This window comes from Crinia signifera, chromosome 6, assembly GCF_055691185.1.
Source record: "Crinia signifera chromosome 6, ASM5569118v1, whole genome shotgun sequence".
Taxonomy (NCBI): Eukaryota; Metazoa; Chordata; class Amphibia; order Anura; family Myobatrachidae; genus Crinia; species Crinia signifera.
This window is the reverse complement of record NC_139222.1, coordinates 164630800-164774978: the sequence shown is the minus strand read 5'-3', so window position 1 is coordinate 164774978 and position 144179 is coordinate 164630800. Positions and strand designations below refer to the sequence as shown.

The following is a 144179-nucleotide window of genomic DNA, read 5'->3' as shown; positions in this document are numbered from 1 at the left end:
GAAGTATTCTGAAGGATAGCGAGCTAAAGCGGTACACTAATTGGCAGTCCATGTGCTCAGGTGTTGACATTGACACCACAACACCCTTTTCATGTATCGACTTTTCTTCCATGTCCTGACGACCTTATCCCCAAATCTAGAACTTGTGTATGTTGGCCGAATTAGGTTGACTCTATGATCCATACCCCTTTATATATATATATATATATATATATATATATATATATATATATATATATATATGAGATAATAAATAAACTCACTTATTTTTTTAATTAGGGCTGATACACATGTAACTTGATGATTGCTAAAGCCATATCATAGTTATATAGATAAATAGTGGTTTAGGTTGAAAAAAAAATGTATGTCCATCAAGTTCATCCACCCCATACAATTGCAGTAAACGGTTACGCAAACATTTTCCCACTTCTCAAGTTAATTAAAGAACATCTGGCATTACCCAATAGCATTACAGTCTGGCATTACATAATCATTTTATTTTTGCTGAATTGAAAGATTTGCCACTACCAGATGGTATGCCATGCAATCATTCTAGTTAGGCTATATTGATAGTTATCATATTTTTTTTAATTATTATTATGGCGATAGATTTTTAAAACTGTGTACAATGGGGTAATAATTACAATGAAAATGATAGAATGCATTCATATTTGGCTAACAGATTATTAGTATAAAGTGAATGTTAATTGTACCACTAATAAGTTCAAAAAGATGCATGGTAATGACTTTACATCCCCGGCTGTTGAAGATATTCTATGGGCGGTATTCAATGAGGCTGATTCGCCAGGTTTTTATGGCGATTTTGTGCTGTAAGGCAAATTTCTGACTAAAACGGTGAATCACCCTATTCAATGACCAGATGGTAAATACATTTCAAGGTTTTTTTCGCCATGATTCACCGAGTAGCAATCGCTATCTTTTTATGGTGAAGTGGAAGGTGAACTTTTAAAATAAAGTGTTTTTTTTTTTTACAATTGGTGTAAAAAAATCGGGAATTTTATTCTGAGGAGGGGCATGCTTTTTTTATTCATGTGCTGTAAGCACATGAATATATATTTAATTTAAAAAAAATATATATATATTTTTTTTTTTACACAGACCAGCCAGCAGGGGGCCGGAGCCGAGCATTAGATATTCATATATTCACTTCACCCAATCATTACATATTCATGATCGGGTGTAGTGAATATACCCGGTCCCCTGCTGGCACCCTCGGGGGGCAGCCTGTGCTGCCTGTGCACCCGGGGAGCACACCTCCCCCCCACAAACGTTCTGGAGCAGGCAGGGAGACTTCCATCTCCCTGCCTGCCACCGTCCTCAGGCTCCCTGCGGCGTCCACCGCAGGAGCTCAAATTCGCCGGTCAGGGGCAGCGAGCCCCTGACTCATTGAATACCGGAGCCAGCGAGGCTCCGGAACGCAGCGAGCAGTGGCGAATGTGCAGCGAATCCTAAACAGGATTCGCTGCACGTCGCCGGTATTCACATTGAATACCGCCCTATGTCTTGTATGATGAGCATCAAGTATTTAATAGAGTAGCTTTGCCAAATATTGACTATGATAGTAAGACAGGAGGGTGATGTCTCCTTCCAAGCTGTTATAGAATTGCAGGTAGCAGACATACCTAATCAAATCTTCAATAAATAAACTCAGGTAACAGTGTGGCAAGTGCCAACAGATACCAGCTATAGGAAATAATATAAGCATTTTCTTTTACAAGTACACAAATATAGCAGTTATGCAATGTCTAATTTTAATCCAGGTTTGTAAGTCTAGTACTACCACCATCTGTTGTTCCCAATTGGCAATGGCATCACACGGCTCCTTTACTTGCAGGTTTTTGATACTAGTTATACATAATGAAAATAAGCTTGAAGTGATCCACCCACTGAGCTGGATGCGTTCCACCATATGCAGACAGGTGAAGTCCTGTATTTGCAGATATTGATAGAATTGGCAGCTAGATAGTTCCAGGACCAGACACCTGTGGACACTGCAGGGACATCTGGAGGGACAGCAGTATATTTTTCTTTTATGAATCCCATGAGAAGGCTATTTTGGGAGTTGGAGCAAAATCCACTATTTCGGAGAAAGAGATACTAACTCTAACCTCCCATGTCCACCTATGCACTAGTACCAAGCTCAGCAAGGATGGTATGACCCACCGACAGCCGGGATTCTGGCATTCGTTTCACTGACATGGGGGGCCAGCACATTCAAGTCCCCTGTGGACTCGATGGTGGCTTGCTGTACTCGCCACCTGTTCTATTCTCCATCTATGGGGGTCATGGACCCCAATGAGGGATATAGGCCCTGTAAGTCAGGATCCCAACTGTCGGGCTTGTATCAGTTGGGATTCCAATGTCGGAAATTGCTTCCATATTAATTGAATGAGATGGTATGTATACGAATATTTCTGGAGGTCAGAAATGCTAGAAGTCAGGAGTGAAAAGGTCCACTTGGAGTTTTGCCCAGCGTGTATGGTTAGCGATGATGCTTACATCGCTGGCCGGAAAATCGCTCAATGCATACACGCTGAGGGATTTTCATGGGGGTGATTAACTTCCCATAGTAGGAGACTGTTTAAAGCCGTTTACTCGTCCAGTCAAACAGGACGACGGGCAGCATCAATGATACGGGAGCAATGATACAGATGACTGCCCTGTGCTTATACCTTGCTTATACCTTGCTAAAACCTCTCTTTTGTGTAGTATCACTGCTTAACTTGCTACTTACTTGCGCACACAGGTGCTATATTATCCCTTTGAGTGCCAACATCTCTGTGCGCAAAATATCCACTAAAAACACCAGCGTCGCTCACATTTGTTATATAAATTAAAATTAAAAAGGTTGTGTAAAAAAAGATTATATTCCCTATATAAGGTAAACATTACAGGTTATTATGATGAATACAAAATGTTTGCTTGGCAATTTTCACACCTATTTTGACAATTTTACTCGGCAGAGAAAATGGGTTAATTACTTGGTAAATTGTATCTGATCTGTCTATGCTGCTTATTTACTGCAACTACCTAATTTTTCCAACTTCAGAATGTTGTGTTCTAGCCTTGTATTTGCCAATGCATCTTTACTACAATATTATCATTCTGCATGGCTCAAATAACTGTACTGGCTCTTAGGAGCCTATTCAAACCTATTTGGCCAGTTCCAAATTTGGTTGCTGGCTGATGGTCTGGCCACTGCGCATGCACATTTTCCGTAATACACATGTGCAGGGCCCGGATGCGAAAGCCTTTGGAAAATTTTGTCATTGCCAAGGAGCTCCTAGCGTATTTGACAGGAGAGGTACTTGCCAAGGAGGACCCTCTGCATTTCATGGGCAAACCCACAAAAAAACGGTGGGCACACACATAAAAGCGCTGGGAGTGGCTGAGTGAATGCCGGCGTTTCTTTGCCTGCTTGGGGCCAGTGCATGATGTCGGTGCTCGCCCTGATTTCACTTAAAACCTAGCAGCCACCGAGTGACTCCTAGGTGACGCGGTGGCTGCGGGTGCCAGAGACAGAAAGAAAATCATTCGATGGTTAGTAATCATCTAATGATTTCTCCTCTGTGCAGTCACTTGCGAACAGATGTGTACACATATGCATTCATTCAGAGCCCTGCACAGGGGTACAAGCTCCTACATGGTTTGACGGATCTGGATCAGATTCGTTATTCAACTTAAAATTAGAGATGAGCCGGTCTGGATCTCCGGGATCCGACAGTTCTGAATATGATGAGCCAAGTCAGAATCCGAGCCGGCTCGGGAGTTCCTGCCTGAATTCCGTACCGTAAACGAGGCAAAACGTCATCATCGCGCTGCCGGATTCTTGCTGGATCTGGATTCTATATAAGACGCACGCGCGCCCCGCCATCTTCACTCCATTATAGGAGAGGGAAGAGGGTGGTTGGGATCTGTGCTCCGTGCTCTAATTTATTTAGTGACTGATTTTGTTGTAAACTAGGTGCTGCAGTGCTCACATGCAGGGGCTGCAGTGCTGTTGACTGTACACTCAGTGTACAGGGGCTGCAGTGTCCATAACACAAGGGGCTGTGTCCAGTGTACAGGGGCTGTGTCCAGTGTACAGGGGCTGAGTCCAGTGTACAGGGGCTGTGTCCACTGTCCAGGGGCTGTGTCCACTGTTCAGGGGCTGTGTTCAGGGGCTGTGTCCAGTGTCCAGGGGCTGTGTACATTGTCCAGGGGCTGTGTCCATTGTCCAGGGACTGTGTCCAGGGTGTCCAGGGTGATGGGCTGTATCCAGTGTCCAGTGTAGTGGGCTGTGTCCAGTGTGATGGCATATATCTAGTGTCCAGTGTGACGGACTATATCCAGTGTCCAGTGTGACGGACTATATCCAGTGTCCAGTGTGACGGACTAAATGAAGTGATCAAAATTGACTAAAAATGAGTGCAAATTAATGTTGTTGAGCTTAATAATACTAGCGGCAAAATCAGGCCCAAAATCTGTTATTTTAGCAATTTTTAGCATTTTTCCAAAAAAATCCAGATCCAAAACCAAAATTTGCAAGGGTGGTTTTGCCAAAACCAATCCAGATCCAAAACACGAAGGGAGATCCAGATCCAAAACCAAAACCCCAAAAAGTGCCCGCCGCTCATCTCTACTTAAAATACTGTCAGGGTGTAAACTGCAAAAATTCACCCCTTTTGGGGCCAGCGCCATATATCTTCTATTAAATTATTTTATTAAGAAGGTGAAAGATAGGTCAAATATGACCTATGCAGGGGTCCAAAAATAGAAGTATATTATATCATAGGAATTAACAGATTAGAAAATTACATTGAAAAATCCAGAAGATCAAGTCAATATGCAAGTTTTAGGGGGATATTCAATCCCCGCCGCTATTTATGAGGGAAATAGCGGCGGATGCATATTCAATGCTGTCTTTCCCGACAGTATTGAAGAAGCAGATCAACAGAATGGACCCAACTTTAAAAGCTGTCAGGCCCATTTCGCCGAGAACAGCTGTAAATTGTCGCGATCATGGCCGGATCTCGACAATCCACGCAGACACAGCCCATTTTTTGCCAATTGGGAGGCGGGATATTGTATCCCTCCTGCTGATATGCAGGCGAGCAAAATAAAAATGCTCCTGCATCATGGCTTCATTACCATGAGAACGCTGGGCGTTCAAATGGGAACGCCCATGGAACTCTGGGCATTCTCTGCCCCCTACACACCTACATGGGTGCGAACACCTGCCGTGGATGCACGCACCATACAGTAGGAGCAAGTTTCATCTTTGCTCCTTTGGCCATGGCTAGACATGGCTATTCTATTGTTCTCAGCTGCAATACGTATTGTATTGCAGCTGAGAACAATAGAATAGCCATGGCTAGCCATGGCTAGACATGACCAAAGGAGCAAAGATGAAACTTGCTCCTACTGTACGTCTGCACATGCACAGAAACCCGCCTGCGCATGCGCAGACGTGCAACATCGGTACTGCGCGCAAATGCATGCAGGACCGAACAAACTTAAATAACCCCCCTAATTCCCAGTACCACGTGAGTAAATAGTTTTTGCACTTCCTTCTACATGATCCACAACCCCTTACAGGGAGCATGACGATTCCCAGCAGTCAGGAGACCCGCTGCCCATTTTTTTAAACCTGGGAAGTATGCTATATTGGTATCTGCAGCTACCGCAATAATAAGATTGCAGTAGCACATTGTAGTCTATGGTCTACAGATTGGGGATATATTTCCTGCAGTATTTCCCAGGAACCCTTCCCGGAAGCGGTTGCTATAGTCAGATGGAGGGGCCCAGGTCTCGCTCCCCCACTGCAGCTAGCCGGGCTGTATGAGTAGAGAGGACACACTGCTGCTGCACAGCCTCTCTCCCTAGTGCAACACACACTGCTCAGTGCCGTGTGCTGAGAGGGGGAGAGAGGTAGTTGCAGCGGCATGCTACCCTCTCTCTCCCTGAGCGGGTTTCCCACCCACCGGTCGGCCTCCTGGCTAAAGTCAGCTTGATTACGCATACGCAGCAGCCCCAGCACCTCGGCATATAACAGGGACAAGCTCCTTTTGGAGCCCCTGTCTGTGCCAGATGACACATTCACCCGATATGATCGCATTCTGCAATGTGATCCTAGTTGCTATTATTGCGTCAAGATTGTATTGCAAATATGATCATTGATAAATGGACCCCAAAGTCTTGAGCTTACACTGAAGGTATTGAATGCAGCTCAGATTTTTATCCAAGAAACTTGGTTAAGCAGAAGTAAAGGCCCCCATACACTACGCGATTTGGCCCCGATTTCACCCGATTCTGGAGGATTGGGCCGAGAAATCGGGTGAAATTGGGCAAATTGCGTACGGTATGACATCTGATCTGATGCGCGGTCCCATGTGCATCAGATCAGATACGGATGTCGGACGGTCTGCACATAAGTGGCAGGAGCAGGCTGGGAGTGGGGACTGGTCCGGGGGAGCGGCGCGAGATGTACCTGCAGGCAGTGAGCGGGGATCGCAGCGCAGAGAGACCGGGGGGCGCGGCGGGAGAATAGAAAGAAATCCTATTCAAAAGACTGGGCGGCCGCTGATTGGCTGGGAACTCAGCCAATCAGTGGCCGCCCAGTCTTTTGAATAGGATGGTTTCTATTCTCCCACTCGCCGTGGGGACCACAGAGCAGCGGGAGAATAGAAACCATCCTATTCAAAAGACTGAGCGGCCACTGATTGGCTGAGTTCCCAGCCTGCTCCTGCCGCTCCCCGGACCGGTCCCCACTCCCTGCCGCTCCCGCCCCCCCCCCGAACCGCTCCCCACTCCATGGACCGCCAGCTCCCCAGATTTTTACATGTGATAAATCGCATCAGATTTATCACATGTAAAAAATGGCACATTGTGGGCATTATTCTGCTCGGAGCGGCCAAACGTGCGTACGTTCGCCATTACCGCACGCTAGCCGTACGCGGCCGTTAGGGTTGAGTCCACCCACAAATCAGCCACTTACGTACGGGCAGAAATACTGTAGAAGGGGAGTGGCGTACAAATGAGCGTACGGCAACGTACGCGGACGGGCCAGCCCTTGCACTCCGACAACAGGCGTACAACTGAGCGTACGGCGCCGTGTACGGCCGTCTTTCCTCCGTCTCCCCACCGACTTCTTGCGGAGATCTGAGCGTACGCCAGTTTGCACGGACGGGTCCCTATTGTTTTCAATGGAAAACTCAGCTTATGTCACCGCTCGTGAGAGTGAGCGTACGTCCGTGCACGCTGGCATACCCTTCACATATATGGACCTGCAAATCTTGCCTCTCAACTACTAATCTGACAATTGATTAATTAATCTATTTGTTATTCACTTATTGTTTTCTATTAACTCAATTGTCTACCTTAATAAAGACCTAATAAAACTACATTTGAACCCACATTACATGTATATTTGTTATGTTCTAATGTGGCATTTTAATCACTATCTATGTGTCCCCATATTGCTGTTACTTTTAAATCAAGTTATGTTGGTGTTTCTGTATATGTACTAAATTATGTACGTAATTACTTTGTCCAAAATGTGTAACATGTATACCTACCCTGATGTTATGTGTGATGTTTTAATCGAACAACATTAAACATTCATGCATTTTCACTATGTGTTATTTTACTCAAAAACACACACATTCACACATCAATCATTACCCCTCACCTCAAATTACAAGTATAACTTACAGTACACATCTGTATGTACCTACCCTTACACGCCCTCTAACATATTTATTATTAAAAACACAGGCAATTTCGAACTGTAATCAAACTTTTATTCGATACAAAAATAAAAAGGGGGGGGGATAAATAAAAAATTAAAGGCGGGCCTCCAGAAGGCCAAAAAGGAGCTGGAGGTACACAAGGGTCAGCATGATTTCCCGCATGAGGGCTGCCACCTCCTCCTGCTGCTGTTCAGTGTCTGTAATGAAGGGATAAAACAAAAAATTAATATATAACATACACAAATGTTTTTGTATTTGTACATAATAAAAAGTTCAGAGTTATGTGTGAAGGCCACATACATTTAGAAACTACATTGAAGATGGGTCTGCTGTAAACACAGTACTAAAAAAAAATATGTTAACACACACATACTGTACATAGTAAATAACATTAATTCAATTACTCCTTCATCAATGAATGTATGCTGTATCCCAATTGGTACTTTGTTTTTGGGGGACAGTCCTCTAACCTCACAATTAGCCTGTGCTATTTAAGGGTTATGACATTGTTGTGGCTTAAGCACTCCTTACTATTTTAAATTTAGGACATTGCTGTACAAATTATAGGCCTACAGCTATGTTTGTAAAGCATGCATCCGCATGGCCTCACACACTATTACCAAAACAATCTCTACATTTAAGTTGCACCAGTGGCAGATTAAGCCTTTGGGGGGCCCGGGGTACTTTAGAGCGGGGGGCCCCCTTGCACTTGTCATTACTGGCCGCACACTGCATGGGCGAATATTATACTGTCAAAACATAGAGTAAAGGCAGAATAAACTTGGTCAATGGTTACCTGCAGGGGATATATATATATATATATATATATATATATATATATATATATATATATATAGACAGGGGGTTGGCGGCACTCGGAATAATAATAGACACCATATATATATATATACACACACCACATGAAAAGCCTGTGTTTGTCCCTCTGCCCCTTACTCTGGAGGAGACCTCACAGTCCTAGTGCTGCCTCTGATTAAAAACCCTCCTATGACTAAGCTGCTGCTGCTGTTCTCCATGGACCTGAGAAGCATGTAATGAGCTCCACCAATCAGAGCTCAGCACAAACTTCTCAGCCTCTGTCCTCTGGTGCAAAGTGTCATGGGACTTAGTCAACTCCCAGAAATGCACTGCACACTTGTGCAATCAGTGTGCCTTGCCTCCCGATGCTCAGCACCATAAATCATTGTCACATTGGCAGATAGGTGAAGCTGCAGCACTACCCCACCCATGCCCAAAACATTTAGCTAAAAAAAAAAAACATAACTTAAACATTTTCTTTTTTTTTTTAAAAATGACAACTACAGGGGGCTCCTAGCTAGAGGGGGTCCCAGGGGCACTGACCCCTTGCGCCTCCATTATAATCCGGCCCTGTGTTGCACATCATGCTGGGAACTGGAGTTACCCAACACCTGGAGCCACATAACTACCACACCACTAATGTCGGATATCTCATTGGATGTACTGTTATGTCAATTATTCAAGGGGTGAGGCATGGCCACACTCAAAAAAACCACCAAGGGGAGCCTTGTTCCTGGAGAAGGACAGGACACACCTCATGGTCGGCCTGCAGTGATATGTTGCAACTAATGTTGATGTTGGATACACATATGTGGTTGTTGTGATTGTTTATGTGTAGAAATGTGTAGGTCAACATTAGACACATTATTTACTTACGGCTACTTGAGCCATCCTGGGCACCGCTGGTTGGCTGTGCAGTGGTTGGGGGGGGCAGGAGCAAGGAGGATGGTCCTGGAGTTTGGACCGAGGTAGTGGGTGTGACTGGGGAGTGGAGAGGTTTGGGGGTGGGTGGTGGAGAGGTGTAGGGGGGTAGGAAATGGGGTGGGGAGGGGGGGGGTGGGGGTTGTGGAGGGGGTGGGGGTTGTGGAGGGGGTGGGGGTTGTGGAGGGGGAAGGGGATGGGGAAATGGTGTGGGTCCAAACTGCACCCATTGTCTCCAGTGTTGGGGAGAGGGTGTGGGTTGGGGAGGGGGTTGTGGAGGGGGTGGGGGTTGTGGAGGGGGTGGGGGTTGTGGAGGGGGTGGGGGTTGTGGAGGGGGAAGGGGATGGGGAAATGGTGTGGGTCCAAACTGCACCCAGTGTCTCCTCTTCTTCCTCCTCCTCTTCTTCCTCCTCCTCTTCTTCTTCCTCCTCCTCCTCTTCCTCCTCCTCTTTCTTCTCCTCCTCCTCCTCTTCCTCCTCCTCTTCTTCCTCCTCCTCCTCTTCCTCCTCCAGGGCTGCCTGGTCCCGGGCTGCCTGGTCCCGGGCTGCCTGCTCCCGGGCTTCCATACGTGCCCTTGCCCGTGCTGAAATGTTCATGTTGATGGCATAGAAATCGAAGATTGGGTTTCATAAAAAAGGGGGAAAGAAAAATTCACATTAGTCATGCTCATAACCTTCAAAATTATCATTGCTGTGATATTTCAGACATTTATCATGCAAACTATTTGATATCCTACACCCAAAAACTGATCAACTACTTAAACCCCCCCCTATACACCCCCATATACACCCCCATACACCCATATACACCCATATACCCCCATATACACCCCCATATACACCCCCATACACCCATATACACCCCCATATACCCCCCCATATACCCCCCCATACACCCATATACACCCCATATACCCCTCATATACCCCCCATATACACCCCCATACTCAGAAACATATTTATAAAAAGTACACAAAACATTGCTAAAAAACGCTGACATACTAGTAATCAAAACTTACATCGGGCAATATGGCGGCGAAGGCTGCTGAGAAGAACCGGCTGCCGCCGGCGCAGGTCTGACCAGCGCCGCTCAACCTGCCCCAGGCTTCTGCGGACGCCGGTCGTAGAGAAGATCAGGCAGCGGGCAGCAGTATACACCCGCCGCTTGTCGGCATTACTAACATATGGGCCCCTGGGCCCCAGGTGACGGTCCATAACGTCGACCAGGGCCAACAGCTCAGGGGTGGAAAATGGCCTAGCTCTGTTGGAAGTCATATTGGCAATGGCGCAGTTATTAATTGCAGGTACATATATCACTTTTGGTGCTTGCTGATTGGTGTAAAAAATTGTTTGTTTGGTATTAACTTTATTAATCCCTCTTACAGTAACAAACTGGATGCGAATAGAAACTTACGCGGACCGTTCCGATATACACACACCACAACCAACAGCATAAATTCAATGAAGAGAGAAGTACTGTATTTACAGTGTGCGGAAAATAATACACGCAACCCTCTACTTATAACTACGCTGCTTAAAGGGGGCACGATGCACCGATATGCATGGAGAGGAGTACTGTATATACAGTAGGCGGAAAATAATACACGCAACCCTGTAGTCATAATTACGCTGCTTAAAGGGCCACAATGTGATGTTTTGAAATGTGACTCACAAGGCATACACGAACTCCAACAGATACCAGCTGACAACACTCATCATTGGAATGACAGGTGCACACATTTCACGATGTAGCCCACAATGCTCCCCAACCTGTGTATGTGCATTTACAGGTGATTGATCAGGTGCGTTGAGACCTGCGTAATTTAAGCGGGAATTATCGGCGGGAAATATCGGCGTAAATTTACATCTACATTGCGGGAAAAAATATACGCCCCCTTGTTCATGGCGGGAGATTAACATATAAATATTCAGTCAGATGCAGCCCACAATTGCTGCAAACATGTCTGACTCAGACGATTCTGCAGCAGAGGACGCTCTGCAGAGAGCTACAGCACAATCCCTGCTTGATGCACTCAACAAGAGGGAACAGGAGCGGAGAAGGAGGGCCCAAGAGAGGAGTCGCCTGCAAGATCAAGCGGGCCCCTCAGTAACAGGCCCTGGTGAACCTCCACCAGCTCCACAAGGGCCAAGCAACCAGCCAGAACAAGAGGTTGCATCTCTCCAAACAGGTGTGACCCAGCAGGTGCATGGTGAGAGAACTGGGGCCACCAGAAAACGTGCTGCAACATCTAGGGTGATGACTGAGCAGGATACCACCACCAGAAAGAGAAACCCTGCATTTGTAGAGGCCGAAATGCGAATTCTAGTGCCCAGGGCACGCGAATGGATTGAATTGGCAACCAGGAAGCCGGGTGCCAGTGCAAGGAGAAACCTTTGGGACAAGATCACAGAGGAAGTGAACCAGGTGTCACCAGTGGTCAGAACTTGGGACGCGGTGAAGAAAAGGTTAGTGTGTTTGTCAAGGCAATTTTTCAGCAGTCTCCAGCAGGAACTGAGGCCCTTATTCTAGTTCACTCTTTCTGCCCAAATATTTCTTAGATGGACAAAACCATGTGCACTGCAGGTGAGGCAGGTGTTACTTGTGCAGAGATAATCAGATTTGGGTGGGGTTTTACACCTGCCTCACCTGCAGTGCACATGGTTTTGTCCATCAAAGAAATATTTGGCCACACATGGCAAAAAAACATAAGATCACCCACACTAGGAAATGTCACGTAGCTAGGGGTACCACATAGTCCCTTTAATTCCGGACACATATTAATTACACAGGTTCTGTGGCTGGCTGACTTCAAGACTCCACTTCACCTAATTTTAAACTGCCACAGAACCTGTGTAAGTAACATGTGTCCGGAATTAAAGGGACTAGGTGGTAACCCTACACGTAGCACAGTGGTGCACATATCTCATGGTGATATTTGTATTTTTAAACTTGTAGGTGGACTGACTTCAAAAGTGCACTGAAGAGGAAGATGACTGACCGGTACAACCACAGCATGTCCACCGGGAGCGGTCCTATGCCTGACCATTTGGAGTATACCCCCCTGGAGCTGGACTCCTGTGACGTGATCGATGTGGGGGAGATCAGGGGGATCTCCAATATGGACAGTGAGCTCCCGGCGGAGGTCTTTGCTGCTGCTTTTGATGGTAAGTCACAGTAATGCATTGTATTTAGAAAGATATTTTTTATTGCGTATGTGATGGTGACATTGTTTTCAATTCTTATCCTAGCAGAAGCAGAAAGTCAGGATGTACCGGCAGCATCTTCCTCTGCAGAGCCACAGGTGGAGCAAGTGGTCCAGCCTCCACCAAGACGTCGCCCCCAGCCCCAGCCACAGGAGACATGGAGTGAGAGCCTGTTGGTGACGCTGGACAGGATCGAGCAGCAAGGGGTGGATGCTGCGATCCGTCAGCAGCAGGTGGCGGATTTTCTGGCGGAGTGGAAGGCCACAAACCAGCTGCAGGTTGAGGCCTTGAACCGCATTAATGAAACTCTGGCGGCTGGCATGCTAAGCATTGGCCAACACCTCAGCCGCCAGAATGAACTTCTTGCGGAGCAGCTGTCCACCGCCAGGTCCCTAAGGGACAATCCCCCATCTGCTGCCCCACCCCAAGCTGCTCCCCAACCTTCCACCTCGGCTGACCCTCCTGTGTCGACTAGGGGAAGACGCCGAAAGCCAGCTGAGCCAAAGGCCCCTGTCCCCAAGGCCCCATCTAAAAGGGGCAAAAAAGGGCCCAAATGAGACCTGGTTCACTTCCTCTGTGGTTGGAGCCCAAAGGTTTAAATTGCACTGGACATCCGCTTCCTGAGTTGCCCATCGATCCATTTGCGTGCCATGGGCATGAAAGTTCGTATTTTGACCTCTACAAATGCAGGATATTTTTTTTTGGTGGTGTGTATCTTGCTTAGTATTCACCCTGGTTGTTGCAGTACGTATTCTGGTGTCCCCATTTCTTTCACCATTGCATTTGCAGGGTAACACATGTTTGGAGATATGCAACCTCTTGTTCTGGCTGTTTTATTATTTGTGTGTCTATTTTATTTGTTTATTTGATTTCTCACATTAAAGTGTCAAGCTGTGATGCTGAACAGCAAATAAATTTATTTTACAAATTAAATCAAAATTGTGGTATGTGTAATTTCTTGTGTGAAACAAATACTAGATTTATGTGTACTTACTGACCAGGGTATTTTTGAACATTTGTTGAAGTGTGGTCGAAGTTTCCCATGTGTAACCCTCTCCATGGCCATTCCCATGTTCCTATCCAACTTTTCCCTGCTAATTAGTTTGTGTCAGCACATGTGCAGAGCAACTTAATAGGTGAGAAAGCAGTTTGTGTGCAGGTGAGGTAGCTCCTACAGTAGTAGGTAAAAGCAGGTCCAGAACAATGCTTTCCTCATGGAGTGGGTGAGGCAGACAAACAAGGGTGAAAAGGTACATTTGTGTAGGAATGCATATGTGTCCTCCCTAAAAAAAGATGTGTGAATGGGCCAAACATGATAAATTAGCTTGTGAACAAACATGCATAACTTTTTAAATATATATGATTTGACAGTGTCATAAGCAGATGTAGGAATCCTTTGTTAGAGAGATGAGAGTGCAATAATGTGATTGGTGGCATCTTACATTCAGAGTGTAGTCAAATCCAAATCATAGCAGATGAGATAGTGGTACAGGTCATTATTTTGGGTACTATACAAAGATTGTGTGGAAAATAGTGGTCATGGGCTTCAAACATTGCTGAAACATCCTTTGTAGGTGTTAGATGTGGTTTATGTTATTGTATCCTAAATACAAAACCTATGTTAGTATTAGAGTGAACACGTTGACACATGTCGACTTGTGTAGATTGAGTGTGCTACTGCGTAAAGTCTATGAAAGCACGTAGTGAATGTGTCTGTTTAGCAAATACCTACCTTAGCGTATAAAAAGATTCTTACCTTAAATTAAACAAACCTTTAAATGTGGAGAAGTATAGAAACATAAGCTTCCAATGTGTTTGCGTGCTGTATGTGTGGCTTGCAGGCAGTGAAATCATGGTTTGGAGTTAATAGACTGCAGCATTGCTTATTACATTCAGGTGTATGTGTTTGAGTAGTAATCAGCGTTAATTAGCCAACTCAGGCGCACGCTGGCATGCGGTATCTGTAGGGGTGGTTTGAGCTGGCGGTTGGCGGCCGCCTGTTTGGTGTCCGAAATGAACGGTGCCTTAGTCGATCGTGCGGTAGTAGCACCGCTCATTTTTGGTGCACACCCCCGTGTACGCCCATATTTACGCCCATTTTCCCTCATTATTTCGGCCGCTCCCATCAACACGCCCCTATGCCGCCCCATTACCCGTACACTCGCGTACAGGTTTTTTCGCACGTTGAGACACTAGCCGTAAGCGTTGTGGAGTGTTCGCGCCGGCGCATTAGCGTATCTGCACATGCGCAGATCGTTAAAAACCCTGGGACGTACGCGTACGGCCCGGACGCTCCAACCAGAATAAGGCCCCAAGTGCCAAATCTTATCAAGCTCCCCCGGGGAGCTGCCGGGGAAGCTCAGGGGAAATCGGGGCTGACTTGTCGGGGCCGACAAGTCGCCCTAGTGTATGGGGGCCTTAAGTCACAAGCAAATTACACAAATGAAATCAGGGTCATGACATGATTGCAGTATAAACTACTCTAATCATGGGTTACCATAATGCTTGTAAGCATAACATTCTTAAAAAAAAAACAGTACTGCAAAGCCATGTTTCCACTGTATTAAAAGTTTGGTAAATGTAGTCATTTGTATTTATAGAAATAGATTAGCGATGAAATGAAGCTGCCCTAGGACAGGCATGAAAAATGAAACCTGCCTCAGTACAGGATATAAACAGTGCTTAGTATTATCTCCCTCCCCCAGGCCAATTAGTGTTGCTAGGGTATCCCTGACAACCTATAACCATAGGCTCATGTATTTTTTCTATAGTCAGCCAATAGAAATAACTGTTATGCAACCAATGAATGTGTACGGTAATGTGTGATGTCATATGAGGTGGCAGGAGAAGGCAGCCACATTGAATGAGGCAGAGTTAGCATAGGAGCTGCGATGTTTCAAGTAACACTGTTTTAACGGAGACTAATTCATAGAATGTCGTTCCAACCTTTTGGCTCTTTGTTTTGCACTTACTTGCAGGTGTTGTGTGTCACCCTGCAGCGGCATGCAGTGGTACAAAATACCACACACATCCATCGGGGAGGTAATGCTATATTAAGTAAGAGCTTTGCATTTCTGAATTTTTTATTTCTTAAGACTTATGCCTTGAGCAAATAGTTCTTTACTGATGTGTCCTTTAGCTAAGTATAGACAAGATTACTGAAATTCTTGAGATTTTAATAGGATTTTCCTAATTCCACTAATTCTTCTGGCATTTGCAGACCTTTACATCTTATGCATAAATAAAATCACATAATACTATACATTCTTTCTTTTTTTTAAATCTGATAATACTAAAACATAATAGAAAAATAAAAAAGGGGGGTAGAGGGGGTCAACAAGGTATAGAGGAGAAGGAGGGGGCACAGAGTAAAGAAATACATGCGTAATTCTGTTTTCAAAACATGAAGAACTACGGAACAATTTGTTTACCCATATATGCCAGGAAACAGTTCGGAACCATCCTTGCACTCACTTAAGCTTCTCTACCGTCAAGATACAATCTGCAGCAAAACCATGAGGTGGTCTCAAACACCTTTAGTAAAACGGTTTGGATTGGTGAGTCTAATAATTCAATAAAAGGTGCCCATTTTCTAAGCAGGAAACAGGGTTTGTCTAGCATAATACAATGTTTTCAGCAATAAAGCTTTAACAGCACCCTAAAAAGGGGGAGTAAAGGAGGTTACATAAGAGGATTTTTGTTAACCACTGTAAAGATAATGGTAAGCAAGGGTCTGGATAACTTATTGTGTATTCCTATATTTCAGCCAGAGAAACTACAGCGTAACAATGCTGTTGCATTAGTAAATAAATGACCATGGAATATAGAATTATATTATTCATTACCTTAACCCAATACTTCTTAACCTTAGGACAGTGGTTCCCAATCTGTGTGCCTAGGCACCCTGGGGTGCCTCAGGACACTTGCAGGGGTGCCTTGGGTTGGTGGACCAGGATCAATTCATATTATTTATGGTCAATATACCAGGCAAAACCAGTGCTGGTGGCTGCCAATCATAATATATGTGGACCAACAGAAGCAAATCCTGTCCCTCACCCGATAAATGTGACATATAAACACAATGCACTTCATTTAATATTTTTTTTTCTGAATTTCTCGATAAGAAGCATTTGGCCTAGGGGTGCCTTGAAAATATTTTGATGCTCTAGGGCGCCGTGATTCAAAAAAGTTTGTGAATCCCTGCCTTAGGACAAAGCCAGAAATGATGGTAAAAGGTGGCATTAGGATGTTTACATTTTAGACAATGCCCAGTCTTGCTTAGAACATTGGGCCTTATTTTAGTTCAATCTTTCTGACAAAATCCTTATTAGTTGGACAAAACCATGTGCACTGCAGGGGAGCAGATGTAAAATGTGCATAGAGAGTTAGATGTGGGTGAGTTATTTTGTTTCTGTGCATGGTAAATACTGGCTGCAAGGGTGTAACTACCATAGGTGCAAGGGGTGCAGCTGCTATGGGGCCCAGAGCTGAAGGGGGCCCAGCTTTACAGTCTAACTAATATGTTTTATATAAATTTACACCAACAGTTGCTAAATAGGGGGCCCTTACAAACTTTTGCTATGGGGCCTATGAATATCTAGGTACCCCACCCAAATCTAGTTCTCTGCACAAGTAACATCTGCCCAACTGCAGTGCACATGGTTTTGTCCATCTAAGAAGGATTTTGTAAGAAAGAGTGAACTAGAATAAGGCCTATTGTCTCTTTCGTGCTTGGGAGATATATACACAATTAATTATTTGTACAGTATATGGACCTCTTGTAACCACAAGCTTTGAAGACCATGGGAAGACCATGCTTCCACTGTCACTTTCCACACTTTAGTAGGTACAGAACTTATTCATTTTGAAAATAAATATTTAGTCTTGTATGGATGTAGCTTTTTAAAAGATAACAGAGAGTGAATTTGGTCCGGGGAAGTCAAGACAGGAATTTGTTGGAGGACAGATCTGGCAGAGTGAGTAGCTTGCAAGTACAAGAAGAACTGTTTATGTAGTATTTGGAATCTATCATGAAGTGTAGTGAAGGAGAAAACAATGCCACCTCGGTCAAAGACGTCTTTTATTTTTGATATGCCTTTGTCTCGACAGTACATAAAAATAGAGTTGTCCACCCCGAGGGGACAAGTGGATTATACCAAAAAGTTATATATATATATATATATATATATATATATACTTAGAAGCCGTATGAGAGTTGGATTATAGCAGAAACCGCGGTGCGTATTCGCACGTTCCTTACCCGCTTGCTGGTGTGTCATGAGGCGCAGGACCCTATCCTGTGCCGTTCCCGGACACTCTCCATGGCACGATCTGGGTGGCATTACCCTGAAATCCCGGGCCGGGCCCACGCCACATGGGTGCCGCTATGACACCTGCAATCACATGACTCTGTTGTCCAATGATTCTCCTGTGACCTTGACACACTGACCTGTGCACTGACCCATGTGACCAAAGGTGTGCACAGGTACTTCCTGGACTTAATTGCTGCTGCAGCTTGCAGCCAATCACAGGCCAGCAGGGGGATATAGCCCATTACCACTGCCTTGAACAACCACTGCCTTGAACAGCCAGCGTCCCAAGGCTCCATGATCCTGTCCAGAGACTCTGTGGTTACCCTGTGCAATCTGCTGCAGTCATCTGCTGCTGATATTAAAGCTCCCTGGCTCTCCTACCTGCCAGGTTACCTTCCTTGCTGTCTACCATCACCAGCTCCCAAGGGAAGTGGATAGAGCACTCCAGCATCTTCCAGCAGAGTTTGCTAATGCCCTTAAAGGGCCATACCACCTTTGGACTCCTAAGTCAACACAGGCATTAACTCTCCAGTTTCCTGTCAACTCCTGTGTTGGCTCCCAGGCCGTCAACTGCCCCGTCGGCTCCCGGGCCATCAACTCCCGTGTTGACTCCCAGGTCATCAACAAGCTCCTGTCGACTCCCAGGTTGTCAATACCCCTTCGGCTCCCAGGCCATCGACTTCCCTCCGGCTCCCAGGTTGTCTACAGTACTATGTCAACTCCCAAGTCGTCTACACTCCCTCCAGCTCCCAGGCCATCTACAGTGCCGAGTTGGCTCCCAGGCCGTCAACCCTCCATGTCAGCTCCCAGACCGTTGACTTTCCATCGGCTCCCAAGCCACTTCTATCTCTCCTCCCTGGCCAGCACAGACCAAGTATCCAGTACCAAGTTCCTCAGTTCCAAGCTCACTGCCACTATCCATCTCCTGTGACTGGCCAGTTAGCTTTGAGGAACTCAGGTCAGAGGGCCACGACCTGGCCACTGAACACAGTGGAGTCCCTGGTGAAAACAGGGGGTCCCTGATGAAAACCGTCGGTGGTGTTAGACTCTGCACCGCTGACCAGAGACTTGTCAACTCTCCCCACCAAGCTGTGCCTGCAGTGCCAGTGATACTCCTATGAACTGTCCCTACTTAAAGCCTCCCGTGTTCCAGTTCCCAGCATCCACCACTGGGCCACTGCTGCCACAGACGGGAACATCAGAGAACCGAGCCCTGACAGATAATTTGGAGCAAATGAACTTCCAAGCAAAATATGAATCATGGAAAAGGATATTATTATAAATAGGGGTATGAATGAGTTCTTTAGGCATATGTAATACCCCTTTCACATTGCAAATGCAGAGTCACACTTGTCTGTCCTGGGAGCGACCTGGCATTTGCGCTATTTGGTTCTTACAGGAACCCGGTTTATTGACCTATGGTTAATAGCTAGGATTTCCATACTATCCCCTATAACCAGGACACTCAGCATTGGAGGGGACCACATGGGAACAGGAGAAACCACCAGTGGGACCCAGTGCCAGGGTCCCCCACCACCTCCTGTAAGGATCAGATACATACAGCTTTGTTATTATTAACATGGTACATTATTATAAATGCACTAGAAGTATTTACTATATATATTTATTAAGGGACCCAGACCAGGCACTCTCTAATGGTTAGCCAAAAATCTGTCACAGCTGGCTACACCCCATCTGGAGACTGGCCATACTCCTACAGATGGGCCCCTTTGGGGACACTCATGAATCTTTGCCAATGGACTAAGCAGCAATTGAGATACTGTTTTGCGCTATAATAGCCACCTATTTCTGTGCATTAAGGAACTTATTCTGGTTGACTCTCAAGCCTGCAAATCTCACAGCCTTGTGAGTCCACCAAATGCTGCCTGCCCCCCCCCCCCCCCCCCACACACCAAGATCCCCCGCAGACGTGCAAATATCCATCGAAACATCCATTCACAGCTTGCATGCTGGGAGGAAATTATTCCATGGTCGCTGACCATGAAGTGATATCTACAGCGCTCGCACACCTAAGACACCTATGTGGTGTCTTAGGACTGCAGGCATCCTGTGTGAAAATTGGAAATCCACTGATGTCAAGCTACACACCCGCCGCACCCACGTCATCGCCAAATTTCCATGGGACTGCACAGCGTTTTCATGGGAATGCCCATGAAACATTGGCATTCCCATGGGTGCGACAGCTCCCCCCGCCCTCTGCCCACAGTACTGTCTGTGCACATGCGCATAACAGTTTATGCGCATGTGCAGTCGCACACCATCGCTCCCCTGCGCAAACACGCAGGGGAACAAATGGACCAGAATAAGGTCCTAAGTGATGCTTACTGTGTGCAACGCAATGTTCCACAATATTTCTATTTAGGAACTCCCTGTCCCAGACCCAAAGACGGAAGGCAGTTTTCCCAGAAGCTTATGTGCATTAATATTATTATTTATGTTGGGCAGCATGAACAGTGTAATGGTTAGAATTACAGCCTCACAGCACTGAGGTCCTGGGTTTGATTCCCACCACAGCCCTAACTGTGTAGATATTGTTTATTCTCCACGTGTCTGTGTGGGTTTCCGCTGTGTAATCCGGTTTCTTCCCACAATCCAGAAATATACAGGTAGGTTAATATGTGCTCAACAAAAATTAACCCTTATATGTGTGCATATGGCAGAGAATATAGAGCATCAGAAACATCAGAAACAGGGCGGAATTCGGGCCAGCTCGACCTAATTAACCACATAGGTTAATTAGGTTGAGTGTGTGGTCTGACCTAATTAACCTTTGTTGTTTAGGAAACCAAAAAGTTCCCACACCTATTTAGAGCGAGGAATCCCTCCATTTTAAATAGAAAGAGAGCTCCGCTTGACTGACTAGCCAATCAGGGGAGCGCTGCTGACATAGTGCACCCTGATTGGCTGCCGTGTCCTGCAGTGACAGGAGTCACAGAGGGACCCAACATTCAGGTGAAGGAACCCCATGTGTATACATGGCTATTGGAGCCCGGTGCTGATTATAAAAGTACTTGGGACCCCTAATCTTTTATTTTTTTGTCCCCTGTAATTTTGTAGCTAGGACCAGTCCAAGAGCCCAGTGCTGGTTGTAGAAATACAGAGGGAACTTATTTTATTTTTTCCCCTATATTTCTGCTGAAAGAACCCAGGGCTGGTTATGCTCGCATGGTGGGGGTGGGGGGAAGACACCCCATGATGTTTTTTTTTATTATTATTATTTCTGTTTATAATTTTTACACAGAAAAACCTGCATGGATCTGACTGAGCTGTGCGATTCTTCAGCATCGTCCGTATTTGGCTGCTGGGGAAACTTGGCAGCCAAATACGAATCCTGAGAATATGGCAGTTTAGTAAATTAGCCGTATTCTCTGGGTTTTTTTTGACCCAACACGGCCAATCCCAGTCATACATGTTCAACTTCATACTGTGGATCGCCTTTCTTAGTAAATCCCCAACACTGTATCTTCTTCACATTCCATCCTTGAGTATGCTCAAGTTCTAGAGATGTAGAAATGTTTTTGTTATTTTATAGCTGAATTTCCTAATCCAAGACTAGAAGTAGCTTCACAGAAGGGTTAAGAAGGGTTTAGCGTTGACAGAATTCTGGCCGCGAGTTGCAATATTTGCCTCCACAAAGTCTCATTGTACGTAGAACATGAAAGTTCTCTGTGTGCAGACACCATATGAATGCAAAGTGCACAGCCACACAAAATAGAGACTAATCACTCAATCTGAGAGCTAATGAGACCCCAAGCCACCTTTATCAGCATACAAATCACAGCACCTGCTACATCTACACACTGCCATGGATTATTTCTTTATAGTAGGACTATGGCTAATGCACAGAAACTATAAGGATCCACAAAAATAAAAACAAAAATGCATATGCATAAATTTTTTGGGGAAATAATTATAGTGATAATTTTTATTATATGTATTTCACAGCACTGAGAAAGCTTATTGGCACTGTATTTACCCTGGCACCCCCATCTCTGGATCTTGTGACACTAATGGTACCCAAAGAAGGTGCAATGTTCGCATCCATTTTGAGCTTTTCAGTTAAAAATGCATTGCTTGTAGTTCAAATTGCACTGTGGTTCTATATGGCTTGCAATGCAATGCGTGCTCCAGCTCATCACATTTCGCAAAGTACAAAAAGTATGTGCAGACAGTACTTTTTGCAATACATCGCATTGCATCTAGTTCAAATTGCACGCTATTTTAGCATATCTAGTTCAAAATACGCAAAAAAATACATATTGCACCGTGTGTGGGTACTTTGCAGGCTTGCCGAGCACTCTGGGAGTTTGTTTGTACATGGATATTGCATGACTAGGTGCTTGATATTATTCTTGATAGGGAATTATACAATCAGGATCCAATTGGTTCCTACAATATTTATTCTTAGATATTCTGTGATTCCTAGGAAGGCTGAGGGGATTGTATTGTATTACCTACTTCATACGTAACACTTTGTTATTATTTGTTTCCTTTTGACAGAACCAATTGGATCCTGATTGTATAATTCCCTATCAAGAATAATTACATATTTTTAAAAAAGATCATAAGAATCACAAGAGGTACAAATCTCAATAACAGAGACACATCAAGATAGCACAAATATATCAGAACATCCAAGTCACGATTTTAAATCACTATTTCTCAACTTTATTGCACATTTCTATTATACTTTGTCTGTGAGAGGGGATGCAATAGACATCTCCCCTTTTTAACAAATTTATGAATAAACTTAGAAAAGAAATAGCAAAAACTACAATCAGTTGAACAGATCACATAACCATTCCCTGTGTGCACCCAGAATATCTCTACCATTTTCTTTCCCCAGTTTATACAGAAACAGCTATCTGCAAGATTAAATTTATACAGTATGTCTCTGTTATAACTTCATGCCATATGTTCTTAACCTATTATGCATATTATTAGTTTAATGTGACCGTCCCAATCACTTCACTGAGCAACACATCCAATTTTTTTTATTAAACTTTTTGTGCTGTGTTTTTTTTTTTAACTGTATATCTTTTAGGAAATGTCTTTGAATATCTACATTTTTCACCTAATACAGACCCTAAACCAGGGGTGTCCAAACTTTCTGCGACGAGGGCCAGATTTGATGAGGTGAAAATGTGGGGGCCGACCATTCAGCCTGACATTCTTTGAATCATTAATCACATCAGAATGGTCCCCCACTCTGCCCCCATTCACTCTATGTCCCCCAGCCTGCCCCATCACTGTATTTCCCCTAGCCTTTCCCCATTTACTGTATGTCCCCCAGCCTGCTCCTCCTCCACTGTATGCCCCCCATTCACTGTATGTTCACCACTCTGCACTCATTCACTCTGTCCCACAGCCTGCCCCCCTTCTCTTAATGTCCATCAGTGCCTCCATTCACTGTATGTCCCACAGCCTGACCCTCCATCACTGTATGTCCCCCACTCTGCCCCCTCCCTTCTCTGTATGTTTCCCAGCCCCTTGTGTGATCCAGAGAATAGAGAGACAAAGCAGGCACTGCAAGGACAGGAGATTCTTGGGCTCCCGCTGCTGCCCTCCTCCACTCTGCATGTTACGGGAGCAAGCTTCCCCCTTGCTGCCCCCCTCCCCAAACACTGCTGTCACTGTGATTGTGGAGTAGGGGGATATACGATTGCAGCAGCAGTGGTAGGATGCCAAACACATCTGACTGTGGCGGCCGGCACGTCCTCACTGCAGCAGACAGCAAGATAAAGGCGCGCTCGCCGGGGACCCACCTTTAGTATCCTGTGCTGTGCTTCCCACATCTGATGCTCTGCCCGCTTCCAGCTGGAGGCTGCGGGCCACTTAAAATGACAGCATGGGCCGTAATTGGCCCCCGGGCCTGACTTTGGGCATGCCTGCCCTAAACACTTGCCACACTCACATTCACCAGATTCACAGCAATAAAGAAATACAGATTATTATTATTATTATTAGTATTATTCTTTATTTATATGGTGCCACAAGGGTTCCCCGCATCGCCCAATTACAGACTACACATAATCAAAATAAAATACCCAAGGGGAATGTGAAGGCTGCGCTAATTTGTAAAAAATATATCAATTTCCAATACACCATGGAGGGGATCACATGTGTAGCAAAAGGATGGAGACTGCTTCAAAGAAATTAATCAAATACAATTAAATTTTTGATTACATAGAAAATATAAATAAAATACTACTGAATAAGGTGGCCACCTATAAAATAAAGTGTGTATAATATTAGCACATAATATATTGCTAATTAGCGTGTACACATTTTTAAGAACAAATAACAAGCTAAAATATCTCTGGATTCAAGAATCATAAATAGCTTTGAATTTATATAAATTAACTGCAGACTTGCATATATAAATAATTTGCCGATTGGATGTTTGTAATAGTGCCGGGCCACAATGTAAAGGCTTTCTGTGCAATGATGGTTATTCCATCGATTGCCACACTTGCCTTCATCACCTCGTGTGGAACGCTTCATCCATCAGCCCTTCAACTCACTGCCCATTGTGCTGTGTGGAGAACGCCAACAGGAGCAGGTACAAGCATCCGTGGGTGAGAGTCACGGCATCGCTTCACAGGACCCAGCATCACCGGCAGCGTGAGTGAGAGACGCGCGTACCGGCTACAACATCAAGGTCCGTCCGTCAGTCTCCTCCAGGCGGGACACTTCACATTCAATACCGCACAGGAGTCCATCGCACGGCAGCACAGGTGACGTATGTGCATACTGTGATTTGACATACACTTGTCTAAAGACATAACCATGAAGGAATAACCATCATTGCACAGAAAGCCTTTACATTGTGGCCTGGCACTATTGCAAACATCCAATCGGCAAATTGTTTATATATGCAAGTCTGCAGTATATTTATATAAATTCAAAGCTATTTATGATTCTTGAATCCAGAGATATTTTAGCTTGTTATTTGGTGTATTGGAAATTGATATATTTTTTACAAATTAGCGCAGCCTTCACATTCCCTTTGGGTATTTTGTATCTTGTTGTGCGAGTTCCGAGTCCAGGACTGGTTTTTTTTGCACTGACACTAGTGCAAATTCTGAAGATTGCTGCTCATTATTATTATCACGATATATTATCATTATAGAACCATCAATTTATTTTTAAGGGGTTATTAGCGCCTTAAGTCCACCACTGATTTTTTCGGTGGTAATACATTTGCTGCATAATCAAAACAGCAAAACAGTGACTTATTGTACATTTAAAGACAATACAGGACAAATACAGGGTAAATGATTATAGGAACATCAGCAGTTTACTGCAACATAAGTATCCAGGTGGCAGCAAAGAGCATGCTTTGGAGCAGTCAAGACTGCTAAAGAAAAGGTGCCCGTACACGTTACAATTATTGTATACAATATCGCATCTCTGTTTTGTGATGAGATCTAGTACAAAAAGTATGTGCAGCACATACTTTTTGTACTAGATCTCATCTCATCGCAAAACCGAGATGCGATATTGTATACCATATTGTATACAATATGGTATACAGTAATTGTAGCGTGTATGGGCACCTTTAGACAGGATAAGCACATGAGGTAAGAGGTCCCTGCTCATGAGAGCATACATTCTAAAGAGAAGGGGCAGACAGACAGGGGTGACACAGGAGGGGATAACCTTATAAACATCATGGGTGAGATTTAATAGGATGAGAGATTCAGAAAGTGAGAGATTTGGGAAGAAATCTCCAGGTTTTTTAAAGCGGCAATCATTTACACTGCAAAACCAGTTTGATTTTGAAGTGTAAATGATTGCCGCTTTAAAAAAACCTGGAGATTTCTTCACAAATCTCTCACTTTCTGAATCTCTCATCCTATTAAATCTCACACAGTAGGATGAGAGATTCAGAAAGTCAGAGACTTGGTAAGAAATCGCCAGGTTTTTTAAAGCGGCAATCATTTACACTGCTAAACCAGTTTGATTTTGAAGTGTAAATGATTGCAGCTTTAAAAAAAACTGGAGATTTCTCACCAAATCTCTCACTTTCTGAAACTCTCATCCTATTAAATCTCACCCCATGTCTCCACTCACCCTCCAAATCACTAAAATGTGGCTTATGGAATGCATGCTCCAAAATATTCTGCTCATGCCTCCTAACTACTCTCTCTAACCTCCTCACTTGTCCTCTCCCAATGGACTGACTCCTCTACTCATCAGGAGTGCCACTGCCTTGATTAGTATTTACCAGACTATGCTCCATTTCTGAATTCACTAATACCCCTTTCCCACTCTCAAATCACAACCTTATCACTTGCATTCTCTCATCCATTATTTCTAACTCTGTGTCACTGGAGTTTTCCAATCGTCCTGAAACCCACTGAAATATAAATGCAAATAATCTTTCCACCTCTCTCCAACAACTACTTTCACTTATTTCTGCATTCATTTCTCCTGAGTTGACTGTATCACATCTAAACTCTAAAGACAGTCCTAAATGAAGTGGCTTCTGCTACTATCACACTTCAGAGTGACACTCTAATGCTGCTTTCACACTGCAAAACCTGCTTAGACCCAGTATTTAAAACGTTTCTTAAAACGGGTCAGGGCAAGTAAATCCCCTTTCTCACCGCACATAAATACCGGGTCTCAAGCAGGTTTGCGGTGTGAAAGCAGCTGGAGGAGAACAGGACAGATAGTAGCTATGAGACAGCGCAGTGCATTACATATGCACATATGTAATGAGTGGTCCAGCTCATTACATATTCACATATATAAAGAGCGGGTCCCCCTCATTTCATATTCACTGTGCTGGGTCCCGCTCATTATATATGCACAGAGCGGGACCAGCTCAGTGCTCACTGCTGCCTAAATCCTTAATACCAGTTCAGAGCCATTCACACTGCATAAAAACCGTCTCTGAACCATGTACAGTAGGACTCTGCTTTTTAGCCGTTTGCAAATACCGGTTATTTGTAACCGGTAAATACTGACTGGTGCTTTCAAACTGCAGCTCTAACCGTTTTAAAAACCTAAAAAATCGGCAATATACCGGTTAAGATCTGCATTGTGAAAGGGGTATAACTTAACAAGGCACCTACAAAAACTCTCATGTAAAGTGGAATGCCAGTGGGGTAAATCTCATATTCCAAGTGTCTTGCTCACATTATATTACACAAACTGTAGATGCACCTATTCATAAAGAGACCATATTGGACTTAGTATTAACAAATAATGTGGGTCTGGTGTCAAATACCAATGTAATAGAACATCTCGGAAACAGTGACCACAATATGATTTCACTGGAACTCAGATTTTTTAAGACAACATTATAAGGGACCATCTAAAGTACTCAACTTCAGGAAAGTTAACGTTGACTCATTTAAGGTATCTTTAAAATAAATAATATGGGATGCTCTATTTGATGGGAATAGTAGAGGACATGTTGGAAACTTTCAAAAAGCTGTTAGATTCATTAACAAATACATGTATCCAAAAGGGAAACCACAGGGCTCGGTGCTAGGGCCTCTTCTGTTAAACATGTTCATTAATGACATAGAGGATGGAATACTAAGCAGAGTATCTATCTTTGCGGAGGACACAAAACTTAGAATGGTCGAGGATCTATTAAGACAAAAATAGCTTGAATACCATGCACTCTAGCTGCTTAATCTATGATTAAAATGAAACACCACTTCATTAAATCATCTACAATATCATACAAATAACCAATGAAACACTGAGTGCTTGTTATCAAACAAGGCTCTCTTCCTCTCAGGGTATAGCAATAGAAAAAAAAGAGAGAATGTACAATAGTGTATTACTGCAATGTTATAGAATAGACAAATCCATCAAATCATAGGGTAAATTGACTCGTACCAGAAGGATAAGTCTACATATGGGTACACAAACTTGCAAGTTATCCTTCTGGTACTTATCCTTCAATGTACACCGATGTATTTGATACCGATTCTCTGATCCACCTCCTTTTCATTACATCTTAGCTGGAGTACCGCAAGGCTCAGACTTAAGGCCCCCATACATTAGTCATATCCCCAGTTCCCCGGGAGGGGGACACACGATTAGGCACTTGATGTGCCAAGTTTTGCAAATGATACATAACATGCAATGTATCATTTGCAACTCCCGGGGAGCTGCAAGGTGGAGGGAGCAGGGGGCGTCGGAAATCGAGGTGGCGGGTGGGCGACGCTGCGAGTTGAATGCCCATTCATTGTATGGGCTTTTTTTTTAGAGCACTGACAGCTCCCGGCTCCCCCTGCCCACCTCTACGTTGCTGCCGCCCCTGTGTCCCCCGCAGCTTCTGCTGCCTCTGCGCTACTAGCAGCGTCCCCCTGCTCCCTCCACCAGATGGAGCATTGAAAGCTCCATGCTCCGGCTCCCCCTGCCCAACTCCTTCGCCGATGTCCCCCACCCCTCTGCCCATCTCCCTCGCCAGCATCCCCCGTCAACCTGCACGTCTCCCTCGCCTCTGTGTTCCCTGACCGGCTGCACATAAGATAAATCTTATGTGCAGCCGGTCCGGCCTCCTGACTCTGACCCGATACGCATCAGGTCGGACCGGGTGTCTATACCTGCGATTTGGCCCGATTTCACTGCCCGATCCATCTGAATCGGGTGAAATTGGGACCAAATCGCATAGTGTATGGGCCCTTTAGGTACTCTGCTTTTCTCAATCTATACCTTATTTCTTGGTAAACTAATTAGCTCTCTTGGATTTTAGTATCATCTGTACACAGATCGTAGTCAAATCTACCAATCCTCACCAGACTTCTGTATTGGTCTATGCCACCGAATGCCTTTCTGCCATCTCATCTTGGATGTCATCTCGCCAACTCAAATTTAGAATTTCCATTACAGATTTAATTATATTTCCACCGGCCAATAGAAGCTACCAACCTGATATCACTGTTGAGAACTCAACAATCAATCCTACCCCACAAGCTCGCTGTCTAGGTGTTACAGGAACTGTCCTTTGCTCCACACATTCAATCTGTCTTTAATTCATGTTACATGCATCTAAAAAACAAACCCAAAACACCATACCTTACCCAAGATACTGCAAAAACTCTAATCCTTGCTCTCATTATCTCCCGCATTGATCGTTGCAATAGTCTTCTTACTGGTCTTACTAAAAAGAGACTCTCACCTTTACAATTAATTCTGAATGTAGCTGCGAGGCTGATCTTCCTTCCTTCATATTCATCAGCTGCAGATCTACTCTGTCAGACCCTCCAATGGAAACCTGTATTCTTCCGTATTTAATATAAAATACTTTTACTTCCACATAAGGCCGTCAACCAAACTACACCAATATACATCATTTTCAAAATATCTCCCAACCCAAACTCGCCGCTCTTCTCAAGATCTACATGTCTCATCCACACTCACTCCTATGCACAATTGCAGGACTTTGTGGAATACCCTATCACTTGCAGTAAGACCTTCCCCTAGACTGTAAACCAGGGGTGGGGGACCTCAGGCCCGGGGGCCGTATGCGGCCCCCGTTGCCGGTCTGAGTGGCCCTCCCACCTGTCCAGTGGCTTTGCCGTGAGCTAAGTACAGGGGAATTCTTGCAAGAGGTCGGTAGTTCTTGCGAGATTCCTCAATCAACAGCAGCCGGAGACTGTCAGTCCTATTCAGCGGCAGCCACCGGAGTGTGGGATGGCTGCAGCAGGACAATTTATAAGAGAAATTTTTACTTATGGCCCCCGATGGATTTTTTTACCCATACAAACGGCCCTTGGCACAAAAAAGGTTCTCCACCCCTGCTGTAAACCTTCAAGCATTCCCTGAAAACTCAATTCTTAAGGCTAGATTATCACATTCCGGAACCACTCATTTAACCATCATAAGCTTTCCTATCCAATTATATATTCCCACTGTACAGTCCACATGGGATACGGTCCCTAGGTCTACAAGCATTAGGTCAACAAGCATTAAGCCGACACCACTAGGAAAACATGCATGAAGGTCGACATGACTGAAGGTCGACATGCAGGAAGGTCGACAGGGTCATTAGGTTGACACAATCATTAGGTCGGCATGGAGAAGGTTGACAGTCAAAAGCTCAACATGGGGTTTTCACATTTTTTTTGGAAACCGACATGAGCTGACTGGCAGTATCTCATGCCAAACCATCCACTAGGGCGCAGTGGGATAAAAAATAGTGTGCCGACCATGACGAGCCACCTTACCCGAAGCACGGCGAGCTCATTGAGCCATGCGAAGAGAATCGTTGCTACGGTTTAGTGTCCATGTCGACTGTGTCAACATTCGAGACAAAAACCGTGAATAACCCCATGTTGACCTTTTGACTGTCAACATTCCCCATGTCGACCTAGTGCTTGTTTAGACCTAACCCATGTTGACCTTCATGCATGTCGACTTAGTGGTGTCGACCTAATGCTTGTAGACCTAGTTGCTGTCTATTCGATGATCCCATTCTGTCCACTCATATCATCCACAAATCTTTTCTTTCTTAACTTTTTTCCCCCTTCTGACCCTCGTTTATCATTGCTGAGATGTGATATTTTAAGCAGACCACCTAGTACACCTTTCCAATCTGGTGGACAACTATGCAATATATAGCACCTTTCCTTATCTATCAATGCCTATTTCCCTATAGATTGTACGCCTGTGTGCAGGGCCTCCCTACCTCTATTACTGTTTGTTATTACCCAGTTTTGTTTTGTCTGTGTGTCCAATTGTAAAGAGTAATGAGTAATTTTCTGCGCTATATAAAAAACTAAATAAATAAATAATTTATTGAAAAGAAATTAGCTTTGTAGTAAAGGTCCCATCGAAACGGAAAAATCAATCTTGGGTGTGAGATAATTTACACATAATTAGCTTTTAGTAGCCCGAGTTTGGCTGATTGCAGTGGGATGCCCATTCCAGCACAGGGGTGGGGTGTTTGTGTGTTTGGCTTCTCTGAATGTCCTCATTCCCACTGTTCTGTACTAGTAGGAACAGCAAATTACCAGTCATCTTATTCCTGGGTGCCACCTTAAAACCTCTACATGTACTTTCTACACTAGTAGCAAAAATTATTTGTGCACCTTATGTAGCAAAAGTGTCCCAAATTTCATAAATTTTGGGCCATCTTTACCTTTTGTGTTCATGCCATTGTGTATAATTTATTTGTCATGGTCCCCTTGATGTGCAGCGCTGGCTACCATGTGTACTTTAATATTTTTTTGGTACTCTTTACCTAGAACGGCGCCCATCGCGACCATCGAATGCACTAAAAAACGGGTGCGATGCGATGCCCGCGATTTCCCATAGGGATCAATGTTAAAAGTGAGATTGGACGCGATTTTAGTGTTCAATGCCCGCGATTTTTACATAGGAAACAATGTTAAATGGGCCACAGAGCCCAAATAGTCACCGTGAAGTCTGAAATGGCTCCCACAATTGTTAACGCCACCCCACGATCAACGTCAACCCGAAGCGTGGCGAGCGCAGCGAGCCCGCGAGGGGCGGCGGTACGCGTCCTCCGACCGTTTCATACCCCCACTATCCACGTCGGCGTGGAGTTGAGAATAGAATAGTGTGGCGAGCGCAGCGAGCCACCGAGCCCGAAGCGTGGCGAGCCCCGCGAGGGGACGCGGATACCTTCACAGTTATACGCGTCCCCTCGCGGGCTTCCCAGGTGTCCATGGCGACGCGGACACCTGTGAAGCCCGCAAAGGGACGCGTTTACCTGTGAAGGTATCCGCGTGCGCTCGCCACACTATTCTATTCTCAACTCCACGCCGACGTGGATAGTGGGGGTATGAAAAGGTCGGAGGACGCGTACCGCCGCCCCTCGCGGGCTCGCTGCACCCGCCACGCTTCGGGTTCACGTTGATCGTGGGGTGGCGTTAACAATTGTGGGTGCCATTTCACAGTTTAAGGGCACTATTAGGGCTCTGTGGCCCATTTAACATTGTTTCCTATGGCCAAATCGCGGGCATTGAGGCATTTGACAGTAAAATCGCGTCCAATCACAGTTTAAACATTGATCCCTATGGGAAAATCGCGGGCATCGCGTCGCACCCGTTTTTTATGTACCCGCGATTTTTTACCCCCGACGCCCGCGATGCCAATTGCGGGCGCCGTTCTAGGTAAAGAGTACCATTTTTTTTCCTATTTCTTTAAAAGTGTCAATCATTTACACTGAAAAACCATGTTGCCATGTATTGGTTGCCGCTTTAAAAAAATGAAATGAGAAAGCTATCCCAAAATCTCTCAGTTTCTGATTCTCACACACTATTACTGTACATTTGGCCCGCCTACCCATTGTGAATAATAAAGTGGGTACACACTGAACAATATGCACAATAATATTGTTAACAATATCATAATCATGCATATTGTTAACAAAAAAATTGTATAGAGAGTACTCATCTAAAGGCTCAAAATAGCGAGCGTTTTGAACAACAAGTATTTCCGAGAATGTGCTAGCCACTGAAAATTAAAGTTCAAAAATTATTTTTTAACTTTTAAGGTCATATTCACTGACAATGGTGCACCACACCACATCATAATTGTACAGATTTCTAAGGCAACACAGAAAAAGAAGTAAACCGATGCTTGGGCTCCCGATTACTGGACCACACAACATGTGAATTTTGGTTAAGGAGGAAATATTTAACAGTTTTAGCTTTTTTAAATGATTTGTATCAGTACATCGCCACCTGGTGACAAAGTTTGCAACTCATTTTCTTTTATATAAATTGCAGTGTTATTATAAACATTGTGGTTTTAACCTCTTAAGGGTTGAATTTTTTTTGTTTTATAGATATATAATTCAACCATTTTTATATAGAATATTAAAAAGATAATACTTGGTTAATTGGAGGTTCAAACTATGGAGCTGGGTTATAAAGGAAGTTGGAATTCTTTATAATCTTTTCCCATATCAATGGGCAGCACTGGCGTAACTATAGCTCCACAGACCCCGCAGTGGCTTGGAGGAGCTAGGCAAGTTTGGGTGCCATGGGGTCTGCAGAAGCTATTGTTACGGCTGCCGCTACATCTGGTGCTGCTGTGCCGGCCTGCCGATAAGATAAGATAACAGTTTATTGTCATTGTTAAACAATGTAAAAATTGAACAACAACGAAATTACAATCTAGGCCACAGAAAGAAACAATTAACAATCTTGATTAAAATCGGTAATTGTCATGGGGAAGAAGCTATTTCTCATTCCCTTAGGGCATCTTAGCCGGGTTTTTTTTATGGTAAAAAAGAAAAGATATAATTATAGGGATGGTAACAATCATGCATAATACTATCTCTTTTCCGTCTGCAGTTTTTTACAAAGATCTCCTCAACAGAGGACAGATCACAGCCAATAACGACCGCTGCAGTCTGAATCACCCTATCCAATTTCTTAAGGTCTTTTTTTGTACTATTTCCAAACCACACCACAATGCAATATGATATGATGCTTTCGATTACACCCTTGTAGAACCTAATCCAATTTTCCTGAGAAAATTTAGCTGCTTTGAGCTTTCTCAGAAAAAATAAACGTTGATGAACCTTCTTGACCATCAAAGTAATATTTACAGACCAGGAAAGATTATGCGAAATAGTAACCCCCAATAACTTAAAATCCATAACCCTCTCCACTACCAGATTATTAATCTGAAGGGGCTCTAACTCTGTCTTCCTACCTCGCCTGAAGTCAATAATAATTTCCTTATTCTTAGTCAGATTTAGTAGTAAGTTATTTCCAGTGCTCCACTTGACCAAATTATTAACTTCTTCTCTATAAGCCCTTTCATCCCCATCCTTAACCCCTTCCCGACATTGCCTTTTAAGGTAATTTTTTTTTTTTTTTTCCTCCTTGTGTTCAAATAAGCGTAACTTTTTTAATTTTCCGGCTATATAGACACATGAGGGCTTTTTTTTTGCGGGACAAGTTGTACTTTCTAATGGTACCATTTACTATACCGTATAATATTCTGGGGAATCAGGAAATAATTCAATGTGGGGTAAAAAAAAAAAAAAAACGCAATTCCACAATTTTGCGCTGGTTACGGTTTTTTTGGAGTTCATAGTTCGTTTAAAATGATGGGTTATCTTTATTCTATGGGTCGTTACGATTCCGGTGATACCAAACTTATATAGTTTTCGTTACATTTTACCACTAAAAAAAAAAATAGAAAATGTTACGGTTTTTCGAATTTGCGTCGCGTCGCCATGTTCTGCGGCTTATAACTTTTTTATTTTTCCACCTACGGACCTGGGTGTGGGCTCATTTTTTGCGGGCTGAAGTGTACTTTTTAATTAATACCATTATGGGATATGGGCGACTTTCTGATCTCTTTTAGCTATTTTTTTTTGGGTAGGCGATGCGACCAAAAAGCGTAGTTTTGGCGTTGGGGATTATTTTCCGTTTACGCCTTTAACCGTGCGGGATAACTAATGTTATATTTTAATAGATCGGACTTTTAGGAACGCGGCGATACCAAATATGTTTATTTTTTTTATTATTTATTTATTTTTATTTGGGAAATGGGGAAAGGGGGGTGATTTGAACTTTTAATATTTTATTATTTTTTTTTTATTTTTAAACTTTTTTTTTTTTTTTTTTTTACTTTTACTACAAGGCCCCCTAGTGTACTTGACCACTAGGGGGCGCGATCGCCTGTACTAGGTTCAGCCATAGAGCTCTATGGCTGAACGTAGTGATTTTTTTCACTTCCTATTACATCCTGCCTGAGGCAGGATGTAATAGGTATGAATACACGGACAGCACAGGGGTCTACATTAGACCCCTGGCTACCATGGCAACCGATCGGCACCCTCCGATCGCGCTGCGGGGGGCCCCGATCGGCACCGGAGGGGGCGCCCCCCCTCCGATCAGCTATTTAAGCACTGCGGGCGCTTTGCCCGCGGTGCTTAAAGGGTTAAACGGCCGCGATCGGCGAACTCGCCGCTCGTGGCCGTGAGAGCAGGGACATGGCTGTAATATACAGCCATTACCTGCTCTCTATCAAGCCAGCTCACTCCGTGAGCTGGCTTGATTCACCCCCAACCGACATATGACGTATATATACGTCATATGTCGGGAAGGGGTTAATAAATCCTACTATTGTAGTATCATCCGCAAACTTTATTATTAAGTTAGTATCCGCCTGCGGATAACAATTATAAGTAAAAAGAGAAAATAAAAGCGGACTCAAAACACACCCCTGTGGCATACCTGTGCAAATCTTGATAACAGAAGATACAAGATCGCCAAATTTTATTTGTTGAGGCCTGTTGATCAAAAAATCTAAAATCCAGTTACATAACGTCATGGAAAACCCTAAACTGCGTAATTTATTTATCAATATATTAGGAAGAATTGTATTAAACGCAGAACTGTAATCTATAAAAACTAATCTAACCTACACATTGGGTTTTTCTAGGTGGGATAGAGAGGAATGGACCACTGACAATAGTGCATCCTCCGTTGATCTTTTCGGTTTATAAGCAAATTGATTATTATCGAAACCAACAGGTAAATAACTCTTCATATGTGACACAACTAACCTCTCGAAACATTTCATAATTAGGGGGGTCAGGGCAATTGGGCGATAGTTGTTTAGGCTTTCTATTTTCGTTTTCTTAGGAATAGGGACCACTAAGGTAGATTTAAACTCTCTGGGACAATACTAGTCTTGAGAGACAAGTAAAAAATATATGCAAAAATCATAGCCAATTCACCAGCACAGCCTTTCAGGACCCTTCCCGGGATTCCATCCAGGCCGGCTGCTTTCCTAGGATTAACCCCTAGCAAACCCATACTAACCTCATGTTCAGAGAGAACAAGTATTGGTTCATCCTCTATCAGGGGAAGTTTATAAACAATAGTCCTATTATCCCTATCGAATCTAGCATAGAATTGACTCAGGTCATTCACCAAAGATGCCTCAGCTCCTTCTGGCAAGGGACTACTTTCTTTATAGTTGGTTAAATTATGTATACCCCTCCACATACTTCTAGAGTCGTGATCATTATTAAATTGACGGTCGATTTTTTTCTGAGTATTCTTTTTTTGCCTTACATATCCCCTTTCTTAACAGGGTTCTAGCCTCCCGATATGCCATCACATCCCTACCCTTAAAAGCCTGATCTCTGCTACGCAGCAAGGATCTCACCTCACCATTAATCCATGGCTTATCATTAGCATGCTGTATAAAAGACTTCTGCACAGTAACATTACCAATACACCAATTAATATAGAACGAAACCATTGAGGCCAAGAAATCCACATCCACCCCAGAATCATAGGTGGATGCCTGAATAAACAAATTCCAATCGGTAATGTCCAGACAGTCCTGTAATTCCTCCAATGCTCCGTTTGGCCAAAAGCAGACCGTTTTCCTCACTGGTTTAACACAGTTAGCAACAGTCTTGTATTTCGGTGCAAAAAAATAAGGAAACATGGTCCGAAAGACCTATATGGGAACGCACCACTACTTTGTAAGCATCTTTGATATTGCAATATAGCGGATCTAAAATATTTCCCCCACGGGTAGGAACAAACACCGATTTATAAAATTTAGGTAGCACGCTTTTTATATTAGCTTTGTTAAAATCTCCCGCTATAAGAAACAGACCTTCAGGGCAGTTTGTTTGTTGTTTTGGAAAAGGAAGGGTTAACTTGTGGCCTATAGTTATCGGGCGCCTTCTGGGGTGGTTTGTTAAGCTGCTCCTACTTGGGGGTGTCAATCCCCTGGTACAATTGCAAATGGAAAAAAAAGGAAAGGGGTGGGTGGAGCGCTATGAGCAATAATTGGTTTGAGATAAATTTATAACAACATAAAAAAATGTATTTCTAAAAATGATCAACTTGTGCAGTGCACTAGGTTGGTATATAGTATAATAGCATTTAGACACAACGTATTGCACATAATATCAAATAGTACAGAGCATTTAAAAAATGTACATTGGTATGAAAATAAAAAGGTTGTGGAAGAAGGGTCTGATACTTATGGTCTGAAGTCCCGTTTCACCCAGGGTTGGGAGACGTAGATGGAGTTAGGACAATCCTGGGATCAATCCTTAAGTAGCTGGAGATAGTTGGGGTCCATTGAACCTTGCTGGATTCTTGTTTCACGCTGGAGGATGCTGTTAGAGCCCCTGATGGAGTGTGGGGAGTCCTCAACAATAATGCGGAATTTGTAATCCTAATTTTGCAGGTGGTGGTTCCCAAATTGATATTACAGCTTTGAGGCCCAGGTATTGCAGAGTTGGGGTAGTCAGTCTCCAAATATTTGTAGTAAAGATGAGTGGTGGGGGTCAGACCAAAGATGCCCAATTAAAATCAGCAGGTGCTCCCTGACATGTTTCGGCGTCCAACTGACAGCTTTTTCAAAGGTCCTTTTTAGAAATAATTTTAAGAAATTATTACATCGCCTCCCAGATGATTCAGTTGGAATCATGGGTAAAAAATACAATGGATATAACACTAAAAGCGTACTTCGAGGAACAAATAGGTAGTTGGCGCTCTCCCCTGTTATTTATTTTGTCGGGTATCTCTTTAACTAATCTGCCACATATCCTCAGACAGGCATTGATGGTGTGGAGACTGGCACATACAATATGGAAATGGTCAGAGACAGAAACAGAATCACCTTTATGGAATAATAAAAAATATCTAGAATTAGAGAAACTCTCGGAAGATAACCTATGGCAGCGTAAAAATATAATCTGTGTGGGGCAATTATACTCTAATGGAGTCTTTAAATCATTTAGTCAACTACAATCAGAATTTAATATTGCAAATGTAGACTTTTTCAGATACCTACAATTGAGACACGCTATTCAAAGCCAATTTAAAGGTCTCACACTGGTAACTACTCCATCGCCTATTAAAATAATGTTACAAAAACTGGGTAATAAAGGAAAAATCTCCAGAGTATATACGGCAATAAGTCTAATTCAATGCCCCATCCCATTGGAACAACTAAGAATGAAGTGGGAGGTAGATGTGGGTCCACTAACGGGGGAGGCATGGAAGGGAGTATTAAGTTCCATAAAACACGCTACATCTAGCATTAGGTACCAACAAATCCATTATTTTATACTCTACAGAGTTTATCGCACCCCAAGCGGGATGCACCGAGCCGGCCTGAGGGTAGATACAAAATGCCCAAGATGTGCGGAGGAGGAAGCAGGGTTTATGCATCTCCTATGGGAATGCCCAGAGGTGCATGGATTCTGGCAGGCAGTATGGGATGATCTCAAAACTACAGTTCCTTCACTAGCCCAATTTGGACCTAAGGCGTGCATACTTGGCATAGACATAGGAGGAGACCATTCACCGATATTATATCAATATGTTCTAAACTTGGTGACTATGGCAAAGGTGGTAATAGCACGAACATGGTTTTCCCCCAGTCCACCTGAAATCATCAAATGGAGGGTACTTGTGGAGGAACTGATTAAACATGAGCGATTTATGTACAGTGCAAGAAATATGGTAAATAAATTCCACATTAAGTGGAAAAGATGGTATAATGCCCCTACTGTTTGACTAAGTGATGAGGCCTTAGCCACAGAATTAATATAGAGAAATATACACGTATTATTAATCACGAAACAAGAGGATACAGGAAAATACATGTTTATTAGTAATCACTTACATATTTTGGCACTGAATCAAACTGAAAAAAATTAATGAAATACACATAAATTAAATATAGGGAAAAAAAAAAGGGAAATATATATATATATATATATATATATATATATATATATATATATATAGAGACAACGAGAGAGTAGAGAGCGCTATAAATTCTCCACCAACTATAAGTGAATCACCACTACGATTAATGATGTAAATAACCAATTATAATGTGAAAGAAATTTGATAATAAAACAATTTTTTATTAAAACATATTTTTCATAGTTCACATCAGGATTTCATCTTTAGGATAAGAATTCAACAGCTGTTGAATTCTTATCCTAAAGATGAAATCCTGATGTGAACTATGAAAAATATGTTTTAATAAAAAATTGTTTTATTATCAAATTTCTTTCACATTATAATTGGTTATTTACATCATTAATCGTAGTGGTGATTCACTTATAGTTGGTGGAGAATTTATAGCGCTCTCTACTCTCTCGTTGTCTCTGTCTTTGTTTTATCTCCCACTAACAGGGGGGATTTGTAGAGAAGCTGCTTTGTATATCGGGCGCTCTTGGGGTCACCTTGCCTTTTCTGTACTTGTACTCTGTTAGGACCCTTTTTGTAGCGACCTGAGGATGCCTCTTTTAAATGATCGATCAAAAAGATCTGCTAAGATTAAAAACATCTTTACGGAAGATGAGCACATTTTTATAACAGATGATGAGGACTACTACAGTCTATTAAATTCAGCTGAAAATCTTGCTACCAAAGAACTCAGGACCTGGTACGACATAGTCACCCTCGAAAAATACCTAGAGGTCAGACGTGTCCCCAGAGGCCTGAGATTCAATAAAACCCCCAATATAGGTAATAATAATGAATCATTCATTAAAAACTGGAACACCATATTGGAGGAATGTTCCTTGAAACTAATCACACTTATTGTGAATGAGAGAAAAAAAGAAATAGTTACAATAGAGGAGGAGATAGAGAAAATTGAGAAAGCGACAGAGAAATTTGCAGTTAGTGAGGAGTTCCAGCGTGATGTAGCTGATCTCCAAAACAAACTGGATAGATTAGAAGACGATATCATTGTAAAAAAACAAAAAAAGTTTGCTCGTGACAAAAACGATTACCTGACCGGGCAAATCTTCAATTGGTCAATAGAAAACAGAAGGAAAAGGGAATACAATACGTCTAGAAATCGATATACTGAACAGAATAAAAACCAGTATGGACAGAATTATAGACGTCAACAGGAAGAACGCTGGCAAAAACCTGTCTTTAGGGACGAATATAGGTCTGAACCCGACCATAGATGGCCCAAGAGGGACCATTCTGGTTATAGAAGAAATAGATACAGAATACCTTCTCACCAAGATCAATACACATATAACAGAAGGGATCCCCAGAGAAGAAGAGACCCTCCGAATCAGGAACGCTATGAGACCCGAACATACAGAAATAGATCAGTATCCGAGGAACGACATTCACCGGTCCATTTTTTAGGGAGAAGAAAAAGCCTCACCTTCCTGGAAAAGGAAGATACCCTACGGAACAGGCTAGATTCCCCGAAAGGTATCAAAAGAAGCCTGAACGGAGAAGAGGCTGCAGAGGAGGCGGAAAGAAGCCCCAAGAAAAGAAAGCCGCTATTCCAGAGCAAAAGACAGGAGTTATCAACAACTCGAATAGGGAATTATGTGCCGCACAGACCTCCCTATTAAACAAGGGCCTGAAATTTGCGCCAGATGGCCATGTGGATAAGTTCAAATTGTTTATCGATTTGAATAAGTTCATTAGAAATTTAACTTGACAGCGACATTTTCTTAAAAATCCCAAACCACCGATTGTAGACAGTATTAAACCTAGGGTTTCAAATCCTTCTAAATTTTATCCGGTTGAATCCAGGAGTAGTCACATAGATATTTTCTACAACCTGGTGAGTGAAGATTTCAAAAAGATAAAAATCTGGAATCGTAGTAATTCGAGCAATCTGCCATCACAGGAGAAGGAGGCCATCAAATTACTTAAAAAGGACGATAGCCTTGTAATTAGAAATGCCGATAAAGGCGGAGCGGTGGTGGTGCAATCCACAGAACACTACCTGAAGGAAGCCAACAACTTGCTTTATGATGGCATCACATACACTGAGCTATCAGAGAACCCCACCAGCAAATTTCAGGATGAACTATATGTACTGCTTTTGGATGCAAGAAAGAAATCATTGATTGTCAAGGAAGAGTTTGACTACCTCTATGTACGACACCCAGTTACACCTACCTTTTACCATATTCCAAAGGTGCATAAGAATAAAAAAGAACCACCAGGAAGACCTATTGTAGCCGGTATCCTTTCCCTTAGCTGCAATCTCTCCCACTTTATTGATATACTACTCCAACCTTATGTTCTAAAAAATGCATCTCATCTGAAAGATTCCTCCACTCTTCTTAACAAATTGAGTCAATTCAGATGGAAGGATGAGTACTGTTGGCTAACAGTGGATGTGCAAGCCCTGTATTCGTCAATTCCACATGAAAAAGGCATGGAAGCGGTTGACTACATATTATCGAAGTTTGAAGATTATTCCAGAGAAGAAATTGAATTTATATTGAGTAGTATCAATTTTATTCTTACGCATAACTACTTTGAGTTCAATAATAAATTCTTTGTTCAAAAAACCGGCACTGCAATGGGGACCAAATTTGCCCCATCATATGCCAATCTGCTGATGGGCATGTGGGAGGAGCTACATGTCTATCAGTCAGAGCATACGGCCAACATCATGTTTTATCTGCGCTATATCGACGACTTGATCTTTATATGGCAGGGAGATGGCGCTAGCATTGAGTCCTTTATGACAAAACTTCAAGTTAACAACTTTAACTTGAAGTTTACCCACAAGTACAACCAAAGGGTCATTGACTACTTGGATCTCGAACTAACTGGAAACCCTGGAGAAATTGTGTCTACCAAAACTCACTTCAAAGATGTCGACTGCAACAGTTTTATTCCATATGAGAGCTGTCATCACCCTAATTGGAAAGACAGTGTACCATTTGCACAATTCGTCAGGCTAAGGCGGAATTGTAGCCAACTAGAGGATTACCAGTCCCAGTCGCTCCTTTTGTCTCAACGGTTCGTAGAGAAGGGATACAACCCACAGAAAATTGATGAAGCGAGATCTAAAGCACTCATTAGAACAAGAGAAGACATCTTACGTCCATCTGAATCCACTAAGAAGGTAGTTAAGTTTGAAAAAAGATCATTTATCACCCAATATAATAGAGAGAGCCATCAAATTAGAAAGATCCTAACAAGGCACTGGAACATCCTCCTTAAGGACAATGTGCTAGGTTCCCATTTACCACCTAAACCTGACCTCCTTTTTCGCCGAGCGACCAATTTAAAAAGTATGATAGCCCCAAGCCGTCTGAAGTCTGGAACCTCTAAGAAAATCAGCGCCGACAACTTTCTCACTAAAAGAACCATATGCACACCATGTCAGAGATGTATTTGTTGTAAGCACATGGAGAAAGGAACCTTCAAGTGTACCATAGACAAAAAGCAGTACTCCCTCAACCACCCTGCCACTTGCAACTCTATATATGTTATATATAGAATCACTTGTAGTTGCGGCCAATCATATATTGGCAAAACTAAGAGGCAGATTAAAATAAGAATTCAGGAGCATATCCGCAATATTAAACATAAACTGGATATCCATAGTGTTCCGAGACACTTTAAGGAGAAACATGAATCCAAGGTCGACATTAAAAATTTCGTGTTTACAGTCCTTGAAGTAGTTGAACAAGACCCTAGAGGAGGTGACAGGGACCTTAAATTATCGAAACAGGAAACTTTCTGGATTTACACCCTTAATACGCTTTCCCCAAGGGGTCTAAATGAGAGCATAGATATTGCTTCCTTTTTGGGCTGATAATATTGCCTTCTTCTTTGGGCTGATTATATGTGTCACGTCTATAAGCTCCTTTCATCACTTTATCTGGTATTTTCTTCTATTCGATTTTTATATTGGGAAATATCAGTTTATATCTATTCCCTATATTATTCACAAATTATGGGCACAATGAATTGGTAACACTGCATAATCTATGTACTAATCTGCATTATCTATGTATCAAATCTGCATAATCTATGTATTATTGGCACAATTATGTGTATAAAATGTAAGATGAATCCATCTTAAGGGATAACCTAATACCACATAGTCTCGATTGTACCCTTCTGCGAATAAGGATATACAATGAGATTTTCACATACAACACTCCCTTTTTGTATATTAAAAGTCCCCTGTTATAAACACACATTATTATGGAACACCATTATGTATGTGTCTAGATCACATACATCACTAACAGATTGATGTCATAAACACACATTATCATATAACACCATTACGTATTAGTCTAGATCACACACACCACTAAATATGTTGCATATTGCCTAGGTGAAACACGGCAATAAATATTATTTTGTTCAGTAATGTTATTTGTTCTCACATAGAGCCCCTTATTATCCAGATTAAACAGATGGGATAGTATGTATTTGCGCACGCGCTATTAAAAATGATTGTATTTTGACAGACACGCTGATAGGATTAGCGCGATATACGGGTAGCCAATCTCTTACAGGAGAAGTGACTGACCCATCATTTGGAACGCAAGCGTCCACATACGTGACATCACCTGATCATTTGGAACGCAAGTTCCGTTTGATAGTTAGAGAGCGGAAGTTCACCGACGGAAGTGTGGGTGACCCGCACATTGGAACGCACCACACGTATTCAAGTAAGTTATCATTCTCCTGTCCACTTATTCGTAACGGACGATCTCTCGCCCGTTTACATACATTGGATGTGTTACGCACAAACAGGCTGTTATATGCAGTATCGTTTATTAGTTCTATCTCCCTCACTATATGTTAATTCGGGAACCGGATATGACCTCAGTAGTTCTGGGTATATTAGACGCCGTGACAGCTCAGTATCATTCTGGCTGTCGGGATTCCCTGCGTGCTATCAACTTACCGGTAAGGTGTCTTTGGGATGGATTTTATCATGTGCTGTCTGACATTGTTATATTCCCTTAATGTGCCAGTTCAACTATGTACTACTCAAGTTTCCAGCGCTATGCAGATGTATTAAATCAGCGCTATGTATTTTCTTCAGTGCACCAGGATGATTATGTACTGCTATATTATTCCAGCACTGTGCAGATCAGCGTTATGTATCAGGTTATGTTTCCTCAATGTGCCAAGATAACTTTGTATGGCCCCATTTTCCAGCGCTATATAGATCAGCGCTTTATATTAATATCAGAATGTAGTGATTTGTCTATACTGCTAAAAGCCTGGTGCAATATGCGAAATTAATTACACCTGTGCATTCAGTTCATCCTATGGCTGATATTGAACAGCACTTATTTGTTCTAACAGTATTTTATTTTATTGATTTGTTGTCGAAATCTATTGTACACTGTTAACTACTAATGTGGCATTTACCATCATAATGGGCTCATTATCATTATATTTTTTTTTTTTAATTTTAATTTAATCCTATATTATGATAAATGACACTGGCTGTCAAGTTCGCCCATATAGGGCTATAACCCATATATATCATGTGAATTTATGTTATATATACATTTTTTAGATATTATACTACTTTGGGTCGTCTAATCGACGCGATCGTTATTGGGTTGTGAACCCCTATTTTCTGACCATCTGGTTAAACCTACCTGTGCCAAATATCCGGTATGTACTATTAGGCCTTACCACTCTGTTTTTGATCACATTTCTGAGTCACCCCATATTGATAGGTGTGATACACTTCTTATAGGTTGTTTGGATTTTTAACATCCATCACTAAGGGATTGCTGTGGACTTATCTCACAGCTCATTTTTTATCTACGTGCAAGGGTCACGATAAGATACCATATCATAGGTACGTAATCTTGAATACCCATACCACCTCTTCTTCATGTATCTCTCTCCTCACCCTCGACCAGTTTATTCTCTCTTTTTACCCCCTGATTATGTTATTTTAAGTGCTCATCTTTCGCAGTTGGACACACGGTTGTGCCTAATTACCTGTTTTATGACTTATTTTAGATTATAAAATTTTGGATCAACTATCTATTCAAAGGATATATAATTATTTCTGCACAATTGTTGGTGTGCAACTTTTGGTATGTACCAGACTAATTAATTAGTTGTAAATGGTCATATTAATTTTCTGTACTATTTACAATATATTATGATCTCTACCATCTACAGTGTAACCAAACCCCTGATGAAGTCTTTTTCAAGACGAAACGCGTAAAAGGGCTGTTGAATTCTTATCCTAAAGATGAAATCCTGATGTGAACTATGAAAAATATGTTTTAATAAAAAATTGTTTTATTATCAAATTTCTTTCACATTATAATTGGTTATTTACATCATTAATCGTAGTGGTGATTCACTTATAGTTGGTGGAGAATTTATAGCGCTCTCTACTCTCTCGTTGTCTCTGTCTTTGTTTTATCTCCCACTAACAGGGGGGATTTGTAGAGAAGCTGCTTTGTATATCGGGCGCTCTTGGGGTCACCTTGCCTTTTATATATATATATATATATATATATATATATATAGTACACAAATGCACATGCACTTTAGTAAAGAATTAATTAACAAGTTGTATAAATATGTAATAATGAAATAATGCACATGTAAGGTATTAACACAACACTAGAAAAAAAATATATAAACCTGCATTGGTACTTTAGACAAAGGGGAATATACACCATGATTAACAAAAACGACTATATCATAGATCCAACCTACGCAATAATGTGGAATGTACTGCAAATCTGGGAAATTTTGGTAATGTATAAGATGACCTGTACTTGTATGTTTTGTATTGGATGTATGTAATGTATACTCGTATGTGAAATGGGGCACTATTGTTTTAAATGTATGTATTTAAATGTATACTGAAAAAGGAAAAATAAAGAATATTGAATTAAAAAAAAGAACCCAAAAAATAGGAGAAACCCCAACCCTTTAAACACAATGTATGGAAAAATGGAGAGTGAGCAAACAGCCAGCCAATCAGCTCCTACCTGCTATGTCACAGACTGTGTTTGAAAAATGTCAGACAGGAGCTGATTGGCTGGCTGTTTATCACTCTCCATTTTATCACTTTTGAAGCTTAGAGAAAATCTGGCCCACAGTCAGTAATGCCTCCACAATTCCCCCACTAGTAGCAACTCTTAATTGCCATAACAGCGCACCTACTACTGATTCATATACATTTTTCACACGCGAGTGTCTGGTAAAATATATATATATATATATATATATATCGAGAAAAAGAAGGCCACACAATGCGCTCAGTGAATTTAGTTAAGCAGCAACCCTGAGGGGGTCCCCTGTTAGATAGGACCCAGTATAGAAATAGAGAGAAAAGGGGTTTTCAGGGTGCGCTAGGACCTTTCAATTATTTAAGACAGTATGGTTTAAAATAGGAAAAATTTAATAAACATTTGCTCACAGAGCATAGCAGTATAAACAAAGGTCGAATTGATACACTTTACAATGTATAAAATGACATAAACACAATTCAGGTCAACAGTCGAAATGCGCCCAATAACTCTCACTTTTGGAGCTGAGCAGTACACATCTTTCCATTGGGCTACTAATTCCCCTTATCTATCTACAATTGAAAGTGGTCATTATAGCCGTATAACTTTGAATGGTTTCTCTATTTGTTTATCCATCTGTAAACAAGCTGGTGGACATTATGTTATAATCACCTAAGGACATCTCCTCTTTGTGAAATTTCTATATTTGGTTGGTGTCCAAACCCTAAACCTAAACCATTGACTGTGTGACCATCGTTGCCTACTGTTGTATTGTGCCCCTGAGGAAGTCGTGTTCACGACGAAACGCGTTGGGCCTATTGGGCGCATTTCGACTGTTGACCTGAATTGTGTTTATGTCATTTTATACATTGTAAAGTGTATCAATTCGACCTTTGTTTATACTGCTATGCTCTGTGAGCAAATGTTTATTAAATTTTTCCTATTTTAAACCATACTGTCTTAAATAATTGAAAGGTCCTAGCGCACCCTGAAAACCCCTTTTCTCTCTCTATATATATATATATATATATACAGCCTGAAAAAAATTACTTTGCTTCACACATTAAGCATGAGATGTGTGACGAGGTGATAAGTGCCAATGCGCTATAACCCGTGTCCATATGGATGAAAGCAGATAACGTAGATAATAATTCTATGGTATCTCCAAACATCAAGGGGGAAATTTACTAAAGGAAATTTGTAAAAAAAATAGGTGTATTTGTATCCAGAAATACACTTATTTTTGACATTTACTATCCCGAAAATACGGCTATTCGTATTGATAGCACATCAATACGAATTGCCGTATTTTCGGGATAGTAAATGTCAAAAATAAGTGTATTTCTGGATACAAATACACCTATTTTTTTTTACAAATTTCCTTTAGTAAATTTCCCCCCTAATGTGAAATCATTCAGTTACTACATAAAACTAATGAGGGCACATTTGTGATTTATCATCTTTTCACATACAGGAAGGCTACTTCCATTATGCATGGAGGCAACCCAGGAGGTTTGTCTGTGGACAAGATAGAGATGTTTAGCACCATCGGCCCATCCACAAGGGAAGCAACCACGCATCTACCTTCACGTCTTGAACAGATAACCATGGCAGGGAGTTTTTTCTCCCACCCTCCACTATGGCAGCTGATAAGATAATACATTTCACCGTTATTGCTGCTTACTTCACCTCAATAAGAGGTGAATCAGGAAGAGCTATGGTGGCATGACAAATGCAGCTATACTAAATCTCCATCCTTAGGGGCAGGCAGTGGCTTAATTATGACTAATGTGGGTACTTGTGAGTTATCCGGGCTGCCGATTTTGTCCTTAAGTTTAGTTAACTTAAGGACACCCGACCGACGCGATGCCCGCGATTTAGCCCCAAATCGGGGGCATCGCGTCGGTCGTGGCCGTTATAAGGGACCGCGACGCGATGCCCGCGATTTCCCATAGACAGTAATGTTAAAAGACGCGATGGACCCGATTTCCCATAGACAGTAATGTTAAAAGACGCGATGGACCCGATTTCCCATAGACAGCAATGTTAAAATAAAATGACAATGTGAAATTGGCCAATATGGCCATTTAACATTGGATATGTTTAAAAAAAAAAGGTTTCATGGCCCCCCACCACCGTTAACGCCACCCCGCTATTGAGACCAACCCGAAGCGTGGCGAGCGCAGCGAGCCCGCGAGGGGCGGCGGTACGCGTCCTCCGACCTTTTCATACCCCTACTATCCACTAGGGCGTGGAGTGAGAATAGAATAGTGTGGCGAGCGCAGCGAGCCACCGAGGCCCGGCGAGCGCAGCGAGCCCCGCGAGGGGACGCGGATACCTTCACAGGTATCCGCATCCCCTTGCGGGCTTCACAGGTGTCCGCGTCCGCTCGCCACGCTTCGGGCTCGCCACACTTTTCTATTCTCACTCCACGCCCTAGTGGATAGTAGGGGTATGAAAAGGTCGGAGGACGCGTACCGCCGCCCCTCGCGGGCTCGCTGCGCTCGCCACGCTTCGGGTTGGTCTCAATAGCGGGGTGGCGTTAACGGTGGTGGGGGGCCATGAAACCTTTTTTTTTAAAACATATCCAATGTGAAATGGCCATATTGGCCAATTTCACATTGTCATTTTATTTTAACATTGCTGTCTATGGGAAATCGGGTCCATCGCGTCTTTTAACATTACTGTCTATGGGAAATCGCGGGCATCGCGTCGCGGCCCCTTATAACGGCCACGACCGACGCGATGCCCACGATTTCGGGCGCGATGAAAAAATCGGCAGCCCGGATAACTCACAAGTACCCTAATGTGCCCCCCCAACCACGTACCCTAGCACCCCCCCCCCCTGCCAGCTGACCCCTGACCAAACCCACCCCCAAACTCCCTTTCACTGCTGCTCGCCAGTGGCCAACAATGTCAAGGGGATTCCTCTGTCCTCTGGCCGCCACTGAGGTCTCTCTTCTGCAATGGATATAACACTAAAAGCGTACTTCGAGGAACAAATAGGTAGTTGGCGCTCTCCCCTGTTATTTATTTTGTCGGGTATCTCTTCAACTAATCTGCCACATATCCTCAGACAGGCATTGATGGTGTGGAGACTGGCACATACAATATGGAAATGGTCAGAGACAGAAACAGAATCACCTTTATGGAATAATAAAAAATATCTAGAATTAGAGAAACTCTCGGAAGATAACCTATGGCAGCGTAAAAATATAATCTGTGTGGGGCAATTATACTCTAATGGAGTCTTTAAATCATTTAGTCAACTACAATCAGAATTTAATATTGCAAATGTAGACTTTTTCAGATACCTACAATTGAGACACGCTATTCAAAGCCAATTTAAAGGTCTCACACTGGTAACTACTCCATCGCCTATTAAAATAATGTTACAAAAACTGGGTAATAAAGGAAAAATCTCCAGAGTATATACGGCAATAAGTCTAATTCAATGCCCCATCCCATTGGAACAACTAAGAATGAAGTGGGAGGTAGATGTGGGTCCACTAACGGGGGAGGCATGGAAGGGAGTATTAAGTTCCATAAAACACGCTACATCTAGCATTAGGTACCAACAAATCCATTATTTTATACTCTACAGAGTTTATCGCACCCCAAGCGGGATGCACCGAGCCGGCCTGAGGGTAGATACAAAATGCCCAAGATGTGCGGAGGAGGAAGCAGGGTTTATGCATCTCCTATGGGAATGCCCAGAGGTGCATGGATTCTGGCAGGCAGTATGGGATGATCTCAAAACTACAGTTCCTTCACTAGCCCAATTTGGACCTAAGGCGTGCATACTTGGCATAGACATAGGAGGAGACCATTCACCGATATTATATCAATATGTTCTAAACTTGGTGACTATGGCAAAGGTGGTAATAGCACGAACATGGTTTTCCCCCAGTCCACCTGAAATCATCAAATGGAGGGTACTTGTGGAGGAACTGATTAAACATGAGCGATTTATGTACAGTGCAAGAAATATGGTAAATAAATTCCACATTAAGTGGGATAGATGGTATAATGCCCCTACTGTTTGACTAAGTGATGAGGCCCTAGCCACAGAATTAATATAGAGAAATATACACGTATTATTAATCACGAAACAAGAGGATACAGGAAAATACATGTTTATTAGTAATCACTTACATATTTTGGCACTGAATCAAACTGAAAAAAAATAATGAAATACACATAAATTAAATATAGGAAAAAAAAAAAAAAAAAAGGGAAATATATATATATATATATATATATATATATATATTACACAAATGCACATGCACTTTAGTAAAGAATTAATTAACAAGTTGTATAAATATGTAATAATGAAATAATGCACATGTAAGGTATTAACACAACACTAGAAAAAAAATATATAAACCTGCATTGGTACTTTAGACAAAGGGGAATATACACCATGATTAACAAAAACGACTATATCATAGATCCAACCTACGCAATAATGTGGAATGTACTGCAAATCTGGGAAATTTTGGTAATGTATAAGATGACCTGTACTTGTATGTTTTGTATTGGATGTATGTAATGTATACTCGTATGTGAAATGGGGCACTATTGTTTTAAATGTATGTATTTAAATGTATACTGAAAAAGGAAAAATAAAGAATATTGAATTAAAAAAAAGAACCCAAAAAATAGGAGAAACCCCAACCCTTTAAACACAATGTATGGAAAAATGGAGAGTGAGCAAACAGCCAGCCAATCAGCTCCTACCTGCTATGTCACAGACTGTGTTTGAAAAATGTCAGACAGGAGCTGATTGGCTGGCTGTTTATCACTCTCCATTTTATCACTTTTGAAGCTTAGAGAAAATCTGGCCCACAGTCAGTAATGCCTCCACAATTCCCCCACTAGTAGCAACTCTTAATTGCCATAACAGCGCACCTACTACTGATTCATATACATTTTTCACACGTGGGTGTCTGGTAAAATATATATATATATATATACAGCCTGAAAAAAATTACTTTGCTTCACACATTAAGCATGAGATGTGTGACGAGGTGATAAGTGCCAATGCGCTATAACCCGTGTCCATATGGATGAAAGCAGATAACGTAGATAATAATTCTATGGTATCTCCAAACATCTAGGGGGAAATTTACTAAAGGAAATTTGTAAAAAAAATAGGTGTATTTGTATCCAGAAATACACTTATTTTTTACATTTACTATCCCGAAAATACGGCAATTCGTATTCGTATTGATAGCACATCAATACGAATTGCCGTATTTTCGGGATAGTAAATGTCAAAAATAAGTGTATTTCTGGATACAAATACACCTATTTTTTTTTTACAAATTTCCTTTAGTAAATTTCCCCCCTAATGTGAAATCATTCAGTTACTACATAAAACTAATGAGGGCACATTTGTGATTTATCATCTTTTCACATACAGGAAGGCTACTTCCATTATGCATGGAGGCAACCCAGGAGGTTTGTCTGTGGACAAGATAGAGATGTTTAGCACCATCGGCCCATCCACAAGGGAAGCAACCACGCATCTACCTTCACGTCTTGAACAGATAACCATGGCAGGGAGTTTTTTCTCCCACCCTCCACTATGGCAGCTGATAAGATAATACATTTCACCGTTATTGCTGCTTACTTCACCTCAATAAGAGGTGAATCAGGAAGAGCTATGGTGGCACGACAAATGCAGCTATACTAAATCTCCATCCTTAGGGGCAGGCAGTGGCTTAATTATGACTAATGTGGGTACTTGTGAGTTATCCGGGCTGCCGATTTTGTCCTTAAGTTTAGTTAACTTAAGGACACCCGACCGACGCGATGCCCGCGATTTAGCCCCAAATCGGGGGCATCGCGTCGGTCGTGGCCGTTATAAGGGACCGCGACGCGATGCCCGCGATTTCCCATAGACAGTAATGTTAAAAGACGCGATGGACCCGATTTCCCATAGACAGTAATGTTAAAAGACGCGATGGACCCGATTTCCCATAGACAGCAATGTTAAAATAAAATGACAATGTGAAATTGGCCAATATGGCCATTTCACATTGGATATGTTAAAAAAAAAAAGGTTTCATGGCCCCCCACCACCGTTAACGCCACCCCGCTATTGAGACCAACCCGAAGCGTGGCGAGCGCAGCGAGCCCGCGAGGGGCGGCGGTACGCGTCCTCCGACCTTTTCATACCCCTACTATCCACTAGGGCAGGGGTCCTCAAACTACGGCCCGCGGGCCAGATGCGGCCCGCTGAGGACTTTTATGCGGCCCCCCGGGCTTGCCGCTGCCCAAGCGCTGGCGCAGAAATCACAGTCAGTCACTCTCACTTGCCTCAAAGCTGGGAGTTGGGAGGATGGATGGGCAGGCTGGCTGGCGAATGGACGTGGCATGGGACGTCAGGGGAAGCATAAGTGTCTGCTGGTCTGACCTGTCTCCTTTTTAAGCTTCTCCTATGCGTGTGATGTCATCACGTCACACACTGCAGAGAGGGGAGAGTAGCTTCCAGAATCCAGAGAGAGGAGCCGGACGAGAAGCCAGCAGGGAGGGAGCAGTGGCACTGAGCAGACACTGACAGTGTCCCAGTCCACACACAGTCTACTCTTGACTGTTTTCTTATTGTTAGAGATGCGTTTATTTTATACTAAAATATTTAAAATGATATATATATATATGTGTATATATATATATGTAGATATATATATTGTATATATGTACACTGCGCAGCATGCACTGTACATCCCCCACGCCTGTCTGTTGTGGTGGCTGCCGTTACTGTGTACAATTGTTTCTGTTTTTACTATAGTCCGGCCCTCCAACAGTCTGAGGGACAGTGAACTGGCCCCCGATTTAAAAAGTTTGAGGACCCCTGCACTAGGGCGTGGAGTGAGAATAGAATAGTGTGGCGAGCGCAGCGAGCCACCGAGGCCCAACGAGCGCAGCGAGCCCACGCGGATACCTTCACAGGTATCCGCATCCCCTTGCGGGCTTCACAGGTGTCCGCGTCCGCTCGCCACGCTTCGGGCTCGCCACACTTTTCTATTCTCACTCCACGCCCTAGTGGATAGTAGGGGTATGAAAAGGTCGGAGGACGCGTACCGCTGCGCTCGCCACGCTTCGGGTTGGTCTCAATAGCGGGGTGGCGTTAACGGTGGTGGGGGGCCATGAAACCTTTTTTTTTAAAACATATCCAATGTGAAATGGCCATATTGGCCAATTTCACATTGTCATTTTATTTTAACATTGCTGTCTATGGGAAATCGGGTCCATCGCGTCTTTTAACATTACTGTCTATGGGAAATCGCGGGCATCGCGTCGCGGCCCCTTATAACGGCCACGACCGACGCGATGCCCACGATTTCGGGCGCGATGAAAAAATCGGCAGCCCGGATAACTCACAAGTACCCTAATGTGCCCCCCCAACCACGTACCCTAGCACCCCCCCCCCCCTGCCAGCTGACCCCTGACCAAACCCACCCCCAAACTCCCTTTCACTGCTGCTCGCCAGTGGCCAACAATGTCAAGGGGATTCCTCTGTCCTCTGGCCGCCACTGAGGTCTCTCTTCTGCTCCAGTTACAATTGCCACTTCAAAAATGGCCACCGAACTCTTCTATCATACATATTATCTGCACTTTGGGAGGGACATTTTCAAAGGGGGTAGATGCAATGGGACCGCAGACAACTTGCCTCTGCGGCAGTGGTAGCAGTCCAACCCACAGATGTGTGGAGTAGGGATGGCCAACGACCATTATTTATTCAAAATCATTGAGTGGTCTATGATCAATGCGGAATACTTGTGCCATTGATTGGGAGAACCAGATGGTTCAAAAGCAAGGCTTTTTTCTTTTTACAAAGAGCCGGCACCCATAAGCCACCCAGCACTTTCCAACCACTGCGGGATCTGCTGGGACTATTGCTATGCCATTGTGCTTAGTATTGAAAAGGGATAAAGTGGAGAATATTAAAGTAGCAACCAATCAGTTCCTAATGCATACCTCCCAACTTTTAGGTTTCTTGCGGAGGGCGACCGATATTAGGGTCCAGGGCTTGTCGGGAAAAGGGTGTGGTCTATAATAGCGTTGTCCCACGAAGCCATGCCCCGTTTTGAAGCTTTAGCCATGCCCCCAGTCCCTCTGGCTACGGGAATAGTGCACAGCGTTTATTTAGCACTGGTCAAAAACTGACAGGGGGAACTCCCAAATGCCCCCCGCTGCAGGACACTGACGGCTGTGGGAGGAAGCGTGAACATCCCCGAAAACTGGGACCTTCCCACAGTAATTGGAACACTTAAGAGGTATGCTAATGGCAGTTAGGAGCTGATTGGCTGCTACTTTAACACTTTGTAAAAAAACAAACAAAAAAATCCTTGCTTTTGAATTGGTTTTGAAAAAATTAGGGCTGGGTTTGAAAAAAAATAGGTAGAAGCTGAATGGTTGGTACTTAATCACAAGGCTTAGAGTACATCTGAAGACAAAAATGTATTTGACAACTCATTTTACTGCTGTTAAAATAAAAACAATGGTGGTTTGCTTTCGTAGAAATAAATAATAATATCGTAGTATCGCACAAAAAATAAAAATCTATCTCTGCCACAACAAAGATGGCAGCACGGGGCAGCCGAGCAACGATGGCGGGAAGAGCATGCGCACTGGACAGGGCCGGGGCTGGAATACAAGATGGCGGCCCCGGCGGGGAGGGAGAGGCGGAGGCGGGATAGCAGTGAACGGACAGGAGTCAGTGACGGAGATTGCCTCGGCCCCAGGTGAGGCTCCCGGGGCGTTCCACGGCCTGACACCCGAACCGTCTGGTACCGCAAAGTCCCGAGTCCCCGCAGGCCCAGCCCCCACCCCGAGCACGACCCAACAGCCCCGCAAAACAACTGCAATGCCTGAGCCGCCAGCGTAGCTCCTATCGCCATCTTAGAACCGCTTGGGGAGCGCGCTCTGTGGGGCGCGAGCACGATGGGGAAAGGCGCCTGCTCGAGCGCGCCAAAACGAGAGGGAAGCGAATAATAATAAATATGAATAAATAAAATCTTCAGCGAGGGCGCGGTGTGTGCGGCTTTATATGTTGGTGCTTTGTGCGTGTGTTTAGTATTATTTTGTAGGTGTGCGGCTGTATGTGTGTGAGGCGAGAGTAATGGAGCGGGTGTCACGCTATGGGGCTGTTTACCACACGCAGTCATGGAGGGATATGTCCGCCCCGATGTTGTAGTAGCAGCAGCAGCCCCCGTAGCCCCGGCACGGTGCGATGCAAGCCTGTGTGTGCTGGTGTAGCCTGGAAACATACGCAGTAGCAGGACTAGGGCGCTGTGTATGGAGGAGGGGTCTGTGTCTCTATGGATATACATGGGATGTGTGTGCTGAGGGCTTCTGTGTCCATTTTATGAATCCTACAGTATATTGTTCATTGCAGTCTGTGCTGGTATCATTACCCGGGTTCCGCTGTACACATCATTACAGGGATGAAGCCAAAGCATAAAGCTGCAAAAAAAAAAAACAGAAAATACTTTGTTTTCTTGTATTAATTGCTTTTTTGCCAGTATTATACCCACCTAGTACATAATGTGACTGCTGGGATGCAACATTTTATGATCACTGACGATAAACCTTGATAAATTGCTGTTTGACGTAAATCACGTCTAAGGAATTTATATGAACTTCATAACTAGCTATGAATAGATATTGCTGTTCCATACTTTACATTTGGAGTCTTTGACACAGCAACAAGGCACCTAAAACATAGCTAAAAATACCATTTAAGTAAAAAAAAAAAAAAAGTTAAATGCATTAATAAGCCAATATGGTTTTACAATAGTGCTTAAAATAAAAAAGTACATTAGAGGGTTGATCTACCTACAGAAGTTCATATTTGCATAAATCAGTTTTATAAACAAATCCATCAGACGTGCATTTACCAGCTACCACACTGCTTGTGCACCCTTTTTTTTTCTAAACAATATTGTTACCTCAAACCCTATTTTGTTTTGTAAGGAGATCCTTATGTATAGCCCATGTTTTAATGGTTTACGTTTCTCTGCTGTCTACTGGGTGATATATTGTTAACGATATGCATGATACTGATGATATTGGTAACGATATATTGCAAACATCAGCCAGTGTTTATGCTCAATATAGTTAACGACCCTCCCCAATGTCTGTACATGCAGTTCAATATGACAATATTGTGATCAACTGCATGTACAAAGCGGGGCCCCGGTGTCATCTCTGAATGGTATCAATCAGTGGGGCAGATGTATTGAGCCTTACAAGGAATTAATCCAATGGTGATAAAAGAGAGATACGCATCCAGCCATCACCTGCTAACTGCCATGTTATGGGATGTGTTTGAAAAAAGTCAGTAAGGAGCTGATTGGCTGGACGTTTATCTCTCTTTTGGCAAGATGTACTAAGCATTAAAAAGTAATAAAATGGAGAGTGATAAACCACCAACCAATCAGCACCTACCTGACATTTTTCAACTGTGACATGGCAGTTAAGATCTGATTGGCTGGTATTTTATCACTTTTTAAGTTTAGTACATCTGGCCCTTCATCATTCTTGCATTTATCTTTTGTTAAGGCTTACTACATCTGCCCCAGTGTGCTATTTGATTCGGCCATGGCACCGCCGATATAGTTATCATTATCGTTGGTGCTGGAAATCGACCAGTGTTAGCCTCTGCCACCTTTAATGGGAAGCTATTCCACTTATGCACTACCCTTTTCCGTGAAGTCATTTTTTCAGAAAATTCCCCTGAACCCACCTTCCTCCAGTTTCAGTCCATGATTTTATATTCTAGTTCTTCCTTTTGAAGAATGGGTGTAATTCAGACCTGATAGCAGGACACATTTGTTTTCAAAAGTTTGAGGCAAATGTAACAGGTGCAGAGAGATTTGTAACAGGTTAGATTTGGGTAGTTATTTTGTTTCTGTGCAGGGTAAATACTGGCTGTTTTTTTTTCACATTGCAATTTAGATTTCAGTGGGAACAGGCCCCACCTAAAGCTAACTCTCTCTGCACATTTTACATTTGCCCTACCTACAGTGCATTTCATTTTGTCCATTTTGAGAACATATTTTGCTCTGCAATCCGGTCTGAATTAGGCCCAGTGTCTCTCTCTCTTCACAAATAAACTACGTAACTTGTGTTGTTACTTAACAAACTTGGCATCATGTGTACCTTATCCTGATGCACAAGCCTTTATATTGGAAATCTTTCCTAAACTGGGATCATTTGTCCTTCCTCTAATAATCAAGTGTCTGTTTTGCATCACTAGTTTGTCCTTCGAGAGATGGCCCATGATAATCATGGAAATTCTCAGGAAGATGTCGCCTTGGTCAGCCTGTCCCCAAGTACATCAAGTTCACCTCGACCTCCCCGTCCTTCATCTGATTTGCCAGGTAATGCCATGTCTAGATGGGTTCGCTCTGCCATATAATATGTGGCGTTTATATCTCCTCTTTCTCCCTAGATGAGCTTTTGCAAGCTGGATGGGAGAAGTGCTGGAGTAAGAGGGAGAGTCGACCTTATTACTTCAATCGTTTCACCAATCAGTCTCTATGGGAAATGCCTGTCCTGGGCCAGCATGATGTCATTGTAAGTAATATAAAATACCCTTATACCACACACCGCACAAGGCGATATATATTGCATCTACAAATCATCTCAAATGTTTCAGCCCAAAGTTGAAATTTAATTTATATTAATCCAATTAGTGCTGTGTTTTTTTTATATATAACTGATAGGCCTATTTATGTAGTAGCAATGATCTTATTATGGTATATCACTCCTTTTGATATAGACTAAATGAATTGTTCCCAAACTGGATGCCATGGCACCCTGGGGTGCAGCAGGGCACTAGCAGGGGTGCCATGGGTTGGTGGCCCAGTCCCAAGTTAAGTTATGAATGGTCAATGTGATAGGCAATACCAATGCTGGTGGCTGCGAAACATAAAATACGTGGACAAACAGAAGCACAACGGTGTCCACCACCACATAGCAGAACCTGTGAATGATAGGTAAGCAGAATTTTCTTAATTTAATCATTTATGCTTATTATCTTAATTAGAAATGTTTGACTTATAAGTGCCCTAAATAAAAACTGCTGAGATTCTAGGGTGCTGTGGTTCAAGACAGTTTGGGAATCCCTGATCTAGCTATTTTGTATCCGCCTTCCTGCCAAGTCTGACAAAAAATTCTTTCCAGGAAAAGGAAGTTCTTTATGGTTAGGATGTTCTAAAATCCATTAGCCAGGGAATTCTGCAAAGAAGTTGTTACGGTAATAAAATGTTCACCCTATGACTTATTCACTGTCCGGCCATTGTTGTTTAGTCCATAGGAAAATCAGTGGATAGTGTAATTAAAATTTTATAACTATCACTTTCGGTAAGGTGTTCTCCAATTTGTTGTTAAATTCATTTTCTGGAAAAAACGAGGTATTTTGGATAACCGCTCCCATTTGAAAAATTGGGGTAGATGTATGAAGCAGTGATATGAGTGGAGAAGTATACCATGGCAACCAATCAGCTTTAAAATAACAATTATCACGTGCCTTCTAGAAAATTGGTGGTTGTTGTATAGTATTTGTTAAAACTAAACTGATGTTCTGCAATTTATTAAAAAACTATAAATCCCTTCATTCAGTTGATATTCTTCACCTTATGTGTTATTATTTAAATCTTATTTTCACATGAATAAATTGATAACCTAATGCAAAATGTTTTTTTATAACCTTTTGTATAATGACAAGGAAAAGAAGATTTTTCTTACATAAAGTGAGGGCTATGGTCTGCTTATCAAATACCGTTTCTCTAAAGCTAAACAATGTTCAAAGGTATTTACTACTACTGTATATTGCATTACAAGAAAGACCGTTAGAATGACTGCTTGTTGCAACATGTACTGGAACAAGACACAATACATTATCCACGTGGATACACATTTGTAATTACAGCTAATTTGACTTTTATAGCTGGGAGTGTCATTAGAACAAGCCTGCATAATTAATGTATTTCTTTGATGAACCGATTAGTAACTTACAGATATAATCTGCTGCGGAAAGTTATAGTTTTATTAGTTAAAAAAAAAAGGCCTGGTGAATGCTCTTCAAAATGTTACTACATAATATAAAGGTGCATGGAATACAGTTTATTTTCATCTCTTTAATAGTATCCAACTGGTGGCCTTTAGTTTGCAGTTGATTTCTGAAGTTTTACATAACCCATCAGTAATGTTGCAATTTCTTCATGAAGCCCTCCCCTTATTTCTCTTGTTATGTTAACAAAGATATGGTGATATCCTATTCAAAACAAATAAACTGTATTACATGCACTTTTTCGATTATTTACTAAAATTGTGATAAGTATATACCATGCCTTTTTCTAAAACCTGGAAGGTTTCGTGTCACCCTTTAATTGTAAGGCCATAAGCAGCGTAAAACTACCTCAATAGCCCTAACTTTGTTATTTATACACTGCAATTTGGATTTCAGTTTGATCAAACTTCACCCAAATCTAATTCTCTCTGCCCCATCTGCAGTGCAACATGGTTTTTTCATTAGAGAAAAAAAATTATCAGCATAGGCTGCCGCCATGAAACTACCGTACTGTTGACCTTCTTGAAAAAGCCTTATTAGGTGAAACACGTGTCGGAGCTCTCAGAGCCCGCCCTCTAGCTGCTTGTTATGAAATAAAAAGAAAAAATGAGCAACCGACACCTAGGTGTATGTTGCTTTAAGAAGCGCAGTCCTGTTCAGTAATTCCGACACAGTGGAATTTATATAAAAAATGAAAATATTTATTAAAATATCAAATCAAATATATCATTTCATTATAGAATTGTGCACAATATTAACATAGACAGACTAGACATATAACATATATAGACTGCAGCTTTGCATAAATATTTGCTTTGAGGCTGTACAGTATCTGCAATTCTCAGTACATGAGGCTAAGAGGCATTTATAATTACCAGTCCTGCACTTAGATTGGGACCCCTAATGTGGGTCTGACGCATGTGGAATGAAGGGACAGGATCAGTCTCTCCAATTACCAGATGTATATCCGGATAAGCTTCCAGTGGGAGGTTTGTTCCTGCTCCCAGGCACCCAGTTAGGGTATTTGTAATCCACGTAAAGCGCTGGTTACTGTAATATCAAGATGCAGGGTCAGGTGCTGTGGGGCTCACTCCAAATTATTGGAGTTATGAAATAATCTGTATATGATATAACGTAGTGCTGGGGTAGCCAACCCTAGTCCTAGAGAGCTAGCAACAGTGCATGTTTTGCAGGTCTCCTCACAGAATCACTAGTGAGCTAATTAGATCCATCTGTGTATCTTTTAAAATGTGTCAGTGATTAATAAGTGCAGCTGTGCAGCAGCTAGGTTGTCTGGAAAATGTGAACTGTTGGTAGCTCTCGAGGGCTAGGGTTGGCTACCACTGACGTAGAGCAATGTGTGTAGAGGAGGATAGCATTATTGCTTACCCAGTCGGGGGAGCCACCTGATAACTTGATCTAGTAATACCTAGCTACACAGCTTACACTGTGGAATCATTGTACATGTAATGGGGAACAGCGCTACTACTAACCCAGTCGGGGAAACCACTTGTAGCCCACCTACCTGGCAACATCTAGCCACAAATATTGCTATCTGTGAGAACACAGTCACATAAAGGAATAAGCCACTATTATAGGCTCCTAAAAAGGAGACCATAGCGGAGCTCCAACTGCCGGTCCAGGCAGGGGACCTCTGTATTGGTATATACCATAAATAAACACTGTCAAGCATATAAAAGTGGCAAACCTTTAAAATTACAAAGTGGCAAATCAATTCAAAAATCACTTGCAAGTGTTCAAAGGAGACTGTAATAACACTCCTATTATTGGGCAAGACAAGAGACCTCTGTAAAAACCATATAGAACGCTATCCCAAATGTGACACAGTGCAAATAAAAACAACACACAGAATTAGGATCCCCAAGATTTGTGTAAAATTTCCTGTGTAAGAATAGTCATTTGGTGTGCAATACCAGAGAGTAAAGCAAATACCAAGCCACCCAACACTCAATAGGAGTACAGCCTACATAAAATGGTGCATAAATACCAAAATATATTAAAGTACAAAATAGCAAACTGACCTAAGAACCACTAGTAAGTGTTTTAAGGAAGATTGCAACAATACTCCTAGTGTTGGGCAAGGCAAGAGATCTCTGCAAAACCATATGGAATGTTATCTCAAATGTAACACAGTACAAATAAAAACTACACACAGAAATTTAGATTCCCAGGATTGTTTTCTATAATAAAATTTTTTTTTCCTGTATAATATTTTTTTTCGTGTACAGACACAACCATTTGGTGGGTAATGCCAAAGAGCACAGTGAATGCAAAGTCACACAACACCCAATAGGAGTGCAGTACACAGAACGGTACATATATGTTCTAATCAACCACCCTCCCCCTGACCAAATAATATAACCTCAAGCTGAGAGAGCTTAAAATAAAAAGGCTATAAATAATAAAAAGAACACCCTAAACACACACTTCTCCCTAAGAGGAAAAAGCATTGGACTAAGAGCCAACAAGCGGAAGCTAACTGGCAAAAATAATAGCCAGTACAAACCTCTATGGTAACACATCAAAGGAGAGAGAAGACTGGGCTGGAAGCCAAATTAATGGCAACAATGTATATGAACATATGAATAGACCCAGTAAATCTCCTTAAGGTGTGTACACACGGCAGATGCTGCCGTGAGATGCGAGTCCCGACACGATCAGATCGCATCGGGACTCGCATCTCACGGCATGCCAGAGGGGCACAATTTACACTATATAGTGCAGATCTGCACTATATAGTGTTGCCTGCCCTCTCTATCTGGCTGCCGATATGCGCTCACACGGGAGCGCGCATCGGGCTCGGAAGCCCTAAAAAAAGCATGCGATTTGCATGCGATTTGGCTTCCGATGTTCCCTATATCGGGAACATCGGAAGCCAAATCTAACTGTGTGTACACACTATAAGAAAGATACAATCTAATACAGTGCAGCAAGAGACGGGCTCTGTCTTTTTTTAAATAACTACTTTTCACTTTTTCTCATTCTTTGTATGAGCACCATGTCTAAGTATATGTGATTTTAACTCTTTATTTCACCTAGAACGACTCATTCCCCTCTGTGTATACATAAATAAAAGAAACACAACAAAGGGGTAATTTTATGAAAAGTTTATTAAAAGTAAAATTTTACTGACTCCATTATTGTAAATCATATACAAATTCAAGCAAATAAATTATTTTTGTGTGCGCTCAACCAGTGTAACCATCTTTTTTGCACAATCTCCTGTTCTACCCCCTCCCCATACATTACTACAGTTACCCTGAGTGGCACCCCCGCAACATAAATAGTACAGCGGGCAACATAGGTCCAAAATATTAGTGACCTTACTTAGTGTGCAGGCTGACATCCTCCCCGTCCTTTCCCCCTCATTTAAACGTGATTTCTATATTGTTAAGGATATATAGTGCAAATCGCTCAGTGCACCTCAGGGTGTATGCTCCCGAGTATCATTAACCTCTGCAGTTTGGTTTGGAACCTATACCTGCTGAGACGTTTCTGAGGACTATATCCGATTTCCCCCAGAATTGGTGATTTTAACTAAGAATACCTATTTTAATAAGGACACCTATGGAAATTGATGCAGGTTTGCATCCTCTCACCAGGATCTTCTAAGGATCCATCTTTTTGAGTCATCATACTTCATCTATACTTGTATTCTATATGCATTTGGAATGTTGCCCCTGAGGAAGTCGTTTACGACGAAACGCGTTGGGTCCTTTTCCTTGCATGTGTAGAACTGAGTTTATCGAATACTCACAGATGAAAAAGTGTTTTTATATTGTATTTTATAAAAAATTGTAATAAAACTGTTGATCAGTGATTTGAATATTGTAAATTCGGTTCCTCTTACTGGATGTTGGTGGTGGAAGTCAATCTAGGGGCGCACTTTGTTTCTTGCTATCCATTTTCTCTTGGGTGGTATGCCTGAAAATTTTCCGGGCTCAGCTGCGCTGTCGCAGCGGGCTGTCCCAGAAAATTTCCTGGCATACCACAAATATGAAATAGGTGCGCGCCAGTGGTGTCCAGGTGTGCACCACCTCTTGAGCCGCCCGTCACATCCCTGAGCCCCCCAATCACCTGTGCTCCGGCGATCATACGCCGGAGCTCTTCTAACCCCAGCCTCTCCCCCAGCCTCTAGCTGCCATCCGCCTGTCATTTTGCAGCAGTGACGTAGGCGGCAGGCGCCCGAGTCCTCCTGAGCTGTCGTGAAACATCCCCGAGCCTGCCACCTGTGTGATGATTGACAGGCGGCTGGGGAGCTTAGGGGGGGGGGGGGGGGCTCCTAATGATCTGTGGTGGGTTTTGCTGGGGCAAGACAAACCTGCCCTGGTAGGTTTGTTCTGCCCCAGCAAAACCACCACCAAGGGGTTAATCCCCCTGTCACCTTATACAGAGCGGGGGGGGGGGTTGTTGGGTAGGGTATGCACTAGATTGTTCTCCCACGGTACTGCTGATAGATAACAATATGAGTGGTGCTGAGGATTGTGTACCCAGCTTTACACTGTGTAACTATATACTTCACTTCCAGTCAAAAGGTTAAGCTTGGTACATTTACCAACAGGTATAGAAAAGTGATTGGAAAGGAGAATATGCAGTTAGATAGTCCACTAAACTGGGATTAGTAAAATAACAAAAACTATCCCTGAAAACACGTTATTCTTAGTAAACTGATCATTGTACAAAAATTAAGATGCACAATTATGATTTTTCACATGACTTGGAAATCTTTGTTAAAACTCACTTTTATGTGTTATCAAATATGCTGTAAATTTCAATCTAGAAGTACTAATTGTGTCACTTGAAGGGCATATAAAAACATTTAAAGTAGATCTAAAACCCCCTAAAACTATAAATGTATCAGTACAAAAAAGTTACATAAATAATGACTATCTTCATTGTAACATTCTTCATATGCATATTCGGACAAAAAATAATAACAAAGCATTACGTATACCCCTTTCACACTGCAGCTCTTAACCGGTATATTGCGGATTTTTTAGGTTTTTAAAACAGTTAGAGCTGCAGTGTGAAAGCACGAGTCTGCATTTACCGGTTACAAATGACCGGTATTTGCAAACTGGTAAAAAGTCCTACACGTTTAGAGCCGTTTTTCATGCAGTGTGAATGGCTCTGAACCAGTATATAGGACTCAGGCAGTAGCTACGAGAGCGCAGTGCATATGTAATGAGCCACTCATTACATATGCACATATGTAATGAGAGGCTCATTACATATGCACTGCGATCTCATAGCTTCTGTCTGTCCTGCTTTTACACTGCAAACCTGCTTGAGACCCGGTATTTTTGTGCGGTGTGAAAGGGGTTTAAAACGGTAATAAACCGTTTGAAATACCGTTTCAAAATACCGGGTCTCAAACGTTTTGGCAATGTGAAAGCAGCATGAGTTACAACTAGCAAAATCTCATTCATAATGAAGTATAAGATGCATAAAAATTGTATACAAACACAGACTAAATAAGGAAATATGTGCTGCATACTGTTCTGAACATTATTGAAAAACAAAGATTATATAAATGCAATAGTCAATCATTGGGCAAAGCAAAACTAATAAAAGGTCTTGACATCTGTTTCTGACAGTCAGATCCTTTGGGCCTTAATGCAGCACCGGTTCCTGCAGAAGGAGGGATGCCAACAACACCCAAAGATACCAAACCACGCAAGAGGAGACTGTCTGAGGAGTTGGCAGTCACCGATGGGACTAAGAAGCTGAAGGTAAAGTATTGTCTTTTTTTATTATTATTATTATTATTATTATTAATAAATATTACTAGTTACAATTTATGCTATCTGGCCCTTGAGCTCATTGACTCTGACATCATCATATGTGTTACTAGGTGGAGTCTACTACACCTGTGACCCCAACACCTGTACCCAGCTCTCCAGTTGTCCCAGGGGTATCGGTAGAGGAAAAGCAATTTGCAATCCTGATAAAGCCTTCAGAGTGAGTGTGACACATTTGAAAATATATTATAGAAGCTTTCAGTTGGATATGAAAGAAAATGTAACAGTCTGTGGGATTTGTGCTAAGGAAAAAGCATACATTCTTACTATGGAACTCTCATTGTGTGTCTCCATGAAGGGTATGGAATCTCTTATATATGCTACATTGCTAAATATAAAATACTGTTTGGCTTATTTTGGAAAGGCATATAAATGTCAAGGTTCGATATTGTCGGCAGGGTGGGCTATCAGTAATGCCTGGCTGCGCACGTATCTGCCACCTATGTTATGGCACCTTCTTTGGGATGTGAAGGAAAACTTGCAGTGTTTTATGTATGCGATGTGCCATTACAGGACCGAATAGCATTATTCAGGTCCAGTTGAGTGTTTGACCTGATGTAGTACTTTGCGCATGGACAGGACCCATTCTACGCATGCTAGAACGGGTCCTGCTACACATAGATGGCATCAGACTGTGATTGACAGTCTGAGGCCATTTGGGGCAGTGTCAGTCTCCGTTTGTGAAAATCGCCACTGTTTAGTGTGACGGAAGAGGCCAGGGATCTCCTTGTTTGCACAGAAAGTACATGGCCTCCATTATGGGGAGCTTTTTGTATCTCTATGGGTGTTGTAAGCTCCCTGATGAAAACACTATACACAAATTTTCCAGATCGAAATGTGTTTGGTGGAAAAAGTAAACACATCACTTATATGTCCAGCCTATTTAGGTGTCCCTCTATCCTTATCTTCCTGCTTTCCCAGTGTTCTTTCTTCTTGTCTGTATATCTCCCCCATTTTACATTGTATTTATTTATTACCAGTTTTTTCTATAGCGTACACATTTTTTGTCTTCATTGACTGTCTATTACAGTCCACTTGCAAGTTCTCTTTGAATGTTACACATGTGATCAGCACAGCAGCACATCTGATGGGGACCCACCCATACATTGGCTGCAGGGAACACTGACACTGTCTTAGCAACTGGGGGGGGGGGGGGGGGGGGGGGGGGAGAATTCAAATGCCCTCTCAGTTGTGATGTCCGGCCCGACATATCAAGTGACCGATTGGTATATGTTTATAGCGAATCTCATTGACGGTTTGGTTGGGTTGATGGCCAGTTGGCCACTTTGTCTTTCTATTGTTTACCTATCCTAAAGCTGGGTACACATTGGACGATATTGCAGATTCTGATGGGTCAGAATGGCAACATCTAAATATCATCCAGTGTGTACGTATTTTGTGTGTGATGATGTGTGCTCCCTCAATTTTTCATTGACATTCTTCGTAGTCTGAACATGCAGGACAACGCTTGCTAGAGACATGCTGCCCGCTTCCCCTTACCTGTGCAGCTGGCATTAGCAAGTGTGTATGCATGGGTCTTCACTGCTGCTGATACTGCTGGGTACACACATCGTTTAGTGTTTACAAAGCTTTAAGGTGCCCATACACTTGTTCAATTTGGGCCGATTCCGACGGAAGGGGCCAAGAAATTGGGCCAAATCAGATGTTTTGACATCCCCTCCAACTCAATACGTGGTCCCGTGCGCATCAGGTCCCAGTGGGGAGGTCGGACGGGCTGCACATAAAATTTATTGGATCGGACCCATCAGTGTCACATCGCGGGTGCTTTTTAGCACCCGCGATGTGTTGGGCCTGATCCTAGGTGTGTGCCAGCGGTGAAGCCTCTGTGCAGCGGAGTCTGCACGGTGACAGGGTGCTTGTAGCGGTATTTGCAGGGCGGGAAGTATTGGAAAAAATATTTTGAAAAGAGTGCAAGATACTGATTGTCTGAGAGAATTCTCTCAGCCAATAAATGGCCGGCCAGTCTTTTCAAAATATTTGGTACTTGTCAGGGCCGTAACTAGGGGGGGGGGCTGGGGGGGTCACGCGCACCGGGCGCTGGAGGTGAGGGGCGCTGTGAGGTCCGGTGACAGGTATGTGGACGCTGTAGCGGCATGTTACTTTGACTCCGTCCATCTCCTACTAGCGCGGCTGCAGGAAGCGCTGATGACTTCGAAAAGACTTGCCGGACGCTGATTGGCTGAATTCAGCCAATCAGCGTCCGGCAAGTCTTTTTGAAGTCATCAGCGCTTCCCGCCGCAGCGCTAGTAGGAGACGGACGAAGTCAAAGTAAGATGCGGCTTCTGCGGCTTCAACGGTGAGAGGACTGTGCGGGGAGGGGGGGGTCTCCGGCGCCAGGGACAAGGCGTCATTTGGTCGGTCCCCCCTGTCAGCTGCTAACTAAGCAGCGGGGAATAAACGCTGTGCGCATGCGCACAGCGTCTATTCCCGCAGCCAGGGGGCTGGGGGCATGGCTAGAGGCTCACAGAGCTTCTGGGTCATGCCCCCATAGCGGCAAAATGGGGGCCTGGCCTCGCGGGAGAGCAGCGATTATAGGCCATGCCCCCAAATTAGGCCACGCCCCCGAAAATTTCAACGCGCCTCCGGCGCGCAGCAGCATCGCTAGGGGGGGGGGGGGGCGCACCAAAAGACTGCCTTGCCCCGGGCGCCGGAAACCCTAGTTTCGGCCCTGTACTTGTGGAGTATCACGGCTCCCATCGTATGCCATATGTAGTGGCATACGATGCGATACGATTTTTACAGATTTTTGAGCATTTTTGCTCAAAAATCGTATGCGATCGCATCGGATGCCATACGATGGCACCCGATTATGATTTTTAAGCATTTTTGCTCAAAAATCGTATGCGATCGCATGGCATGCGTTGCGATGCAATGGCACCCGATTTTGCACTCAAATGCATCAGAATGCATTGAAATGTGTATTAAACTAGTGAAATGCCCCCAAATGCCATTTTTCATAGTGCACCACCCCCACTATCAACGTCAACCCGAAGCGTGGCGAGCGCAGCGAGCCCGCGGGGGGCGGCGGTACGCGTCCTACGACCTTTTCATACCCCCACTATCCACGTCGGCGTGGAGTTGAGAATAGAATAGTGTGGCGAGCCCGAAGCGTGGCGAGCGGACGCAGATACCTGTGAAGCCCGCGAGGGGACGCGTATAGCTGTGAAGGCATCCACGTCCCCTCGCTGCGCTAGCCACGCTTCGGGCTCGCTGCGCTCGCCACACTATTCTATTCTCAACTCCACGCCGACGTGGATAGTGGGGTTATGAAAAGGTCGTAGGACGCGTACCGCTGCGCTCGCCACGCTTCGGGTTGACGTTGATAGTGGGGGTGGTGCACTATGAAAAATGGCATTTGGGGGCATTTCACAAGTTTAATACACATTTCAATGCATTCTGATGCATTTCAGTGCAAAATCGGGTGCGATCGCATCGCATGCGATTTGATCGTATGCGATGCGATTTTTAGCATACGATCTGCATACGATGCAGGTCGTGGGAGCCGTGATACTCCACAAGTACCAAATATTTTTTCACATTCAGCAGCCGCTTCTCGCCCCGCCGCCTGGCAAATAATGCTACTAGTTCCCAGCTGTCACACAGGCCCCGCTGGCATCTCTGTGCCGCACAGGCCCCGTAAGGACCCCACTGGCTGCCGGCTCCACAGGTCATATTGCAGACAATAAATTGCATGCAATTTATTGCATGTAAATTTGGCACATCAAGTGCCAAATTGTATGAGAGCCTTCCGGGGGGACTTTAAAGGGCAAACTGGTCCGACTTGTCCTTAGGACAAGTTGGCCTATTGTATGGGGACCTTTACTCTTTATAATTATCATGTATTTTTCTTTATATGCAAAGTCTTTGTTTATGGAAAATTTCCACAAATAGAGTTGAAGGAAAAAAAAAAAAAGTTCAGCCTATAACCATTTAGGATAATGTGTCATCATTAATTTCCATTCTTTTATTTATCCTAACACAATGTTCATACAAACTTTATTAATTACATTGGTTGAAAACACCCAGCGTTTCATTTATTACATGATAAGTCATATTTACCTCCTTTGAGGCATTGGGAGAATATTAAGTGCTTTTCCCAACAGTATACATACCTCCTACATATATGCTTTTAACTGTCCCTGAATCACATTTAAATAGTCTGTTAATGCAATACAGACTTACATTTTTATTATGGATGCAGGAAGATGATACATTTTGCAGAAGCTGCCATCGTGGCCACAACTTCATGTACTTGTGAAATGAGTAATTTTATGAGTATTTCATTAGCAGGCTTTTTAAAAACATCTTCCTGTACTTTGCAGAGAAAATAAACTTCTCATTGATGATATTTATCTTACTCTCTCTTAACAGTGTTTATTGGGACTTGGACATCCAAAGCAATGTATTGATAAAGCCACCCCCACCCTCTCACCTTTTGCCACATCCATCACAATTTCTACCACCACACCCTGAGGTGGAGCTACTACGGTCACAACTTATCCTGAAACTACGGCAACATTATCGGGAGCTTTGCCAGCAGAGAGAGGGTACGTACCTATATCATATAAAGAGGCTTTAAAAAGAAAAAAAAATCTTCTGCCTGTATGCATATTATTATTTATTACGTGTTATCTTTATCACTGTGCATAACAAATTACATACAATCACATAAAGCAGGAGGTAAAGGTGATTTCTGCCAATTTTAGATTATAGTCTATGAGGTGTGGAGAACACTCAGCGACAGATGGAGTTTTGATCTTTCCATAGTTGAACATGTCCTTGTTACTGTGCAAAATGTTCTGGAAACCCTTACATGTGTGAACCAAAGTGTCCAATGGTGTTTTCAATTGCCTATGACATCACTAACACTTAAGAAGGGGGTTGAAGTTCTTGAGCAATTTAGTGTGACTGAGATTGGAAAATAATCTAAATTAATAGCAAAAATGATGTGTTTGATGGATGTGTCACAGGCATGTCTGGGAACGCTGCTCTTTTCCCAGGTGCAAATCCACTGCTTTAGAGGCCATATGTCATTGGGTTGCAGAGAGTAGCTAGAGTAGACCTTAGGTTACAGGTGCTGAATGACCTCCCGACATTCAGGATTCCGACTGTCAGTAGACCGACATTGGAATCCCGACTGCTAAAAGCTTGACAGTCAGGATCCCGACTTACAGTGGCTATTCTGCCTTATGGGGGTCCAAAGAATAGAACCTGTGGCGAGCAAAGTGAGTTGGGATAACATCAGACCCCATAACACACCCTGAGGTTACTGCAATTGTCGATGTTGGAGTATTTACAATCTCAGGTAGGTGTAAATGGAGCACCCTTGATAAAATATTGAGTATAACTTAAGCCCTGTACACACGCTTAGATTTGCTTTAGATTTGATGTTAGATTCGATTTTCTATTAGATCTGGCATTAGATCATCCCATTCGATTTGGCATTAGATCTGTACTTTTGCATTCGATAAGATTTTGATTTCACAATGTAGGCACAATGTACTCATTCGATTTACTGGATCGAATTCAAGATTTCCTTGGCTGCACAGTAGATTTATCTATTCGATTTTGAGAAAACAGGAGCGCGCATCGAATCGAATGTAGATCGAAAGTGTCCTAAAAACCATTCGATGTGGATTCAATTTTGCTTCTATAAGCAAACTAGAATCGAAAACAGGGAAAAATCTAAGCATGTGTACAGGGCTTTACACCTAGATATATTATTTCCTTCCATCTGCTTTGTAACTTATCTTTATCAGTTATTGAGCCTGATATTGTGTCATATTTTTACAATCTCCATCACATTTGCACAGACCAAGGAGGCTGAAAGTGGGTGTATTTCACATGGTGGAATCCAAAGGGAAGGTTGAGATTGGGATTTGGTTAATTCTGCAATTGCTATTGAGAGAATAGTAGCATTAGCAACCATCTATGATTCATGCCTATAGTCATTATTTGTAAGCAGAGATATGGTGACCAGTGTATTTATTTCTATATTATATGAATTCATGTTGTGTGCTTGGCTAAGGAGAATAATTCATAGTTAAATTTAAATATTATCTTGACAAGCAAAATACCTTTATCAGAATCTAAAAGCAGACAAATGACACTTTAATAATTTGCTGGAAGATAAGTTTCATGCTAAGATATAAATTTCAGGCCAGTGACGCATTCAAAAACAAAAAGAGTATTTGCCATTTTAGAATTATGTAACTACTAGTTACCAGCCTTTCAAAATGACGGTGCACTATAACTGCAATGTCAGCGGTGACAGCAATTTTTATATGGTATAATGGTAATTTTTTTTTATATATGGTAGAAATGTATTATGCAGTTCTTTTCAAAGCCGCTATGCAAATCCAGCAGTTTTACTTTATTGAATAGCCCTGTAAAAATGTGGTTACAGGTGCATACCCTACAACTGGGGTAGCCAACCCTAGTCATCGAGAGCTACCAACAGTGCATGTTTGGCAGGTCTCACAGAATCACAAGTGAGCTAATTAGCTCCATCTGTGTATCTTTTAAAATGTGTCAGTGATTAATGAGTGCAGCTGTGTAGCAGCTATGTTGTCTGGAAAATGAGAACTGTTGGTAGCTCTTGAGGGCTAGGGTTGGCTACCACTGCCCTACAACATCTGAAGGGCAGAAACCAGTACAAATTCAGAAAAGGGGTGTGGCAATGCCTCCTTTCCTATACTTTCAATGGAGAATTGGAGACCCAGAATACGGGTACAAAGCCCTTTGTGGCTGTAAAGGCCATAAAAATTAAAGGTATTGGACAGGCCAAAAAGGTACATTTGGATGGTATGCAAGTGTTGACAGAAATCAAAAGAAGAAATTCTAAGGAGAAAGTGAAAAGTGTAAAACAGTCTAGTTTACACTGAAACCATCAAGGCTGAACATTGATCCTGCACAGAAAGAATGTTAATCTTGATGATGTAGGTTTGAACATTCCACCAAGGTTACATCTTTTAGCTTCTGTCTATGCTTTGGGTGGTTAAGCGGATCAATCGGGAAGCTCGACCAGTCATTCCCATAGCACTTTATTGGCCATGAAGTCAATGGTTCACTATTCCTCAGGATATGCTGGCCGACGAAGCACTCCACCTTTTTCTACACCCAGACCTTACTCATCAAGGTCTATGTTTGCACCTGATTTGCATCAGTTAGCTTTGACAACTTGGTTCTTGAAAGTAAACTCCTGGGAACTAAAAGATGCGCCCATCCTGTTGTAGAAACCATGATCCAGGTCCTATGGGAAACCAGTCACTTCCTGGATTTGAGTGTGAAAGCTATTTGTAGCCTGGTGTGAGTGACATAAATGACATTCAGAACTTTTTGTATATCTTGTCTTTTCTACAGGAAGGTTTGTCTAAGGGTCTTCGCCTTTCTCCTTAAGGCACAGATACAGTATCAGCCTTATCCTTTTTCAACGGAGGTTGGTTGACATCCCATAAATCCAAACTTTCTTCCAGGGTGTCCTTTGGGTTCAACCACCTTATGTCCCACTCGTCTCTCCTTGGGACTTCAATTTATTTTTGAAGGCATTAGAGAATGCTCCTATTGAGTCACTGGAATCTGTAGAAGTGTGGTACCTTGATCTAATGGAGCTGGCGGATCTCTCCTGTAAGCCTCCGCTGCTCATTTTCTAAGTTTCAAATGACCCCAGGACATTGTCCTTCCAGCATTTAAGGAAACTTTGGTAGCCAGGGATGGTTTATCCTCAGCCCTTTTGGATGTACGCGTTTAGTTGTAGTATATGGCATCTTTACAATGTATGACTTCTTTGTTGGTGTTAACAGATCCAATCAAACAGGGTTGTCATGCCTTAAAGGATCCATTACTAGATGGTTACTTCGGCCATTTGCCAGGCCTATGATACATAATGCAACAATTCCTGATGCAATTCAAACACACTCAACTCGTGCTTTTGGAGAATCTTGGGCCGTGTGGCATGGCCCATCTGCAGAGCTCAGCTACCTGATCATATGTACAAACCTTCACCAAATTTGACTGTTTTCATACTTGATTACTTTGCTTTGGGATATTCCAAAGTAATGGAGCGTCCCCGGATGGATGATAGTGGAAAGTGGATTTTTTGCTAAATCAGGCCATGAGTTTGTAGACCAAGCCTTTTTCCCCTCAGATGATACTATATTTGCACAGCATTATTTTGCAAATCAATTTGGTCAATTAAAAAATACCAGTATTAAGTGGAGTACCACAGGGTTTGGTGCTAGAGCCACTTTTATTTAACCTATTCATTATCGATATAGGGGTAGGATTACCCAGCAATTTTCCAACTATGCGGATGACGCAAAACTGTGCAGGGCGATTAGAACAGACAAAGAAGTCTTCACGCTTCAGAGCGATGTAAATAAACAAGATGAGTGGTCGAAAAATTGGAAAATGAGGTTCAATGTTGATAAATGCAAGGTTATGAATCTTGGGACACATAAGCAGTGTGCTAGTTATATTCTTTTTTTAAATTGAGTATTTTTTTTTATTTATTTTGCAAAATGAAACAAAAGAAAATTACATTACAGACAGCAGTGTATCAAAAAGATCAGTAGGTGCATGCAGGAGGTATGTAACAGCTCACATAGTATATATGCACAAGAGTATATAAAGGTATCTATATGTGTTCGCGCACAGAACATATATGATCTATACATAAGATGAGCACCTTTCCCACAGGATATAGATTTACATTAAGTCAAATGCCTGGAGGCGCCATCCAAGTTCCCGGGAACAGAGAGGTATGAACACAGTGCATAACAAATCAGTAGGCACCATTGATCTGCATCATAAAATAATCAACTATCGAAAAACCCCACTGTCTAAACTTAAATAAACCAACTAACATTAATAGAAAAAAACATAAACCTCCCAAAGCAAACCTCTCACATAACCCCCCACCCTGTACTACCCACCCCCAACTTAGGTGTACCTAGAGCCCTGCAACCATACTACCCCTTTACCCATTCCTACCTACTATGGACTATAGAAGAAGTAAGTTAGTGGTCTTTAGCTATATGGTAACTAATCTGTACCAAAAACCTAACCTACCCCCCCATCTACATCTAATACTATACTACACTAATGCTGGGTACACACCAAAACGATTTGGATTGGATGCAAATCGTATGCAAATCGGATCGTACGATTTGCATACGATTTGCATATGATTTACATACGATTTGCATATGATCTGATCCCCTCTGTATTCAGATGAATGGATCTTTTACAGATCCTACCTGCAGCAGGTAGGATCGGATTAGGATCCAATTCAGATCCAACCAAACGATTTTGACCAAATCTGCATCCAATCAGTCTGAATTGGATCCAGATTGATGGGATTGTGCCAAAATCGTTTTGGTGTGTACCTAGCATTATACTAATCTAACCCATCCCTTTCCTTCCCACCCAGGTAATGAAGGATATTTGACGGGGCTATAAACTAATGGCCTTAGGAAGACTAGGACAGGCGCTCTCACAGTATAAGGGTATACAATATCATAGCCCTCAAAATGTAGGCAGCTCTAGGTCTGTGCAGGCAGGATATGGATACTGTCACCCTCTAAGGCAACACCTTCCAGACCAATATGATCGCTCTCCCCTATGCCAGCGATGCGCAGATGGGCTGAGCTGCAGGCACCCATATTGGCTGGGAGCGGACAATGGCGCCAGCCGGAGCAATAGCTTTTTGGCCAAGATGGCCGTGGCCTCCTGTGTCCCAGTGATGTGTGGCTGGGCTGTGCTTTCTCTGGGAGGCAGGATGCTGTGGGCTCTGCAATAAGCCGGTGTGGATAGAGTGGCGGATTGGGAGGCTGCCGGCAAGGAGGTCCAGACAGGGCAGAGCAGGAGCCTGAGTACCCGGAGCTTCAGAGTTTGGCGTCCACGTGAGAGGAAGACAGCAGCAATATGAGCTGTGGAGTGACAAGCCGGATATATCAGGAGCGGGTGGACGTATTCAAGAATTAAGATGACAGGGATGTTCCAGAAGGTTTCTCCCATCACCACAGGTTGACAGATACAGGTAAATAGTCACAGGATGGTTATACAGGATGGCTGTATTGGGGCGCAGCGGGAGAGAGCGTCTATTCACCCGTCCGTCAAAGCCACGCCCCATGCTAGTTCTATTCTAAGCGGGGTGGCATTGGGTAAATCCGAATTGGAAAATTATCCAGGATTCCAAATTGACAACAAACTGGGGTGTAGTGCTCAATGTCCTATAGCAGATAAGGCAAACCGGATACTAGCCTGCATAAAAGGGGGCATGGAAGCTAGGGACCTGAATGTAATTATGCCACTTTACAAGTCACTGGTTAGACCACACCTAAAATTTGGAGTGCAATTTTGGGCACCGCAGTACAAAAAAGGACATTTTAGAACTGGAAATAGTCCAGAGAAGAGAAACCAAGCTAATAAAAGGTTGTAGAATTTCAGCTATGAAGAACGGCTGGACAAATTGGGATGGTTTACACTGGAAAAGAGACATTTATGGGCTGACATGCTTAACATGTACAAAGTTATCAGGGGCCAATATATCGAACTGTCAGGCATCCTTTTTGAATTAATAATGGAGTCTAGAATACGTGGGCATGTGGATAGAAGATTTCGAACCTTTAGAAGGAAAAACCTTTTTACCGTCAGCAATTAAATTATGGAACTCTCTTCCTAGAGAAGTGGTGTCAGCAGACACAAAAAATACATTTAAAATAGGGTTGGATAGACATTTTTGGGGTTAAAAACATCCGGGGGTACAATCAAAAATCATACTATGTCCAAAACTAAATCAAAAGTCATAATTCATATATAGGGATATAACAAATACTCTCTAACCAAAGGTTGAACTTGATGGACGTTAGTCTTTTTTAGCCCAAACTACTATGTAACTATGAGTTTTGAAAGTTATTGTTTCATTTTTCATATAGATGACGGACAGTAACGGGTGGTGCTGAATTCAGTTTTCAAGCTTTGCGATGAAGCTCTAACAGATAATTGCAATGTTGAGTTACATGAAAAATAAAGTGAAAATAAACCAAAAACATTTGAAAGACAGATGCTCAATCGTATTTGAGGATATTTATATGGATCCAGAAGGGAAAGGGGGAGTACCCAACTCACACAATGGGAGGAAAAAACATGTACATAAAGGTATCTTTAGGGATCACCGCGTGGTGAAACAAACAGTGACAGCCCAGAGCTGTCTATGCTCGGGGTGGACAGACCCCACACTGTTTTTTTTTTTTGTTTTTTATATATTTTTGGAAACATAACCATGCACAGATCTCACTGATCTATGCATGGTTCAGTCAAATTTGTCTGAACCTGGTCTATTTGTTTTGCGATTTTTGGTAATGGTTTCCAAAAATCCCACCCTGTTACATTTGTGAGTTGTATACTTTATAATGGGAAAACATCTCAATACCAATATACAGGGGTATTCAAACTTGGGTCATGGCTGTCGAGCTGGCCCGACAGCTGTGACCCTGTACCATTCTGCTCAACTGGGAATTTGCAGGTGGGATTCAATGTGCTGCCTGCAGCGGGTCAAGAAGAGGGCGTGTCCACGAGCTGTGGCCTGGAAGAGGCAAGCTGCAGCCAGGAGCTGGTCAATTCTCAGCCGTTCTCGGCAGAACAAGCCAGACTACTTGTGAAGTCGGGGTCATTCTGCCGAGATCCCCTGTTCAATGCTGTCAGGGAAGACAGCATTGAATAGGGCCCTGCAGCCATCTCCCCCCGTCGGGTGATGGCTGCGGGAGATTGAATAACCCCCCCCCCTAAGTTTTAGAAAAAAAATCGACAGATCAAAATTTGTGCGATTTTTACAGCAATTTGCACCCTATTACATGTGCGAATTACACACAACAGGCGAATTCAGACATTTTTTGACTAAAAATCTCAAAAGCCTAAAAATGTCATCCTATGACATCTAGCCCATAGTGTATTACTGTTGGAAGTTGCTAGTTCTGTAATCTGCTAGTAATTTTCAATATATTTTGCGTATTGCTTGGAGTACTGAATTAGATCCAGATACATTCGGGCACCTAGGAGTGTGATGTTACATTTTTATGGACTTCACTTTGGCAAAAGTTTGGAAATACTGTAGAAATTAACAGCTGTCATTACTCATATACTTCAGTGTTCTTGCAATTATACTTTTCAGCATAGTGCAGTGGTAGCCAACTCCAGTCCCCGAGCGCTACCAAAAGTTCACATTTTCCAGACAACCTAGCTGCTGCAAAAGGTGTAATCATTCCTTACTGACACCTTTTAAATGATCCACAGGTGGAGCTAATTACTTCACTTGTGATTCTGTGAGGAGATCTGGAAAACATGCACTGTCAGTAGCTCTTGAGGACTGGAGTTGGCTACCCCAGGCATAGTGGATTCAATATAGCTATTTTTAAACCTTGCTGGAGGGTCATTTGCTAACTTACAAGAATTGGCTTTGGTACAGATAGTTTGCCTCAACATCATATTTGGCCTCATCCGATACAATTGCTGCACTTCTTTTATCAGTCTTCCTAAATATAAAAACATCATTATGCCTAAATTCTTAACAAGTAAGATTATAAAATGCATTATCTCTCTTCTCATATCGTATTTACTTCCTCCAATACTATATGTGAAATTGTTTCCAATGAATAATTAATAATTATGTCTGGGTGCTCTAGTTTTCTGCCCTAGTCCCTAAAACATAGCAGGTTGGGCTGTATTTAGGATATACATCTATAACTGTGCGGCATTTGTATATTCTCCCTGTGCTTGCGTGGGTTTACACCAGGTACTCCGGTTTCCTCCCACAATCCAAAAATATACAGGTAGGTTAATTGGCTTCCAACAAAATTAACCCTAGAATGTCTGTGTGTGCGTGTACATGTGGTAGGGAATATAGATTGTAAGCTCCACTGGGGCAGGGACTGATGTGAATGATCAAATATTCTCTGAAAAGCGCTGCCTAATATGTATGCGCTATATAAGAAACTGTTAATAATAAATAAATAATATGTTCAATGCTATGGAAGGGAATTACATTTTTACATTTTTATTGTTCCATGAACTAATAAAAATTAGATATTTGAAAATCTCTTATGAACATCTAGTATTTTTTTTCAGGTATTTTTAGCTACAGAAGATTGCTTTCTCTATCTATTGAGCAACTGATCATGTAATGTGAACAATTGTTTCATTTATGTTTGTTTATGTAACCAAGTGCTGTCCAAACCGGTCCTTGAGATCTACTAACATTTCATGTTTTCCAGACCACCTAGCCCCGGTGCACAGGTGTACTCGTTACTAACTCACATTTTTAAACGGACACATTCTACAGATCCACAGATGATTTGGAAAACCTAGACGATCATAGATATGGAGGACCGGTTTGGCCACACCCTATGTAACCCATAATGATTGATCTATAAACTATATTTAAATCGTAGTAAAACAGGATAAAATGCAGGACTACTAAAGGAAGTTTCCAATTCATTCCACTGGAATGGTTATGGGCATTATTTTGACCAGTGTTAAGCTATTCTCCAACATTTTACCTTCCATTTAAAATCCACTGTAATATGCTTGCCACTGCCCCTTCACAAGTAGAGCAATGTGAGGCATGAAATTGTATCAGGACAAGGTCTTGACTCACCAAAATGTGTAAAAGATTGAGACTGTGGCCCCAGAATTACGACTGGTAGCAATACCTTCCTGCTCTATACTATCTGTTCTTTCAGCTCAGTGCTGCTTCTGTGGATCTTGAAAAGTTGGGGCATTGTTTGTATATATCCATTTTCGTATACCTTTTTCAATCAGTGGCATCACTTGGGGGTGCAGATGGCACCTGGGTCTCCTGTACCAAGGGGTGACATCAAAAATCTGGCTGCTTCTCAGTTACAGTAACTGGACGCTGCACTGTCACATCACATGCAGCACTGCCTGGCTACCTGCACCTCCCAGAGCCCTGTATTGGTGAAAAACAGGTGTTCAGTAAATTAAAACTCCTTTCACACCAGAAAATGCAGGGACCCACCTGGGTGCCCCTTTCATGCCAGAAAAGTCCCTGCTTTTTCTGGTGTGGAAAGGAGGCGGGGAGGAGGTGGAATGGCAGCGGAGGCAGTACAGTAGACCGTACTCACCCCGGGTTGCTGATCCTCTGTGCAGGCTGGGGATCCACATGGGCGTCAGGCGCAGGTCAGACAGCAAGTGCAGATGACGCAGCTCTCCAGCTGCAGTGAGGGCACCGGAGAGCTGCGCCATCTTCATCTGCCATCTGTTGTGTCATCTGCGCCCACCGCCTGTGTGGATCCCAAGCCTGACCACCTGCACCTTGAACCGGAAACCCGGGTTAGTACCCCCTACCCCTTTCACACTGGCCAGGACCCCGTGTTGAACCTGGGAAAAAACATGCTCCATAGCAGGGTTAAAATCTCTGCAAAATTTCCTAGGGAAATTAGGCTGGTGTGAAAGGGGTATAAGTCATTCTTATGAAGCCACACCTCTTTTTTGTGAAGATGTTTAAGTTCCGTACCTGGTGTCATGGAGCAAGTGATGCCTCTCTATAGAATTAAAATCCGCAGCCTATGTTGAGACACAGAAGGAGAAAGGACACTGCTCACAAGGGCATACATTGTAGAGCATTATGATCAAATTAATTGATAGCACCATTTTCTTATGCAGAATGGTACAAACATTCATTATTATTATTATTTATATAACACACACATATTTTGTTGCGCTTCACAGAGAATATTTGGCCATTCACATAAGTGGATAGTGGGAGGAAACCCATGCAAGCATAGGGGTAGTATGCAAATTCTACACAATTAGGGCTATATTGGGAATTTATATGGTACTACAACCTCCATGCTGTGAGGCAGTCATGCAAACTATTACACCATCTGTGCTTGCCAAAGAAGGAAAATAACATTATCTTTCAAAAACAATTGTGAAATATATAACCATATATATTTTTTAAACTCTCTCTAGGTATTGACCCACCCCGGGAATCATTTAACCGCTGGCTACTGGAGAGGAAAGTCCATGATCGAGGACCTGACCCCCTCCTTCCCAGTGAATGCGACCCAGCAATATCTCCATCTATGTTCAGAGAAATCATGAACGACGTCCCTATAAGGTGATAATTAGGCTTGTGTTTCTGTTTGGGAATGGGTATTAGATCTGTGCTTTCTATGGGAGACCATTCTCTATTTTATTTTTCTCTCTTTCAGGTTGTCACGCATTAAGCACCGGGAAGACGCTAAACGTCTGCTTTTTAAATATGCAGAGGCTGCCAAGCGTCTTATCGAATCAAGGTGAGGGCTTCAGGGTCAAATTTACATTTTCACCCAACTAATCAATCCCTGATTATTTTATATACCAACTCATATGTGGCACATGTTAAGGTCAAGGATGTTTTCGCTGACGTGATATACTTGTTATACTTGTAATCCACATGTTGAATGCAGAACATATAGCATGTGAAAAGACCTAAGCAATGTTGATAAAAGCCATTCTTATGTCCAAAAGACTGGTTCAGAGCATTTCCAAGGCAGCAAGGCATGTGGGATTCTCAAGGTCAGTCAGGCTAAGGGCCTGATTCAGACCATTCGCTAGGATGAGTATACTCGCAGCCTAGCGAACAAACTCCGCACAGTTAGGGCCATGGTGGGAATCGAACCCATGACAGTGCTGTGAGGCAGTAATGCTAACCATTACACCAACCCTACTTCCGGTTTTTATGCTTAGCAAACTATCTAAAATAAACTAACTTAACTCCATGCCAACATGGATAGTTCATACCCCGACTATTCATGTTGGCATGGAGTTGATTTTAGATAGCGTGGCGAGCGTAGCGAGCCCCGCAAGGGGACTCAGTTGCACGGCGCCATGAAACTACACAAGTACCAATTAATTTCCCAGTATTAATGGGGAACACTGCACACCATTCCTTACACTCCTTGTTGAGTTCTTGTGAGTGTCCTCCTCCCGTCTTGCTATATATGGACTTCTTTGGAGAAAGGGCTTTGTTAGTTTTGAAAAACCCAAATTGTTGGCTTTGGTCATATGTGCTTTGAGCATCATCAGTCTGATTTTAGTGCCCATTTTGAAAGTGCATTTGTTACTCAAATCACTCTATTCTCCAAGGTGTCCTATGGTGGATGTGAATAACTAAAACCTTAAAAATGTTTTTGTATCTTATGGTGTAAGAAAAATGTTCTATTCTTATTTTTGCAGATAATTTAATTTAGTATCTTTCCATTTCCACTCGCACAGAGTAAATGGCATGTCCGTATGTTGCTCAGACTCTGTTTTTCCCTGTAGGAGTGCTTCCTCAGATATAAGAAAGGTTGTGAAATGGAATGTGGAGGACACCTTTAACTGGCTGCGGAAAGACCATCTAGCAACCAAGAAGGATTACATGGTAAGCCATGTTGCTATAGCTAACAGAACTGTCAAACGTCTAATTGTGAGAACATTTCCAAGCTTTCCTCTTTTTTCCCTTTGTAGAATGGTCATTGACTTAAATAGTCACTTCTCTTTACCTCATGGCCATTTTTGTTTATCTGAGTGCAGATAGAAGTCATTATATTATTGCCTCAAAGCTTTTCATGTCCATTTACTTATTACCTGTTTTGTTTCCCTACAAGTATTAAAGTATATTCATTCTCATTCTGCTTCAGGACCGCTTGGAGCACCTGCGCAAACAGTGTGGTCCTCATATGACAGCTGTGGCAAGGGACTCAGTAGAAGGCATATGTAGCAAAATCTATCATTTTTCTCAGGAGTATGTCAAGAGGATCCGTGAGAAACATTTGGCAATGCTACGTGAGGCCAACATACCAGGTATGGCACAGGAGAATTGAGAAGTATGTACTTTGTCTTTACAAAAGGTCAGACAGTTTGTGTGGAAAAAGGAGAGCTACCCAAATTGTATATCTTTAATCAGGAATATATTGTTTAATGAGTAGTTAATAAATAGCAATTATGTTTGTATCATTATTATTACTAACAGTTTCTTATATAGCGCATACATATTCCGCAGCGCTTTACAGAGAATATTTGAACATTCACATCATTCCCTGCCCCAGTGGAGCTTACAGTCTATATTCCCTACCGCATAGACATGCACACACAGACATTCTAGGGTTAGTTTTGTTGGAAGCCAATTAACCTACCAGAGTACCCAGAGGAAAACCACGCAAGCACGGGGAGAATATACAAACTCTGCACATGTTACGTATTCCCCACCTGCAGTGCACATGGTTTTGTCTAAGGAGTTTGCTTTTGTAAATCAACCTGAATTAGGCCCTACGTGGTGACAGTAGTAATTTGTACATAAAGATAATTAATTTTATGAGTTGACTATTGATGGTTGTATTCCTTGTAACTTATCAGTAAATAATATACTGTGTATATCCCAACACAAATTCTGTGAAATAAATATATATACATGCAGTACAATTCCACAAGTAAAGCATTCAATCTAAATAGTAGTTGAGGACCGTCTCTCAGCCCAATATGACTGTTCTACCAATGTCGGATGCTATTTTGTTCTCAAGTTCTCCACAGGAGCATTTTGTTTGGCAGCACAGTCCCTGAATTGGAAAACCTGCCACAGTGGCAATGGGGTGAGTTTCTGGACCATAGAGGATTTGCAGGATCAGAATGCTGTCCCACAGTTTAACTCATTCAATTCTGTTTCATTAGTCTTAAAATACGTATTAATAAACACAAAAAAAACAAGCACATGCTGGGAAAAAGTGATTTCCTCTACCTTCCCCCATGGCAGCCATTACTATGGGTTCCTCCCTTCTGGGTAGTCCTTCGGAAAAGAAAAAAAGACACCAGCCCCTATAAGAAGGCTCCACCTCCCTGCTCCGGTGTCTTTTTTTCTTTTCCGGGTAGTTGGAAGGGCTTACCCTGTGAAGTGCTGCCTGGATACCGCTGCTCAGGTGTGAGGACTTTGCTGCAGCTGGTGGGGTCCGGTCCCAGAGTTTGTGCCGCATGCAAACCCAGAAAGGGGTAAGCTGAGTCGGCGGCATCCTCAGGAGTGCACTATCAAGCGGCGCGGGTTAGCGTTTGCAGTGTAACTCCTGGCCTGTGTTAATCTCCGTAGAGAACAGGCGGGTGTCAGGTGGTGCGCGACGCGGGAGATGACGCGTGCATAACAAGTAGCCGGCTGGAGGAAGAAGCCGGAAGACGCCGGGTCGCGTGGACGCTGCTGCGACTGCTGCACGGAGCGCGGTTGGACGGGTGAGAGAGTCTGATATTTTTTGTTGTCCACTGCATCACCAATGCTTGCGGGGAGAGAGAGAGATAACTCTTTCCCTGCTGGATTGAAGAGGTGATTGTGGATGCAGTACTCTCTTACTGAATGAGCAGTGTTTTTTTGCATAAGCTAAAGTTGTATATGCTTCTATTCAGCGCACCACCTTGAGATTATGGAGGAGGAAAACCGGCAGGCTGTTAGGAAGTCAGGGTAAGCCCTAAGAGAGGAATAATTTTTTAATGGTGGTGGTCATTAGTTTTTTTTTTTTTTTTTGTTGTGGCACCACTGTGTTTGTTACTTAGGTGATATTCTTTGTTGGTAGGTCTGAGACCAGCAGAGAAAAGGAAGCTAAGCAGAAGAGATCACACAAAGTTAAATGCAGTTCTTGTGACAAATCTTTGCCTGAGAGGCATGTGGGCAGCCTGTGTGAGGCTTGTAAGACCCCGCTGCAAATACCTATGGTTCAGATGAACAGTCTGGTAGATATGCTGAGAAAATCACTGTCAGATACCTTTATGACTAAGGAGGATTTTTCCAAAATGAGATCTAAAAGGAAACATGCTGTATTAAGTGATTCAGATGAATCCGTGGAAGCAGCTGGCAGTGTGCATGTGCTGGATCAAGATCCTGACATTGATGATGAGGATCAGGTGCAGGACAAGTCTGAGTCTGACTTCAGTACAGACATGATTAATAACTTATTGGGACTGATTCACAAGTCTTTGAACATAAAGGATCCAGCAGAAGATCTTAATTTGCAAGAATTGCTGTTTAAAGATAAAAGGAAAAAGAGTAAAGTTTTTCCATTATCACAGACTTTAAAAGGGGTGATTGCTGATGAGTGGAAACACCCAGATAAAAGGATTGCTATACCAAGTAGGATTGCAAAAATGTATCCATTTGAGAGGGAGCAAGTTTCATCCTGGGATGAGGCCCCTAGGGTGGATGCAGCGGTCTCTAGGATATCCAGGAAGACTACGCTTCCACTAGAGGACGCAAACATTTTTAAGGATCCCATGGAAAGGAGGATCGAATTGGGCCTTAAAAGGCAACACTTGGTAGCAGGGGCGGCATTAAAGCCTGCTGCAGCAATGGCGGTGACCTCCAGAGTTCTCAGAGGCTGGTGTCAGCAGCTTGAGGCTGATATATTGGATGGCATAAAGAGGTCTGAGTTAATCAAAATGATTCAGGACATACAACTGGCAGTACAGTTCTTGTGTGAGGCCTCTTTGGACTCAGTGCGCCTGGCTGCAAGGGCAGGGGCCACTACAGCAGCTATCAGAAGGGCCTTGTGGCTGAAGCCATGGGCTGCAGACGTTCAGTCAAAGAACAAGTTAATGTCTCTTCCGTTCCAGGGTGATTACCTGTTCGGAAAGCAGCTGGATGATCTGGTGACAAAGATATCTGGGGGCAAGTCGGTTTGGTTGCCCCAGGACAAAACTGCCAAGAAGAATGTGCCTAGTAGGTTCAACAGATACCAGCCACAGGATTATAGGGAAGCCAGGAGTTATAGGCCTGGCAGGGCCTATAGAAGGGGATCCTGGATATCCAGGGCAAATTTTCGGGCCCAAAGGGGCAGAGAAAATAGATTCCCTTCCAAGAAGGAACAGCAATGACGCCGACCCTCAAAGGGTAGGTGCCAGACTGTTAAAGTTTCATCAGGTCTGGCAAAGGTCCACCACAGACAGGTGGGTCTTGGAAATCATCCAGTCAGGATACAAGATAGAGTTCAAAACGTGGCCAGGAAATCTGGTAGTAGAATCCCCGGTACTTATGTATTATCTGGGCTCCCATGTTAAATGCACCCCATTTTTTCATACCCCTACTATCCAACTACGCATGGAGTTGATTTTATATAGTGTGGCGAGCGCAGCGAGCCACCGTGCCCGAAGCGTGGTGAGCGCAGCGAACCCCGCGAGGGGACGCGGTCTCATAAGAAAAACGGGAGCCCAGATATTACATAAGTACCGAATCCCCTATTCCCAGGGACAAGGAGGAAAGGGAAGCTTTGTTTTTGAGTTTGGAAGAGATGATGGCCCAAGGCGTGGTCACTGTAGTACCAAGAGGACAGGAGCCTCTAGGGTGGTACTCTCGTTTTTTTGTTATAAAAAAAGCATCCGGAGGTTTTCGTACCATTCTGGATCTCAGACGTCTCAACAAAAAGGTGCGCATCAGGCCATTCAAGATGGAATCAATCAAGTCCATACTTCCAGAGATAGGTCCAGGAGATTTTATGACTTCAATAGATCTCAAAGATGCGTACCTTCATGTGCCAATATTCGAGGGACATCGAAAATTTCTACGTTTCAAGATTCTAGGTGTGAGCTATCAATTCACGGCCCTCCCATTCGGGTTGGCAACTTCCCCACGCACATTCTCAAAGGTACTGATAGTACTAGTGGCGAGACTGAGGCAAGAAGGCATAAAGCTATGGCCTTACCTAGACGACATACTTATAGTGGCAAGCTCCAGGGACGTTGTGCTACGTCACACAGAAAGAGTGATTCAATGTTTGGAGCAACATGGGTGGCTTATAAATCGAAAGAAAAGTCATTTAGAGCCAACTCAGAAAATACAATACTTGGGAGTGATAATAGACTCCGCCCAAATGAAGGTGGCATTAACCGCCGACAGGAGGTTGAAGTTGATACAACAAGCCAATATGATGAGGATAAGATCAACGGTGAGGTCACAGGACTGTATGAAGGTGCTGGGTCTCATGGCGGCCGCATTAGAGACAGTGCAATGGTCCAGATTTCATATGAGGAAAATACAGGCCTGCTTTCTCATACAATGGAACAAGGACAGCAAAAATCTGATGCAAAGAATAGTGTTGACAAAGGCGGCAAAATTAGATTTGGCCTGGTGGTCAGACGACGATCGGCTAAGACAGGGAAGGTCGTTCGCCCCCATGGAGCAAGTAGTCGTGACTACGGATGCCAGTCAAATAGGCTGGGGAGCAACTTGTGGTCCAGGGATTGCACAAGGAAGATGGTCCCCATCCTGGGGAAAAGCACACTCCAATGTGAGAGAAATGGAGGCAGTGGTCAGAGCGTGTCGTCAGTTCCAGAGTCAGATTCAGGGCAAAGAGCTCATCATCAGATCAGACAATCGGGCTGTAGTGGCCTATATAAATCGCCAAGGCGGAACAAGAAGTCGCAGTCTGATGGAAGTGGCAGACAGGTTGTTGGCCTGGGCAGAGACTTCTGTTCTAAACATAACATCGGTCTTTCTGGCAGGGAAAGAGAACTACAGGGCAGACGAATTAAGCAGGAAGACCTGTCTACCAGGAGAATGGTCGCTCAACGACGAAGTTTTCACCATGTTAGTGAGGAGATGGGGTCTACCTCAAGTGGACCTCATGGCCTCAGCAGAGAACAACAAGGTACCAGTGTACTTTTCTCGATTCAAGGATCCACAAGCAGAGCAATGGGACGCGCTGACGGCCACCTGGTGGATGAGGCGTGCCTATGTTTTCCCACCGATTCCGGTAATTCCGAGATTGTTGAGGAAGATTCAGAGGGAGAAAGCAGAGGTAATAGCGGTACTACCTTATTGGCCACGGAGGGCGTGGTTTGCTTCAGTACGCCAGATGGCGGTGGAAGAACCGTGGACGCTTCCGTCAAGACCCGATCTTCTAGTTCAGGGGCAAATATGTCAGCCGCAATCTTTGACCTGGAAGTTGACGGCCTGGCGGTTGAAACCAGGTCATTGACTGAAAAGGGTTTTGAAGGGGAAGTGGTCCAAACCCTGCTCAAGGCTAGGAAGGGATCCACTTCTGCAGCGTATTACAAAGTGTGGAAAAAATACGTATCAAGGTGTAAGGAGAAGATGCAGTCGCCGAGGGAAGTTACATCAGTACTAAGTTTTCTGCAAGTAGGACTGCAGATGGGACTGTCCTTAAGTACTTTGAAGGTACAAGTCTCAGCCCTGTCGGCAATGTTGGACTGGGACTTGGCAGGGGACAGGTATGTCCGAAGGTTTATTCAGGCAGTAAGAAGACTGAAACCTAAATTTAGATCTCCCATGGCACCTTGGGACTTGAATTTGGTGCTTGGGGTGCTTATGGAACCTCCGTTTGAGCCCTTACACGAAATTTCATTATTATTTCTTTCCTGGAAAGTTTTATTTTTGGTGGCAATTACGTCTGCAAGAAGAATTTCAGAATTGCAAGCGTTGTGGGCAGAAGAGCCTTTTCTAAAATTTTTTGAGAATAGGGTAGTTCTAAGAACTAATCCACAATTCCTACCAAAAGTTGTGACAGAGTTTCACATAAATCAAGAGATTGTTTTGCCCTCTTTTTGTATGAATCCTACAAACGAAAAGGAGAAGCGTTTGCATAACTTGGATATTGTGAGAGCGCTAAAAGTTTATGTTCAGAGAACAAAAGAAGTTCGAACAGTCAAGAATCTGTTTGTTCTAACAACTGGTGCTAGAAAGGGTCAAATGGCCTCAAAGGCGACATTGGCGCGGTGGATTAAGGACTGTATCCTCAAAGCGTATCAAGTGAGGCAGAGAGAGCCACCTGTGAGCTTGAAGGCACACTCTACAAGAGCAATGGCCGCTTCCTGGGCGGAGAAAGGATCCGCTTCAGTGGAAGAATTATGTAAGGCGGCAGGATGGTCGTCGATACATACATTTACAAAACATTACAGACTGGATGTAATGTCTTCAGCAGACGCTAAGTTCGGGAGGAAAGTTCTTAGCGCAGCTCTATGAAAGTTTGAAGAAGTTGTTCTGAAACTATGATTTATGATTATTATGATTTCGAGGAGGCAACAATTCGGTGCTGGTTGTGAGTATGCCCTCCCGAAAATGATAACTGCTGGGGTATGACCCATAGTAATGGCTGCCATGGGGGAAGGTAGAGGAAATATCAGATTATTACCTGGTAATATGTTTTCCTCTACTCCACCATGGCAGCATATATTCCCATCCCTTACGAATTGTTGTGTATTGTGTTATGTGGAATAATTATTTCTGTTTATGTATTAAAGCTGGAGAATGCAAGACACCGGAGCAGGGAGGTGGAGCCTTCTTATAGGGGCTGGTGTCTTTTTTTCTTTTCCGAAGGACTACCCAGAAGGGAGGAACCCATAGTAATGGCTGCCATGGTGGAGTAGAGGAAAACATATTACCAGGTAATAATCTGATATTTAAAAGAAATCTTACAGGGGGAACTTTTCTGAGATCATGATTAAGATAAATGGGTACAAATGGGTGTATTCGTACCCATTTATCTTAATCATGGCCACGACTCGCGCATTGCCACATTTACAAAGAATTCAATTTGGCTGATTTGCTATTTTTATGAATGGCAAGCTCAGACTAATACCCCTTTTACACCGCCGAAAAATCCGGGTCAGTGGCGGGTCAGACCCGGATCTTCGGCGGTGTAAATCTCTAACGCCGTGTCCCTTTACACGGGACTTCTACCCAGGTCCTGACTGTGTGCGGCATCCATTCACCTCCTGTCCAATGGCGGGGGGGTGCGCGCGGGGACTGGGGGCAGCCTAGCAGCTTACCTTAGTGCTGGGCTGCCCCCAGCAGCGTTCCGGGTACGGCGGCGTCGATCGGCGCTTGAAGATGACATTGCGCTGTCATCTTCAAGCGCCGGGAAGGGGCGGGAGGGGGGTGCGGGCGTTTAAGCCCGTCCGGTGTAAATGCCCCTAAACGCCGGGTCGCACCCGGCTTCAACCAGGGTCCAAAAAGCCGGGTGTGACCCGGCGTTTTGGTCTAAAAGGGGTATAATTTGGCTTTATGAACGAATAGACCATCGATACAACTCGGCCGCAAATGGCCATAAAATTCTATCAGATCATCTCATTTACAAACATTCATGTAGCTGAATTCGGCCGCAAATTCAGCTAAATATATGAATGGAAAATGTGACACAATTTTCATCTGTATGACTTCACCATCGGCAAATATAAATTCTGAGAGTTCGGCACCTTTTGTACAATTTGAGCTTAGTAAATTTAAGTAAGTAAGCTGAGCTTAGTAAATTTCCCTCACAGATACATCTAAGCAGTCAATAACATGCAGTCACAAATAGACCTTATACCGTTAAAACATTTTATAAAAACAAAAATAATTTGGTTAATTCTGTTATATAAAGCAGGTATAAGACCAAGACACACAGAAGACCACGGTAACTTCAGGCTTAGATGCTAAATTGTTGGTGTGTAATAGAACTCACTGGTGGTTTGTGCACCTGTTCCAGCCCTATAAATCTCCATTATGCTGCATTAGGTTTTGTCGGTAAAGTGCTCTGCCAGTATGCCTCCGCACTTGACATCCATATATTCCACTTAACATTTTATGCTCTACACTAGAGGAATGTTTGGCCTACATACCACAGTCTACAAGGACAAATTAAGGCATATAACCTAAAAAGTTAGAGGATAAAATAAACCTCTCTCTCTTAAAAAGGTTTTCCAGTGGAATGTTGTGTCACAGCTCTTTGCACAGTAACTACCCTTTCAGGGTTCAGTGCTTTTTTCATCTGCTTATGCATCCATAACCTATTTGTAAGGACATTTTTCATGCAGGAAAATGGGACATATGTTATTGTTTCATGGAGATGCACCAGTAAATATGACAGATTTAATATGTTCTTTTAAGAATGTAGTTAAGTTGAAAGCAATGAGCAGCTGCGGGTGGGGGAGGGTAGATCCAGACTGGTGACAAATAGAAAAGGACCAATGAGACACTTGTTACTGCCTTTAGCTATTCTAACCTAAGCACACTTGCTCTTTTATGATATTGGAAGTGACACAGTTTAGAACCTGGTTAAAACCTGGGAGACCACCACTTCTGAATGCTGGGTGCTGTAAGCCTTTTCACACTACTGCCAGCAGGGGTCGCTCTTGTCTAGGGCTTGTCAACTGGTTTTGGGGTTTTTTTTCTCTGCACACTTGATCATTTGCATGCAGACAGCAGTTGGGAATGGCTGCATTTTAGATCCGTTCTATGCTTAACCTCCCACATACAATAATCATCTTCCCACAAATCTAAAGCTTTACAATTTGTGACAGCAGTGTGATTTTATTGCTGTGGTGCCAAAGAGTGTCATCACACCAAGGACATAGTTGTTTAGCTTCGAAGAACAATCTTAATTTAGCTGCTGGACCCAGTGCGTTTAACTGTCATTAGTATTGTTATCCCTGTTCCTCCATCAGTGATCTCTACTGACCCATTTCTGGTGCTAGCAGATGCCACTGAATGGGGAACAACTGTCCTGACTATTTCCTGCAGAGAACATACTGATCAGTTTTGATAAATGGGGAATTACCAGGATGGCTGCCAGAAGCTGACGATTTTAAGATTATTACAATGACTGGATCATGTTTTATCTCTCCTCCTTCTGCTGTTTCTCCTCTTTCCATCCACACTATACCACCAGTGGCTGCACAGAGTTACCAGTCACCAATGACTGCTTTTCTATTTATTATGATGCATTTAATTGAATTCCATACAAAAATGACTATGTCCCCAATTAATTTACAATCTGTTTAATATTATTGTATATCAGTGTCTTGGGTCAATATCCTGATCTCTTCTGTTCATAAAGTTGTGTACTATAGACCTGATTCTGAGGTGGGCATTAATCGATTTGCTCCTGCATCTTCACACAAATGTTGCAGCTGACATCTCTTGTACATAAACCCCCATGCACCATTAGACGAACGTCTGTCACACCATCGTACCTTTGAGCAACCCTATGGTCGCTCAGGATGTCCATTGCATCTAAGCAGTCGGGCTAGTACATCTGCACTTGAAGACACAGTAGCTGGCTGTGACACACTCCTGAAACGCTTGCATCATGTCTGTGTTTCATTCAACACTCCCGTACTACCTTCCCCAAACGCTCATTTGCACATACACCATGCGACACAGATGCTGAACAAAAACATTAACAATTTGTGACAGTATCAACATAGCATCAACTTCTGAATCAGACCTGATGTCATTATTTAAATAAAACTAATAGCAGTTCCACTTAGGTAGGCCATTTTATGAATATTGAATCAAAAAATTAAATCCGAGAGAACCACAGTTATAGCACACATCAACCAACGAGGAGTAACCAAAAGCTCCCTGGCAGCGAGAGAAAATAAAAGGAACTTCCATTGGGTGGAACTTAACAGGGTTCTCAGTATTTCTCTGTCATCCATCCTGGTGACACAGCTAACCATGGGATGTAGGAGGGTCCGCAGGAGCAAAGCACCTATGCTAAATTCTTTGAGACGCAGGCTCATCCCTTCTGCATCCCAGCACTCCTCAGTTCATTTTAGGTGCCCACGGGAGTGGGTGCTATGCTGACTGGCTGCGGACTGCAGCCGTTCTTTAGAGTAGCTACGGCTTTGTTTTTTTATTAATATTCTCTTAGTTCGTTACATGCTACAGTGTGAAGCTTCCAAAGGAAGTTTCCTTACACTGAAAGTGCAGCAGAGGCTGACAGAAGCGCGTTCTGTCAGGACTCTGTGTGCAGAGAGAGGCTGTCTGCCCTCTTTGCATGGCGCTTTAACCTCCATGAAAGGAGGTTGGTTCCTGGGGTGAGCCCTGAACCGGCTCCCTGCTTAGGCGGGGGGTCTTGTTGGACGGACGCCGCCATTTTACTGTGCTTTTAGGCAAAAAATCCCTAGGGAGTCCAGCGACCTCTTGGACGCTTCCAAGAGGTCCCAGACTGAGGGTAGACACTTGAAGAGAGGAGAAGCACTTGGTAGGAGCGGCTGAAAGTGGTAAAGCGCGAAAAGGCTTCCCTCCCCACTGAAGCAGAGACTTGGTCTCTTCCTGCACTCTGCTCTGGCGCCTTTTCTCTCCACACTTTGCAGAGCTGTAGGAGGATTTCACACTGCAGAGCTGAGTGGAAAGCTCCTGGGGACCGCTAATTGCAGCATACAGATAAGTACTTGGATATATTATTCTGTACAAACGCCTGACATTGTGCACTATGTGTGTTATCATGACAGAAAGGTGTAGTGCTGCTGCTCTTGGGGAGGGAGCGTCTGCCATGTTCATTAACAGATTTTGCAGAGTTAAATGAACTATTGAACAGATGGATCAGGGGGATTTGTGCCCCGTTTGTGAGTCTGTACCCAGTGGGGCTCAAGCCCAGAGGTCTGAGCAGCCTGAACCTGCGTGGGCGACTGCCTTGGGGAGCTCTATGAATGCCTTAGTACAGGCTTTGAATAGGAAGAGAAATTAGCTTGTTAAGTCTCCTAGGCCTTTTTTCTCCACTCATCCTTCTGTGGGCTCTATTACCCCATCTCAGGGGGACCCTGCCTTACTGCAGGTTATGCAGGACACAGCTCAGAGTGTCCATAAAATGAATGATTTTATGGAGCAGTTGTCTAAGGCTCCTGAGGTTACTTCACCTAGGCTCCCTTTATCCACACCTCCCCTCCTCAACTTCAAGTCTGAGGAGGAAGGGGAATGTACTGAAGATATGTTTTAGGACCAGAGGGAAGAATTTGAGTCTTCTGTCCCTGGTATTGAGGATTTGATTTTTGCAGTTAAACAAACATTGAATCTTTCAGATGAGGATAAAGTGCCAATTCAGGGTGTATTTAAGAAACTGTGCAGGGATGCAGTTACTTTTCCCTCGGATGAGGGCGTGATAGCATTACTTGGGGAAGCATGGAAGACACCTGATAAAAGGCTTCTCATGCCCAAGACATTTGCAAACAGGTATCCCATGCCGGAGGAGCATGTGAAATTGTGGGAAAAGATACCTCTGGTGGATGCACCTGTTGCTAGGTTGTCTAAGACCACTGCTTTGCCTGTACAGGGGGGGTGCTGCTTCCACAGATAAAAAGATTGACGGTTGTCCTAAGGCTGTGTTTGAAGGAGTGGGCTTTACCTTACTCCTGATTATTACATCTGCTTGGGTATCCAAGGCCATGATGAAGTGGGCGGATACCTTGTGTAATCAACTTCAACCTGACACACAAGCCTTTGCTCTGGCAGAAAATCTGAAGACTGCAGCGGAGTATGTTTGTGAGGCTTTTGAAGAAGGCGCCAAGATGGCGTCAAAAGTGTCAGCCACTTCCGTGACATCTAGGGGAGCTCTCTGGCTTAAGGCTTGGGAAGCTGATAGTGAGTCCAAGAAGTCTCTAGAGGCATTTGCTTTTAAGGGAGTACTTCTTTTTGGGGCAGAACTGGATTCCCTTATTAAACAAGCCACGGGGGGAAAGGGCACTTTCCTTCCCACCACATCTTCTAAGCACTCCGTGTCTAGGTTTGGGGCATTTAGGTCGTCTATTAAATCCTCCTTTTGAGGGGGTGCGTCCAGTAGAGGAAAGTTTCCCTCTTGCAAGGGAAGGGTGCCCAGATCCCGTTTTGGGGCCTTTGCAAAGAAACACATTTCCAAAAGTGAGGATAAATCTTCAGCATGACAGGACGGAGACTCCCCGTTATGGGATCAGAGTCCTGCAGTTTTGGGATGTGTGGACTCTCTCCTCCCCGGACCCTTGGGTTCTCTCCATCATTTCTCAGGGTTACAGGCTCAATCTCAGGGGTGTCCCTCCTAAGGAATTTCTCCCAACACCCCTACCCAGAGAAGCTCGATTGCGAAAAGCCCTCTTGGGGGCGGCAATTTTGCTTCTCGAGAAGGGAGTGGTGATCCCGATACTTTTAGGAGGAAAGAAAGAAGGGATTTTATTCCAATCTTTTCTTGGTCCCCAACCTGGATGGTTCCTTCAGACCCATTCTAAACCTGAAGTCTTTAAACTTACATCTGTGGGTGGACCACTTCAGGGTGGAATCTCTTCGGTTAGTGCTTTTAAGCATAGAACCTGGAGAATTTCTAGCATCAGTGGACATCCAGGATGCATATCTACATGTGCCTATATGCAGGGAACATCAATCTTTACTGCGTTTAACAATAGCAGAGACTCATCTGCAGTTTCAGGCTCTACCTTTCAGGCTGGCCACAGCGCAGAGAGTTTTCACAAAAGTGATGGCTGTCATGGCAGCGGCTCTCAGGTTAAAGGAGATTGTGATTATTCCGTACTTGAACGACCTCTTGTTCAAGGCGGAATCGGCAGAGAAGTTGCAGGAACATCTGATGATCGCAACCGTTTCTTCGAGACCACGGGTGGATGTTAAATCTTCCAAAGTCTCATTTAACTCCCACTCAGAAACTTCAGTTTTTGGTGTGATTTTGGATACACATCTGCATAGTGTCTTCCTCCCAGAGTCCAAAGCAGTGGACATTCGCCAGTTGGTGCTGTCGATTCTCCAGTCACCAAATCCCTTGATATGGCAGAGGATTGAAACTATTTGGAAAAATGGTTACAACATTCGAGACCCTGCAGTATGCAAGGTTTCACTCAAGGCCTTTTCAATGGAACATTCTGTCCAGTTGGTCCGGGAATCCGAAAGCCATGAAGCAGAAAACACTGTTACTGTCTCAGGAGACAAGGGACTTGTTGATCTGGTGGACTGATCTGGAGTCTCTTCAATTGGGGCATTCCCTTCGCTCGTGAGATTGGTTGCTTGTCACGACCGACGCCAGGCTCAGGGGCTGGGGGGCAGTGGCCTTACACCTCAGATTGCAAGGTCTGTGGTCCAGTTCGGAATCGAAACTGCCAATCAACATTCTGGAATTCCAGGCAGTGTGGAAGACGCTTCTACAGGCGGAAGACCTCCTGAAGGGGTCGCCAATCTGCATACAATCGGACAATGCCACAGCTGTGGCTTATCTCAATCATCAAGGGGGTACTCGAAGCAGGATGGCCATGCAGGAAGTCTCTCGGATTTTTCAGTGGGCAGAAGTGAACATTACAGCTCTGTCGGCTGTGTTTATTCCTGGGATCCGGAATGTGCAGGCGGACTTCCTCACCAGGGCGGAACTGCTGGAAGGAGAATGGGCATTGCATCAGGAAGTTTTTCAGGACATAGTAGCAACTCTGGGGGCTCCCAGAGGTGGACTTGATGGCATCCAGACACAATTGTCAGGTTCCCAGATTCTGCTCACGGACCAGGGACCCCTTGGCTTGGGCTTGGATGCCATGACAGTCCCATGGTGTTTCAGCCTTGCGTATGTATTTCCTTAATTTCCCATGATTGCTCGGGTCCTCAAGAGAGTGATGACACGGGGTACAGATCATCTTGATTGGCCCAGGAGGTCTTGGTATTCAGACATACTGAGGTTGTCGACGGAGTCCTGGCGTCTTCCTCTTCAGGCAAGGTCCTTATCTACACCATGACCTAGTTCGTCTCAATTTGATGGCCTGGCTTTCGAAACCTCCTTATTGAGGTAAAAGGTTTATCAGATGCTGTTATCCAAACCATGCTCAGGGCTCGGAAGCCTGTGTCGGCAGCAAATTATCATAGGGTTTGGAAAATCTATATCAGGTGGTGTGACGTCAGAAGGTACACACCTCTAGGTTCAAGGTCACCAGACTTTTGGAGTTTCTCCAAGACAGTTTTTCAGCGGGGCTTAACCTGCAGTTCTTAAAGGTACAGTTGTCCGCTTTATCCATATTCTTTCAATGAAGAGTGGCTCTGTTGCCAGAAGTACAGACCTTCTTACAGGGAGTTATGAGACTTTAACCTCCATATAGGCAGTCGGTGGCATCTTGAGATCTGTCTCTGGTGTTGTCGGTTCTTCAGAAACCTCCATTTGAGCCTTTAAGGTCGGCTGATCTTAAATATCTTTCTTGGAAACTTACATGTCTGTTAGTTATAGCCTCGGCTAGACGGATTTCGGAATTGGGGGCTTTTTTTTGCATGTCCCTGTTTCAGACCGATTCCCTTCAGGATTAATGCCCATACCACCAGGTCAGTTGCTTTCTCTTGGGCTGTGCGTCATGGGGCTACAGCGGAGCAGTTATGCAGGGCTGCCACCTGGTCCTCTGTTCACCCCTTTACCAAATTCTACAGGTTCCATGAGTTTGCGTCGGAGGATGCTTCATTTGGGCGAGCAGTGATGATAACTGCAAACCTGAGAGTACCCTCCGAAAGGACTGGCTCTTGAAGGTCCCATAGTTAGGTGAGTTACCAGGTTGGACGACAGAGAAAAGGGGATTTTTGTAAGAACTTACCATTTGAATCCCTTTCTCTGAGTCCATCCTGGTGACACAGTGATCCCTACCTCAGTAAATTTATACCAGTTCATGTATTTTCATGTTATTTGGTTAAATTTGATTGTGCATTATAATATGTTCAGGTGTTGTGCTGAATAATGTATCCTAGTGTGCTTTAGAAGTTGAACTGAGGAATGCTGAGATGCAGAAGGGAGGAGCCTGCCTGTTAAAGAAGGTAAGCATAGGTGCCTTGCTCCTGCAGACCCTTCTACATCCCATGGTTAGCTGTGTCACCAGGATGGACTCAGAGAAAGGGATTTGAACGGTAAGTTCTTACAAAAATCCCCTTTTATTCAAAGTATAAAATACTGAGAACGTAAACCTTATCATTAGGAGTACTTTACATCTTGGGAAATAGTTCCTTCATCCAAACATATTTCTACAGATAGTCAAGTAGAAGGGTCAATCATATGTCACCATGATATCACTTCAGTTGCACTATAAACTTGTTTGCTATTGTTCAAGGACGAGAGATCCAAAAGCATTCTATCAGATGCCATGTCAATACCCTGATATAAGGAACTTTTTATTTTATAAGGAATGCTGCATGTTCGTCCACTCCAATGATTGGATTTGAACCTTTAGTCATACCTCCCAACATTTGAGATGTCCAAGTCGGGACTGCACATGACTGGAATTTGAGGGTGTGGCCTATAGATTGGAGCGTGGCCCCATCCTCACCGCTATGTGGGCATGGCCAGCAGCTCTGTGAGATGCTAGCCATGTCCCCAGCCCCTCTGTCTCTGGTAATAGATGCTGTGTGCGCAAGCTCAGCAGAGCAGTGGGTAGCAGGGGGGATTCCACAGGTATCTCTGAGATACCTGTCTAACACCAACAATCATGTTAAGTTAAGAATCAGATTTCTTTCCCATTTACTTGTATTTATAACACCTAAACCTCTTGACCAAGGGCCTAATTGAGACCTGATAGCATGGTTGCGAATTAGCAGACTGGGTGATTATTGGTAGACTGTGCATACTTACTTGCAACCCGTAGTACACATGCGCAAGGCTGTCCTGCAATAAAATTCTGCAACTTTTTTTGATCGCTGGCTGTTCGCAAGGTGAAAGACAGAAAGCCTCCCTTTTGCACAACGAAGATTGACAGGCATTGTGATTTTTTTTATTTTTGAATGCTTTAGGCTGCAAGTATAAACTGCTACTGACTCCACCACATAATTCCACCTAAAACTGAAAAAGGGTATACGCACGCTACAACTTGTTTCGAAGTGTTACATCCTTAAGGTTCAGTGCTTAGGATATCCAGCAGATTCCCTAATGCTTACTGTGTACCAGCGGATTCAGTATTGAATCCCGGCGGTCGGGATCCCGGCGTTCAGAAACCCGACGCCGGAATCCCGACAGCCGAAATGCCGACAAGGGGGGGACGTGGATCGCCTCCCCTTGCGGGCTCGCTGCGCTCGCCACGCAGCGGGCCCGGTGCCTCGCTACGCTCGGCACACTAATTTATTCTCCCTCCAGGGGTGTCGTGGACACCCCAGGAGGGAGAATGTGTCGGTATTTCGGCGGTCGGGATTCCGGCGTCGGGATTCTGAACGCCGGGATCCCGACCGCCGGGATATTAACTGCATCCCGTACCAGCTGCTGCTCCTCTTGCTCCAGTATGTTCCCATTGGCAGTGTTTTATTGGTGGACTGCATGTTGCCTGTCTGAAAAAAGACTAGAGGTCAAATAGCCTCCGATTTGCCCAAAGTGCTGACTTTAAATCTTCAATGTTTGTTTTTAAAGCTCTTTTAAGACTGATACATTTGGCCCCAGGTTGGCAGAAGCATAGAGTGTGTGGCAGACATAGATGGACTCTAACTCCAGCCAAACATTTGTTAGACTGTTTATATCTTATACACCAACATGTAATATTTTGAGCATAGATTCTCATTATGGCAATAAACCAGAATACATCTATCCGTTTAGGTGTAGTTAGAATTTCATGTGTTTTTACATGATTTTTTTTACTTACTTTCTTTAGTATTAAGTTGCACGTGTAGGTATTAATTATTTTCACCTTTATTTCATAGAGCCAGCGGCATTTGCACCCTCCCCAGAGAAGAATGTGTTCTGTCACCCTGTACGGCTGACCATGCCGGGATTGCCCCTCCAAGGAGGACTGGACGTGCAGCAGGATGGCAATATGGTTTGTGTGCGTTACAAAGGGGAGTCCGTAAGAGTCAACCAGAGCTACTTTAGCAAATTGGTGAGCAGACACTTTTCCAGGCTAGTAAAGTATCTTTATCTTATTCTTTGTCTACGGAGTGGTCTTAATGTGTGAGCGCTCCAAGAAGTTATGCAAAATGTTTTTGTTGTATTGTAAAGAAACCAAGGGTGAAATTTAACTGCATGGGACTGTCCAAAAAACGTCGGTCTGACAGCTGCGTGGCATCAGTTCTGCTACTGCAGATTTAGATATTTCAGGCACAGTGTTCCCTACATACTCATTTATTCATTCTGCTTTTTAGAGCCTGAGTCGTAAGATAAAAAGTGACATTTGGTGGTGTATTGATTTTAATTTATTGCTTTTGGACTATTGAGTACCTCTTCCTGGCAAACTATGGTTTCCTTGAGCCTGTTCTCAGACTTGGTGTCAAAGTGGGATGAAATAGCTTCTGTACTGACTGATTCGCATGGAAGTATTTACAAATTTGTCTTTCCATTCCCTTCAGTTCCAGCTCTATCGCCTCAGCTGCACAGATGATCCAGGGTCAGAAAAGTTCCTCTCACGTGTGTGGTGTCTCTTACGGAGATATAAAGTATGTACAGGTGGATTGAATCAGAGTGAACTTAAAGAATAACTCTACCCAAAATGTAAACTGTAGTATTGAGTGGCAATTCACATTCTCAGTGGCCAGATTCCTGGAAATGTTCTGTATGCTGTTCCTTCTCAGCTGATCTATTCAAAACACCATCCATATTCCCGCTTTATTTCCAAATGCATAGAAATGGGATGCACTGATCTGTGTATATCTATATCAAGCAATATTTTAGGTCCCAATTTAAAAATAAATAAATCTAACTCATGGCAAACTCATTGTAAGTTTGGTGAGGTGATTTCAATGTTAACCAAGTGATCTCCACTTAATACTAGATTTTACGTTTCTGAGGCGTTTTTCTTTAAGGCTTATACAAATAATTTGTAAAGAATGGTAGTGTGTAAGGTTTGCCTAACATCTAGTTTTGTATTATGCAGATGATGTCGGGTACAGCACAGTTTGAAGGTTCTGGACTACAGGGGGCTCTCCCTGTCCATGTATTGCAAGCTTTGCACAGGATTTTCGGTGTAACCTCTGAATGTTTTGCTTCTCCCTTGAACTGTTATTTCAAGCAGTACTGCTCAGCTTTTGCAGACACAGATGGATACTTTGGCTCCAGGGGGTGAGTGTTCATATCTCAGTCTACAATGCCCAATGTGTTACTTATGAGAATACCATTTGCATGGTAGCCATTGGAATGATTTATTTAATGACTTTGTACACAGATAGGTGTAGAGACCAAATCCTACCTACAACTAGATTTGCCCTGTTTGCATCTTGTCAGTATAGATGAGGAATATTCTGCTCAGCAGGAAAGTCTTTCCACATTTCTTCACCGAGAATGTGTATGAGGTTTCACATTTCATTTGTAGAAGGCTCCTACCCTAGGCATGATACATGTACCTTCCTCGGGTTCTGGACTTTTTCATTGTGGTGGGAAGTCAAAGTTATCAGTATGAGCTTATTTTTAAATTATGTAATTTGCTCATTTAAATAAATGATATATTTTGTAAGACCTTTGTTTTATTTCCTCTCAGGCCGTGTCTCAGTTTCTTTCCAGCCAGTGGTTCTTTTGAAGCCAACCCTCCATTTAGTGAGGAGCTCATGGATGCCATGGTCACTCATTTTGAGGTACAGGGAAAAACTTTTCTCTGACAGTTGTTTTGTACCCAGATTGTTATTTCCTTTTCTAAGGGATTTCTTTGTCTGCAGACCCTCCTGGATACGTCAGACCAGCCTCTGTCTTTCATAGTGTTCATTCCCGAGTGGAGGGAGCCTCCTACACCTGCCCTCACCCGTATGGAGGAAAGTCGTTTCAAGCGGCACCAGCTGGTGCTCCCTGCTTTGGAGCATGAATACCGCAGCGGTTCTCAGCACGTGTGTAAGAGGTATGCATATCTGCCTTATCTAGAAGCTTTTGTGGGTATGGGCTAAGTGATGTGGTTGATTGTAGCGCTAGTTATTTCGTTTCCCTAAATTGACCAAATTGTGTTCGGCTTAATCCAAGTCTGATGATTTATGCAGAACTTAATGTTTCCATGCCTGAAAATGACCAAGATGACAAATTTGTGGTGACCTGAATGGATCTGGCTGCACAGTTCTCTTGCTAATCTTCTGGAATCTATATTAAAATAACTTTTCTGGATATTAAAAGACCATTAATACTGAAATAAAGCAAGTTTTAATTAACTTCACGTGTGTAGAGTCAGTGGTCCTGGGGAGCTTTTCAATACATATTTTAGACTTTTAGGTAAATTTACTAAAGCTTTGAAAAGTGGTGAGGTTGCCCATAGCAACAAATCAGATTCTAGCTATCATTTCTCTATTGCATCCTAGAAATGATAGAATCTGGTTACAATGGGCTTTAGCACTTTTTAGAAGCTTTAGTAGATTAACTCCTTTATGTCAGTTATTCCATTCACGGACAAATGAATAAGGTACTGACCATCTAATATGGATATGCTTTGCTATGCAAAGTTAGAGAACAGGAAAAAGAAATACAAAATATAATAGGAATGTGAGTGGCCTGTTGGATGGTGGTAATGGTATTCCCACAGCTTAGTTGGGTCCTTTATTTTTAGTTATGCCAATTTGTGTATAAGAAGTGTTACTATATTTTGTGCTAGATTCATTATTTGTGGGTATTTAGTTCCTTTTGTGCAAGACCTTATTTTATTGTCTGTTGTATAAAAGGCTGGACACCACATGGCTATAGCTGCTTAAGGTGAAGCTTAACTTACCCAGAGCACCCTGAGACTTCCAGAATACTCACTTCCCCTTGTCTTCACTGATCCAATTAAAAGACCCTAGTTTTAGCCAATGTTTAAGTCAAAAATGTCTGCTATCACATAACAATGGTCAGTCATAGAAACATAGAATTTGACGGCAGATAAGAACCACTTGGCCCATCTAGTCAGCCCCTTTTTTCTCTGACATGCAGCAGGGACCACTGGAATCACATCGGGTATTAGAGCTGGGAATGCTGGGAGCTAGGCACTTCTTAATAATAATTAGGGGATACTGGCTCCTCCCCTCTAAGACCCACAATCCCCCAGTGAGAAAATTGTGCCAGGGAGTTAGGTCACAGTTTTTTCTGCTCCTGCACATTTTTCTAGCTTTGGCTTTTCAATAGAATTTTTTCATCTTTACTTGATAGAATCCCTTCCCCACCTACTAAAAGGTGTGGGTCCGGGCATTCAGCGCCCCTGGAGTTCCAGGTCGTCAGTCAGGACCTCACTAAAGGTGCCTGCCTGCACGGGTTCCGTGCTCCTGCCGCCCCTCCAGCAAAGGGGACGCCAGTCACGAAGGAAGCCTCCGGTGGTGAGTAGAGCGCTGAGCGCACTTGCCACACGCCGTCCCCCGCTTCTCCGTCAGCCGCGCTGTGCGCGGGTCTCTGCAGCGAGTGAGGCGCCGCCATCTTGCAAGGCGCGTATTGCTGTACTATACCACGCGGCTGTAATAAGTGCCGGAGGTATTGCAGGTGAGCGCTAGCAAGCGGGTGTCTCTGGACGTTGTCAGAACGCCACAGGTTGGCTAAGCAGAGAGAGAGGGGACTCGCTGTAAAACGGAGGCCGGCATGGCGCGGCCATTACACAGATACACAGTAAGCTGACTCTTTCCTGTTCACAGGTTACTGCAGCTTGGAAGGCTCTAAAAGTTTTATTGCTGACACAGTGTTTTGCGCTGTATTGTCACTAATAGGGCTCATTCTCCTCCAGGTCTCACAGAACCCTGAGGTTTTTGGCTTGTGAGAGGTGTATCTGTACTCAGTGTGTGTGTGTGTTTGCACCTGTATCGCGCGCTGGTGTTGGACCGGGCGAGCGGGGATCATGACGGGCAAATCCAAAGCCTCTCAGAAGGTTTTTGCTTGTACTGTCTGTTCAGCTAAGTTTTCTCAATACACAGCTGAGGGTAATGCCACTGTTTGTCAGTCATGTTCAGGTGCTGAATCTGCATCACTGGCGGGGTCTCAGGCGCCCCAGTGGGCCTCTACCTTAGTGGGTACTATGTCAAAGCTCACTTCTGAATTGGCGCTGGCTCGCAGAGCGGAGCCATCTTGGGCTACAGCCCTAGCAAGGTCGGTGGAGGGGTTAGCTAACTCCATGTCCAGACCAGAGAGGCCTTCTACATCTAGCAATAAGCGACCTTATCAGGCTATTATTGTGGAAGATGATTTGGAGGAGGAACAAGATCCATTTCACGAAATGGAGGATGGTGAATGGGAAGAGGTTCAGGATGTCATTCCTGAGGGAGAGCCGACTCCTTTAGGGATAGAGGCTCTCATTATGGCGGTAAAGGAGGTTCTTCGTTTACCGGAGGATCCCAGACCAGAGCCACAGGAGTTTGATCTGTTTGGAGGGGTTCAGAAGACATCAGTGGTCTTTCCTTGTCCAAATCAGGATCAGCTTCTGGCTGCATGGAAGAATCCGGACAAACGTTTTCAGATTCCCAGACGCTTCCCTTCTCTGTATCCTTTTGAGCCTGCGGCCCTAAGCAAGTGGGAGACTCCACCTCCGGTGGACACCTCAGTTTCCCGTCTGTCCAAGAAAACAACACTGCCAGTCCCAGGGGCTTCAGCCTTGAAAGATCCCTCAGATAGAAAAATGGAGGCTACTCTCAAGGCCATTTATGTAGCGGCAGGGACTCAACTCAGACCGGCAATAGTCTCGGCCTGGGTAAATAGGGCAAATGTTAAATGGGCAGAGCTAATCATTGAAGGATTGGAATCAGGTATGCCTATAGATGAGATTCGTTGCTTGGCTGAACATGTTAAGGAGTCTGCTATGTTCTTAGGAAGAATATCCGCTAGCGCCATTTCTGCACGGCGGGCCCTCTGGCTTCGCTCTTGGCAGGCGGACGCGGAGTCTAAAAGGGCTGTGGAGGGTCTTCCCTTTTCCGGGGACATCCTTTTCGGGCCTGAATTAGACAAATGGATCTCACAGGCGACGGGAGGGAAGTCGGCATTTTTACCGTCGGCTGCTCCTCCTCCTCCCAGAAGACAGTTCGCAGGTCCGTCTTTTCAGTCCTTTCGGACTCAGCGCACCTTTCGGGGGAGAGGAAGAGGTTTCCAGTCCTCTAGAGGGTCCAGAGCCAGAGCCCGCCCTCAGGCTGCTCCAAGAGCCCAGGAACCTAAGCCCCAGCAGAAGCCGGTGGCATGACGGTTTACCAGCTTCAGTCAACAGTTTACCAGTGGGTGCCCGTCTGTTGGCCTTCGGAACCCAATGGTTCTCCCTTTCGGAGGATCCTTGGGTTCGCAGAGTGGTATCAGAAGGGTACCGGATTCAGTTCGACTCCACTCCTCCGGTTCGATTCTTCACAACGGCTCTGCCAACATCTCAGGAAAAGAGAACGAGCCTGCTAGAAGCCATTCGGATCTTGCTGGAGGCTCAGGTCATCATGCCGGTCCCAGCAGCTCAAAGGAACACAGGGTTCTACTCAACCCTCTTTGTAGTCCCCAAACCGGATGGGTCAGTCAGGCCCATTCTCAACCTGAAGCCTTTGAATCTGTTAGTCTCGTATCAACCATTCAAGATGGAATCAATCCACTCAGTGATTGCTTCTTTGGAGCCAGGAGAGTACATGATATCATTGGATATCAAGGATGCTTACCTACACATCCCGATTTGCATCCCTCACCAGGCCTTTCTTCGTTTTGCCATCGGTCGGGATCATTTTCAGTTCAGGGCTCTGCCCTTCGGATTATCTTCAGCGCCCAGAGTATTCACCAAGACTCTATCAGTAGCAGTCGCATACCTCAGATGTCAAGGGGTGACAATAATTCCCTATCTCGACGATCTCCTAATCAAGGCCCCATCGAGGGAGTTACTGGAGAGTCATGCGAGGTTAACCACTCAGACGCTCACCAGCCTGGGGTGGATAATGAATTTCAAGAAATCTTCTTTAGTTCCATCCAGGAGGATCTTGTTCCTAGGCCTTTGGCTAGACACGGAGTCTCTGAGAATCTTCCTGCCGGAAGACAAGATCCAGGCTATCTTACACCTAGTGCAGAGGATCCTACTTCCACAGAGGATCAGCCTCCATCTGTGCACTCAGCTGCTAGGGAAGATGGTGTCAGCCTTCCCAGCTCTGACGTGGGGACGTTTCCACTCAAGACCGTTTCAGTTGGATCTTCTCAGAAAGGGTGCGGGCTCGCACCTGAATCTGCACAAAAGAATCCTCTTGTCGGCCGAGGCAAGACATTCACTACTGTGGTGGAGACACAGAAGGAATCTAACAGAGGGTCGTCGGTTTGCAGTCCAGGACTGGATTGTATTGACAACGGACGCAAGTCTACGCGGCTGGGGTGCCGTGGTACTTCATCTCTGCCTCCAGGGCAGGTGGGACCTGCAGGAGAGGCACTTGTCCATCAATGTGTTGGAGATCAGAGCCATCTACAATGCTCTGTTGGAGGCTCAGGAGTTCCTTCAGGGTCAACACATAAAGATAAGGTCGGACAATGCCACGGCAGTCGCCTATGTGAACAGGCAGGGCGGCTCGAGGAGCAGCATGGCCATGAAGGAGGTAAAGAAGGTTCTTCAGTGGGCAGAACGATCAGGAGTAGTTCTGCTAGCAGTGTTCCTTCCAGGTCGGGAAAATCTAGAGGCCGACTTCCTCAGCAGGGAGGACCTTCACCCAGGCGAGTGGTCTCTCAACCCCGAGGTGTTTCGGGAACTCACCGACAGGTGGGGAGTTCCCGAGGTGGACCTGATGGCGTCTCGAAAGAACCACCAACTACCAACGTACGTGGCGCGTACAAGAGACCCTCAGGCCATAGCGGCGGACGCTCTGTCGACCCCGTGGGAGTTCAGCTTCGTCTACCTGTTCCCGCCACTTCCACTTCTGGGCCAAGTACTGAAGAGACTCAAGAGGGAGCCAGTGCAGGCTATTCTCATAGCACCCTGGTGGCCTCGCAGGACATGGTTCTCAGACATCCAGATGTTACTGGCAGACGAGCCAGTTCGGTTGCCCCTCAGACCGGATCTGCTCCTTCAGGGACCCTTCTTTCATCAGAATCTGCCACAGCTACATTTGACGGCGTGGCTGTTGAGACCGAGGTCTTGCGGGAGAAGGGAATTCCAAGAGCGGTAATCCCTACGATGTTAAGGGCCCGGAAGCCCGCCTCAGCAGCGCATTATCACAGAATATGGCGCTCATATGCGGGTTGGTGCGAGGGTAAGGGCTGGCCATTCCGGATATTCAAATTGTCCCGCCTTCTGTTGTTCTTACAGAAGGGGTTGGATGGAGGTCTGAGACTGGGTTCTCTCAAGGTCCAGGTCTCGGCCTTGTCTATTCTCTTTCAGAGGAGATTGGCCCTCATTCCTGAGGTACAAACATTTTTTCAAGGGGTTCTCCGAGTTCAGCCTCCCTTCGTGCCTCCCACAGCTCCTTGGGATCTGGACTTGGTACTAGCCTTCTTGAGGTCTGAGACATTTGAGCCACTGAACAGGGTGGAACTGAAGTTCTTGTGCTGGAAAACAGTTCTTTTACTGGCCCTGGCCTCAGCTCGCAGAGTTTCAGAGCTGGGTGCTCTGTCATGCAAGCCCCCTTATCTAATTTTCCACGAGGACAGAGCAGAGCTGCGTACCCAGGCAGGGTTCCTTCCGAAGGTGGTATCCTCATACCACATAAACCAGCCTATCGTGGTTCCAGCTTTTCAAGGAGAATCACCGGAGCAATCCTCCTTGGACGTGGTCAGGGCTCTTCGGATTTACGTCAAGAGAACCAGGTCTATACGCAAAACGGATTCTTTATTTGTTCTCTATGACGCATTACGCAGGGGGTGGCCTGCGTCAAAACAGACAATTGCACGATGGATCAAGTGGACGATCCGTAGTGCTTATCTTCATGCGGGACAGGTGCCTCCTGTCTCCGTAACAGCTCACTCTACCAGATCGGTGAGTACGTCGTGGGCTGCTGAGAGAGGGGCTACCATCTCTCAGTTGTGCAGAGCGGCCACTTGGTCGTCTCAGAACACGTTTGTTAAGTTTTACCAGTTCGATACTTTTGCAACTTCAGCTTCAGCTTTTGGTCGTCTGGTCTTACAGAATCCCCAGCACTCTCCCTCCCGGGGCTTGGTCTTTGGAACCTCCCCGATGTGATTCCAGTGGTCCCTGCTGCATGTCAGAGAAAAGAGGATTTTGGTACTTACCGGTAAATCCATTTCTCTGAGATCAGCAGGGACCACTGGACACCCGCCCGGCTGTTGGATTCTGCCTGTTGTGGTTGCTGTTGCAGCCCGGTCCGATACCTGCGTGTTGTATGTATGGTTGTGTTATGGTTTTGTTCTGTAACCCTTTCCTCTGGTGGGCCAATTTCCTCACTGGGGGATTGTGGGTCTTAGAGGGGAGGAGCCAGTATCCCCTAATTATTATTAAGAAGTGCCTAGCTCCCAGCATTCCCAGCTCTAATACCCGATGTGATTCCAGTGGTCCCTGCTGATCTCAGAGAAATGGATTTACCGGTAAGTACCAAAATCCTCTTTTAAACATGTTACTTCAAACCATATTTGATCCTTATTTTTTTGTAAGGATATCAATCATCCTATCCCAAGCATGTTCAAATTACTATACTGTATTTGCCTCTGCCACCTCGTATGGGAGGCTATGCTACTTATCTACTACCCTTTCTCTAACATCCTGACCTGATGTTACATATATCAAGTTTGTCAAAGTATGGCAGCTTTCACACCTATACAATATATTGTTGTTAGTACTGTAGTTTCTTTATGCCAAACAACATCTCTTTTAGGTATAGTGGCCCTTCATGATTATTAATGGTTCAGGCATTCATGACTTCCAATGTTTTTTTTTCTCATTTAAAAACCCTGTGTATTCTGCAGAACGTTTCCATCTCTTCAGCATGCTGCCACCACTACTACCATCCCAACTACATACTGACACTTCATTATCCCCATCATATCCTATTCAAGCCACATTTACTACTTCCATTTTTTTTAACCCTTTTGAATGCTAATGTTGCTGTGAGAGATCCTCAAAATATCCTCTAAATATGCCAACACCGCTCGCAGCAACTGTTCTTTTTTTGAGTGCAATATTTAACTATACTTCAGGTAATTGACTGGGCTGTATTTGCATTTATTTATTCATTCTAAAAGAACAGTCGCTGTGAGCGACTCTGGCATTTTTAGCGTATATTTTAAGGATCTCTCACAGCAATGTTAGCACGCAAAAGGGTTAATACCTCCCTTATATTTGCAACTGGTATACAGTAGTGTTTTGTTCCGTATTTCTCTTTTTCTATAGTATAGCCTTTATTTGTGAATTCTTATGCTGTGATGAACACAAATGTCATTATCAATCTTTATTATAACAGTCTACATATTCCATTCTTATCAGTTCACCTAATATGCCACCTCCAATGTACTTGCTTTTCTTTTTCTTCTGCCTTCTCTCTGATCATTCTGTTTTCTTGACCTTTTATTTTCTTCACAGAGAGGAACTGTATTATAAGGCTGTCCACAGCACTGTAGTGTTGTTTCTTCAAAATGAAGCTGGCTTTCAGAAATGGACACCCACTCCAGAGCATGTTCAAGATTTATGTGAAGTATATAAGCAGTCTGGACAGTCGTCCAGTTCCTCCGAGAGTACCGAGAGGGAGGCCACGCAAGAGGAAGGCACCAGCAAGGACAGTATGAGTAATTAAAGACAGATATGAGCACAGAAGTTACTTTGGGCAGTACATGAATTAATGAGAAGACCTGAGCATAGTTCTCCAATACTATAGGACATAAATATGACCTTTCCTTTAAAGTCAGAACAAGGAACTCCCGTGGACTGAAAAGTAGACTGTGAGAATCCGTCAGTTACTGAGGGCTGGTTGAGGGCATTGCTGCAGTTTGGCAGAGCTATGACTTCTGTCAGTCCTATGAATCTTTGTAGTCATGTTACCCCTCCATAGCACTGAGAGCGTTTTCCCAGTCTGATTAGTAATTGGTGGCGGATAATATATAAGGTCACAATGACCACGTGCACTACATCTGTAGGAAAATGTGGTAATTAAACGCTACCATGTGAACAATGGGATGATGCATTATTCTATATGAAGGTGTTGGACAGAGGAAACTCACCTATGTTGGAAATTAAGTGTGTGTGGTGCACTGCTCTTGTGTGTGGCATTGTAGATACAGACACCTCCTCAGTGCTAAGGGGATGTCTGTAGCTTTCCTGTGTATATAGCTCTATGTATTTGCTATCAGCAGAATATTTGGTGTTGTGACCTTTCTGGCAGAGACCTGGGGATCTGCATGTTTTATTCTCCCCTCCTCATCTGTGTATGTATGTCTGTGTGTGCTTTATTTCCCCCCCGGTATTGTGATTGGTGCATGTTTATGTGCTAATTACTCCTTGTAATTAATTTAATGTCTAACCATTTTATTACTTTTATCAAACAGTAAAAGTCTATTTTTGATTTGTGTCTCAGAGTATTAAGTAAAAACAAAACTTGCACCCAGAGAAATAAAATTCTTCCAAAGTGCATATAGTTCGATATATCGTTATGTATGATTCAAGCCTAATTGTGCCCCAAATGACTTGCACCAGTATGGAGGATGCTTCTGGGGCCCTTCCCACAGCAGTATGGTCTCACAGAAAATGGTTTCTATGTAAACCTAGCACTCATGCAAATATGTACTCTTCTTATCATCTTAGCAATGATCATTTTGCTGTAACTAGTATTACATGCAGCTTAAATGTCAGCATGTAGGCATCCTGTGGGATCCCTGTGTGTTTGTTATACCCACCTGCTGTCCCCTGTGATCTAAAGCCCTGCTATGGTTTTCATATGTTTGCACTTCAGTACTTGTTCTTGCTTACAATAGATCACACAGCGACCTCTGATAATGATTTCAGATCAACACATTATGTCAGATAATAAAATACAAATAAACGGAATATACATGAATGGAGTGGCTATATGGAAGATAGCCTTATCTTTGTCAATTTACAATATTCTTAATCATCAAACATAATACAGTTGCCATTCTGGGACTTTATCCAAAGGTTGACATTTGAAATACGTTTAACATTTTTTTATGTCTATAGCTTCTTTGCTTCGTTCCTATGTTCCTTGTCTTTATTACCTCAGACAATATTCGGGTAAACATAATACACCTAGCACTAGCCCACCATAACCCCTATCCAGCAGCCTGCATAGAATAATCTGACAAAACACAGCTGTGTGTCATGCTGTCCGCACTCTATTTTTGTACAATAATAAGTATGTCAAAACAGGATTTAATACAAAGGTAAGTAACATTTGTCAAAGGATGCTCTTCCTTTATTAGAAGGAATAATGCACCTCCTACTGTGAATCAGAGATTAGAAGTCAGCAATCAATGAGATCATTTAAAAGTACAGAGGGCCTTATTCTAGTTCACTCTTTCTGACAAAATCCTTCTTAGATGGACAAAACCATGTGGGGCAGATGTAACATGTGCAGAGAGAGAGTTAGATTTGGGTGGGGTTTTACTTCAAAGTGATATCTATATTTCAGTGTAAAAGTAAAGCAGCCAGTATTTACCCTGCACAGAAACAAAATAACTCACCCAAATCTAATTATCTTTGCACATTTTACATCTGCCCCCCCTGCAGTGCACATGGTTTTGTCCATTTAAGAAGGATTTTGTCAGAAAGAGTGAACTAGAATAAGGCCCAGAGTTCTGTGACCTGAAGAATCAGCCTATAACAACTGATCATAAAGCTATTTTACATGTAAATCATTTTTCTGTATTTATACCAGAGGTTCTCAATACATCCTAAAAGTCCAGGTGGTACTTATGTGTTAGTTGGGCGCCTACTAAGCTATTTGCTTAGTTTTCCACATCCCCTCGTGGGGCTCGTTACGCTCGCTGCGCTTGCCACACTATATAAAATCAACTCCATGCCGACATGGATAGTGTGGGTAAGAGCGTACTAACTATAGTGGGCACCCAACTAACATATAAGTACCGTCCAGGTTTTAAGTATATCCTTGCTTGGCCACAGGTGACTTAACTAGTATATCAGTCACCTGTGCCAAACTATGGATATACTTAAAACCTGTTCGGGTGCCTTGAGGACTGTGTTTGGGAATCTCTGGTCTGAGTGTGCTGATGCTTTGTGGAAGGATTTATAGGTCACATACTGGATATGAGGTGACTTCTAGTAATGTAACATAGTCCTTATGGTGCCCACACATGGTGTAGTTCAAAATGCATTGCGTGTAGATCACATCGCACCGCATTTCTTTTAGCTTGCGATACGCGCTCCCATGCATCGCATATTGCAAGACAAAAAGTAGATCGTATCGCATCTAATTCAAATCGCACACTGTTTTAGCGTATCACATGCGATGCAATCTAGTACAAAACTTACCGTGTGTGGGTACCGTTATAATGCAGAGAATTCCAAATAGTGTTTTGATGTCATTCAAGTATATTATAAGCATTGACCATAGGATATTATTTACAGGAGTCATGTGAATATGCTAATATTCTTAACGGCAGAACCTGATATATTTTATCCTCTATATTATAAATCCCCTTCCCTATTGTGTGAGACTAGAGTGCATGTTTTCAGAAGTGCAACTGTTGCCGATAGCAACTGAGTCTAGCTATTATGTTCTAGAAGGAGCTAGATAAATAAGTAGAATCTGATGGGTTGCTATAGGCAGCATCTCCACTTGTCATATTTTGCACTTTAGTAAATATACGCCTATGAATTGCTACTCTGATGTCAAGTCCATTTGTTAAATATGATGTACAGTATAGCAAGCAGTGTATGTCACGTTCAGTTTGCTACATAAGTGATGTGGAGGCTAATAAGTGTCATTGGAGATTACCAGATGTCTTCGATGTATGCAACTATGGGCTTTATAATGTGTTAAGAATTTGTTTATGTTACCACTTAATACCACTGTCCTCTGGTTTAAAAATGAATTCATCTGAACAAGCAATATGGCAGCTACTACTCATTTTAATAAATGCAAATATGCCAAAAGCACTTTACCCTTGCTTTGCTCAATGTATCATTCACGTTCATTGCCAAACATGGCTGTTAAATCACCGCTTTGTAATGTATTTCTGCATTGGCACTAGCAGACCTTTCAGAATTCTAATCCTTTAGCAGGCTGCAATATGATCCTGGACTAAGCACGCTGATACTGTCAGAATACAGTGATTTATTAGAGACACATCACATACAATGGGAACACTTTCATTTCATTCTAATAAAGGGTTGAAGGCAGTAATGATGTGATAAGGAATTTGTATTTCCCATTGAATACATTATGATGGTGTCTGAACTCTGTTCTGCTTCAAATTGGCTGTATGACAGTATGTGGAGGTTTTGTTGTGGGCAGTTATTCAACTCCAAATAAGCGGAAGTGCCGCTGAATGGACCTGCAGCAGGAGAATTTGAAAATAACAAAATTCAAAAGTTAGGGCATCTTTTGATTTATCTTCTTTAAATTCTCCTTCGACGGGTCCTCTCAGCAGCACTTCCTGGACTGTGACACTGCAGAATCTGCCTGCCCTGCCATGACGCAGCACCCACACCCTTGGGTGCTCAGTGCCGCCTTGACCCCGCCGCTGCCTAGGTTTATATATTTTTTTAATTACTCTCCTGCCCCCACAGCTCCCCGGAAATTTACATGGGATAAATTGCATGCAAAAAATGGCACATCAAGTGCCAAACCGTTTGTGAAAGCTGCTGGGGAAGCTCAGGGGAAATTGGGTCTGACTTGTTCTCGGGACATGTCAAAATAGTGTAATTCATTAATTAATTACATTTCATAAATCAATCAAGAATTTAAGCTCTTATAGAATGTGATCCCATCATGGTCCCAATTTCCAACTTTGGGGATTTATTAAAATCAGTAGGAACAATTTTTTAGATTTTTGTTGTCAAAATAAAATCAGTTTTCATAATCCGTTTTATTGATAAATACTGGAGTTATATAACCTATGAAAGCACGTAAAAATTGGTTTAAATTTGACTTACCCCAACTTTCAACCTCTATTGACTGAGCTGCAAATGCAATTTAAATAAAATAGAAAAGTGATATAGGGAGGGCAACACAGTCAAATTCTGAACAATTTATTAAAAATATAAAAGCACTTAATATATATATATATTGTGCCAGATGCACTAAGCTTCAAAAAGTGGAAACATGGAGAGTGATAGACAACAATCAGCTCCTAACGGACATTTTTCAAACAGTCTGTGACATCTTAGTATTAATTCCACTTGTCACTAATAGGGAATAATGTTGCGCTCCCTAAATCACATTTTTGTTTTCTAATTTTAGGGTGACATTCCAGAGCACCATATGGTTAGCAGCATACTAGTGAAATACTAGGTGTGTGACCCACTGAGATAATTATCAGATATATTATTGTTCTGCGCCCAATTAATTTACTATTTCTGAAATTTAAAAAAGTTTATAGTACATTTATTATTAAGTTATATGCCTTTGAACGCAGCAATTTATTAAGAACCAGCCTAAGATGTGGGGTCTTACTTTGCACCCATGGCAGCATTTATTATACCAAATCTAAATTAAATTTGAGATTGTAAGGTACAATTTTTTCAAAAATGATTTTGATTTTATATGAAATGTCATTTTGTGCACATCGTCTGTTTATGTGCAATTCACAGACCTCATAATACTTGGATTATGCCTTAACACCTGTCATTTTTCTATTAGCGGCAAATATGTTCTTCAGTGTAGCCCTCACGAAAAAAAACACCACATTGGTGCATGGAGTGATGTATATGAAAGTCTCTGCTGTATATTGTACATAGTAGATAAATATCACCTCCTCATTCCCCATGCAATACTGCTTAAGCTCCTCCTACATCTTTAAGACATATCAAAAATGGTAATTTTTTTTTATACTGATGGCGCCTACTTTCCTACAATTATTACTCAATATTAATTTAAAATTACTTTAATTTGCACCATGCGTTTTGAACTAGATCTCATCACATCTAGTTCAAAATTCATGCGATATGCTAAAGCATCGTCATGTGGTCTAGTCCAAAACGTACGCGCTGCACACTTTTTGTACTATTCGATGTCATGTGTCGGGGGCACGTATCCCAAGCCCATAAGGCACTGTGTGTGGGTGCCTTCAGGGGGCATCACTACACTTGACTTTTTCTCTGCTGTCAAAAATCATAAATCGGAGTCTGTATTTCTTGCAAAGCCTCTGAGTATGGATCTACTATGAATCTACACTGGCAGCTTCTACACTGGCAGCTTAGAGATACATACCAAAGCCGCAACAAGCAAGTGGATCTGTAGACAGTAATATAGGTCGATGCATGTGTATAAATGTAATATTGTTCCAGAAATGGCAGAAAGTCACAGCCATAACCACAACTATTTATGACATAGAATTCAGGCTTGTTTCAACAACATCCATAGACGGGAACTGGATATCAACAGCTGTTTTACATAGAATGAGGATTTTCTTCAAGTTAATATTGAGGTTAGAAAAATCTTCTCTCCTCACATGCTAATCTGCTGCAAATGAATGAAAGTGAGAATGGTGTATGTAATGATGTTGAAATAAGGCATTTATACCCTTTTCACACCAGCCTAAATTCCCGCAACTAGCGATTGTGTGAAAGGTCCCCGGGCCAAATTCCCAGGAACAAATTGCCGGGATTTGAACCCTGCTAGCTAGCGCAGTTGCTCCCAGGCCCTTCCCGTACTACAGGTCGGTGTGAAAGGTACTTACCAGCTTTCTGTCGATGGCCGTGGTGCTGGAAGTAAGTGTCGCACTCTCTGCGCCGCTGAAATAGCCACCGGGTAACTGCTGGGGACGGAAGAAGAGATGGGGCTGGAGACAGTGCCCCGGTGTCCACAGGCAATGCCCGGTGTCCGGAGGCAGTCCCCGGTGTCCACACGCGGGAGGGAATCTACCTTCAGGTATGGAGTGGGCAGGGTTTTTCTCCCCCCCCCCCCCCCCCTCACACCAGAAAATGCAAGGACTAGGCTGGTGTGAAAGGGGCCAACCCAGAAATGTCCCTGCATTATCCCTGGACTGTATTCTTGGGTAAGTCCCTGCATTTCTGGTGTGAAAGGGGTATTACTTTAAATACAGTTTGCAATGCCTTGGTATAAAAGATTCTATATTTGGGAATAAACACTGTGCTTGTATCTACCAACTGTCCTGAGCCAGGTTCTACTCCTGTGCCTTCAGCCTCCGCTCCCCTGAGCTACAGTAGGTAGTAGTCCTGTGGCTGCATCTACCAACTGCTGCGAGCCAGGAACTAGTCCTGTGCTGCGTCTACGAATTGCCCTGAGCCAAGTTCTAGTTCTGTGCCTTCAGCCCCCAACTGTCCTGAGCCAGGTGTTAAGGTGCCCATACACGGTCTGTTTAACGGATCCGTTTGGGACTTAAATAGTACACATACTTTTGCAGCACATACTTTTTGTACTGTACTATGTGATGCGTGGGAGCACGCATCGCATAGTACAGAACGGAGCCGAACACAACGGAGTGTGTATGGGCTCCTTTAGTCCTGTACCTGCATCTTCCAACTGCCCTAAACCAGGTTCTAGTCCTGTGCCTTCAGCCCCCAACTGTCCTGAGCCCAGGTACTAGGCCTGTGTGGTCATCCTCCAACTGGCTGGAGTTAGTGTATGCATATCCAGTGCTGGTTTTTAAGTGCCTGGAGCCAAGAACTATGGGGAATGATGGGCTTTGTGTGCAGTCTGCACCCTGAAAATATGCATAGAGTATGTATGTATGTATGTATATGATTGAGATATGTATATATATATATATATATATATATATATTATATTGTATTTATAACCATGCTGTAGGTGTAGTGAGCAGCTTCCTATATTAATTAAAAATGAGACTGTTACAATGTTGTTGGGAGCGCTTTTTTGGAGGTAATAAAACAATTTGTGTAATGGAATAAAGTAAATAAAGGTACTTGTTTCCTAGCACGGCGCCCATTGCATCGCATATCATAAGGCATACGATACGATGTTAGCCGATGTTATACAATTTTAAATTGTATACCATCGAATGGTATGCCATTGTATGTATGTATCTCAGATGTTACTTGCAGGGTACTTTCAGCATGTTGCTATGCAGCAGAGTTCTTACTGCTGCCGCTGCTTTGCATGCAGCACTGATAAATCTGACCGTGGCATCCCACTTCCACTCGCGGCTGCTGCTGTTAGTTGTGATGACACCCGGTCGCTGATGTCATTCAATTGTCGGCAGAGTGAGGGGGAGCTGCCGCCGTATTTCCTCTATGTAGAATCCACGCTCGCCAGCCACCAATTAGTTTAATGTATTAGATACACTTTGTCAAGGATAACTGGGCATTTCCTCTCTTGCTTTCTTTTTTATAGCTAAAAACTTTTTTTTAAACAGGAAGTGGTCACTTCTTTTTGGAGGGAACCACATGGTAAAAAGGTTTTTCTTTTCCTTATATAGATTTTTGGCATTTAATTCGGTTTGGCTAAAAAAAAAGGGGGGGGGGATGTTTTGTATACATTTATATTAAAATTATGTGAAGTGTTTAAGAAGGTTCAGATATTTATAAGAAGGCATGTAGATCATGTCTATGTTCAGACCTTGAGGGTCTAATGTTTGGAGTTCATAAATCCATTTTGTTTCTGCTTTTATTAGATTTACATATATGTCTCCTCCTCTCCAGTTTTTCTTTATTTTATCATTGTGAATTGTAATCCAGCAGGATTTTTATTGTTTGGGGTCACTTAGAAATGTTCTTCTTTTTGAAATATAAGCACTGTTCTTTTCAATAAAGATAACATTACATTAATCAGAAATACAGTACACTTGTATTATGCAATGTACATGGGTAATGTGGTAAATGACTATATTAGCTGCAATTGTCTGGTTTTTAAAGGAATATCTACATAGGTGTATAGAGGCCCATTTGCAGCAACTATCACTACAGTGTTCTATTTGTACATTGTGTTTGGTAATCGCTTTAGAAGACTAATGGATGATTTGAAAACCATTGTACTATTATGTTAGCACAGCTGAAAATGGGCTTGCTCCTTAGAGAAGCTATAAAACTGACCTCTAGTTGAGTATCTGGAGCATCACATTTTTGGGTTTACTTATACTCTCCAAATGGCCAGAAAAAGAGAGCTTTCATATGAAACTTGACAGTCTATTTTTGTTCTTCAAAATGAAGGCTATTTCATGCGAGAAATTGCCAAGAAACTGAACATTTCCTATGCCGCTCTGTACTACTCCATTTAGAGGAACAGCACAAATTAGAGTAGTTATTAGTAGTTCTAACTAGAGTAGAAAGAGAATTGGGAGGCCCCGGTGCTCAAGTGAGCAATAAGATAAGTACTCTAGTTTGAGAAATAGACACCTCAGATGTCCTCAAATGCCAGCTTCACTAAATGGTACCCGCAAAATGCCAGTGTCAACATCTACAGTGAAGAAGCCTCTGCGGTCCCAAAAAAGATTTATAAGTAAGTACAACTTTATTTTTTTTATTTTTTTAAGTGCTGAATTTCCTTATGCAGGTACACCACTGATTATCTGGCACCACTTTTACTATGGACACATCAGTTCCCAGTGGAAGTTTGTCCGTGGGGTAGTTAAGCTGTGGGAGGTAGTCAGACTGTGGGAGGTTTAGATGCTGAAAAGTAAAACAATTAAGTAAAAGGTATATGGCAGAAATTATGGGTGACATTTAATAGGATGCGAGTTTTAGTAACATTTCAAAATTGCCCATTGTTGCACTTTTTGAAATCGCATTTTTCTGCAACAAATTTGCATATTTAATTAGATGCGTGTTCCGGGCAAAAAAGTGCGATAATGGGCGATTTTTAGTCATGAAAATGTGCGAATTTCAGGAACTGTGCGAATTTTGGTTTAAATTTTTTTTATTTTTAAATGGCGTGGGGTCCCCCCTTCTGACCATAACCAGCACTTGGCTCATTGAGCCGGACCTGGTTCCAAAAATACGGGAGATAAAAAGCGTAAGGGTCCCCCATATTTTGAAACCAGCACCGGGCTCCAACAGCCCGCGTGTCATCCCACAGCCTGGGGACACTTTTTACATAAGGTCCCCCGGCTGTACCATGAGCACCATGGCAAGTCAGCCTTGGACAGGGTCCCCTCCCCAGGCTTCACCCGTCCAGGGCTGAAGCCCAGGGCTGTCACCGGCGTCCCTCAGCTTTGGACGCCGGTCTGATAGGGTTAAAACACTCATTCATAACATTGCTTTATACAGGTGAACTACAAGTACCAGCAGACCTCCCCCGCATGCTGGGACTTGGTGAACCACAAGTCCCAGCATGCGGGGCATTAATGGGCCTGCTGGGACTTGTAGTCCACCTGTAAAAAGAATGTTAAAATAAAACACACACACACAGAAAAGTAGAACTTTATTACACACAAACACACACCTCACTTTTACACCAATGTCACCCTATACAGTATATCTGGGGAATGGTGAGGACTTGAGCTAATGAACAGGTATAATACAGGGTACACACTATACAATGTTTGTTAATGAAATGCATGATAACTATACCGTTAATGACATTATCATGTATATTGTAGTAGTAGTACGTTTATTTATAAGGCGCCGCAAAGTGTTCGCAGCGCCGTACATAGCAAACAAAAAAAACAAATTACAAGGTAACGTACAGGGTGTGTTGAAAAATACAGTATAAATAGGGGTATAGCTGGTAGAACTAAAATCAGCATCAGTTTAGAAGTAGGTGTGGAAATTGTCTAGTCTAGTGTGTACACAGTACATCATTGATGCATGATCCTGCGGGTCATTAATGATCCCCCCATTGTCTGAACATGATGTCAGATCTAAATACTTCATTAAGACAGCATGTTCTTTTGAGGGGGGCAAGTGATGTCACTGAACAATATCCTTAATTATTATTATCCTTTATATGGCGCCACAAGGAATTTGCAGCACCCAACTACAGAGTACATAAATAAGCTAAACCAGCAGCTCCCAAACTGTGCGCCTAGGCTCCCTGGAGTTCCTTGGAGCACTTGCAGGGGTGCCTCAGGTTGGTGGTCCAAAATCAATTCAAGTTATTTATGGCCAATGAAATAGGCAAATGCTTGTGGCTTCTAATTAAGAATTTGTGGGTAAACAGAAGTGAATCATGTTTGTCACCACATAAGGGGACCTAAGGAAAACATTTAAATCACAACATTTTAAATATTTTTCCTGAAATTAGTAACATTTGTCCTAGCGGTGCCGTGAAAAAATTCTGATACTTTAGTGTGCCGTGATTCCAAAAGTTTGGGAACCACTGAGCTAAACCGTGACTTACAGTTGTATACAATAGAGGACAAGTACAGGGTACATAATAACCATAGCTGCATCAGCAGACGACACTGGAATAAGTATCAGTGTGGCAGAACACTGCCTCAACCGGATTTGATGTTGATGATCTAATGATATTGTTCAATGTTTGAGCGCTTTATCGCTAACCCGGGAGTTCAGGTACAATAAACTTCTCATCTCAGCAGGAACCACCCACTTAGCTAGATTCAATTTTAATAATACTGAGTTTCAGCAATTATATATGTACAAACACGCTTCATATCTACTGTATGTTCTGCTAAGATGGACAGGAGTTGGGTGACAATAGAGACATAGGGACATAAGCATTGCACTGTAATGTGTGGTCTGGTAGCAAAGCAGGGGATTTGTTCTGACACCCACATTGTAACCTAGCAACAACTAAACTATTATCCAATAGTGTAAATTCTTCATATTTTATCTTCAATGAAACTAATGCAGTTATCAGCCTAATCCACAAATTGGCAGATCGGCCTGATATTGGTACATATATATTAGTATTGGGCATGGCCATGGCCAACAGCAAGTTATAGACATGTTAGACATGCCAAATTGCCTGATATTTTGTAATCTAAGCTGCCCAAATTTGGCAATGTATGGAATGCCAGTGCATGAGGATCTGAGATTCCCCTGTTGCTTTACAAGGAGGAACAGGGAAATGTCTCCTCCGAAGAGCCGATACCTCACAGTGTGCGGCCATTATAATTGATGGTTTCAGGCTGTTGAATAAATTTCCGTCGGTCTGACAGAATCTTTACCAATAAGATTTTCATAGTTAGCACTGTAGCTATGTTATTGGTGTGATAGAGGCAATAGACTCACACTATGGGCTGCCAGGCAATTCTTTTATAATGCTGTATGTGATAAAAATAAAAATTTTCTCACTAACAATCAAGGCAGCAAAGCTAAACCTTTTATCTTCAGGATTCTTTTCACATAAATGTCACTGCGCCATCTGGCATGTTCATTGTATTGTGTGTGTGTTAAAGTAGACAGGTATTGTATCACATTTCTTCTGTTAGACACATCATTGAGTAATGCACTAATTACAAATGGAAGGGAACACCTGCAGCACTCCTGACATTGACACTCGGGTGATTATCTGGAAGTTTCTGGCTGCAACCACAGAAATCAAATGATAATCCATTTTAATGTAAAAAGATCAACTCTTCATTATTCAGTGTTGCTGTCTGTAATGTGTAGCCCAAACAGGGATGAAATATGCTGCCTTCCTGTGTAGGTGTTTCATCATGGGCACATGTATAATGGGTATAGTGTGGTCAGCGCTTATACTTCCTTCTTCAGCGTTGGTGGCACAGCTATCAGCCGGCAAATATTGTGTCCACCATTTTTCAGAAGATTTGCACATGCTCAGTGGATAACCCGCTGTGTCCCCATAGACTTGTGCACATACAGTAGACTGGAACAAGGTCAGAATACACACAGCAATGGCACATGGACCCCCTCCTCTCTTAAGCCTTCACTGTGTCATGCTACATAAGCCACCCCTTTGTTGCGCTACATAAGCCACCCCTGTTTGTGTACTCATGCAATGAAAATATCGCTTATGGACTTCCGTCAGAGCTACAGTGTCAGAGGGAGGTGTATCAAACCAGGAAGACTGATAAAAGTACCACCCAATCAGCTTCTGTATTTTACAGGATGTGTTTGAAAAATGATTGAAACTGATTGGTTGGTACTTTATCTCACGCCAAGGTTTTCTACATCTTCCCCACAGTCTGCAACAAGTGGGGCAATAACTTCTATAGACTGCCTTAATCTAATTTCTAAACCATTTCTAAAAATAAATGACCTCATTGGAAATCCTCAAAATATGTTGGTCTTAAGGCCCATACACACTAGGAGACTTTGATTTGAAAGATGCTCATTTTACTTGTTTGAGTGGCTTGCAGCTTGCTCATCTGCTGGTATTACCAGCAGATAAGCAAGGGAGTGGACAGGTTTTCATAGCATCCTGCTATGGAAAGTAGTCCACCCTGGGGAAAATCGTTAAAAATCAGCCCATCGATTTTCCACATCATCGTTATTCATACACCCTGGCCAAAAACGCCCAATGTGTATGGACCATTACTTTTCTAGGGTGGCTAATGAAAGGCTTATCCTGATTCACTGATGGAAAAACCTGGTTGGTTTTAAAGGACGCCTTCTATAACCTTTATACAGTAGCCCCAATGTGTACAAATAGATCTGCAATTCATCTTATATAACAATATAAGGGATACTATGCTGTTACCAAACATAAAACAAATAGATATTTTGTTTGCAAGAAAAGTTACAGGGAGAATATTCATAAAGAACAATCATTTATAGGAAATTGAAGCATTATTGCTTTTGCAAAGTATTGAATTGAACTATTATTCTAATGCTTTTGTTAATTAATTCTATCTATTTCTGTGTAGTTAACATGCCGAAACTTGGCCCTGGTTCTTAACACATTTTATCTTTCATCTTTTAAGTCATTTTACTGTAACAGTGCCATATACATTGCCTCAGATTAGCATAATTTCTCTTTTAACAGACACGAATGATGTGACCCATTTTTTCAGAACCTGCGTCATGTCTCGTGATTATACTGTAGCTTGTCCCCTGCCCCCTTGCAGTGTGCTTTACTTATATACTTTGTGCTTCTTTTTTCCACCAACAGGTGGTGCTGCAGCTGATAGCATTTTTTTGTTGCAGAATGATCTTATTTAGTTGTGAATGACTAATTCTTCTTACATTATGCTTGCTGTAGTGAGGAAATGAACATTGCTGTACATACAAACAGTGACACAACAGGATTTGTTTCAGTAGTTGATATTAATTTAATACTCAAATGACACTTTATCTATTCCCCATTACCCAGAAAATGGAGAAGGTTAGGGGATGGGAGAAAATGTTAAATTGTTGTCATCTTCCTTTTGCCCCCTTCTTTCATGATCATCTTTGATCTTTCCTATGTGACTCATTCTTCTGATTCCACAAATTCTACTTCCATTTCTTTTCTGCCACACTTGTCCCCATCATTTCTTTCATTCCTCCTTACATTCTTTATTTCTCTACTTTCCCCCTCTTAGAGAGCTCTCCACTCCTCCTCCTTCTCACCATCCTCATTTCCCCAGTCTATTCCGCTTTCTTATGCTGTCTGCTTATATAAAATATTCATGGCTTCAGTAGCAGTAGTTTAATGTTGATACTTGGCTTTTCTTATTAAAATCACATAAAGTATGATACAGAGTAACATGTAAAGGTACAAGTGCACAATTATATACAAAGCAATTAGCCCATTTATATATTGTACACATTGGTCTTTACAAAGAGGGCATGTGCCAAGTTGAACATATAGCTATTTGTGTAGCATATTATGCTCAGCAAATGTACTCAAATGTGGGTAAGCCATAAAGTGTGTACACACGCTTCAATTTGCTTTAGATTTGATGTCCGATTCGATTTTCCATTAGATTTGGCATTAGATTTGTACTTTTGAATTCGATATCGAATACGATTTACATTCAAGGCACAGTGTACACATTCGATTTACAGGATCGAATTCGATATCTCCTTGCCTGCACCATCTATTTTTATTTTCGATATAGAGAAAACCGCAGCGCACATCGAATCGAATGCAGATCGAAAGCATCTTAAAAACCATTTGATTTCGATTCGAAGTTGAATCGGCAACCTGTCAAAAATTGAAGTGTTGGTACACCCCTATACACTATCTGAGGGCAATGACATGCAAATTGGCAGCACAGGGATTAGGGTAAAAGCACTCTAACATTGTAAAGGTTCAGGACAGATGTATCAAGCTTCAAAAGTGACCAAGCGAGGAGTGATAAACAACCAGCCAATCTGCTCCTACCTGTCATGTTTCAAACCCAGTCTATAACATGGTAGGTAGGAGCTGATTGGATGCATGTTTAATACTCCGTTTTATCAGTTTTTGAAATTTGATACATCTGGCTTTCAGTGAGGACATTTCATCAATGCAGAACTGTATATATGTAAAAATACAAAACATCTTCTCTAATGCTGGCCAATCTGGTACTGTATGGGAGCAAATGACAATCATCAATTTTGCTCACATACTCAGGAAAATGGACATAACCACATTCAAATAGTTTAAATCAAACAGACTCAGGGGTAGATTTATTAATATTCCCTTACCGTTCCTTAAGGGCGCAGAGAAGAGAACCTGTCTTTCGCCCGTATTTATTATTGTCTGGCCGCACGTTATGGGAGTGCGTTATCCTCTCCTGCCGGGGATACGCTCCCTCCCATAACGAATAGGTGTCCGGCGGTGTCTTCTGCGCATGCGCCGGATACCTTGTCTTGCGATGTGTACCCGGCGCATGCGCAGATACACCCATCGGACGGCGGGGATGTGCTAGCGCCGAGGAGGGAAGCCGTTAGTGTGGCATTCATGCCTTGTCAGGACTCAGGAGCCTTTCTCCTGTCATCCCCGGCGGCCTGCCCCTTCAGCTGCACTGCTCCCCTCATTTCGTACGGCCGGGCACCCTGTGGCTGCACGTCATCAGTGGGTGTCAGCCAGGAAGAGACTCAATAAAGTTTTTTTAAATGAACAGTAAAAAAAAAGTGACTTCAGACTACACAGCACCAGAAAAAATCTGGCGCTATGCCCTGGACATTAGAGGAGGAGTGCGTGGACACCCGGCACCTTCATAAATAAGGTATGAGCCGGGCGCCCACATTCAAATAACGTATACACATTATCCCTCCTGCACCATACCGCGGCACGCTAATCAGCCGTATCGCGGGTTTGATAGATCAGGGGAAGTGCTATCCCCTGCTTAAGCGCAGGCGGATAGCGCATCTACCCCATAGCGCAGTGTAATAAATCTACCCCTCAATTACAGAACCTTTGCCTGAATGACAGTTTTTGTCTGTTGCAGAGTGGTGAGCAAATTACCGAATTACAAATTACATTTGCTTCCATCCAGTACCAGATTTTTATTCCATACTAGATAGATGGATGGATGAAAGTTAGTCTAGTGTGTAGCCAGCATTAGAAGAAACATCTTTTAGTAGAGTGCAGGTGCGAACTTTGCATAGGAGCAAAAAAGACAAATTTTTTTTATGCACGTTTCACCTTTGTTACTTCCAACAATGCATCATCCCCAATATGTACAATCTCAAGTCAAACTGAGGTTTGGAACCACTGGGAGCCATGACTTTTGTCAAGTGCATTATATTACTCCCCTGGCTAATATATTGCACTGGCTTTCCTGGGAGAGCCCACGCCGGGCACACCAAAGAAGGGGTTAAGGTCATTTTGCTGGTGCTGAGCAGTGTGTGCTGTTAGGTGTTTATTAAAGAGAGGATGGGGAGGGGGGGCGGGAGTGTAGTGCTGTTAGGTGATTAATGAAGGGGTAGTGCTGTGAGAGGTAGACATTTGGATCTTGTTGGATTCTGCCCTATTTTTGCTGGATGTGAAGGGGCCCACACATAACAGTCCCCCTTCCCTGCAGCCTAACTCACCACATAGTGACTAAACTTACCCCTCCTACAAGTGTGGTCTAACTCTAACCAGCCCTGGCATACTATTTTTGGGATGTCATTGCGAGTCATGTTTGGGATCCATTAAAGCAGTCTTCTGACCAGTGTCAGGATTCCCCCATTGGGCCTGGCATTCCAGCTTCTTAGCCCTTTACTGCAATGGATTGGCTGGTTATGAAATGGTAGGAGGTTGGATTTAATGTGCAATGGAACCTTAGAATTTACCACCTTTCTAAGAACTTCTATATTGTGGTGGCAGCACAAGGAAGGTGGATCCTGAGCTGACCATCCAAACATAACAAGAGAGTTTTCTGTGAACTTTAATTGAACAGTTTATGTTCAACTGCTCATTCCATTTAGCTTACTGCTTCATCAGTCCCATCATATGTCTCCCTCAACTTATTCATTAGATCTCAACCCTGATCTAGCAAGAATGTCTGCTTCTGATAAATGTTACTTATTTCAGTGTCCTCACATCAGAATTATCCCATAAAACTCAGGACATTTGCAGTGTAATTTTTATGTTAGGCTGATGATCTACAGTATGAATCATGTGCATGCAATTCAGAGAATGGAGTAGTAGAAAAAAATAGGATTCTTTAATTGTGCCAGAATCAACAATGTCCCATGCTCCAGCTATTTTGAGACCAGGTCATGACCCAGGTTAGATCCCATTAACCAGGGACAGGTGGTTTTAAGCAGACTATTACTTAAATGGGCTAACAAACATGACACACACTGTACAGATAAATCATACATTATGCCCCCTTACCTAGACCTAACTCCATTACCACTGTACTGCTAATAGCATAATAACAGTACACGCTGCCCCTTACCTAGACCTAACTCCATTGCCCCTGTGCTGCTAATACCAGAATAACAGTACACGCTGCCCCTTACCTACACCTAACTCCATTGCCCCTGTGCTGCTAATACCAGAGTAACAGTACACGCTGCCCCTTACCTGGACCTAACTCCATTGCCCCTGTGCTGCTAATACCAGAGTAACAGTACACGCTGCCCCTTACCTACACCTAACTCCATTACCTCTGTGCTGCTAATACCAGAATAACAGTACACGCTGCCCCTTACCTACACCTAACTCCATTGCCCCTGTGCTGCTAATACCAGAGTAACATTACACGCTGCCCCTTACCTAGACCTAACTCCATTACCCCTGTGCTGCTAATACCTGAGTAACAGTACACGCTGCCCCTTACCTTGACCTAACTCCATAACCCCAGTGCTGCGAATACCAGAGTAACATTACACGCTGCCCCTTACCTCAACCTAACTCCATTGCCCCTGTGCTGCTAATACCAGAGTAACAGTACACGCTGCCCCTTACCTAGACCTAACTCCATTGCCTCTGTGCTGCTAATACCAGAGTAACAGTACACGCTGCCCCTTACCTACACCTAACTCCATTACCCCTGTGCTGCTAATACCAGAGTAACAGTACACGCTGCCCCTTACCTAGACCTAACTCCATTACCACTGTGCTGCTAATACCAGAGTAACAGTACACACTACCCCTAACCTAGACCTAACTCCATTACCCCTGTGCTGCTTATACCAGAGTAACAGTACACGCTGCCCCTTACCTACACCTAACTCCATTACCCCAGTGCTGCTAATACCAGAGTAACAGTACACGCTGCCCCTTACCTAGACCTAACTCCATTACCCCTGTGCTGCTAATACCAGAGTAACAGTACACGCTGCCCCTTACCTACACCTAACTCCATTGCCCCTGTGCTGCTAATACCAGAGTAACAGTACACGCTGCCCCTTACCTGGACCTAACTCCATTGCCCCAGTGCTGCTAATACCAGAGTAACAGTACACGCTGCCCCTTACCTGGACCTAACTCCATTGCCCCAGTGCTGCTAATACCAGAGTAACATTACACGCTGCCCCTTTCCTAGACCTAACTCCATTACCCCTGTGCTGCTAATACCAGAGTAACAGTACACGCTGCCCCTTACCTAGACCTAACTCCATTACCCCTGTGCTGCTAATACCAGAGTAATAATACCTAAAATTATGTTGATTTTTTAAAGTTATAATTTCACTGTTGTGATAAATTAGCGCCCCATTTCATACCAAAACAAATGTCTACTTAAATAATACGGGTGTGGTATAGAAGATCTACAGTAATTACATACACAGGCAGTAGGTAGGCCCCATATGGCTGAAATTGATTAGGTCAACCGGGTCAAAAATTCAACATTGAAAAGGTAGACAGAAGAGAATTCAACAGGTACAAAAACCGACATGGAAATGGTCAACACAAAAAAGTTTTTAAAAAGTTTTTGGGGTGTAATTTTCTGTGTTACATCATACGTGACCACAATTATGTCAACCTTTTAAAACCCTTTGACCATTTTTTCCATGTCGACCTTAAGCACTATCTTCATTTTACCTGTGACCATGTGGACCTAATGCATGTTACCCATATGGGGTCCATCCAATGACTCTCTAGATACTGTTTATCTATATAGTACACTGGAAACCAAATAATGAAGTGGTCCCCCATTAGTAAGGGAAAACGAAATGCCAGTGTGGATCATGCAGATTTCAGCATGGGCCATAGAAAGAATTGGGTGGATAATGCATACACAATTGGATAGAGACCAACAGTTTCACAGCTGGATCTGTCCATTGACATAGCACTATTCCAGTAACATAACCATTTTGGGGCGGCAACTGGATAACGACCATAGAGAAGCATAGAACTAGAACTATGCTGTAGGAGTGTCATCTGCCTATTAGTCAACTTCCATGCAACTTGAGTGTGAGGATGAGGTAGGGTTCCTGTTTTAGTTGGATCTTTTTACACACAGCAAGTGGTATTTGTAAGTCCAGAAACTAATACTGGGAGGTATAGGCTTCCAAATGCAGGAACACAGATGTTCAGTAGACGCTGGCGTATTCTTGCATTGACATAAGAAAGTAAGTATGCTGCCATGGCCAGACAGAATCAGATACAAGGTGTTCAAATCAGGCACTCCAGCTTGGTAATAGCTAGACCAGGGGAGTGGAATATATGAGAAACAGATGTCCCATGCCAGGGCCTCCTGTTTGTCCACGTTGCCCCGTTCCATGTCCTTGGTGATATCAGTGGCAAACCGTTGTTGATTCTTAGGCAGCCTGTCTCGTCATCTGGGTCCCCTACATGTGTATCTTATGTACGCCCCTGATAACAGCTATGCTACCATGTGCCCCTTTGAGACTGTCACCCAGAGGCAAATTCATTGGTGGCGGGGGCATTTTCTTTGTATATTTATTGTATTAATATATGCCATTGTGCCTTTTCATGCTGGATAACAGTGAATAGTTGCAATTAGTGAGAGAGGGACATAGTTGCCTGAGGACCAATGAATGTTTAGCTCAAGCTCCGAACAGCTGAAGCTCTGCTGATTAGAAGAGGATTTAGATGCTTACTGCTGAAGTGTTAAGAGCTAGGGATCATAGTAACCAAATCTAGTGAATACAGCATAAGATCCATTTGAATATATATAGTGAACATAAGTATAAATAAAAAGTTCTAATCATTTATCTAAATAACACCTTCATCCACTCGCCTCTTCAATTTAGAGATTGGGTTTGTACAAATCAAGTAGGAAGATGAGAATTAAAGCTGGGTACACACACGAAGGACAAAATTAAATTTTTCGCAAAAAAAAACAGGCGGATTCGCATGTTTTCAGAAAATCGCAAATTTAATAGGATGCAAATTGTGGTAAAAAAAAAACGCACTTTTTTGCAGCGAAAATCGCACATGTCCTTAAATTCGCACATTTTCATGACTAAAAATCGCACCATATTACATTTTTGCTGCATATTGGCATCCCATTAAATAGTAGAATTATTCAAAAAAGCGATTTTGAAAAATGTGATAAGGTGCGATTTCAGAACCTTACTAAAAATCATGTCCTTAAATCTCCCCATAGAGTTATCAGTCCAATCTGCCTGGTGGGAACAAAAATCTGGTTCTGTAATGGAGAAAATGACAATTGATAATTTGCTCCCAAACACTGTAAAATGAATAAACAATTGTTTGGATTAGTTTGATAAATCAAACGGCTTTAACCAATTTATCTGAATTACTATTGTTTGTTTTCCAGCATTTGGGATCAAAGGGTTAATTCTCATATGCTTCCATACGTTACCAGGTAAGATAAGATAGATAAGAATACTTTATTGTTATTAACAATACACCACAACAAATGCACTGTCAACAAAACTTCACACAAGAACCTGCACAGAAGAAAACACTAAGAGTAATTTCCATGTCATTTTACAGCATTTAGCATGCGAACAGCAGTAGGAAAAAAGCTATTTAACATGCGCTTTGTGCGTGCCGGGACACTACGAAAACGTTTTTGCGATGGCAAAACATCAAAAACCTCGTATTTTGGATGACTAGGATCTGCTAAAATACAATTTGCTTTCTTTAGCAATCTATTCCTGTGTAATTCATGGGCGCATGGTAAAGACACCCCAATAATTTTACCTGCAATTTTTATCACACGGTCTAACACGGTCCGCACAGCCACGGTGCAGCTCCCAAACCAAACTACGATCCCATACGTTAAGACACTCTCCACTATGCCCCGATAGAATCTAATTAGTGTGTTAATGTCAGAGCATACAGCTTTGCGTTTCCTTAAAAAGAAAATCCTTTGCTGGGCCTTCTTAATCACCATGGTAGAGTTTAAAGATCATGTCAGATCATCAGAAAAGAGTAACCCCAAAAATTTAAAAACCTTCACTTCCTCAATAGGCTTATCCTCAATAAAAATGGGAAGTATTGGCCTACCACAACCTCGTCTGAAATCTATCCTATCCTCATCTCCTTGGTCTTGTTTATATTTAGTTGCAGACAGTTTTGCCTGCTCCATTCAAGCAATCTATGGACCTCAGACCTGTATGCTACCTCATCGTCATCGGTTATCAGGCCAACCACAGCGGTATCGTCCGCAAACTTCACTATCTGTACGGATTTTGAAGTTGACACACAATCATGTGTAAATAGGGAATATAACAACGGGCTTAGGACACACCCCTGTGGTACGCCTGTGCTAACCACACAGATAGATTGTTCCCTCCCGATAGATTGGACAGATAAATATGTACAGGTGTGTACCCAGCTTTTGATCGCTGCAGGCAGAAGCAAATCTGGGCACACATATACAAAGTATATCCAGCCTGACATCGGCAGCCTCAAATATCCAAATCTGGTAGCTAACAATGCAAAGCACCCTAAATTTCTGATGTCTTTAAAATAAAGACACCCCTTACCCACATATCTGACAAAATGGCAATCTGTAAACTGGTGGCTTTTGTAATGCATTACTTAATCCCAACAGTGGTCCCACAGGAAATTCCAGCTGGCTGAAAAATGTGACTGTTATGGAATACAGTCATACCCAGTAGTATGTTTCCAGCACATTGGTTGACAGCTTATTACAGCAGTTCATTGTGTGACTTTCAAAAATTTTGATTGAGTGAATGTCCTGCTGGGAGCTTCTACCACCAATTAATTGTGTCATTGACCAATTTTCGGTACTTTGGACATTCGCAGGACTCCGTTAAGAGATGGAGCAGGAACCGTCTCCATTTGTAAAAACGGAGGCGTGATGCCAACTTTTAAGGTGTGGAAGCAAAAGTGATAGCAAAGCCAACTGCATGTGAATGATCCTCAATATGCTGGTGCCATGCCTGAGGGCCTAATCTGACCTGGGTTGAGTGCTGACTCTAGGAGTGAAGCAGAACCTAGGTGACTGGTTGATACTCTTGCTCATGGAGCAGAATCAGAAATGATAAGGAAGATGATTGTAGGGAATTTTGACTGAAGGTGTGTTTTATTGAAGAAGATGATAGTTGATAATACTGTAGAATGATCATGTATTGAGGCAACCAGACTTGGACTTACAGAGGAACAGACTTGGAGTTACAGAGGAACCAAACTTGTACCTGACTTGGACCCACAGCAGAATGGAACTTGAACAGGACTTGGACTAGAACAGAACTGGAATAGGCTGGATTGAACTGAAATCACAATAGGATAGACCGGAGTGAACCCGGAATAGAGGTTACCAGAGTAGTCCCTGATTACCAGGATGGAACAGGAAGGACGGTAGCTCTTGGAAACTGGAACGACTGGACCACCAGCAGAGAGACATAGATAAATGGTTGAGGGGAGCACAGCACTGCATGTGTACTTCAGCAGAAGCAAGTATGTACTGGCACCTTCCCTCTGGGCTGGACAGGCTTTATAGGCACCATCATTGGATCAGGAATATCCTCTGGCCGGCTATTGGTTACTGGCAGTCAGCTGATGGTCTCCAAATGACAACATCCAGTATGCAGACATGACCACAAATAGTTAGCAGTTAGTCTGTGATTACTGCAGCAATCTTTAGTTCCCACAGGCAGGGCCATCAAGAGGGGAGAAGGGAGGCACGGTTACATTTTACCCGGGCCCAGGTCAAATAGAGGGGCCAACCTCCCTACCTCTTTCCAGTGAGCCGACAGTGGGGAGAGATGACAGCACAGCCTCTCCCCCCAGCTCAGCACATGCTGCTCAGTGCCGTGTGCTGAGCTGGGGAGGGAGACAGCTGCAGCAGCAGCCTGTCATCTCTCTCTCCCTTGTTTATTTTTTCACAGGGGCATGGCCACACCCCCTTCATTTCTCTGGGCCCTGCAGACCTCTCGGTGCCCACAGGAGCACAATCGGCTAGGAAAGTGATGCAGCAGCACAAGTTCTCACAGAAAACATGGCAGCATGGATTTCAAAACAAGGCTGTGAGAAGAAACTTGTGGAACAAAAGGTAAGAAACTGATTAGATATACATAAAATTAAGTGTTAGTGTTAAAAAGCCAGAGCTATGTACAGAACGTGATTAAAAAAAAGTGATGAATGGAATTGAAATATTAAAGGAATAGTTTTAGTGAGATAATTAGTAAGAGAGAAATATTATATATAATGTAATAGTGTCATCTCTCCCCACTGTCGGCTGACTGGAAAGAGGTAGGGAGGTTGGCCCCTCTTAGCCATCCAGCCACACCAATCCAAGGCTAGTTGTATACTTGTGTAACTGTGTCTCTGAGGCAGTGGCTGCCATGAGCTGTGTAGATTGCGGCATGTGACAGGTAGAGGTTGCTCCTGTACTAGTACATGATGGATCATCCAATCTGGTACAGGGGACTCCAAGTAAGCCCATGCATGTCTTTGATGTCAGACCAATTTACCAGATAACTGGTATCATTCTATAACTTACATACAAATCACCTACTACTGAGATGGAGGCATCTGCAGCATCTTTTCTCTCCACCTAGCTGGCTTGCTACCTTATACAAGTATTCACTCACCTTGTTGCCTGCCTACTGTTTTCCCCATCATCATTAACATGAACACTTATACCAACATCATGAAGGGTGCACAATATCTATCAGAACTGCAACTGTATGATCCAAATTGAGTATAGAAGCCAGACTGCATGCCCATAATGGCAGCAGCCCAAAAACACCAAATTGAAAGACAAAGTAATTTGTCAGTAGTTAGATCAATCAACCCACTCCCTACTCACTCCGCCAGCCAGTCAGACCCTACCCTTCCCCTCAGACGCCCTGCCACTAGCTGAGCTGCCTGGCACCCCTGCAGGTGGGTGGAGCTACATGGGACCCACCAGGGGTGGAGCTATGTGAGTTTCATGTGGCCGCTGCTTCTTGCTAAAGGTAGTGAGACTGCACTCTGCGGATGTTTTAAAGGTAAGAGTGAGTGGTGTGTTTATATACAGTATATGTAGGCAGGGCTGCCATCAGAAACTGTGGGGCCCGGGACTGACAAAATAGGCAGGGCCCCCAAGTGTTAAGGGCCACACACACTACAGCGATCTCGCTGGGGGGGGGGGGGGGGTAGGGTGCCGATGCTGCACACGAATGGGTATACAGTGGCAGGGGAACAACAGTCATGCTGCAGCATGGCCATTGTTCACTATGTCCTCCCTCTTCCGAATATGCTGGACGAGGGAGGGGGTCGTTAACTAGGCGCATTATTAAAGATGCACAGTGTACACATTGAATGATATTTTTCACAATATCATTCAGTAAGCCCTTTCTGAAAGACATTGTAATCAATATCATCCAGTGTGTATGGGGCTTTACAAGTGTGTGCAGGCGCAACAAATATGGACTTCCTTAAAAAAAACAAAGAAAACATTGTTTACAGTGTTTCACACTCACAAAATAAAAATCTGGTTCTGATGCCAGGTTTTTAATTTGTAAGGGTGAAACACTGTAAACAAACGCTACCACCAGCCTCAGCCAACAATTGACAGCATCAGAGAGCCAGCCCTGCCCCCCTCTCCCTGTTGTATTAAAATCTTTAATTACCATCACACACAGACAGGCGGGAGGACGGCCACATGCTGCTCTGCCTTCTCTGGTCTTCAGGATGGTGGCGCCAGCTCCTCATCCTCCTCTGACTGGCGCTGCGGTGAGATGAGCTCCTTCTCCGTCTCCACTCCGAGCTCCTCCTCTCCTACTACTCCGCAGCCAGTCGGTGTTCCCCAAGGGTCAGTCCTTGGCCCCCTCCTCTTCTCCCTCTACACCACCTCTCTGGACACCCTCATCAGCTCCTATGGTTTCCATTACCACCTTTATGCTGATGATACCCTAATCTATCTCTCCTCCCCCGACCTATCCCCATCACTCCTGTCCAAGGTCTCCGAATGCCTCACGGCCATCTCAGCCTGGATGACCCAATGCTTCCTGAAACTAAACATGGCTAAAACTGAACTTCTAATCTTCCATCCCCCGAACATCCCCTCTTCTCCCACTATCTCGATCAGCATTGGTGAAACCGAGATCACCTCCACCGACCAAACGAGCTGCCTCTGTGTCATCATTGACTCCTCCCTCTCTTTCACATTCGTGCTCTCTCAGCGTCTTGCCGCTTTCACCTATGCAACATCTCACACATCAGACCATTCCTCTCCACTGACACGACCAAAATTCTCATTCACTCTCTTGTCATCTCCCACCTTGACTACTGCAACATCCTTCTCTCTGGGCTACCTCTCACCCGCCTCGCACGTCTCCAATCCATTCTTAACGCTACTGCTAGGCTCAACTTCCTCTCCCGCCGCTCTACCTCCGCCTCCCCCCTCTGTCTATCTCTTCACTGGCTCCCCATTCCTTTCCGAGTTCTCTTTAAACTCCTCACTACCACCTACAAGGCTCTCTCCTCCTCCACCGCTCCTTTCCTCTCTTTACTGATCTCTATCCACACTCCCTCCCGTCCTCTTCGCTCCATCGCTGACCACCGACTGACCTCTCACCTAATCACCTCCTCCCACTCCCGTGTCCAAGACTTTTCTCGCGCTGCCCACTGCACTGGAACAACATCCCGCCACCCATCAGGCTTTCTGATTCCCTTACCTCCTTCAAGCGCTCCCTCAAAACCCACTTTTTTCGACTAGCCTATCCCTCCTCCTAACCTCTTTTGATCCTCCTATCCTGCCTCCATTCCCATCCGTTCCTACTTATCCTATTGTTTTCGTTCGTCCACCCACCTCCTTTTAGTATGTTAACTCTTATGCGTAGGGCCCTCCTTCCTCACATACTCACCCTACCTCTTTACCTCACCTGTGCTCCTGTCCTGTTCTTCCCTTCCTCTACTTCATCTTCAGTCTCCTTGACAATTTCGACACCTACTTCTGAACTGATGCTGATTTTAGTTCTACCAGCTATACCCCTATTTATGCTGTATTTTATCAACACACCCTGTACGTTACCTTGTAATTAGTTTTTGGGGGAGTCCGCGGTGTGGGGGAGTCTGTCAATGTGATAGAGCCAAGTCCATGGTGTGAGGGGGGCATCTGTGTTATAGAGCAAGGCCACAGGTTAAGGGAGTACGTCCAATTTAGGTTCAAGCATGGGAATTAGTTGATAGTATTTAAGAGGGTGGGGGGAGCCCAGAGATATCAGTGCGTATACATGGTCTGTATCTCATTGGTGTGCGTATACATGGTCTGTATCTCATTGGTGTGCATATACATGGTCTGTATCTCACTGGTGTGTGTGTATACATGGTCTGTGGTGGCATTCTATTGCATATTGGCCGTTTTCAGATATTCCTGGCATTCACCTGCATCAGAATCAGGCCAAAAGTTCTCCTCAGGTGCAAAGTACAACAACTAACTACTTGCCAGATTAATAATAATAATAATATGGAGTTATAGTAATAAAGTTCTTGTGCCACCCTAAGAGATGGTACTAATTAGTAAGATGTCTGCACTATTACCGCCCTGTGTGGCTGTGGAGAAATCCTGGCATCATCTGGTTTCCTGTATCACTCAAATTGAGCAAAATAAGCATTTCGAATATAACATGGGTAAGTTTTCAAAGAGGTTCAAAATAATACATGTGGTTCAGCTTGTGATTGTTTCTGGTGTCAACATATTTCTTTGCAGCCTGATTAAAGTTTCCAGATTTCATTTAATTGACTCATCTTTGTGAGGCAAAACATTGCAAAACTGCAAAGCAAAAGAAAAAAAAGTATTATAATAATAATAATAATAATAATAATAATAATAAAAAACCATAAGAGGAAAGATTGTACTGCTGTGGAAAGGGGGGGGGGGGGGGGGGGGGGGCTGCAATGACTGGACTGCACACCATAGGGTGAGATGTAATAGGATGAGATTTTTAGACTTTTGAGCTTTAGTCAAAAAATTTCCAAATTTGACTGTTTTGTGTAATTCGCATGTGTAATAGGATGCGAATTGCGGTAAAAAAATATCAAATCGCATCCAGGTGTTTTCCCTTTATAAAGTATACAATTCGCAAATGTGATGAGGCTTTGATTTTTGGTAAACATTACAAAAAATCGCAAAACAAATACACTAGGTTCAGACTGGCAAATTTGACAGAATTTCCCAGAGCATCACAAGCCCCGGGCTCATTGGTTTTAGAAATACAGGGAACAGAAATGATAGGGGTTCCTCATAATTTCTAAAACCAGCACCAGGCTCAAGAGCTGGTTATGATTCCCAAAATATGTGGTAAAAAATGAGTTGGGGTTCCCCCATATTTTGGCAACCAGCACTGGCCCCAAACAGCTAGTTGAGGGAGTGGGGACCCCCCAATAGAGGGATCTTCCTCTCCAGAATTAACCTTTCCCAGGCTGAAGCACAGGGCTGTCCCTGGTGCCCCAGGGTGTTGGGTATCAGGCTGATGGTTACATGGTTAATAATAGATAACAACTATTGTGTAATGTTGTGTAATAACACAAGTCCAAACATGCAGGGCATTAAAGAGCATTTTTTTAGGGAGGTCAATCCTGAGATCCCGGGAAAACCGGGATTGAAAAAATGCCCCAGGATTGGCATCCCTATATACATTTTGGGGTTTATTCTGGTTGGTGCGGCTGGGGCGTACGCGTACGTTCCGGGGTTTTTAATGATCTGCGCATGCGTACCATCTCCAATGCGCAGGCGCGAACACTCCACAACGCTTACGGACGGGTCTCTCCGTGCGAAAAAACCTGTACGCGAGAGTACGGGCATTGGGGGCGGCATAGGGGCGTGTTGAGGGGAGCGGCCGAAATAATGAGGGAAAATGGGCGTAAACATGGGCGTACACGGGGGTGTGCACCAAAAATGAACGGTGCTACTACCGCTCGATCGGCTAACAAAACAGGCGTCCGCCAACCGCCACCTCAGACCACCCCTACAGATACCGCATGACAGCGGACGCATGGGTTTTCTAATTTACGCTGATTACTACTCAAACACATACACCTGAATGCTGCAGTCTATTAAGTCCAAACCATTAGTTCACTACCTGCAAGCCACACACAGCACTGAAACACCTTGGAAGCTTATCTTTCTATACTTCTCTACATTTAAAGGTTTGTTTAATTTAAGGTAAGAATCTTTTTAAGACCTGCTTATATATGCTAAGGTAGGTATTTGTTAAACAGTTATACACATTCACTACGTGCTTTCATAGACTTTACACAGTAGCACACTCAATCTACACAAGTCGACATGTGTCAACGTTTTCACTGTAACATCAACATAAGTTGATCTAAAAGTAACAGCAATGTGGGGACACATAGATAGTGATTAAAATGCCACATTAGAACATAACAAATATACATGTAATGAGGGTGACATACGCTGAGTTTTCCATTGAAAACAATAGAGACCCGTCCGTGCAAGGTGGCGTACGCTCAGATAGCCGCAAGAAGTCGGTGGGAAGACGGACGAGAGACGTCCGTAAACGGTGGCGTACGCTCTGTTGTACGCCAGTTGTCGGAGTCTAAGGGGTGAGCCGTACGTGTACGTTAGCGTACGCTCAATTGTACGCCACTCCCCTTTGTCGGTGTTTCTGGCCGTACGTATGCGGCTGATTGGTGGGTGGACTTAACCTTAACGGCCGCGTACGGAGAGCGTACGCTAATATGTAACGTACGCAAGTTTGGCCGCACCGATCAGAATAACCCCCTTTATGTTTATAATAAATGTACACGAATTATGGGGGTTATTCTGATCGGTGCAGCCAAACTTGCGTACGTTACATATTAGCGTACGCTCTCCGTACGCGGCCGTTAAGGTTAAGTCCACCCACCAATCAGCCGCATACGTACGGCCAGAAACACTGACAAAGGGGAGTGGCGTACAATTGAGCGTACGCTAACGTACACGTGCGGCTCACCCCTTAGACTCCGACAACTGGCGTACAACAGAGCGTACGCCACCGTTTACCCGTCCGTAAGCGTTGTGGAGTGTTCGCGCCTGCGCATTGGAGATGGTACGCATGCGCAGATCATTAAAAACCCCGGAACGTACGCGTACGGCCCAGCCGCACCAACCAGAATAAACCCCTATGTCAGGAAACACAAGGTGCAGGACAAGATTTGCCTGCTTTACCCTACTGAGTTTACAACTGGCTACGGAGAGAATAAGAAATCGAACATTAATGCTTACAGTATATAATTGCCAAGTTAGTGGTAGTTATATATAAAAAAAACATTTGCACATCATCAGTTACAACAATAAGGTGCAGCTCCTGGGAATGATATAGTCTGGTCTCTTCTCTAGACGTGACCTTAGAGCTCTAGCATGAACTGTATTAATTTGCTAATGAAGTGATATTAAGACATGGCTTTGCTATTATCGCTCTGATTAAGGCATATAATCCGTCTGGTAAGCCAGTTACAGTCAAAGGGAAGGCAGTTTTCTCTGATTTTATTTATTAACTGGAACAACTCCAGCTGCTAGGAGAACATCAAAGATATCCATGCAGAAAAACAAGGCTGTGTGTTTGTGGTATGTGAAAAATTGCTTAATATGCTTAAAATACATTTTGCGGATGTAAGTCCTGGTTTATGGGGGTGATTCAGGTTGGTTTGCAAAAGCAAACTACTTCTTTAATGGACAAATCCATGTTCATTGCAGGTTGGGCTGATGGAACATGTGCAGTAAGTACCCGAGCCAACATGAATTACCCCCATACAGTATGTTACAATTACATATAAAACATTATACTATCACTTAATTTACTTTTATAGTATAGCATGTTATAATCTGTCACAGATGGATAGAGGGCCTGGTACCATCTTTCATGCAGTGTAGGGAACATCACCACTGTTCTTATTATCCAATTTGACATGGACCAAATATAGAGCACAGTTCCTTTATACACGGTTTCAAAGACTAAGGGCCTGATTCAGACCTGTTTGAGGAGTGTGATACTCGCCAAAGGAGTTTGCACATGGGTTCTGCACATGCGCATATATTCGCCCATGTGCATGCACAGACCCATTGGAAATGAGGCAGAATGTGGCCCCATCTGATTGAGTCTGAATCAGGCCCTGAGTGATTTGATACAGAAAGAGGAGGAAGAGGAGGGGGCTCTCAGTGACTCAGAGCAGCATGTTTTAAAGCATTGAAGGTTTAAATTGTGGGGGTACCAGTTCCCCTTCCTATTCACAAGTGCTATGTGCACATTGTACCCACCTGTTTTCAAGCAGCAGATTTCATTTTCAAAGTATTTCTTAGTGAGCATACATACCTGGTGAAAATGTCAATTGCAAATGTCCTGACGTTCCGCTAGCAGCCGAGCACTGCTGTCAGATAGGCCCTGCGCTTGTTTTTACATTTCCATAAGTCACTCTCCATCCCATTTTTACATTGCATCATGAAAGGCTTTAATGCCAGCAAACAACAAGTAACACAAAGCTTTTGACAAGTTTAATGAGTACGGTTCTGAAGCATAAAACTGGGACACCAATGCAACATGACATTCTCTTCATTTCCTCCTCTTCAGTGCTAAGTGCAGCCACACAGCTATCGGAGTCTCTTACAACAACGCGATTACACCTGGGGCGAAATGTAATAGGGTGCGATTTTTTAGACTAAAAAAAAATCGCACCAAATCGCACCTTTAAAAATCGCGTTTTTTGCCGCGAATTCGCATATGTAATGAGATGCGAATTAGCGGTAAAAAATGCGATTTGCCGCGATTTTTAGTCATGAAAATGTGCGCATTTTCAGTAATGAAAATGTGCGCATTTTTATAAATGCGATTTTGTTCCAAAAAAAAAAAGTTAAAAAAAAAACGGCGTGGGGTCCCCCCTCCTAAGCATAACCAGCCCCAGGCTCATTGAGCCGGACCTGGTTCCAAAAATACGGAGGGACAAAAAGCATAGGGGTCCCCCGTATTTCTGAAACCAGCCCCGGACTCTTGGACCGGTCCTGGTTCCAAAAATACGGGGGACAAAAAATCTGGGGGTCCCCCGTATTTTGAAACCAGCACCGGGCTCCAACAGCCCGCGGTGTCATGCCACAGCCGGGGGACACTTTTTATACAAGGTCCCCCGGCCAAAACATGAGCACCGTGGCTGGTCAGCCTTGGACGGGGTACCTGGAGGAGTGGGGACCCCCCCAATAAAGGGGTCCCCCCCCCCCAGGCTTCACCCGTCCAGGGCTGAAGCCCGGGGCTGTCACCGGCGTCCGTGGCCAGTGGACGCCGGCCTGATAGGGTTAAATCCATCATACATATCATTACATTGCTTTTTACCGGCGAACTACAAGTGCCAGCAGACCTCCCCCGCATGCTGGGACTTGGAGAACCACAAGTCCCAGCATGCAGGGCATTAATGGGCCCGCTGGGACTTGTAGTCCACCTGTAAAAAGAATGTTTATAAAAAACACACACACAGAGAAGTACAAGTTTATTACACACACACACCTCAATTTTACACCAGCATACTTACCATTCCTGGATCCAGCGCTGGTCTGGCTGCTTCACAGCAGCGGGGAGAACCGGCTTTCTCCGTTGCCTGTCACCGGCTTTCTCCGTAGCTTCTGTAGCGCTGTCCCAGTGCTACAGAGGCTGAGAGCGTGATTGGCTGAGCTACAGTATGCGTCTCCATGGAGACGCATAGCTCAGTCCTGATTGGCTGAGCTATGCGTCTCCATGGAGACGCATACTGTAGCTCAGCCAATCACGCTCTCAGCCTCTGTAGCACTGCATACCTCCCAACTTCTGGCTGGAGGAAATAGGGACACTCGCGCGGCGAAGCCGCGCGAGCGCCCGAAAAGGGGGTGGGGCGTATGCAAATGAGGGCGCGGCTTATGCTAATTAGCCGCGACCTCATTTTCATACGAGAATAGACGCTGTGCGCATGCGCACAGCGTCTATTCTACTAGATTGGGGGGTCTCCCAACTGCCACCCCCCGCAGCGGGACAATGCCTGCCGCGGGTGGGACGTCGGGACAGGACCCGAAAATCGGGACTGTCCCGACGGAATCGTGACAGTTGGGAGGTATGGCACTGGGACAGCGCTACAGAAGCTACGGAGAAAGCCGGTGACAGGCAACGGAGAAAGCCGGTTCTCCCCGCTGCCTGTCAGTGCGGGGGGAGCCGGCTGTGAAGCAGCCAGACCAGCGCTGGATCCAGGAATGGTAAGTATGCTGGTGTAAAATTGAGGTGTGTGTGTGTAATAAACTTGTACTTCTCTGTGTGTGTGTTTTTTATAAACATTCTTTTTACAGGTGGACTACAAGTCCCAGCGGGCCCATTAATGCCCTGCATGCTGGGACTTGTGGTTCTCCAAGTCCCAGCATGCGGGGGAGGTCTGCTGGCACTTGTAGTTCGCCGGTAAAAAGCAATGAAATGATATGTATGATGGATTTAACCCTATCAGGCCGGCGTCCACTGGCCACGGACGCCGGTGACAGCCCCGGGCTTCAGCCCTGGACGGGTGAAGCCTGGGGGGGGGGGACCCCTTTATTGGGGGGGTCCCCACTCCTCCAGGTACCCCGTCCAAGGCTGACCAGCCACGGTGCTCATGTTTTGGCCGGGGGACCTTGTATAAAAAGTGTCCCCCGGCTGTGGCATGACACCGCGGGCTGTTGGAGCCCGGTGCTGGTTTCAAAATACGGGGGACCCCCAGATTTTTTGTCCCCCGTATTTTTGGAACCAGGACCGGTCCAAGAGTCCGGGGCTGGTTTCAGAAATACGGGGGACCCCTATGCTTTTTGTCCCCCCGTATTTTTGGAACCAGGTCCGGCTCAATGAGCCCGGGGCTGGTTATGCTTAGGAGGGGGGACCCCACGCCGTTTTTTTTTTAACTTTTTTTTTTTGGAACAAAATCGCATTTATAAAAATGCGCACATTTTCATTACTGAAAATGCGCACATTTTCATGACTAAAAATCGCGGCAAATCGCATTTTTTACCGCTAATTCGCATCTCATTACATATGCGAATTCGCGGCAAAAAACGCGATTTTTAAAGGTGCGATTTGGTGCGATTTTTTTTTAGTCTAAAAAATCGCACCCTATTACATTTCGCCCCTGTTTCAGAAGACTGGTAGGAAAATGTATGCTGAGCAAAACTGGGATTTTTCTGGGACACTGGAGAACCTTAGATAGTGTTCTCCAATCGTCCTGCCCCAAATCAGAGGCATAAGTGTATCACAGACGCCTGGTGGCAAGTTGGAGTTTGGTATAGAGAAAAGGGTAAACAAATATACAGCTTGATTGGATGGGGACGAATTTGGCTTTCTGATGGTGGGGGTCTGCGCATGCATCGGGCAGCTCTGACCTGTTCGCTAGGCTGCGAGTATACACAGCCTAGCAGACAGGTCTGAATCAGGCCCCTAGTGTGGGTTAATGCATGTGTGCTGGTGTGTATACATAAAACACACATGACTTACAGAATTTTATAGATAGCGCACTCAGACGATCTACATGCACTAGAGCTGGGGTAGTCAACCCTAGTCCTCGAGAGCTACCAACAGTTCATGTTTTGCAGGTCTCCTCACAGAATCACAAGTGAGCTAATAAGCTCCATCTGTGTATCTTTTAAAATGTGTCAGTGATTAATGAGTGCAGCTGTGCAGCAGCTAGGTTGTCTGGAAAATGTGAACTGTTGGTAGCTCTCAAGGGCTAGGGTTGGCTATCACTGCACTAGAGCCAACAGTGAATTGTCAGGGCACCAATTACCCTGTGTGACAACGGGCAGTGAGTGAGGGTCAAAATCACAAGATTCAGTTATCTGCAGCATCTAGAATCAGCATACACAGATGGTCCTATCTCACACTCCAGCAGTAGCGGTGGGTGCACCGTCACTTGTCTCATCACAGGCTGAGCAGTACCAGGCGGGCGCCACCCTGTCTCCTATTGCAGGTGTTAGCAGGGATCCTGGGACAGAGCCAATTAACTATGCAGGTGTGCCGCAGACGGTCACACTTGGATCCTGGTGTGAACCAAACAGGTGCTGCTGTACATGCAGGTGCCCCTCTAGGGCATGCAGGCTCATTCCTGGACCAGTACACTGCACCATGCCTCATCCTAATAGATTGGGAGTTGCATGGTTCCCACATGAAGATATCCACAACCTGTGCACAGGTCCAAGAAAGTAATTGTATATACCCGCCGTGCACACAGACACTGTGTAATAGTGACCCCATAATAACCATGCAATGTTATACAAGGTAGTAAGGTGACTGGTATCAGCATGCTTGAGGAAAGCAATTATATAACACGTTTACACAATTCTCTGATCTTCCTTTTCCTTTTGTCAGGGGTGAGTTGGCAAGGGATTAGGAGCTGCATTATCTAGGAAATGGGTCATTGGGTCGACAAGTTAGGTTGAAATGCATTGGGTCGATCACTGAAGGTCGACGTGGCTTATATCGACACCTGGAATAGGTCGACATGGCTAAGGTCGACAAGGTTGGAAGATCGACTCATGCATTAGGTCAACAATGGGAAAGTCAACAGTCAAAAGGTTGACCTGAGTTTTTCATGTTCTTTTGTACAGAATATCGACATGGCGTCAAAGTATACCGCATCCCCTGTTGCGCTTGCCATGCTTCAGGCACACTATTTTATTCTTAAAAAAACATGAAAAATCTCATGTCAACCTTTTGACTGTTGACCTTCCCATTGTCAACCTAATGTTTGTGTCGACCTTCCAACACTGTTGACTTTAGCCATGTTGAGCTATTTCATCTGTCGACCTAAGCCGAGTTGATCTTCAGTGGTAGACCAAATGTATGTCAACCTAATGACCGTATAAAGTTGAATACACACTGGACGATGTACAGTATGCACTGAAAGACATTGCTGACCATTTTCCCTTAAACTTCCCAGTGTCCTGGACGAAAGATGTTGATGAAAGATGTTGACGAAAGACGAAAGACGAAAGATGTTGATGAATGATATCTAGCCACAGTCTATAGGCTTTTTTTTTTTTTTTTAAAGATATCCAGATTGAGCTGCCTGCACAGTTTACGAACAACCCTGATGAACGACCAGCGGGTACGCGCATCATCGTTCATCATTCATAGCATACACACTGAAAGATATTTTGACCAATATTGTTCAGAAGGGCCAAAAAGCATGATATTGGTAAAAAATAAAATTGTACAGTGTGTATGCACTTTTAGAGCAATTGCAAAGCAATACCAACCAACAGATAAAAATGAGAATGCAAGCAATTACATCTTACAACAAATATGCATAACAAAACTAAGTAAGGGAGTAATGGGGGCGGGTAAGAATATAAAAGACAAAAAGTAACATCTGTGGGTACAAAAAGTAGTAAATGAAAACAGTGTAACATGTCTCTGAAGTGCTAGCCCTTTGCCTCTGCATCAGCATCTAAACCCACTGGGTGCAGTGCCTAAGATGCACACGGGCCTCTTGGGTCTAGGGGGTTCCACACTGCACACTATTGTTTCAATACTTAGGAGTCCTGCAGAATTCACTGGGAAACTGGATTAGCGGCCATTTTGCCAGCATTTTGTGATGCCCTGCAGACTCTGGGACTGCGCTAAGATCCAGAGCCTACAGCACTGCCCACGAGAGAAGAGCCATGGTGAAGTCTGCACATTGGCCTCCTCCTTTCTTAAAGAGCCTCTGATCTAAAGGTGCATACACACTGTACAATTTTTTTGACTAATTTCATTGAAAGACATTGATGACCAACTTCCCTTGAACCCAGTGTCCTGGACGGAAGATGATGATGAAAGATGTTGACGAAAGTCGAAAGACGAACAATCTAGCTACAGTTTATAGGCTTTTTTTAAAGATATCCAAATTGAGCTGCATGCACAGTTGACGAACAACCTTGATGAACCACTGGTGGGTATGCGCATCATCATTCGTTGCATAAATACTGAAAGATATTTTGACCAATATCGTTCAAAAGGGCCAAAATTACCAAAATTTGTCAAAAAAATTGTACAGTGTGTATGCACCTTAAGTCCTAACAAAGTCAGAGACAAACATGGGGCATACACCAGGAACATCTGCCGCATTCAATTCCACTACCTTTAAAATACCTTATTCCAGCTAAATTTTCATACTGTCCTCTCCTGTCATTCTCTCCTGTCCTATATATTTTTTTTGAACCTGCCAACAATAAAATAT

General features: G+C 43.4%; 1 protein-coding gene across 5 annotated transcripts; it reads left to right on the top strand.

Annotated features, from left to right (window-relative positions):
- The first annotated feature begins 54403 nt into the window (after positions 1–54403).
- PCIF1 (phosphorylated CTD interacting factor 1) lies at positions 54404–108773 on the top strand. Of its 5 annotated transcripts, none has more exons than XM_083147893.1 (16): positions 54404–54537; positions 57054–57177; positions 57249–57373; positions 64490–64624; positions 64747–64853; positions 69086–69261; positions 79706–79853; positions 79948–80031; positions 81041–81140; positions 81400–81562; positions 98118–98293; positions 98760–98846; positions 99284–99468; positions 99884–99977; positions 100059–100234; positions 107798–108773. In XM_083147893.1, exons 2-16 carry the CDS (start codon positions 57069–57071, stop codon positions 108006–108008), a joined length of 2076 nt encoding a protein of 691 aa, XP_083004019.1. In that variant the 5' UTR covers positions 54404–54537; positions 57054–57068; the 3' UTR covers positions 108009–108773. The 5 variants fall into 5 exon arrangements, with proteins under 5 accessions (XP_083004019.1, XP_083004021.1, XP_083004018.1 ...); XM_083147895.1 differs by lacking the exon at positions 54404–54537 and adding an exon at positions 54572–54826; XM_083147892.1 differs by lacking the exon at positions 54404–54537 and adding an exon at positions 54893–55020.
- Positions 108774–144179: the final 35406 nt, after the last annotated feature.

Bases quoted from the DNA above. Each gene is read 5' to 3' on its own strand.
- PCIF1 (XM_083147892.1), top strand. From the start codon at position 54,934: ATGGGGCTGTTTACCACACGCAGTCATGGAGGGATATGTCCGCCCCGA. The intron at 69,262-79,705 runs GTACGTACCTAT...AACTCTCTCTAG, and splicing joins GCTTTGCCAGCAGAGAGAGG to GTATTGACCCACCCCGGGAA. The intron at 99,978-100,058 runs GTACAGGGAAAA...CTTTGTCTGCAG, and splicing joins CCATGGTCACTCATTTTGAG to ACCCTCCTGGATACGTCAGA.